Source organism: Lynx rufus, unplaced genomic scaffold (genome assembly GCF_022079265.1).
Source record: "Lynx rufus isolate CCGP_SWC_20201006 ecotype Redwood Valley unplaced genomic scaffold, mLynRuf1.p SCAF_3, whole genome shotgun sequence".
NCBI lineage: Eukaryota > Metazoa > Chordata > Mammalia > Carnivora > Felidae > Lynx > Lynx rufus.
In genome coordinates this window covers 53,114,453-53,232,937 of record NW_025814845.1, presented here as the reverse complement: position 1 = coordinate 53,232,937, position 118,485 = coordinate 53,114,453, and the positions used below count along the sequence as shown (strand labels likewise).

Below are 118,485 nucleotides of genomic sequence, written 5' to 3'. Positions count from 1 at the left end.
CTGCTTCAGTTTTCTCCTCTGTAAAAATGAGCATAAATATAGTTCCTACTCATGGTGTAATGAGGGTAAAGTTTGTAACATATGTCAAGCTCTTAGAACTGTGATTCACACATAGTAGGACTCAATAAATGTTAGATATTCTTCTCAGAAGGAATTTCATTTCAGAGAGTGAATGTATTGCCATCTTTAGACACTGGCCTGGCAAAGACACATTTACTTTTGAAAGCAACGTAACTTTTCTAAAAGCAAACATAAGATAATATGCCTAAAACAAACATGGCAGAATGGGAAACACACACACACACACACACACACACACACTTACACACACAGAGCCAGAAGATTCTTGTGGAGAAAAAAGATTAGAAGTATTAATCTCCACGCTACTAATCTACACTGTGAAGGAAGAACCACACTTGAAAACAATATATTATCGAAGCTTTGGTATAGTGTCTTGCATCAGTAAATTCTTACTGGATTATAATGTGTTTTCAACTTTTGAATTTAATATATAAGGGTGGATTCCAAAATCCTTAACAGACAATTGTGTTCAGATGATTCATTCAGAAAAAAAAGTTAGGAAACAAAAATGACTCTTAAAGAAACACACAGAGAGTACTGCCTCATAATTGTCTTATCAAAGCAATCTGTCTCATGTGTACCATGGAAAACAAAATTAAATATGACTAATCTTGAGTAAACACATGCTTAAGAACACGTTCAAAAACAAAAAAGAGGGGCGCCTGGGTGGCTCAGTCGGTTAAGCACCCGACTTCGGCTCAGGTCATGATCTCACGGTCTGTGAGTTCAAGCCCCACGTTGGGCTCTGTGCTGACAGCTCAGAGCCTGGTGCCCATTTCAGATTCTGTGTCTCCCTCTCTCTCTGCCCCTCCCCTGTTCATGCTCTGTCTCTCTCTGTCTCAAAAATAAATAAACATTAAAAAAAATTTAAAAAAACAAAAACAAAAAAGAAGAGGAAGAAATCAGAAAAAGAAAAGAAAAAGAGGACAAACACAGGCATGCCTGGGACTGGGAGACATTTACAAACTGCCTTAGGCAAAGCTTGTTTTGGAGCTGTGTTAAGTTGGCCCCATTCAACCACCACAGGTCTGTTTGGTTGAAACCATTTCTCCAGTGAAATTTCCCAGATAGTGAGAACATTCTGATGTGAGTAATAATGAGATACTATGATGTGATTGCCAAAATGCATTGGTATAGCAGCCAAGTTTTAATGCTCTTGCATGAGTCCTCTGAAGAGTCAGTGAAACCCCCAAATATAAGCAAGTGTTGAATTTTATGTTTCATGACTCATTTATTAGAGACAAAAGAACCCCTGGGTTCTGAAGGCCAATATGACAAATTTCCGAAGTGAATATACAGTACAATGTCACTATAGAGACAGGATTTTCAAACTGGATTCATGAATATTTTCTCTTTTTGTCTTGATATTCTAAGACAAGATGATTTACGAAGTCCTGATAGACGAATAAGGGCTGTTTGTAATGATTCTAAAATGGAAAAGTTTCTTTTTTTTCTTCTTTCTTTTCAAATTTCCTTTCTCCCACAATATTAGTGTTAACGTGTTCTTGTCCCTTCCATCCCACTCCACGTACATTTGACTATGCGATCAAGTTATAAATAGCTGAATTACTTATTGTGTTAGGTGACCTATATTCATGCATATGCAGAACACACGGACACACAAAGGCCATTGTCAGCATTGAGATTGTCTACTTTTATGTAACAAACTATTCAAAAACGTTAGTGGTGGGGGGCGCCTGGGTGGCTCAGTCGGTTAAGCGTCCGACTTCAGCTCAAGTCACGATCTCGCGGGCCGTGAGTTCGAGCCCCACGTCGGGCTCTGGGTTGATGGCTCAGAGCCTGGAGCCTGCTTCCGATTCTGTGTCTCCCTCTCTCTCTGCCCCTCCTCCGTTCATGCTCTGTCTCTCTCTGTCTCAAAAATAAATAAACGTTAAAAAAAAATTAAAAAAAAAACGTTAGTGGTGGAAAGCAAAACATTATCCTCAAAGTTGCTGTGGATCAGGGATCTAGACAAGACGAAGACAGTGTGGCTTGTTTCTGCTCTGTAATGTTAGGACATTCAACTGGGAAGACTCAAATCTCAAGTGGCTGGGTGCTGAAATTTCCTTGGGGCATTTTTAATCCCACGTAGGGAGTCTAGGTTGTGTAGACTCGAAGACTACTCTCAGCTGGTAAGGGAGACCAGGGAGCCACATGTTTGTTTCTCGTGGCTTGGGCTTCCTCCAGAATGGTGGCTTCACTGTAGCTTGACTTCTTACATGACAGTGCAAGGCTCCAAGAGCAAGTGTTCTGGTAAACACGTTAGTAATTACGTAGCGTTGTATGGTTCAGCATCAAAAGTTAAATGGTGGCATTTTCAATGTCTTCTTTCGGTTAAAGCAGTCACTCCCCTTCTCAAGGGGAGGTAAAGAGTACCACTCTTACGGAGAGGAGTATTAAAAATTTACATTCATGTTTTTAAAAACCACTGCAATAGTGTTGGAGATAAATATTAAAACAAAATTTCCTATTATAGCTGAAATCTGGATTTCTCACTATTTCGTTCATTGGAATAAATAACCCTAGATTTTAATTATGACTGTTTTTCCTGTTGATTCTAAGTAAAAGAAGAGCAGTGAAATCTTCAGGAGGGGGAATGAATCCGTTCTCCTCCTAGATTTTCTCCCCAGCATTGAAATAATACTAAGCAGTTCTGTGGGCTCTCCTTAGGGATAAGGACTGTAAGACAGCAGATTTTTGCTTGAGTAAAGGGAGAGCAAAGTCCTGGTTAAAAATATTAGGTGCCTAGCGTAGAAATAGGAGCAAGAGGACCAACCTCTTGTAAAAGAGGTAAAAACTTAACAGCTAGATGATACCACAAAGTAAAAACTAACCCTTACTGCTCAGTCCCGCCCTCCTCCCTCCCTACCTGAGTGGGATTTCATGGAGCTACAGTGCTTTTCCTCTCCTCTTCTCACATGTTTAGTCCTCTGGAATTGTTGTCCTTTTGGTCAATCATACTTTAGTTGGAAGAAATATATTCTTGGCCATTACCTGCTCATAAACTTTAGAGAGCCACACTCTGGCCCTTCTCTGGCTGCACCTCTCTGGAAGCCAGGGAGTCTGCTCCTCCCTCTGGACCACGTTTTAGGAGTCTTGAACCCTGGAATTCCCTGCACATATAGCCCTAGCTTGCTCTCAGATCTATAAAAGTTCTTCTCAGGTCAGTCCTCCCCAGGCTGACCTCTGCAGCAGGCATGTGCCCAGCATGGTCAAGTGGGAGCTTTTAGCCAGGAGGGAGAGGTGTGGACAGAGCGTAAGCTTGTGGCTTAGTTGGTCCAAATACATTTATATGAGGCCCTTTGGGTGGCAAATGGAGCTAACTGGGGCTGTGGTCCAGGGCTTCCATTTGTGCTGACAAATGTCAGCAGTGGGCCAGTTCCGGGCTGTTTCTGTTTGGTAAAAAAAAAAAAAAAAAAATAAGAAATAGTAACTTATAAAATTGCTCTTCTTTCCTAATCTCTCTTCACACTGGCATATTAATTTATTTTCCTGATACATGAGTCCATAGATATGGGAATGTAATACATTTCACCCTGTGTTATTATTTGTCTGAACAAAAGGTACAGGGTGTACAGTCACCAATAGGGACACCCACCACTCCTGACACTTCCAAATTGGAGCTCTGAGCACACATTCCAGAGAGTTATTGTTACACAGCGATTAAGACATATAGAATAGTTTGTTATGTGCAATATTTCATGAAGTTAATCAGTCCTAGGGAAACAGTTTTGTTTAGGCCGGTTGAGAACTACAGAACAGAAAATGTGTTCTAAAACACGTGATTTACAAATGAATTTCATGACTACAGTTGATTCAGGGTAATGGTTGATTACACTGAAGCAGACGTCAAAACAAGTTTACCACTTAAAATTCTTCTGATGAAAATAGTACCATTTATCTTGAATTCATCTAGGTACAGAAACTTTTCAGAAGACTACAGTGCAAAAGTGGAGAAACAGTGATATTCAGGTTAAGCCAGACAGTTTAGGTCTGGTTCCAGATGGCTCTGAGCTCAGCGAGGGTCCTCTATCTGAGTCAGAATCCTGAAGGCTGAATACTTGAGGCTTTCAAAATTTTTCTTTCCGTGGCTTATTTGTTTTTATGAAATTATTGAAAGACTTATCTTCGCCTCATCCTAAATCATATACTTCTTACAAAATGCTACAGCTAAATTAGAGAAATAAAAGTTTAGTGATAATATGCAGAGCCCCCTTGATTAAAGATAAAGAAAGAAGGATGGTATATTCATGCTTGGGAAGTTTGCCAATCTTGGGGTTAGTTACTTTTCAGAACAACGTTCACTTGAAAAAGTAAGTGCTTTCTCCTTATGGACATTGAAAGCCGTGAGGAGAATTAGGCACTTCCATCGTTGTTACAGGGTGTATGATGTAAATGTTCACCTTTATAATGATTTTTTTAACTAATTATATTCAGTACTCTTCAGTAGTCTGGAGTTTATTCAAGGTCATGGGGCTTGGTATTTAACTAAGGATTGCAAAAATAAGTTCTCCTCACCCTTTTACCTCTTCAAGAATTTCACTCCACCAATATTTCCTTCTTTCTTGCACAGTCATTCCCTCATCCCATGAATGTTATTCCTTCTATGTTAGAAAAATATATATACAAAAATCTCTTTACCCTGCATTGGCCTCCAGCAATCACTTCATTTCTCTGCTCCCTTTACAGCAAACTCTTAGGTGTTGACTATCATCACAATCTCTTTGAATCCACTCCAGTGAGGCTTTCCCACCCCCAACACTTTATCACACTGCCCTTGCCAAGTTCACCAAAAGCCTTCATATTGCTAAATTATATGGCAAATCTCAATTGGCTTACAATCAGCAATGGACACAGATAGTTCTTATTTTCTTCTTGAAAACTGCCATTTGGCTTTTGGAACACTACGGTTACACATCAGAGATATTGCAGGTGCATTTTCAGACCACTACAATAAAGCAAATATCCCCCCAAAAAAAAACTAGTCAAACGAATATTTTGGTTTCCTAGTACATATCACATATACACTATATATACATTATATCATGTCTGTTAAATGTGAGCATTATGTCTAAAAAAATGTACATATCTTAATTTAAAAAATACTTTATTGCTAAAAAAATGCTGGCCATCATCTGACCTTTCAGTGAGTGGTCATTTTTTTTGCTGGTGGAGGGTCTTGCCTCAATGTTGATGACTGCCGACTGATCAGGGTGGTGGTTGATGAAGGCTGAGGTGGCTGCGGTGATTTATTAAAATAAGATGACAATGAAGTTTGCCTTATTGATTGACCCCTTTTCATTTGAACACTTAGAGGCCATTGCAGGATTATTAGCTGGCCTAGTTTCGATATTGTTGTGTCTCAGGGAACGGGGAGGGAGGAGAGGGATAATCATGGGGGGACGGCCGGTTGATGGAGTAGTCAGAACTCATACAGGATTTATCAATTAAGCTCACTGTCTTGTATGGGCGTGGTTTGTGGCACCCCAAAACAATGAGAATAGTAACATCATAGATCACCGATCGCAGATCTCTGTAACAAACACAACAATAATGGAAAAGTTTGGAATATTTCAAGAATGATCATCATGTGACAGAACAAATACTATTGGGAAAATGCTGTTAAGAGACTTGCTGCCATCAGCTATAAAATGGTGCTCAAGACAGGGTTGCCACAGACCTTTAATTTGTAAAAAAAAAAAAAAAAAAAAAAAAAAAAAAAAAAAAAAAAAGGCTGTATCTGCAAAGCACAGTAAAGAAAAGTGCAATACAAGGAGGTATGCCTGTTTTCCCAGTTGGTTCTTCTCTTACCTCCCTGGCTGCTCTCCCTCAGTCTCCTTTCCTGCTTTCCCCTCATCTTGCCAACCTCCAAATACTGGAGTCATCCAGAACTCAGTTCTTGGATCCCTTCTCTACCTATACTTACTCCATAGATGAGCTCATCTGTTGTCATTGTTTTAAAAATCATCTGCAAGCTGATGACTTCCAAGTTTATATTTCATTCTGGACTTTTGCTTTGAGTTTAAAACTTCTGCCTCCCAAAGTGTACTCAGTATGACTACCTGAATGTTAAATGAGTGTGTCCAGTGTAATATATGTGTTCCAAACTGAAATTTTGATTCCAAACTCCAAACCTGCTTCCAGCACAACCTTATGTCAGTAAATGTCAACTCTCTCAATTGTGCAAGTAAATTAACCTTAGAATCATTCCCTACTCCTTTTTTCCTAAGACTTGCAGCACTACCTTCAAAGTATATCCCAAATCTGATCTCTTCTCACCACATCTCTCACTAATACCTTTCCCCAAACTTCTGGTACTAATAGCTTTGATTATAGCAACAACTTCCTAACTGGTCTCTGTGGTTCAGCCCTTGGCCTTTACTGTCAACCATCAACCCAGGACAGAAAGCTTCCATAAAGGTAGGAATCAAATAATGCCACTCCTCAGCCTAAAACCCTCCTGTTAACACTGTGGCAAGATTCTCGCACAGAGAGTCGCCAGTGACACTGAGGCCCTTTTTTTTTTTTCAGGAAGCAATTTTGTCAGCACGGCTCAGTTGGGTTCCTACATGCAGAACTGAGCCCTGAACGCCACGTGGCATAGTTTTTTTTTAAATACATTTTCTAATTCTTTGTCTCCCATATATGGTAGCACACAAACATGCAGTCTGATTAAGTGGTCTCATGTTACAAGGTCGTGAGGGATGTTGCTACATATGTGTGTAGCTGGGTTGCCTTGAGGGTTTGTTTTGTTTTGTTTTGTTTTTTCATTCTTTAGGTAGGGGACCCTACCACGACACTGCATTTCTCACCAGAGTAGAAACCGATGTTCTTATAATGGCCTTCAAGTTTCAATGTATCTTTCCTTTTATCTCTTGGACCTCTTTATTTCCCCTCTCCAGTCTTGTCTGACCTCTTAGTGCTCTGTGAGCTTTTTAGGCATGATCCTGCCTCAGACTACAGCTCTTCTCTGTATTTGAAACATGCTTCCTTAAACATCCAGATGACTCACTCCCTCAGTTGTTTCAAAGGTCATTTTACCAGAGAACTTCTCTGAAGACTCTATAAACCTAATAGCTCACTCTCCAATCCATTTTCTCTTGACCAACTTTAATTTTTCTCCACACCACTTATCATCATCTAACATATATTAATTTCATTACTTGTTTAGAGTTTGTCTTTTCTCAAAAAATACAAACTCCGAGAGTGTAGGAACTTGATCTGCATGTATGCTACTGTATGCTCAGCATGCAGAATAATAAGTGGCAGGTGCTAAATAATATTCACTAAATGAATGAATGGACACAGAAGAAGATTCCCAAGCACACGAATAGAAGACTGTTTATTAAGATGGTAAAAGATCATTTCAGCTTCTGTAATGACAAAGAAAATTCTTGTGACATCTACTGCTGCAGATAAGAATAAAACTGATAGAGTGAAAGCACACACAAGCAGGGAGAAGCAAAGAGAGAGGAAGACAGAGCATCCCAAGCAGACTTCATGCTCAGGGTAGAGACCATACAGGGCTCCATCCCCTGACTGTGAGATCATGACAGAAGCAGACATCAAGAGTCATGTGCTTAACCAACTGAGCCACCCAGGCGCTCCTTTAACAGGGTGTTTTTGTTTTTGTTTTTGTTTTTTTGTTTCAGAGAGAGAGAGGGGGGCAGGGGCTCAAGTGAGCAAAAGGCAGAGAGAGAGAGGATCCCAGTAGGGGCAGAGGGAATGGGGGAGGAGAGAGAGAAAATCAGGGCTCACCTGAAGCAGGACTTGTGTTTTTTTTTTTACCTGAAGCAGGGATCAAGCTTACCAGATGTGGAACTCGAGCTCACGAACCCTGAGATCATGGCCTAAGTCAGATGCTTAATGACTGAGCCACCCAGGTGCTATGTAAGAGGCTTTTAAAAAATAAAGTTTACTATAATTAAAAATACCATAGAGGCACCTGGGTGGCTCAGTCAGTTAAGCGTCTGACCTGGGCTCGGGTCATGATCTCGCAGTTGGTGAGTTTGAGCCCTGCATCAGGCTCTGTGCTGACAGCTCAGAGCGTGGAGCCTGCTTCAGATTCTGTGTCTCCCTCTCTCTCTCTCTCTCCCCCTCCCCATTAACTCTGTCTCTCTCTCTTTCAAAAACAAGCAAACATTAAAAAAATTTAAAATATTTTTTAAATGCCATGTCATTATTGGAAAATATCTTCGAAAGAAACAGAAGCAACAGTATGTATTTATTGTAGCATTGTTTGCAGTGGTAACAAAAATTGCATTTTTTTTTGTACACCGGTATGGATCTGGCACAACAAACTGTGGTAAACCTAAACTACCAAATAAGTCAATTATATTGACCTTGAGAAGGCTCATGGTCTATAGCAAATTTAAGAAGCAAATTGTAGAGTGCTAAAGGCCACCTGTCATACAAGTGAGATTTGTATGGGGTGCCTGGCTGGTTCAGTTGGTAGAGTATACAGTTCTTGATCTCAAGGTCATGAGTTCAAGCCCACATTGGAAAGAGATGACATTTTTAAAAAGTGAGACTTGTTACATACTGCATCAAGAAACTTTGGGTTTGTTTTAAGTGATTTGGGAAAGGGGTCATGACGGTGGGGTTTGTCCTACGGTGGGCCAGTCAGAAAATGGGAGCAACTCTGTGATGAAAATCTTTATATTTTATCTAGGTAGTGGGAGGGATGGAGTGAAGCTAAAGCTGTCATGGTTAGAGAACTATTAGTCACCCATGTTAGCTAAAAGAGAATGATATATACTATTTTTGTTGTTCCATGGTATTCTTGTTTTTGTCTGGGCTTAGTCATGATTACAGAGTGATCCTGTTTTTGTCTCATTTATCCAGTCACAGACAGAGCCTGTTGGATTTTGGCGTTCTGCAAAATCTTTTATGTTAAATAGGAAACATGGTCAAGGTGATATTCATGGTAGGACAGACCAGCTGACAGCTCTCAAGGCTACTTTTGTCTTTCTCAAGATTAACGCGCACGATGTGATATTATTTTGATAAAAACATGTCATAGGCAGCAACAACATCAGCTTTTATAAATAAAAAAACATAGTATTTATAAATAAATAAACATATTGTATACATCTGTGTGCATATATATATATGCATATGCATGTCCCCATACACATACATATTAGGGTATATGTGGGTACATATGTGTAGGAGTGTGTAAATAGTCAGGAAAAATATACAACAAATGATTAACATTAGCCACAGGGATGGGGGAGTCAGAAAGGCTTGAGAAGAAGATAAGAAAAAATTATCAAATTTTTCATTAAATAACTGAAATCCTTGACGGATTGCCATGATCATGTATGTGTGATAGTTGTCAATCTGAATGGGAAAGCTAATAAAATTTGAAGACAAAAGAAAAGAACAATTTAGCCTCTAAATGAGAAGTATGTAATTGGTGGAAATGGGTTCTGATTCCAAAGCTTTCAATTGTCAGGAAATTCTTAACTTCTCTGACCTTGATTTCTTCATCTATAAAATAAAGTTAATATCACAGACATTTGTGACCATTCAACAAGAAACTGTTTGTAAAGCACCTTTGAAGTTATAATATTACAAATGTGTATCACCGGGCCTTAGGTTAGACCTGGATCTCACTCAGGACTTCTTTTCCGGATCCTAGTTCGTCCAACTTTGGGATATGCCGCCCCCACGTGGATGGTAGTGGATAATGCTGACCAGGTATCATGAGTCTGAATTCTTAGGATTTTCCTAATTTTGTTCACGGAATAAATATAAGGTTTATCGAAATGTAGTTGTGTATATATTTGTGTATATATTTGTTGTGTTTAAATTTTTTAAATGTTTATTTTTTAGGGGCGCCTGGGTGGCGCAGTCGGTTAAGCGTCCGACTTCAGCCAGGTCACGATCTCGCGGTCCGGGAGTTCGAGCCCCGCGTCAGGCTCTGGGCTGATGGCTCAGAGCCTGGAGCCTGTTTCTGATTCTGTGTCTCCCTCTCTCTCTGCCCCTCCCCCGTTCATGCTCTGTCTCTCTCTGTCCCAAAAATAAATAAACGTTGAAAAAAAAAAATTTTTAAATGTTTATTTTTTAGAGACAGTGTGCGATTGGAGAGGAGCAAAGAGAGATGAAGACACAGACTCTGAAGCAGGCTCCAGACTCTGAACTCAGAGCTGTCAGCACATAGCCTGAGGCGGGGCTCCAACTCACGGACTGGGAGATATGACCCGAGCAGAAGTCGGACGCTGAACTGACTGAGCCACCCAGGCGCCCCTTTTTTGTGTGTTTATATAAATATGTAATATGAAGGTATGTTTATGTATAAAACGAATACATGATATCACACCAATTACATGTGTATGTCTGTGTATGTACATAGATATACAAAACCAACATGAATATACACAACATCTATAATAGGAAATTTCATGGCTATTCTCTAATCAATAACTCCCTTGATATCTAGCCAGGAAAGTCTTTTTACATTAGGGCCACTGCTATTTATAAAATAACAAGTGTATTAAAAGTTTAAGCCGATTTCATTAGCAACATATAGGACTCAATGGCATGTTACATAAAATTATTAAAATGATATAAATTATTTCTCATTATTAGATGTTAAAATTTCTAAAAATATATTCCTTACAATTTAAGAAATATGTAAGATTGTCTAATGTAATTCTCAAGACTATTGAAGTAAAATATAACTGGGTTTCAAAATACAGCTGGAGAATAGTTTTTTTCATCAATAGAAGTTCACTCCTTAGTTCCATGGGAAATCTAAAGACAGTAACAATAATAACAGCAAAACAATGAAAAACAAAGTGTCATTATCCTATTATTCTATTTTAACATAGTTTTTGGAAATTATTCACATTTGCAATTTGATAAAAGAGAAAATTTTCTAGGCCTTAGGAATTAGTTATTTCAGAACTGTTCAATTAGGAGTCTAAAGAAATTCAAATTGTGGAAAAGTTGGTTTGGATATTTTAATAAATAGATTTCATATACATCTTATATATTCTCTACAATTCTATGAGAAAGATATTATTTCACATGCAAGGAAACCAAGGCCCTCGTGTTGAGAAATTGTCCAAGAATGTGTGTGTGTGTGTGTGTGTGTGCACGCACGCGTGTGTGTGTGTGTGTATGTGTGTAGTAGTAGTAGTAATAGTAAAGTTGAAATTAGTGACTGGCTACATATATTGTTCTTTCTATGACATTGTGGTACAGCCAGAATTAAATGCAAGGTTCTTTTCATATTGAACAGCTAGAGAAATGGGTCTGCAGCATAGTGTTTGTGTGTTTGTTTGGAGGAATGGGAGATAGGCATTGAATTTGACTGGAGTGGTTATAGTTCTCTTGAAAATATTTTTGGGGCAGGAAAATCAGGAAAGCCAGAAATTCAGGAAGTCAAATTAATGAATCTGGTGGAAGTTTCCTCTGTAAAGGGAAGAGAAGAGACTAATAAAGATTGAAATTTTCTCCAACATTTTAAACAGTAATTATAAAGTGTTCACCAATGTAACCACCCCCATTTTAGAATTAGAATGTGTCTGGTGACTTAGAAGACCCCTTCATCACTATTGTTTCTTCCTTCTTTTCTTTCAAAGGTTACCCCTATCCTCACTTTTTTTTTTTAATTTTTTTTTCAACGTTTATTTATTTTTGGGACAGAGAGAGACAGAGCATGAACAGGGGAGGGGCAGAGAGAGAGGGAGACACAGAATCGGAAACAGACTCCAGGCTCCGAGCCATCAGCCCAGAGCCTGACGCGGGGCTCGAACTCACGGACCGCGAGATCGTGACCTGTCTGAAGTCGGACGCTTAACCGACTGCGCCACCCAGGCGCCCCTATCCTCACTTTTTGATAATAAATCTTTTTGCTATCTTTTCAGATGGGAATTCATTACTGAACAATGTAGTTTAATGTTGCTTGTTTTTACATTTTAAGAAGCTATTCAAAAGAGTTTGTTTTTGTAGATTCCCTTTATCATGTTAAAGAGTTCCCTTTAATCCTAGTATTCTATTTTTTTTTCAAATCATGAATAAATATTGAATTTTACTGATGGCTTTTTCTACATCTGTAAAAATCACCATATTATTTCCCTTCCTTTAATCTGTTTAATGTTGTGGATTATGTTAATTGATTTTTGAAAGTTAAACTTGAGTTCCTGGAATAATCCTGACTTGTACTTGAAGCTTATTATACATAATTGGAAAAGGTTTGCTAAATTTGTGTCATTACTTGCCTCTATACTTATCAGTGTGATTTTCCTGTAATTTCTCTCTTTTGTACAGTACGTATCAAGTTTTGGTTGGGAAAATTTAACATTACCTGTTCTTTGAGTACTTCGCAAAAGTTGCTCAGAAATCTGGTCTGGACCTGGAGTGTTTTGGTAGGAATTTATTTAACTACTGATTGAATTTCTTATATGGTTCTTGGGACAAATAGATTTACCCCTTCTTCTTGCATCAGTTTGGTTAACTTATTTCTTCATTTTTTTTTAAATGTTTTTATTTATTTTTGCAACAGAGAGAGACAGAACATGGGCAGGGGAGGGCCAGAGAGAGAGGGAGACACAGAATCGGAAGCAGGCTCCAGGCTCTGAGCTGTCAGCACCGAGCCCGATGCGGGGCTCGAACCCACAGACTGTGAGATCATGACCTGAGCCGAAGTCGGACACTTAACCAACAAGCCACCCAGGCGCCCCTATTTCTTCATTTTTTATTTAACTTTCTTATTAAATGTATTAATTCATAACATTAATCAGTATTTTCATTTTTCTCTTAATAAATTATCCTACATCTCTTTAGCTCTATTTATCCCTCATGACTTACATGCTATTGGAATGAAATATTTTCTTTCTTTCTCTTTTATATCTTTCAATTTCATGAGGGTTTTTCTAATGTTTTATTCAATGAATGGTTAGATTTAACCATATGTTTACAATTTTCTTTGCTCTACACAAAAAATATATGTATGCATTTTTGTTCACATATAGGAAAATTAACAATATTTATATGAAGATTAAAAAATATAAAATAATACTACATGCTATTTAATGATAAGAACAAAAATAATAACAGTACAAGGAAATTCAAGAGAATGCAAAGAACAGAATTCATTATTATGAAGGGCAAATGAGAAGTAAACTATAAAGAATTGATTTATAATTTCTAATTTTTTTAGCTGGCCTTCTTACAGATTAGTATTTGCTTATCTCACTTTATATGTAATATTTATAATATAGTACTAGAATCATTTACATAAAACCTTTGAAATTAGAGTTAAAAATCCAACTTAATGCTTTTTACAATAAATTAATCTGAAAACAAAATTAAACAAATATAAGGACCTGGGCAAAAATGTGTTAAAAAATGAAAGCAATAAAAAAGAAACAGATTTTACAAAATTAATGCTGGCAAAAAAGCACAGATAAAGTTCCTTAAAGAGGCATGTTGTGTATTGTAAACTACACAAGATTGCCTGATTTTCATACATTTTTTTGCCATGAATACAGACTCCTTTATTACTCATTCATTTTCTGTCAGCTTGTTCTATCGATTATTGAGAGAGTATTACCATAATCACCAAGTATAATGGTGGATCTATTTCTTTTTTATTTCTATCAATTTGCTTTATGTATTTCGAAGCTCTGATGTTAGGTACGTACACACTCAAGGTAGTGACGTCTTTTTGACGAAATGACACTTTTAATTATAAAGTGACCTTCTTAATCCCAATAATATTCTTTACTCTGAAAATCTACTTTATCTGATATTTAGATAGCCACTTCAGCTTTACTAAGTTAATATTATCATGGTGTGTGTATTCTTTTAACCTCTTTTTTCTTGTAAAGTGGATGCCTGTAGACAGCGTGCAGTTCAATCTCCCTCTTAAAAAAATCCATTATGACAATATCTAACTTTTAATTAAGATAATTAAACCATTCACATTTAATTTGCTTATCTTGCTATTTGTTTTCTGTTTATCTTATCTCTTCTTTGTTCTTTTTTTCTTCCTCTCTACTTTTTTTTATGTTTATTTATTTTTGAGAGAGAGAGAGACAGAGAGAGACAGAGAGACAGAGAGAGAGCATGAGCAGGGGAAGAGCAGAGAGACAGGGAGGCACAGAATCCAAAGCAGACTCCAGGCTCTGAGCTGTTAGCACAGAGCCTGATGCAGGGCTCGAACCCATGAACCATGAGATCATCACCTAAGCCAAAGTAATTTAGCCGACTGAGCCACCCAGGCCCCCCTCTTCCTCTCCACTTTCATTTGGATTAATAGAGTATTACTATTTCTATTGGCTTCGTAGATATTTCTCTTGGTTTTATTTTCCAGTGGCTGTTCTAAAGAGTAAGTATCATTTTTAGTGTAATTACTTTAAATAGTGTACGTCCTGTACTCCTTCTCAGAGTTTGCAGTATTTTTCATGTATTTTTTTTCTATGTGTTATAAATTTCACCATACTTTGTTATTATTTTAGTTTTAAATAGTCATCTGACATTGAGAGATATTAAATAAAATAAGAAAAAAAGTCTTTCATATACACCCACATATTTACCATTTCCAGTATTCTTCTTTCATTTGTTTAGAAATACATTTCCATTGGGGATAATTTTCCCTCTGCCTTTAACATTTCTTAAACTTGTGGTCTGTGGAAGATTCTCTTGGTTCTTGTAGCCATGAGAAAAGTCTAATTAGTCTTTATTGTAAAAATTTTGTTAGTTATATAATTTTCTGGGTATATATATTCATTAGAAGAGTTTTAATTTCTTTTAGTGCTTTATTGATGTCACTCCACCGTTTTTTAGCTTGCATTGCTTACAATGTTTAATTCATTTCTTTGTTCCTTTGTTAGGTAATGTGTTTTTCTAAATTTTCCTGTTTTTGAGATTTTTGTTTAATCATTGATGGTCAGCATCTTAATTATGATGCACTAGAGGTGTTTTCTCTTTCTTTTTGTTTTGAAAAAAATTGATTATTAGAGCTTCTTATATCCATGTGTATATGTGATTTTTCAAATTTGAAAAAGTTTGGCTATTATTTCTTTCAATATTTGTTTCTATATCCACTCCCTCTTTCAGGGCCATAATTACATGTATGGTAGGCTGCTCTGTTCTTTTGGGGAGGGTGGTGGAGGGGAGTGGTTCATTTCCTCTGATTTTCATTTTGTGTAACTTCTATTACTATGTCTGGATGTTAATTTTTCTTCTATACTGTGTCTAATCTTTTCTATATTGTGTTAATCCCATCTGATGGATTTTTCATCTCCAGAAGTTTAATATGGGTAGGTCTCTGGAGCTCTTTTATTCTCTCTTCACATGCTTATGCTTATCACTATGTTTTTGACCACATGCTAGTTATAATAGCTGTTTTAAAGTCCTTGTCAACTAATTCTATCATCTGTCATCACTATGACTTTATCTATTGAATGGGATACTGTATATTATACCCTATAAGTTATATATTCATACTTTGTTCAATGTCTCATAAATTTTTATTATGGATTTACTTTGTTGGGTAATGGGTTGTTATTTCCATTTCTTGGTATTCTTTTAGATATACAGGGTCTTTGTTCTAGTAGAGAGACATTTGGAATTTGATCCATTAGAAGTGTGCTATAGAGCTCGTTAAATCATATTCACAACATACTTATTTTAGGGTGAATTTTACTCCACCACTGAGGTAGTACATATCTAAGGACTCTGCTTAAACTGCTTGCAGGTCTTTCCACTCTAGTTGGGAAAACATGAACTATTCCTACACCACCTACTATTTCTCACGGTTCTTTCCCAATTTCAGTAGGTATAGGAGAAACGGAATACCATGTATGGATACCCTCATGGAATATATAGTGATTGGGAGGTCACATTTCAAAGGTCATGATTTGCAAGATGGGGCAATAGCACATGACATTAAATGGAGGTTCCATCACCCCTATAATCTACACTGAGCAGGATTGATAGAAAAAGAAAATGAATATTAAAGCAGCAAAGTAAATCGTTAACAGGTAAAACCACCTTGGCTGAGTGAACTAAAGTACTGTTCCAGGTTTCAATATATTTGAATGATCAACCAGTAGGGCTTGCGCTCTATATGCCAGACTGGGGACCCTCTGCCAAAGCACCCAACACCATAAAGTTATGAAAATCCTAAGAAACTGACAATGCCCCAACTCTCACTATAGACTAATGTGGTACACTGCTGAGAACACCAAGTTGGAAAAGGTGTTGTCTACTGGAATTTGCAATAGAATATTGCCCACCAAGATGGGTGAGTTACTTCCCACTCCTGCAAGAGGGGGAATTACTCAATCTCCACTGGAATCCTATCGTCCTGCTGCAAGCTGCACCAGCTGAAACGCTTGATGCCTGGAATGGAACACGCACCATCACAAATGAGGAGAAGACAGGGGCCCTGATCTGGCATACTCATCCCCAGTCCATCTTCTCATGCCTAGACATACTTGGTTGGAAGGGGTGGTGGTGAAGGTTGCAGAGACTGTAATAACAAAGGCAATATTTAATGCAAATAGTTGCCAGAAAACCAATAGAAGAAAACACCTTTAACAGAAGATTAGGTGCTTAATAATGTAGAGAAGTGGAATGTCTTAGGAGTAAACAAATCTGTATAATCTCTCCTCTATTCAAGATCACATTTCGCATCATGTTATGCTTAGTCAACTAGGATTTCTTTAAATTCAACTTTCAAACAGCGAATGAGTGCTATTAAAGTTCTGGCTGGAAACTTCAGGTAAGAAATTTAAAAATCTCATGACAAATAATATATAAGCAATATATGATGTACATTTGGATTTATGTTTTCTTCTAAAAGAAAGGTCAATCATTACATGCTTGTGGGTTAACTTTTGGCTTGTTTAATCACTTTATAAAAGTTTTCAGTTGTATTTTTACATAATTGGAGGGTTTTCCCCCCGGGTGTTATACTTCAGAATAATTTGATAGATCTTGAGGGAAGTGTACGACAAAGCAGTAAAGTTAAAGTTGTATACAACTGTGAGCTCACTGGCCTATTACCTCGAATTTCTACCAGTGAAGAGTTAATTTGGTCCTTTAATAGGTAACACATGAAGTAAATACATAAAGGCAAACATGATTCTCACAAGTGACCACTACCATCTTTAAGATAACATGTGTAGATGAGCCAAGATATCATCCTTCGATGGGCATTTTATCTTCTTAATGTTGTGTACTGGATTTTGTATGTTTATATATTTTACATGTACGTATACATATCAAATAAGTTTTGTGCAAAGTCAAATTTATTTATTAAAAAAAAGGATATTAAAGTTTCTCTAAAGAAAATTCTGTTATAGGGGTGCCTGGGTGTCTCAGTCGGTTAAGTGTCTGGCTCTTGATTTCAGCTCAGGTCACTATCTCATGGTTCGTGAGAGGGAGCTGCCTTGTGTCCCGCTTTGCCCTGACAGTGTGCGGCCTGCTTGGGATTCTCTCTCTCTCCCTCTCTCTCTGTCCCTCCCACCCCCTACCCCATACGTGTCCTCTCTCTCTCTCAAAATAAACAAATCAGCATTAAAAAAAGAAAGAAAAGGGGCGTCTGGGTGGCTCAGTTGGTTGGGCAGCCGACTTCGGCTCAGGTCACGACCTCGCGGTCCGTGAGTTCGAGCGGCGCGTCGGGCTCTGGGCTGATGGCTCAAAGCCTGGAGCCTGCTTCCAATTCTGTGTCTCCCTCTCTCTCTGCCCCTCCCCCGTTCATGCTCTGTCTCTCTCTGTCTCAAAAATAAATAAAACGTTAAAAAAAATAAAAAATTTAAAAAAGAAAGAAAGAAAATTCTGTTGTAAAAGCAATAATCAATTGGGGTAATGTAAATACTACGTGTGCTCTCTTTTTGTGCAATTAATTGAAGCACATCTTTTATTATCTTCTCTATGATAAAACTATTTGTATACAGTAGCTTCTTTTAAATTACTTTAGCTTTCCTTTCAACTCATCTGATTTCATAAATATATTAGTCATATGTTTAGCTATAGTTTCCTATAATTTTTCTGGAAAGAGACTAGCTTTTCAGGGATCTTAAGGTCAGGATAATTAAAATCACATTTTTAGTTTTTGAAAAAAACTTATTTTACAACCTCTTTAAATCTTTATGGTTAATATAATTTCTTCACTTAGTTTTCTATTAAATTTAAGAACACAAATCTAAAATTTAACTTCAATAATTTGAGAAGTTTTCTTAATACTGTCCCATTAGTAAGATACTTTTTAAAAAATCAAAAAGTTAATTTATGACATAATACTGGTCATTGCCTATCACTCATGTGCAGACACTTCAAGCTCCAAGATGAGCCTCAAATACCACATTTCTAATAAAAACTTCCCTCTCTTTACCCCTACCTCTAATTCCCAAAAAACAGAAAGCAATCTGTACAGAGCTCTGACACATTTTACCTGTGTCATTTCATCTGAAGGTACTTGTCGCTTTCTCTAAAGTTAGGAGAATGAGAAGGAATTAAATGAGAGAGATAATAGATTTTAAATGTGTCTTTTATTCCAGGCACTATAGTTGTAGCTTAATCGATATTATTTTATTTATTTAAATATATAACCTTATCTTATATGATGCTCATATCATTACATAATTTATAGTACTTATTGAATAGTTATTCATTTATTATACATTAATAAACATTTTATTTATCTTATATTACTTAATATAAAAGCCTCTTAAATTGCCTTTCATTTCTACCTTACAGAGGAGAAAACTGAGTCTCATAAATGTTAAACAGGCCAAAATCTTTGGCCTGATTCTAAAGCCTAAATTCTTCTCATGATATCATGCTGACTCTAATATACTATGCCTATTTTTATTATAGTTACGTCTGCAGTTACCTTCACAGAGAGCATAAAATGGATATGAGATTATGTCCTTTATTCATCTGCCTTTCACTTAGCAGGGAGTTCTCTGTCTAGTAGCCACACAATAAACACAAATAAACTTAATAAAGGCTACAGTTTAATTGTTTAGAACTGAATCTGATTCCCTGATAGTGAATAACGTGAGTAAAATATCTGTGAATTGTGACCGATTGTTCATTCTAGTGAATCACAACAACTATTTTAAAGTATCTTGGCAATTAACTATGGATGAGGTTGACACCAGCAGCCAAAAATTTTGTGCATACCATAAAATCTTAGTATACAGAGTCTTGAATTGAAATCTACTCCCAAGAACTGTACGATGAGTCTGCCAAACTCTGAGTAGTACTTTGGAAAATTTAGTAACTGCTTTAAAGAAGCAGCAAATGTCTCACTATAAATTATCTGTGGTTATAGGGGAGTTCAGCAAAGACATCACTAAAAAACATAGGATTTCTAATTTCAATAGATTTATTAAAACAAGAATAAGTCATTTCTACTTATTCACAGATATATGCATACACATACATGTACACTTTTCATAGAGGTGATTTTCTTCAGATGATTTGTCCTACATTATCCAATGTGGGCTGCACAAATTCATAATGTGTGAATTTGTGACACAAGTTTATGTTGTGTCAGCATGTTTTGGGCACTTTGTGGTTTACATGGGTAGGTTGCTTATACTTGATAAGGGGACATGATACACGCTGATAGGGCAATCTATCTTAGTGGTTTATACAATAGACTCTGGAAGCCAAAGAGCCTGAAGGCTGCTACTACCAGTTCTTTTCTTATTCTAGTACGTGAACTTGGCAAATTACTAAACTTCTCTGAGCAATGGTTCTTCCTTCTCTGATGGGAGAAGATAGGATCGACTTCATTGAATCTTTTTTTAGTGAGAAATAAATGAGATGAACATATGTAAAACACTTTACACAATGTCTGACACACGGTGAGTGCTTAATTAATGCTAGCAATTATGAAAAGTTGAATGTTGATGTAAATTATTTATTACTCAGACCAGCCAACTAGCTTTCAAGCAGCACTTTCCATAAAAGCATGCTTGAGTTAGCATTCCTCTTCAAAGAACTCCTATTGACTAGTAATGTTACCCATCATCTCTTGCATGTATACTTGTACACAGTTCATTCATTTACTTATAATTTTTTCTCAGTATTAACATAAAATATTTTCCTAAACATATTATTAAAGTAGCAATAAACATTATAATTACTCTATCTGCTTGTACTTCACATTTTTTCTAAGTATTCCCTTTGTAATAATCTTATCTATTAACAACCAGTAACTACCATAATAATGTTTCATTGTCGCTATTGACACTATATTGAACATGTTAAATATTGGAAAACTGATAGCCTTAGCCTCTCCACATTTCTGAATAAGTTCTGCCCCAAACTGAGGCTTCAGCAGCCAGGTGAGGGTAGAGTTGATGTACACAACAGCTTCAAGCAATTTAACAGTAAGAATTTCACAATTATGAGATCCAATGAAAAAGTTAAAGGATCAAGTTTAAGAAAATGATCAGAGAGCAGGAATCATAACCCAAGCTAAAGCAACAGGTTGAGAGGTAAGACACATGTTACCCCAAGCCTATAATTATCATAAAATATGGTGCTACCATGAGGAAAACCATTTGGTAGAGAGAAGGCTCTTAAGGGTATCATTTTGAATCAAAACTGAAATAATTTTTCTTTCTTTTTTGCTTGAAAAACAGAGAAATTCATTTGTCATATCTCATCAAATCTTCTACATCAAGCCACATCATGTTAAACAAGAACATTCTGCTGTTGTGTCTCCAGATTAGTCTCCTAGGAATCACTCTTGGTGGGAATATTCTGATTTGGCCAATGGAAGGTAGTCATTGGCTGAACATTAAGATAATCATAGATGAGTTGATTGAAAAAGAGCATAATGTGACTGTTTTAGTTGCCTCTGGTGCACTTTTCATCACGCCAACCTCGACCCCATCTCTGACATTTGAAATATATAAGGTGGCCTTTGGCAAAGAAAGAATAGAAGGACTGATCAAGGACTTTGTTTTGACATGGATGGAAAAGAGGCCATCTCCTTCAACCATTTGGAGATTCTATCAAGATATAGCCAAAGTCATCAAGGACTTCCACATGATATCTAGAGAAATCTGTGATGGTGTTCTTAAAAACCAAAAGCTGATGGAAAAGCTGAAGAAAAGCAAATTTGAGGTCCTGATATCAGATCCAGTATTTCCTTGTGGTGATATAGTAGCTTTAAAGCTGGGAATTCCATTTATGTACTCCCTCAGGTTTTCTCCAGCCTCAACAGTGGAAAAGCATTGTGGGAAGGTACCATACCCTCCTTCCTATGTTCCTGCCACTTTATCAGAACTCACGGACCAGATGTCTTTCACTGACAGAATAAGAAATTTCATCTCCTACAGTCTACAGGACTACATGTTTAACACTCTTTGGAAATCATGGGATTCCTACTATAGTAAAGCTTTGGGTATGTAATATTTTTTTATTATTATCTGAATTAGAACAGAGCTTTGTATCACCTCTTTACTTCCCTGTGGCTATTATTTTTCAATCCTACCTATTGATTACTATTAGTATCACTTGAGAGCAGGAAGGAAGATAAGTAACAATATGCTTTGTAACTATCATGGGTTTTCTAACTTTATGGACTCAAAGATACCAACTAAATTCTTTTATGGGTAACATATAGCAGCAAATATTTTAGTTTAAAAATAGGACTGAATTCTCATTTAGATATTGCACTGAAAACACATATTGCCTAGAAACTTCAGTGGTGTGTAGGGAAAACTGGAAGAGATTGTTTCCTACAAGTCCATTATTAACATAGAATGTGTGTGTGTGTGTGTGTGTGTGTGTGTTTAAAAACATACATGCATACAATCTCTGATCATTGTTCATATATCTCTCACTGTTTACTAGGTACGCCCTTAGGTAGGGAGGTTACAACATAGATTAAGATGGAGTTCCTGGCTTCAAGAATTTAAGTCAAGCAGAGACGTCATACAAGAAAGAGAATGTTTATAATATGAACGATTAGGTAATGGAAATATGTATAAAGAACAGAGAGGACATAAAGGAGATGAACAGTATGTGACAGAAGAGAGTGACATTCTGAGAAACTAGAGTTGAGGTGATATACAAAGAAAAATTTAAACAGTGAATATGAATTTCCCTGCAAAATAAGTCTGGGGAAGGAAACTGTGCCCAATGTTGCGGAGTCTTAAAATAGCACATGTGTGCTGGGTATTACTGATGATTCATTATTTATGAAGGTCAAAGTGTAAGATGCATGTGAAAGAACCATGGAGATATCAGGATTGCAAAAATGAATTCATCCAATAAATATTTTCAGAGCCTCTTGTATGTTATGCTAATCATTTGGTTTTTTATCTATTGAACAACTGGGAACTGTTTAAAGGGATGTATAGATTGCATCTTATATAAAATATCTAGATAGATGTGGACCCAGAGTGAGATGGTCTTAGGCTACAAGCTTCTGCGTGACTCCAGGAAAGATGTGGTAAGAGCATGTATGAATGAAGTAGCTTACATGTGGAGAAGAATAATGCAGATGAAACTGTGTAGTAAGGCAATTAGGAAAGAAGGCTCTTGATAAACAATTTCTGGTTACAAGTGTGCAACCATGGAGAAGTAATTAATTCTCTTTACACCTGCATTTATTTATCCCATCTCTAACAGGGCTACTGCAAGGACTAAATTAGTCAACAATACAAGGATTTTACAAAAGTGTCTATGAGCTAGAACCATTCAATTTGTGTTAGCTGTGTTAACTGTGAAATTAGTAAAAGCTAATGGCTAATTGGTAAGGCATGTTAAGAGGCGTGAGGAAGAGATTAAGATGGTTTCTTTTTTTAATGGAGGTTTAATTGACATATAACATATTGGTTTCAGGTGTACAATCTAATGATTCTCTCTCTCTAAATATATATATATATATATTTATATTTATATTTATATTTATATTTATATTTATATTTATATTTATATTTATATTTATATTTATATTTATATTTATATTTATATTTATATTTATATTTATTTAGAGAGAGATATTATATATAGAGATATTATATAGAGAGATAATATATATTATATACTATATAGATAATATATTATATAATAATAAATTATATTATATTATATTATATTATATTATATTATATTATATTAATTTATATTAATATAAAACATTATATTATATTATATATTATCTTAATATTATATTATTATATATTATATATATTGTATATTATATATATTTAGAGAGAGATATATATTGTGTGTATATATATATATATATATATATATACACAAAATGATCAGCACATTAAGTCTAGTTAACACTTGTCACCATACATAAGTAATTTTTCCTGTGGTAAGAAATTTTAAGATCTACTCTTCTAGCAACTTTCAAATATACAATACAGTATTAACTATAGTTACCATGCTGTATATTATTACATCTCTAGGACTTAATTTACTTTGTAACTGGAAGTTTGTTCCTTTTGACCCTCTTCACCCATTTCACCACCCTCCAACTCTCCACCTCTGGCAACCACCAATTTGTCCTCTGTAACAATGAGATGTGGTGGTTTTTTTTTTCATATGCCATGTATAAATGAAATCATACGATATTTGTCTTTCTCTGACTTATTTCACTTAGCATATGCCCTCAAAGTCCATTCACATTGTCATAAATAACAGGATTCCCTTCTTTTTATGGCTGAATAATATTCAATTATAGATACATATGCCACAGCTTTTTTATTCATTCACCCATTGATGGACACCTAGGTGGTTTCCATGTCTTGGCTAGTGTAAATAATGCCGAAATGAACATGGGGGGTGCAGATATCTCTTCGAAAGAGTGATTTTGTTTCCTTTAGGTATAACCCAGAAGTAGAATTGTTGGATGACATAGTAGTTCTATTTTAATTTTTTGAGGAATATCTATACTGTTTTCCATAGTGACTGTACCAATTTACATTCCCATCAACAGTACCCAAGGGTTCCCTTTTTCCCCATATCCTTGCCAACAGTTGTTATGCCTTATCTTTTTGATAATTACCATTCTGATAGGTGTCAGGTAATATCTCATTGTAGTTTTGATTTCCATTTCCTTCATGATTGGTGATGTTGACCACTTTTTTTGTACCTGTTGGCCATTAGTATATTTTCTTTGGAAAAATATCTATTCATATCCTCTGGCTGTTTTTTTTTTAATCAGGTGGTTTTGTTTTGTTTCCTCTTGAGTTAGATGAGTTTTTATATATTTCAGATAGTGACCTCTTATCAGATGTATGATTTGCAAATATTTTTCCCATTAGGTAAGTTGTTTCTTCATTTTCTGGTGGTTTCCTTTGTTGTGTAGAAACTTTTTAGTTTGATGTAGTTACATTTGTTTTTGTTTTTGTTTTCTTTTGTTACTTTTGCTTTTGGAGTCAAATCATCACCAAGACTGAGGTCAATCTGCTTACCACTTAAGTTTTATTCTAGGAGTTTTATGGTTTCAGGTCTTATCATCAAGTCTTCAACAATTTTCAGTTAGTTTTTGTGTATGGTGTAAGAAAATGATCCAGTTTCATTCTTCTGCCGGTCCAGTTTTCCCAACACCACTTATTGAAGAGGCTGTCTTTTCCCCCATTATATTTTCTTGGCTTCTTTGTCATAAATTAATTGACCATAAATGTGTGGGTTCATTGATGAGGATTGTTAAGAGGATTGTTAATTGGCTCATCATGTCCTCTGAGTATGTTAAATAGTTGTCCCCAAATTCAAAAGTAGGTGTTTTATCTCCGGGGATGTGAATGAAGACTTGAGTTGTACTGTTATTCAGAGAGAATAAGCATAGCTACTATGTTGATTATAAACTATCCTATGAAGATAGAAGTGAATGATCAATATTGTAGGGTAAAACAGGATCTTAAAAATGACGAAAGAGGGTAAAGAAATGGCAATTTTATGAGGCAATCAAGTTGTCAAGATCTGCAAAAACTCTTTAATCTTCTCATGCATATAGTAAACAGGGACATCTGAACATGCGCAGTATCTCAGTTAATGAAATAGAGGAATGTACGTAGAGAGCTCCTTGGTCATGATATATGTTTACATTTTTATCTTATTACTTATTTTTTTCAACTATTTGTTCTCAGTCTTGAAATAATAAGTATCACGATCATAATGCTTCTTATTCATATTGGTGAGATTATTCCCCAGATAAACCTTCCTCATACTGGGGGTCATAGAATCACATGTTCCTTTGTATTTTGCTTGTAAATTAATACTGGTAATAAGACCACACAATTTTCCCAGTCATAAGACATGAGACTAATCTTTCTTAACAATGTGTTCATGGAAGTGTGATAAAGATTTCTAAAAATGTTCTTATCCTTCGATTTTGATAATATCATGTTTCCAATCAAATTACACTCTTTTGACTTAAAATGACTATTTAAGTTTGTCTTTACAAGCAATATTCTTCTTATTGATGCTGAGGGACATGAACACTCATATTGAAAAGACAGGTAAGAAAATAAAAGTACTGACATGACAGAGTAGTTTATTTTTGTGCAAGCCTTTGTACAGGGAGAATGATAAATAGTGCTGACATAAAAATCACTTCCTTCCAATGTGTAATTTCTTCTACTTTAGTTTGAATGCTCTGATCAAAGTCATTGCAATGAACTCTCAAGTCTCAAACTGGCACACCTGAGCAAAAATTAGGACAACTTTCTCTAAGATTACTTTTCTGTAGTGGAATGCAATAATAAGCTCAGAGTGAGTTCTTAATCTCTGCTAATTATTAGGAATCAGATATTATAATGTCTAAATTACTTCTTTTATCCCAGGTTGTGGGTATTTGGTTCAAACTCATGGTTCAAAATCTTAATAGCAATAGCAGTTAACATTTGTTGATTTCTTCCTGTGCACTAGACACTGTGATAAGTCCTTCACATGTTATATCTCTTTATCTTTGCAATGAATTTATGAAGAAAAAACTACTATCACAGGTGAGAATATTGAGGCTTGGAAATATCGATAGTCAACATAAAATTATATAGTGACTGGTAGGAGAAAACAGTTTTCATATGAAAGTCTGACACCAAAACTTCTAGAACAATTTTTCTTTCCTTTCAAAGTTTCAGTTGCAAATCCATCAATTATTCAGAATATTTTTTAGGTTAAACTTTCTTGGGTACTTTTCCTCTTCCTTTAGGTGGACTTGGCTTTTGAAATCTGCTATCCCAGATTTTACTTAATTAAATTTGTTAAATGGAGTTTAATTGACTCATGTTATCACTAGGAAACTTGTTGTTTCTTTAGGCATATGTCTCCATGTGACTGTTGCCTGGAGCGAATTGTCTGAGGATAGGTTTCTGGTCCTAAAAGAACTTTAAAAGCAACCTTTAACTGAAAGTATGAAAAGGCTTCTGCAGATTTCAAATGTATTTGTATAAAACTGAACCAAGAAAATTTTATTTTTGTGTACATATTAATAACAATAAAACTCCACCAAAATTGGGGGAACAATTAAGAAAATAATAATATGGCATTTTAATGCCAGTAAAAAATATTTATAATCCATAAACATTACCTATTGCTATCAACAGTTTTATCCTTTAGCCAGTATAGAAACAAATAGCTTTTTTTATGTGAATAATCTTTATATATTAGATTTATATGAATACATATGTTTTATTATCCATTAATATTTGGTGAATAACCTCTGAGAACTAATGCCATCTATAATAACAATAGACTTTCCTGTAAATATATTAAATAGGAAAAACAAATCTTCAAAAAAATTTATGATTGTAATATTCAGATCTTTGCATGAACTAAACACTAAGCACAGGTAATTAATGTAAAATAAAGTGCTAGAAATGAAACAAATGTGAATGTGTATATCTCCAAAATGCTTGATTTCCAGTAGATATTTTAAAGGAGAAAAAAAAAATGTATTGGAGTTTTTTCCCTAAAGAGTAATACATGTTGGTTCAGAACATTTTTTTTTCTTTATCTCTCTCTTCCCAACCCTTTTCTTGCTTCCTTCTCTTCTCTCTTCCTTCCTTTCTCCTTCAGTTTTTTTATGTAAATTAATTTTGATTGGTTAGAACCAATCAAATGACCTCTGGTAGTATCCCCTTTTCCATAATGACCCCTGAGTGGGCTGACAGCCATGAGATGACATCCAAGATAGAATTTGGTATGGGACATGAGCAGTTTCAAGAGTATGGTCACTCTTTTACCCCCACTCAATGAAAGGGAATGAAGATGATCATTTTTATGGGTATAATCTTGAATTCTATATGTGTGGACTTCTTAAAGTAAACCCTTTGTGAACTTTGGTACTGAATACATTGTTAACCATATCATTTGTGATGGGCCTCAGACTGAGCATGACTGACACGGGAAAACCTGCACCAAAGCTCAGGTGCCCCAGGGGAGCATTACCTGAGAAGTGGAAGAGAGGAGGTGGGTCTAGGTGATGAGATCTAGTTAAATTGGTGATTCTTTTTTATTTTTTTATGTAAATATTTTTTAATGTTTATTTATTTGAAAGACAGAGCACAAGCGGGGGAGGGGCAGAGAGAGAGGGAGACACTGAATCTGAAGCAGGCTCCAGGCTCTGAGCTGTCAGCACAGAGCCCCACACGGGGCTCAAACCCAGGGACGGTGAGATCATGACCTAAGCTAAAGTCGGTTGCTTAGCTGACTGAGCCACCCAGGCGCCACTGAATTGGTAATTCTTAAAGTAAGATTTTCTCCTTACATTATCATAAATAGCTAACACTTATTGAGCATGGATGCCATTCTGAATAATTTACATGCATTTTTTTTCATTTAGTCCTCATAACGATAGGAAATAGGCACCATCATTCTCCACCACTTTGTAATGAGGAGGCTGAATAACTTGCCTGAGGTTACAATCAAGAAAGTCATGAAGCATTTGATGCAAGACACTGAGCTAAAATGAAAGTTCTAGAAAGATACTCAGTTTATATACAACAAAACAAAGGGGGGGAAAAAAAGTAATCTAATTGAACACTTTCAAAAGGTTTAACTAAATACCAAACAAGGTACTCAAAAAAAAGAAAAGGAAACTCTAATGTGAAGCTAAAACTCTAACATCACTAAGGAGTTGATTACTCAGTTTTTTAAAATAGTATTGATGGGAAAATGTTGGGGTTAAGAGCAAATGCTCAGAAATGAATTTTTGGAGCATCTTTGGTGGTTTTATTAAGGCACAGGGACAGGACCCGTGGGCAGAAAGAGCTGCACTGGGGTTGTGAGGAGTGGCTGATTATATACTTTCAAGCTGGGAGGAGGTTAGGGACAGCAAAAGTCTCTAAGGAATTTAAGAAGCAAGGTTTCCAGGACCTTGATGGGGCTAGCTGTTGTTAGGCAAAGGTCATTTATTACCATCTAGTAAAACCTTAGTCATGAGACCCTTTAGATGTATTTCAGGGGACCATATGCTTGGAAGTTGATTACTAACATATATCTTGAGGGCCTCAAGATAAAGGAATCTTCCAAAGTAATTTTTATATGTAAAAGGAGACTTACAGGGTCCTGGAGGTCAGGATAATGTTAAGTTGTTTGCCTTTTGCTTTTAGCAAAGTATTAACATCAAGGCAGTTGAGTTTCTGGAGGAAGGTCACTCTGTTAGTCCTAAGTACTTCAGCTGTAAGTTGTAAGGAAATTTAATTTGTTCTAAATTTCTTCTGCCTTTGTTCTCCATATCAGTATGGAGGGTGGTCTCCAGGCTTTTATGGCCTTTGGGACCATCTCCAAATCCATGAGAAATGAATTAGTACAATTAAATTCTACCCATTCATTATAATACTCAATGAGCACACACAGGAAGAGGAAACCTTCAAGCCAGGGCATGTAATTGGGGGGGGAAAAATTGTAAGAAAGAACTTGAATACAAAAATGTTATTTTAAGGATTCTCAATTCAAACTGATAGTATTATACATATTTTAAAGAATTTGAATCTTAATTTGATTTTATACGGATGATATTCTCCAACAAGTGTTATATACACTGTTAAACAACACAAATTCAACTGAGTAAATTTGAATATCTAATTGGATTTATTAAATGGTTCAGGGATTGGACAGCATCCCATCTAGTAAGTAGAGGGGAGCTCTGTAGAGCTATAGAAAAGGAAAGGTTGAAACAGGACTGGTTGGGGAGAATTATTACCAAAGAATGCAGTGTTTTAGGCAAAGTTGCCTTCCTAAGGGGAACAGAAAGTTCAGCAGATTACTTCCTGAGGTTTACCCGAATATTCCAGCTTGGCTGGTTAAAGGTTTCAAACTGGGGATTGAAACTGCAATTAGATTAGATATTAAATCTTTGTTTACTGATGTGGAACCTTAACATGGCTTCATTTTGGGCCTGCACTTCTCTCTTTAAAAACACAAATTTTATCAAATAAGATTGAGAGAAATTTCTGTTTATTTTATCACCATTTGGAATACTTCCTTCCAAAAGAAGCAGAATGAAAATGAGAACTTGATTCAAAGCACAAGGATTATATGCTAATTGGTGCAAACTTTCTCTGGCTGACTTAGTTTTCACTCATACCTACTCGTATGTTCATGTTTCAGAAACATATTTAAAAATATCATTTTCTGGACTCTTTAATTATGTTTAAGATGTCATATTATCAAATATTCACCACTACAAAATATGTTTTTTCTAATTTTTGCTGTTATAAAATATATCTCACATTTTAAAAAGTAGAATAAAGGGTCTCCTGGGTGACTCAGTCTGTTAAGCATCTGACTTCGGCTTAGGTCATGATCTCACGGTTCATGAGTTCGAGCCCTGCATTGGTCTCTGTGCTGACAGCTCAGATCCTGGGCCTGCTTTTGATTCTGGGTCTCCCTCTCTTTCTGGACCCCCCACTCGGGCTCTGTATCTCTTTAAAACATAAATAAACATCAAATTAATTAATTAATTAATTAATTAATTAATTAATTAAAAGTAGAATAAAAAAAGAAAGAATACTGGGCTGGGAAGTGGAATACTCATGTGTTCATCTATTCTGCCACTTACTAGCAATGTGACTTTGAGATTACTTAAGCCTTTCTTGATCTGTTTTCTTACATATAAAATGTTGGAGTTGGACAAACTGGACCCATGCTCTCTGCAGAATGACAATCCACTATGCTCTTACCCAAACTTTATTCAGATTACCTATTAGCAAACAAACGTGATAATTTTAAATCACTGAACTTCATTTTTGTCATGAAACCAGGCATATTTGGCAAGAGTTATTTTTCCCATTGATGGAAATTTAAATCTAAGGTTATACCTACATCTGTCCCCAAACATAATTTATTTTTTATCTTTTTAAATTTTTGAATTTGCAACTATGATATATTTCAGGCATACAGGAAACCAGAGGATAAGTATAACAGACATCTCTATCAACACCTGTGAAATTAAACACTGTAACATCAAAGTATAATTTTATATCAAAAAGCATATATATTAGCTATTAATAAATTCTATTATATGCTATTGTTCTTCAATAATTAGATAATTATGTTATTGTCCTGAAAAGGCCACTGTTTAACACTGACAAATTGACTCCTTGGACTCTCCTTGTTTTTTGTTTTTTGTTTTAATTTTTTTTTTTCAACGTTTATTTATTTTTGGGACAGGGAGAGACAGAGCATGAACGGGGGAGGGGCAGAGAGAGAGGGAGACACAGAATCGGAAACAGGCTCCAGGCTCTGAGCCATCAGCCCAGAGCCCGACGCGGGGCTCGAACTCACGGACCGCGAGATCGTGACCTGGCTGAAGTCGGACGCTTAACCGACTGCGCCACCCAGGCGCCCCTCTGCTTGTTTTTTATTCAGGGTGATTTAGGGCTGCCTACATGTATTTGATTCAGGCATATATTTTGACAAGCTTTAAGTGCTAATATAACTATTGTTAATGAATAATCCTTAATTACTTATTATATTCTATTTATCCGGACGTCCATAATTAGACAAATCTAGGTATTTTATAGATAAACTTTTGATTATGCCTTGTACATTGCTGTGTTTTGTGTCCTATTTATTGGAAGGTTGTGATAGCACAGATTTATGAGGACACTTCAAATTCTTTCTACTAGGTCAATTTTAATGGTCTCCAGGATTACTCATACTCTCCTTTGCTGTTGTGTTTCAAAATCTAATAAATTTTAAAAGTACAGGGGTGTCAGGGTGGCTCAGTCGGTTAAACGTCCAACTGATTTAGGCTCAGGTCATGATCTCATGGTTCATAGGTTCAAGCCCCAAGTCAGGCTTTGCACTCGCAGGGAGAAACCTTCTTGGGATTCTCTCTCTCCCACTCTCTCTGCCCCTCCCCTGCTCATACTCACTCTCTCTCTCTCTCTCTCTCTCTCATAATAAATAAATAAATAAATGTCAAAAAAAATTTAAGGACATTATATTGAAATTGAGGCTGACTCTTAAAAGGATACAAGCACAATAATTCTAGAAGCATCACTTCCCTCTCCTCTCTTTCCCTTTCTCTGTCTTTCTGGTCTTTTTGTTACTCAAAGGCCTGTAATTAGTCAATTCAGAGGCAACAGAACATGAAAAAAAAGCAAACCACTTTATTTCCACTCTCAATTCCTGCTTTCTATCCTTTTAATCACTTTAGTGTTCTTATTTTCTCTTTTTAATAGAAAACTCTAATAATTTTAATTTTTCAAATAGAACCATGATACAGCTGCCCTCCTTCAGTTTGGCATTTAGTAAGAATCTCAACTGATAGATATCATTATATCTATGTCTAGCTGGTCATTCTGTAGCTAACCCATTGGTTTCCTGATCAATCGTTAGGCAAATTTATTAAACTACGAATATTACCAAATACTGCTTTGAACCAAGCAGTTTACAAGACAACTTTGCAGGTATTATTGCTAACCCACAAAGTAATATAACAAATGAATATCATTATCTCTCATTTATGCATGAGAAAACCAAGGCTGAAAGGGTCTAGGTAGTTTTCCAGGGTCACAGTGCTTGTAAAAGAAGTTTTTAAATCTGGGGCTATTGAATGCTAGTGTCCACCTATTTTAAGCTACTACACAGCTCCAAGTGAAAAAGCATGTTGTTCCTTCTGGTGCCAGGCCCTATCCTCCTGATTTGTGTGTGAAGATGTCATATGGAAGAAAGTGAAAAATTCCCTGCACCAAGGAGATGATTGTAAATATGATTTATCAGAGAAGAAAACTCTCCTCTATCAAATGTGTAGTAATCTACTCTATAACCCAATTAATCTAAAACATCTTGAAATGTCCAAGAAACCTCTTCTAAATGAAGGTTGTTTTTAATTGTTTTCCTAAATATGAGCCATGGGGAAGTGATCATAAGGCTGGTCATTGTGCATTCCCAAAGCTTCTAACACTTTCAAAGATGAGGCATAATACTGTAGATCTCCAGCAATTTCTCAAATGATGGTATGATAATAGCCCAAATTGCCCTATTTTGTCATATGCTTTTGGGTATGCAACTCAGTATTAATTTCACTATGTATGAAATGGAGCAAATCATTTGTGCCTCGCAGGATTCCATGAAGGACTGAATTAGACAATGTATGTAAAAATGCCTTGTGATATGGGTTGCCTGGGTGGCTCAGTCAGTGAAGCATTGGACTTCGGCTCAGGTCATGATCTCAGGGTTTGGTTCATGAATTTAAGCCTCACATCAGGCTCTCTGCTGTTAGCATGGGGTCTGCTTCGGATCCTTTCTCCCTCTCTTTCTGCCCCTCCCCTACTCATGCTTTTTCTCTCTCTAAAGAATAAATAAATAAATAAATAAATAAATAAATAAATAAATAAATAAATAAATATTAGCTGCTCCTGAGTGGCTCAGTCAGTAAAGGGTCTGGCTCTTGATTTTGGCGCAGTTTATAATCTCACGGTTTATAAGTTCAAGCCCCAAATCAAGCTCTGAATTGATGGTGTGGAGCCTGCTTGGGATTCTCTCTCTCCCTCTGTCTCTCCCCCTCCCCCTACTTGCTATCTTGCTCTTTCTCAAAAATAAATAAGTAAAAAGTAAAGACTGAAAATATGCCTTGTAATAAAGGACATCTAATTTGAAGATACCATAAGTTCTGAGTAAATGGCTTTAGCAATAAGAACTAATATTTTTTGTTAACCTAATTTGGGAAAAGGTTTATTAAATTGAAGACACATTTTATAGGTATTATCACAGAGTACACAGATACCAGGCTTATAACTTGACTTCTTTTCCTTTAAAATAGGATTTGAAATATCATTTAAAATATCATTTCTGTTGTCAGAATAATCATATTAATGCATATAAAGGTTTGAATTATATCTTTTTCCTTTTAATCTATAGATCAATTGACCTATGAATGAGTGTAGCCATCACATTAAATATTATTTTATTTGAAAAGTATGCCTAAATATACTTTGAAAATTTCTTTTTATATTAAAAGATCTACAGTAGGATGGTTTTTGTAATGGATATCACCATGTCTAAGAAGTTTGTCCAGCTGCTGGTTTTTATTTTGACTTTGACTAAAATTGTTCTTAATGGAAATGTGCTAATTTGGCCAACGGATGGTAGCCATTGGTTAAATATTGAGCTCATTCTAGAAGAGCTGATCCAAAGAAATCACAATGTGACTGTACTGGCTTCATCAGCAACTCTATTCATCAACTCCAATCCTGATTCTCCTGTGAATTTTGAAGTGATACCTATCTCCTATAAGAGCAGCAATATAGACTCCTTAATTGAACACATGATAATGCTGTGGATAGACCACAGACCAACTCCTCTCACTCTCTGGACTTTCTACAAAGAACTAGGAAAATTTCTAGATGCTGTTTTTCGAATGAATATACAAATCTGTGATGGAGTATTAAACAACACCAAGTTACTGGCAAGACTTCAGGAAGGTGGTTTTGATGTGTTGTTAGCAGACCCAGTAACTGTCTGTGGGGACCTGGTTGCTCTGAAATTAGGAATTCCATTTGTGTACACACTGAGGTTCTCTCCAGCCTCAACAGTGGAGAGACACTGTGGGAAAATCCCCGCACCTGCCTCCTATGTTCCTGCAGCTTTGTCAGAGCTCACTGACCACATGACCTTTGGTGAGAGGGTAAAAAATACTATATCCTATCTTCTGCAAGACTACATATTTGAATCCTATTGGGGAGAATGGAATTCATACTACAGCAAAGTTCTAGGTAAGTCTCTAAAATATTGTCTTATTAATGACTCCAGATACCTTATTTATCTTGACAGTAATACAGAAAAGGTTTCTATTCCACTGCACATGCCAGGCTGAAGTACAGATAGTTATTATAAATATAATTCTCTCTACAAGATCATTATTTTTGGATAAGTTTGTAAAAAATGTAATGGTGTTATTAATATGTATGTAGTGTTTCAACGCAAATAATCTCGTGCCTATTTAGGTAGTGGCTTTCCAGTGAGTAAATCAATCTTCCTATATAAATGAAAGTGTCTTTACTAGGATGAACTGCAACCCCGCTAAAAAAATACCTGCCCAATATTTTGAAGTATACATGATTTACTTTCTCTTCTTCACTGCTCATTCTTTTGTAGGTCTGCAGAAAACTTTAAAAGGCCTAGGATTGGGGGGCACCTGGGTGTCTCAGTCAGTTGAGCATCCAACTTCATCTCAGGTCATGATCTCATGGTTCATGAGTTCGAACCCCGCATCAGGCTCTGTGTTGACAGCTCGGAGCCTGGAGCCTGGTTCGGATTCTGTGCCTCCCTCTTTCTCTGCCTCTACCTGGGTCACACTCTGTCTGTCTGTCAAAAATAATAAATAAACATTAAAAAAAAAAGGTTCAACCCTGATAAAAGGCCTAGCATTGGGGATTGGAAACCTGACTTTATACCCTGCCCTTCTCTATCTCTCCATCCTTAGGCTCCTTTGGGTGCTTAGACTAGCATGGCTCCAACTTAATTTCCCTGTATCTTTTGGCAATCCTCAAGTTTCATGGCCTCACAGATCCCTTAGGAGGATCGAATAAAATAATGTAAACAAGGCCAGCTCTGGTTGGTTGTTTATATTTCTGATCTCTTTCTGATCCTTATGAACCCTCCTTCATTTTTCTATTTTCTTCTCTCCTGAATGTTTTTTTTCTCTAGATTTATCAGTAGCACCAGGAGTACTAATTAACAGCAGAAACTAACTGTTGATGATATCAATGCTACTTTTTCACGAAGATAATATGCAAAATATTGTCCTTTTACATACCTTTCAGGCTCCCTCTCTCTCACTCTTTATTTTCCTTTCTTTCTCCTTTCTCTCTTCTTTCCCTCCCTCCCCTCCTTCCTTCCTTCTATCATGCTTTCATTGTGTAAAAAACAGCATTTCTTGAACACCAACCCAGTACCTGCCACTTTTCTAGGTACAGTTGGCAAAACAGATCAAAATCTTTACCCCCATGGAGCTTACATCCCAGTAAGAAGATACAGACAATAAATGAATACAATATAAGATGTTAGACTGTGATATATGCTGTATAGTAAAATAAGAATAAATAGTTCTGGGAGGAGGGTTACACTTTTAAATACAGTGGTCAGGGAAGGTCTCAAAAGGTGACATTTGAATGAAGACTTGAGGGCAGTGAGGGTGAGAGCCATTGGGATCCCTGGGGGAAAAGCATTTTATTAAAATTGTTTTTTAGTTTTTTTAAGTTTATTTATTTATTTTGAGAAAGAGAGCATGTGTGCCAGTGGGGGAGAGACAGAGAGAAAGACAGAGAGAGAGAGAGAGAGAGAGTAGGGGGTGGGGGCTGGCAGAGAGAAAGAGACAGAATCACAAGCAGGCTCCATGCTGTCAGCACAGATACCTATATGGGGCCTGAACTCAGGAACCATGAAAGCATGACCTGAGCCAAGATCAAGAGTCAGGCGCTTAACCCACTGAGCCACCCATGTACCCCTGAGGAAAAGTATTTTAGACATCGATAAGAACAAGTAGATGGAAAGATCTGTGGTAAGTCATAGAACCAGGAATATCCATACTGTAACTTGACCTTAATCTTACCTTTCACAAACCGATTTTGTATATATTTTTTCTTTATTGGATGTTGGAATATTCTTCATCCAATTTTCCATCACTTAAACTTTTAAATTGCTTCATAGAATTGGTCTAGAGAGAAAATATCAAACACATCACACATATAAATAAAACATATGCAAGATAATTAGATTTGCATAGACTTTTGAAGATACATACAGTAATTAGAATTTTGAAAGTAAAATGTTGTGTTCTTATATTCATTATAATGTCACCTAATTATATTTGCCTTTTCCTGGATTCCAAATTTCTTATGCCTCAAAGACATATTTTGATTTAAATTTAGATGTTATTCATATGATTATTTCCCAAGACACTTTAAACGTGTTCTATTTTGGCCACTCTGGCGTGAGGTGATACCTGAGTGATGGGTATTGAGGAGGGCACCTTTTGGGATGAGCACTGGGTGTTGTATGGAAACCAATTTGTCAATAAATTTCATATATATAAAAAAATAAATAAATAAATTAATTAATTAATTAATTAATTAAAAAAAACGTGTTCTATAATAATTACCCCTCTGCCCATATATGTATCACATACCAACTATTGCAGGTATTGGTGAGATAGCAGTCTATATTCCTTAAAAAAGGGGATTACAAAAAGTAACATGGTGATGGTTCCTGGAAAGTCATGAGGCTCTGAGTTCAAGTTCCATTTGCTATGTAACTTCAGGCAAATGACTTAAACTCTGAGTCACAACATTTCCGCCTCTTTAAAAGAGGGTAATTATTTCACTGTACTCTTTAGGATGACCATTAGACACCATATATATGGATATGCTATGTCAATTATAAAGAATTATACTTATGTTAAATATTGTTTATAGCAAACTGCACAAGAACTCTGCAATGACAAAACCCTAATTATACTACCATGGGGCTTTGTGCTTGTAGAGTAGTGTGTGTGTGTGTGTGTGTGTGTGTGTATGTATATATGAAGAATAAATGGCCTCTGGAATATACTAAATCTCCCTTTTCAAAGGGAACCATAACAAGTTATATAATGCATGGAAAAGCCTTTGTAAAACACAATGTTCTTGACTTCTTGTTTTCACAGGATAATAGTTTCAGAAATCCTAGATTCTGAGAAATTAAATATTTTATTTATCTATATCCTTTATACTTCTCATGTACTAAACATACTTGAACAACAAATAACTCTCTTGGGTATTTTATTTCAAATCAGGAGGAGTGGTATAATCCAATCTGTCTTTTGTTTGCAATTACATTCTTATTCAGGACACCTGGTAACTGTAAACTGATACTGAAATAGGGCAGGTGCCTTGCACTTCATATTATCCTCAAGCATAGGAGAACACAGGAGATTTAATAACCTCAAATTTCTGTGGAGTTCACTTCTAAATGACTATTCTTTAGGTCTCTGGGAAAAGCAGATTAGAAAAATAGCATATTTAACCATGGTAAAGAATATACCCAAATATCTATATTGAAGGAAACAAGTCAGTGACAAGGAAATATCTAACTACACTGGTTAAAAATCTTGTTTTATTTATCAGTGTGATGTTAAATTTTATAGATGAAGCAAATAAAAATCATCATCAATTCAATTTTAAATATGCTTCTAATACCTAATGGAGCAGGCATATCTGAGAAATGACAATCATTGCTATTCATATACAGGAGTGAATCGATAATAAATCTTGGTCAAGCCAAGTGTTCTGTAGAGTACCTTCAAATTGTACCGAGCTTGATCTCCCCCCAGCCTCTGAGAAATCTGCTGTATGGCATGTAGATAGCTCTAATGTGGGTAGGATTGGGGACTGGCCTTTGCTACAGCTCTAGGAAGGATGAGGGTTGAATGCTATAGTAAAACTAAACAGGTACAGCAACTGCATGTCCCCATTTTGTCTGTACCTTTTGGTTTCCCAGTTGGTTTCCATCTTTCTAAGCACAGTACATATCAAGAGAGCAGAAACCCAGTATTAATCTAGGCACCATTTGGCCAATGTAGCCTATTTTACATGTCAGTACGATACTGTACTGTCAGTACTGACACTTAGATGGCTTCCATATCTTGTTTATTATGAGAACGTTGCAGTAAACATGGAAGTGTAGATATCTTTTTAAGACAATAATTTCATTTCCTTTATATATAAGCCCAGAAGTGAAATTGTTGGATCATATGGTACCTCCACGTTTAACTTTTTGAGAAACCTCCATACTGTTTTCCACAGTGGCTGCACCAATTTACATTCTCACCAACAGTGCACAAGGGTTTCCTTTCCTCCACATCCTCACCAACACCCATCACTTGTCTTTTTGATAATAACCATGTTAACAAGTGTGAGATGATACCTCATGGTGGTTTTGATTTGCATTTATTGATGATTAGTGATGTTGAACACCTTTTCATGTATCTGTTGGTGGTTTTTATGTTGTCTTTGAAAAAATATCTCTTCAGTTCCTCTTCCCACTTTTAAGTGGATTATTTGAGGTTTTCTGCGATTGAGTTGTATGAGTCCCTTACATATTTTGAATATTAACCCTTTATCAGATACGTAGTTTGCAAATATTTTCTCCTGTTCCATAGGTTGCTTCCTCATTTCATTTCTTTTGCTGTGAAGAAGCTTTTGAGTTTGATGCAGTACTACTTATTTTTTCCTTTGTTTGTGCTTTGGTTGTCTTATCCATAAAACAATTGCCAAGACCAATGTCAAGCAGCTTTGATTCTGTTTTCTTCTAGGAGTTTTATGGTTTTAGGTCTTATATTTGTCTTTACCATTTTTGTGAGTGATGTAAGATAGGAATCCAATTTCACTCGTTTGCATATGAATATCCAGTTTTCCCAGCTTCCTTTCCTTAAGAGATTATCTTATCTCTATTAGGTATTTGTGGTTCCCCTGTCAAATGTTAGTTAACCATAGATGCATGGGTTTATTTCTGAGTTCTCAATTCTGATCTATTAGTCTATGTGTCTGTTTTTATATCAGTATCATATTAATTACTGTACCTTATACATATAGTTTAACATCAAGAAGTGTGATCCCTCCAACTTTGATCCTTTTTTCTTGGGATTACTCTGGCTATTCAGGGTATTTTATGGTTCTATACAAATTTTAGGATTGCCTTTTCTATTTCTATAAAAAATGGAATTGGAATCTTAATAAGAATTTGCTTGTATCTGTAGATTGCTTTGGGTAGTATGTACATTTTAACCATATTCACTTTTATAATCCTGAACATAGGATACCTTTCCCTTTATTTGTGTCTTCTTCAATTTTTTCATCAATGTTTTAAAGTTCCCCATGTATAATTAAGGGTCTAAATGTGAAACCTGAAACCACAAAAATTCTAGAAGAGAGCACAGGTAGCAATTTCTCTGACATCAATCATAGCAACAGTTTTGTAGATATGTCTCCTCAGGGAAGAGAAACAAAAGAAAAAAAAAACTATTACAACTACATCAAAATAAAAAGCTTCTGTGCAGTGAAGGAAACCATCAACAAACCTAAAAGGCAACCTACAGAATGAGAGAAGATATTGACAAATGATATATCCAATAAAGGGTTAGTATCCAAAATCTATAAAGAATTCATATTAACTCAAACCCCCCCAAAACAAATAATCCAATTAAAATTAGGCAGAAGACATGAACAGACATTTCTCCAAAGAAGACATACAGATGATCAACAGACACATTAAAAAGATAAGCAACATCACTCATCATCAGGCAAATGCAAATCAAAACCAGGTGAGGTAAGGTATCACTTCACACCTGTCAGAATGGCTAAAATCAAAACCGCAAAAAACAAGTGTTGACAAGGATAAAGACAAAAAGGAAAGCTTATGCACTGTTAATGAAATGCAAACTGTCATAGCCACTGTGGAAAACAGTATAGAGGTTTCTCAAAAAATTAAAAGTAGAACTGCCATATTATCCAGTAATTCCACTACTAGGTATTTACCCAAAGAATATGAAAACACTAATTCAAAAAAATACATGCATCCCTATGTTTATTGCACCATTATTTATAACAGCCAAATTTGGAAGCAACCCAAGTATCCACTGATAGATGAATGGGTAAAGAAGATGTGCTATACATATACACAATGGAACACTCTCCAGCCATGAAAAATAATGAAATCTTGCCATTTGCAACAATTTGGACAGATCTAGAGGGTATGATGCTAAGTGAAATAAGTTAGAGAACGACAAATACTGTATGACTTCACTTATATGTGGAATTTAAAAAACAAAACCAAGAAGAAAAGAGACTCTTAACTATAAAGAACAAACTGATGGTTACTGGAGGAGAGTTGGTGGGGACTGGAGTGATAGATGAAATAGGTGATGGGGAATTAAAAGTACACTTCTCATGATGAACACTGTATGTTAACTATACTGTAATTAAATTTAAAAATAATAAAGTTTTCTGAGTACCAATTTTTTACTTTCTTGGTTAAATTTATTCCTAAGTATTTTATTATTTTTGGTGCTGTTGCAAATGGGATAAAAATAATTTTTAATTAATTTTACAGTTATTTTGTTGTTAGTGTATAGAAACAAATGATTTTTGTATGTTGACTTTGTATCTTGCATCTTTACTAAATTCATTTATTAATTCTAACAGATTTTTGGTGAAGTCGTTTAAATTTTCTATATATAAAATGGTGCCGTCTTCAAGCAGAGAAAATTTCACTATTTCTTTTCTAATTCAGATATCTTTTATTTCTTTTTTCTTGCCTGACTGTCTTACTAGGACTTCCAATACTATGTTGAATAGGAATGCTGAGAGTGGGCAACATTGCGTTGTTTCTGATTTTAGAGGAAAAACTTTTGACCTTTCACCATTGTGGATGATGTTAGCTATGGGTTTCTTATAATTTTCTGTCAAATATCTTGGGTTGGGGAATTTATTGCAGGCAAGTCTTTGGCAATACCTATACTTCCTAAAATTTAGAAGATTTCTTTTTCTACTTATGTCAATTTTGGCTATTGTTAAATAGGATAGATAGATGATAGATAGATAGATAGATAGATAGATAAGTAGATAGATACATAGATACATAGACACATAGATATATAGATACACAGATACATGGATACGTAGACACATAGATAATATGGTAGGTAATCTTACCCATCTTTAAGTTGTCAAATGTATTTTCTTAGAGTTCTGGTAACTAGGTTTTTAAGTGTCTTCTTTGTATCTATTCTCTTTACTTTTTTTAAGTTCTTTTTTATTATGATTTTTCAGCTTTCCCTATCATGCATTCCCAAATGGAGTCATCTCCCACTCTGACTCTGGTCTTAGCTATTTACATTGCTTTGGCCTATGTGAATGTAATACAAGTGGACTCTTATAAGCAGCTTACTCTCACTGCTCTGTGAAATTATTTTTAAAACTATTAATGGAAATATTCATTTAGCATAGGAAACCATTACAACAGGGACACCTGGGTGGCTCAGTTGGTTGAGCATCTGACTTCGGCCCAGGTCATGAGGTCATGATCTCACAGTTTGTGGGTTTGAGCCCCACATCAGGCTCCGTGCTGACTGCTTGCTCAGAGCCTGGAGCCCGCCTCAGATGAGCCTGGAGCCTGCTTCAGATTCTGTGTCTCCTTCTCTCTCTGCCCCTCCCCCACTCACGCTTTGTCTCACTCTGTTTCTCAAAAAAAATAACTATAAAAAAATGTTAAAAAAGAAACCATTACAACATATTGAGTTTTGGTTTTTTATTTGATTTTTCTAATATTTATTTATTTTTGAGAGAGAGAGAGAGTGAATGGGAGAGGGACAGAGAGAGAAGGAAACTGAATCTGAAGCAGGCTCCAGGCTCCAAGCTGTCAGCACAGAGCCCCAATGTGGGGCCCTGACTCACAAATCGTGAGATCATGACCTGAGCCAAAGTCTGAGGCTTAACCACCCAGCTGCCCTTCAATATGTTGAGTTTTTAAAAGCTGACAAATACCATAAGCATCACAAAATCCAGAAAAATAACACATTTTTATTTTTCATTTTTTTAAGTTTATTTATTTTGAGAGAGAGAGAGAGAGAGAGCACGAGCAGGGGAGGGGCAGAGAGAAAGGAAGAGAAAGAATTCCAGGCAGGCTCCACACTCTCAGGGCAGAGCCTGACATTGTGCTCAAACCCACAAACTGTGAGATCATGACCTGAACAGAAACCAAGAGTCAAATGCTTAACGTACTGAGCTACACAGGTACCCCAGAAAAATAACACATTTTTAAATTTACTTCCTGGCATTTCATTATAACCCTTTTTCATAATTTTTTTGGCTGAACATTCTTTGCTTGCCCTATTCACATGAATTTTATAATTCAATATTCTATAGAGAATAAGGGTATTTCAACCTATTGTCTAGCATGGTTGACCAAAATGTATTTTTTACTATTCAAAATTTAAAAAAAAATTTTTTTTTCAGCTTCACAACTTGCTTTTGGGTCATATCAGGTAAACTTTAAGAATTACTGCCAAGTTTGAGAAAACCTCTGTCAGGTTTCTTTTAAAACAGCTGTAAGGTTTGAAAGAACATTCCATATACCAAATTCTGGCTCTGGAGAGTTTTTAAATTTTTTTTAAATTTTTATTTTTATTTTTATTTTAAATTCAGGTGTAAGTAACATACACTATATTAGTTTCAGGTATAAAACATAATGAACCAAATTTGTATATATTGCAAAAATAATCACAATAAGTCTAGTTAACATCTGTCACTATACATAGTTACAAAATTTTTTTGTTTAATGAAAACTTTTAAGAGTCACTCTCTTTTTTTTTCTTTTTTGGCTTTTTGGTGTGTCTTTTTTTTTAATATAATTTAATGTCAGGGCACCTGGGTGGCTCAGTCGGTTGAGCATCTGACTTCAGCTCAGGTCATGATATCACGGTCTGTGAGTTTGAGCCCCGCAACGGGCTCTGTGCTGACAGCTCATAGCCTGGAGCCTGCTTCGGATTCTGCGTCTCCCTTTCTCTCTGCCCTTCCCCCAATCATGCTCTGTGTCTCTCTGTCTCAGAAATAAATAAACATTAAAAAAAATTTAATAATTTATTGTCAAGTTAGCTAACATACAGTGTATACAGTGTGCTCTTGGCTTCAGGGGTAGATTCCTGTGATTCATCACTTTCATACAACAGCCAGTGCTCATCACAAGTGCCCTCCTCAATGCCCGTCACCCACTTTCCCCTCTCCCTTGTCCCCATATCAACCTTCAGTTTGTTCTCTGTATTTAAGAGTCTCTTATGGTTTGCCTCCTTCTCTGTTTGAAAGTATTTTTTCTCCTTCCATCCCCCATGGTCTTCTCAAGTTCCCCAAGTTTCTCAAGTTCCACATATGAGTGAAAACATATGATATCTGTCTTTCTCTGACTGACTTATTTCAGTTAGCATAATACCCTCCAGCTCTATCCATGTTGCTGCAAATGGCAGAATTTCATTCTTTCCAATCGCCAAGTAGTATTCCATCGTATATATAAACCACATCTTCCTTATCCAGTCATCAGTTGATGGACATTTGGGCTCTTACCATAATTCGGCTATTGTTGAAAGCGCTGCTATAAACAGTGGGTACATATGCCCCTCTGAATCAGCACTCCTGTATCCTTTGGATAAATTCCTAGTAGTGCTATTGCTGGGTCATAGGGTAGTTCTATTTTTAATTTTTTGAGGAACCTCCACACAGTTTTCCAGAGCGATTCCACCAGTTTGCATTCCCACCAACAGTGCAAGAGAGTTCCCATTTCTCTGCATCCTCACCAATATCTGTTGTTTCCTGAGTTGTTCATTTTGGTCACTCTGACAAGTGTGAGGTGGTATCTCAATGTGGTTTTCATTTGTATTTCCCTGATGATGAGTGATGTTTAGCATCTTTTCATGTGTCTGTTGGCCATATGGATATATCCTTTGGAAAGGTGTCTATTCATGTCTTTTGCCCATTTATTCACCAGATTATTTGTTTTTAGGGTGTTGAGTTTGGTATGTTCTTTGTACATTTTGGTTATAACCCTTTATCCAATATGTCATTTGCAAATATCTTCTACCATTCTGTCGATTGCCTTTTAGTTTTGTTGACTGTTTACAGTGCGGAAGGTTTTATCTTGATGAGGTCCCAATAGTTCATTTTTGCTTTTATTTCCCTTGCCTTCAGAGACGTGTCAAGTAAGAAGTTGCTGCAGCTGAGGTCAAAGAGGTTGTTGCCTGTTTTCTCCTCTAGGGTTTTCATGGTTTCCTCTCTCACCTTTGAGTCTTTCACCCATTTTGAGTTTATTTTTGTGTATGGTGTAAGAAAGTGGTCCAGTTTCATTCTTCTGCATGTTACTGTCCATTTCTCCCAGCACCATTTGCTGGAGACTGTCTTTTTCCATTGGATACTCTTTCCTCCATTGTCAAAGATTAGTTGGCCATACATTTGTGGATCCAATTCTGGGTTCTCTATTCTATTCCATTGGTCTTTGTGTCTGTTTTTGTGCCAATACCAATCTGTCTTGATGATTACAGCTTTGTAGTAGAGACTAAAGTCTGGGATTGTGATGCCTCTCACTTTTTTTTTCAACATTACTCAGGCTACTCAGGGTCTTTTGTGGTTCCATACAAATTTTAGGATTGTTCTAGCTTTGAGAAGAATGCTGGTGCAATTTTGATTGGGATTGCATTGAATGTGTAGATTGCTTTGGGTAGTATTGACATTTTAACAACATTTATTCTTCCAATCCATGAGCATGGAATGTTTTTCCATTTCTTTGTATCTTCTCAATTTCCTTGATAAGTTTTCTATAGTTTTCAGCATACAGATCTTTTACATCCTTGGTTAGGTTTATTCCTAAGTATTTTATGGTTCTTGATGCAATTGTAAATGAGATCAATTTCTTGATTTCTCTTTCTGTTGCTTCATTATTGGTGTTTACAAATGCAACCGACTTTTGTACATTGATTTTGTACCATACAACTTTGCTGAATTCATGTATCAGTTCTAGCAGCCTTTTGGTGGAGCCTTTTAGGTTTTCGATATAGAGTATCATGTCGTCTGTGAAAAGTGAAAGTTTGACTTCTACTTTGCCTATTTGGATGCCTTTTATTTCATTTTGTTGTCTAATTGCTGAGACTAGGACTTCCAACACTATGTTAAACAACAGTGGTGACGGTGTACATTCCTGTCGTGTTCCTGATGCCAGGGGGAAAGCTCTCAGTTTTTCCCCATTGAGGATGATATTAGCTATGGGCTTTTCATATATGGCTTTCATGATGTTAAGGTATGTTCCTTCTATCCTGACTTTCTTGAGGGCTTTTATTAAGAAAGGACGCTGTATTTTATCCAATGCTTTTTCTGCAACTATTGATAGGATCATATGGTTCTTATCCTTTCTTCTATTAATATGATGTATCACATTGATTGATTTGCGAATATTGAACCAGCCCTGCAGCCCAGGAATGAATCCCAAATGATCATAGTGAATAATTCTTTTAATATACTGTTGAATTAGATTTTCTAGTATCTGGTTGAGAATTTTTGCATCCATATTCATCACGGATATTGGTCTGTAATTCTCCTTTTTAGTGGTGTCTCTGTTGCTCTAGAAATCAAGGTAATGTTGGCTTCATAGAATGAGTCTGGAAACTTTCTTTCCGTTTCTATTTCTTGGAACAGCTTGAGAAGGGTAGGTATTAACTCTCCTTTAAATGTCTGGTAGAATTTCCCTGGGAAGCCATCTGGTCCTGGACTCTTATTTGTTGGGAGATTTTTGATAACTGATTCAATTTCTTCACTGGTTATGGGTCTGTTCAAATTTCCTATTTCTTCCCATTTGAGTTTTGGTAGCATGTGGATGTCTAGGAATTTGTCCATTTCTTCCAGGTTGTCCAGTTTGTTGGCATATAATTCTTCATAGTATCCTCTAATAATTGTTTGTATTTCTGTGGTGTTGGTTGTGATCTGTCCTCTTTCATTTGTGATTTTATCTATTTGGGTCCTCTTTCTTTTCTTTTGAGAAGTCCGGCTAGGGGTTAATCAATTTTGTTTATTTATTTATTTTTTTCAAAAAAAACAGGACTTAGATTCATTAATCTGTTCTACTGGTTCTTTTGGATTCTATGTTGTTTATTTCTGCTCTAATCTTTATTATTTCTCTTCTTCTGCTTACTTTGGGGTTTCCTTGCTGTTCTGCTTCTAGTTCCTTTAGGTGTGCTGTTTTGTTTCGTATTTGGGATTTTTCTCACTTCTTGAGATAGGACTGGATTATAATGTATTTTCCTTTTAGGACTGCTTTTGCTGAATCCCAAAAGATTTAGACCTCCATGATTTCATTTTCATTTGCTTCCATGTCTTTTTTAATTTCTTCTTTAATTGCCTTGTTGACCCACTCTGCTTTTAGTAGGATATTCTATAACCTCCATGCATTTGGAGGCTTTGCAGTTTTTTTCATATGGTTGATTTCAAGTTTCATGGCATTGTGATCTGAAAATATGCACGGTATGATGTCAATTATTTTATATTTATTGAGGGCTGTTTTGTGACCCCATTTGTGATCTATCTTGGAGAATGTTCCATGTGCACTTGAGAAGAATGTGCATTCTGCTGCTCTTGGATGAAAACTTCTGAATATATGTGTAAAATCCATGAAGTCCAGTGTATCATTCAAGGACATTGTTTCTTTTTTTTAATTTTTTAAAGTTTATTTATTTTGAGAGACAGAGAGAGAGTGGAAGAGGGGCAGACAGAGAGGGAGAGAGAGAATCGCAGGCAGGCTCCATGCTGTCAGCATAGAGCCCAACGTGGGGCTCAAACTCACGAACTGTGAGATCATGACCTGAGCCCAAGGCCATTGTTTCTTTACTGATTTTCTGCCTAGATGATCAATCTATTGTTGTAAGTGGAGTATTAAAGTCCCCTGCAATTATCATATTCTTATCAATAGGATTGTTTATGTTTGTGATTAATTGATGTATATATTTGGGTGTCATCAAGTTGGGGGCATAACCATTTATAATTGTTAGCTCTTTCAGATGGTACACCCTGTAATTATGATATAATGCCCCTTTTCCTCTCTTGTTACAGCCTTTAGTTTAAAATCTCGTTTGTCTGACATAAGTATGGCTACTCTGGCTTTCTTTTGACTTCCAGTAGCATGATAGATGGTTCTCCATCCCCTCACTTTCAATCTGAAGGTGTCCTCAGGTCTAAAATGGGTCTCTTGTAGACAGCATAAAGATGGATTTTTTTAATCCATTCTGATACCCTATCTCTTTTGATTGGAGCATTTAGCCCATTTACATTCAACGTTATTATTGAAAGATATGGATTTAGTGTCGTTGTGTCATCTGAAGGTTTCATGCTTGTGGTAACGTCTCTGGTCCTTTGTAGCCTGTACAGTGTTCCACTCACAGAGTCCCCCTTAGGATCTCTTGCAGGGCTGGTTTAGTGGTCATGAACTCCTTCAGTTTTTGTTTGTCTGGGAAAGCCTTTAATCTTAAGCCTTAAGATTCACTCTCTTAACAAGTTTCAAGTATACAACACAGTATTGTTAACTGTAGTTAGTTTGCTACATATTACTTCCCCATTATTTATTTTATAAGTAGAAGTTTGTACCTTTTGACGCACCTTACTTATTTTACCCACTCTGTGCCTTCAGTAGCCACCTTTTCTCTGTATCTATAAACTTGTTGTTTGTTGTTGTTATTTTCTACATACAAGTAAGATCATACAGTATTTGTCTTTCACTGTCTAATTTGTTTCACTTAGCATGATACCCTTAAGGTCCATCCATATTGCTGTGAACTCTTTGTTCTGTGATTTAACCTTCTAGCATGCTGAATGGTGAGGGACACACAACTCGGGAGATTGACCCACAAAGATATGACAGAGACAACTGCAAAACATGCCTGTGATGACCTCTAGGATAAGCTCACCCTCTGATGAGTCTGATTCACATGAACATGAACAAACCCAGCCTAGAAAAGCTCTCTAGTCTAAAGCAGAATTGGGAGCAGAGTCAAAGTTAAATAGAAAGTTGTTTTAAGACTCTAAATCATTCAATAATGGAAAACTAATAAAAATACTTCTAGCTTTTAGGTACTCCATTTTTTAAATCCTGGAACTCTACTTTGCTCTCTCTACATATGCACTCTCTTTTTTTGCACTTCAGTATCTGATGATGTGCTATAAATGTTTACCAATTGGCTTTCTGTGGTGAAAAAAGAAAAAAAAACACTTTTGCATAGCATTTACCAATATCTGTGGTGTAAAACCTTCCACCTTGACTAGTTTCAAGCTATTTGTTATATAACAAGCAACTTGGCAAAACACATGGAAGTTAACAATTAAGTTTCATTAACCGGCAACAGCCAGGTACAGATAATCTCTAGCATATCCATTTATGACACCAGCATTGATCCATTCAGATGTCCAAAGTTCATGGACATAAGTCTTATTATGCTGAAAAATAGTCTTTGCTCCAACACATGCTACAGACTAATATCTGGGCCTATGGATATTATACCCAGAGATTTCTTTATATAACAAACTATAAGCTTATACAAATTATGTGTTTAGTAAAGCAGAAGCTTCTCTCTTGGAGAAATCTGTTCCTCAAGAGAAATCTTGGGCAATAAATAAATGCCCTCCTCTGTAGATCATTTTTTATAGCCACAGAACTCCCATCTCCACTTACATACATACATTTTTAAAATACATCATTTTTTACCTTCAAGAAAATTGTCACTTTTTAAATATTTCTGAAAAGTTAAATGGATACAATAACTCTCTTTCCCAATGTCTTCCAAGATACTACTAAAAAGTTTACCTTCTAGGAAGGATCATGTTCCAGAAAAAATAATATGCACTCTAACAATACTACAATAAAGAACTAGTTCAACAACTTACTAATCTAGAACACTGCCACAGGATACTTGAAACTTCAGTAAAAAGTCTTTTATGCACTAGATACCTATATAAAAAAGAAAAAAAGAAAATGAAAAGTAACAATTGATTATTTCATGCAGTATTCTTAATTTCCTTTATTTAAAAATTAGTAATTACTTTTAGAGGCACTTGTGTGGCTTAGTTGGCTAAGCATCCAACTCTTGATTTCAGCTCAGGTCATGATCTCATGGTTCATGAGACTGAGCCTTATGTCAGGCTCCACGCTGAGTGTGGAGCCTGCTTGAGATTCTCTCTCTCCCTCTCTCTCTCCCTCCCCCACCCTGCACTTGTGCACTCTCTCTCAAAATAAATAAACATTTTAATATATATAAAAACACAAATAAAAAATAGTAATTACTTTTAGAATTTAGTATTTTTGGATCAGGTCAACTGTTCTGCATGTTATAGGCCTTTTACTGCTTATATATTTCCCTAATAATGTAAATGTGCACTAAACTTGACATGTCAGACCATGTAGATACTATCAAAAATACAAACACAAAGACAATCACACTTTTTATTAACTTTTGACAATGGGAATCCAAGGAAATACTGGATCTCTGATGTATCACACTCTTCTAGCCCTCAAAGGTAATAGAAGCTCAATACCTGACCATGCTTTATATTTCATGAAGGTAACATTTCAAACGGAAGTTGGAAAAAATATTTTAATCCACATGTTAATTTAATGATGCTATAATAGAATAATGCCACTTAGAGATTAGGAAGGAATTTCCTCCAGTTATGGGAAAATTTTTACTACACTTTAGTACGTGTGCCTCACTAAACTAACAAACTTAATTCTTTTTAACTTTGTAATATTATGCTATGTCCTCCCTCTTGGAAACAATCCATGAAAGAAATAGTTTTTAAGCTGGGCTTCATTAAAAACTTCTGCTCTGTGGAAGACAATGTCAAGAGAATGAGAATGCAAGCTATAGACTGGGAGAAAATATTTGCAAAGGACATGCCTGATAAAAAACAATTATAAATATAAAAAGAATTCTTAAAACTCAACATTAAGAAAACATATAACTCAATGAAAATATGGTTCAAAGACATTAACAGACACCTTACCAAAGACATACAGATGGCAAATAAGCATAGGAAAAGTTGCTCCACATCATTTGTCATTAAAGAAATTAAAATTAAAATGATAATTAGATACTACTACACACCTCGTAGAATGGCCAAAATCTGGAACACAAACTACAGCCACATGCTGGTGAAGATGGGCAGGAACAGGAATCACTCTAGGTATTTACCCAAAGAATACAAAATACAAATTCAAAGGGATATTATGCGCCCTGATGTTTATAGCAGCATTATCTATAGTAGCCAAATAATGGAATATATATACTCAGCCATATACATATACAATGGAATATGACTCACCCATAAAAAAGGATGAAATCTTGCCATTTGTAATGACATGGATGAAGCTAACAAGCATAATGCTAAGCGAAATAGGTCAGTCAAGCACAAATATCATATGATTTCACTCACATGTGGAATTTAAGAAATAAAACAAATGAAAAAGGGGAGAAAAAAGAGGGGGCAAACCAAGAAACAGACCCTTAACTATAGAGAACCAACTGGTGATTACCAGAGGAGAGGTCAGTTGGGGAATGGGTGAAATAGGTAATGGGGATTAAAGAGTGCACTTGTTGTGGTAAGCACTGGCTGTTATATGGAAGTGTTGAGCCACTGAATTGTACACCTGAAACTGATATTACACTGCATGTTAACTAACTAGAATTTAATAAAAACTTAAAATCAAAAAAAATTTAAACTCAGGTTATATTTACTGCACCTTTTAAACTCTACACTGTGTATCCTTCTATGTATTTACTCCACATCTTTCTAAACTAAGCCCACTAAATAAAAATCAACATTTAACTTTCATTTATTTCTCATACTAAGCATTATATTTTTCTTGTCTGTCAATTTTTGTTGATTTTATGATTATGTTAATAATACTTTTGTTCAAAATAATATTATGAATTCTGTCGTATTTTGGAATGTGGAAGTGTCTCTGACCTATTTCTCAATATTGATGTCTAGGTGGTTAATCTGTGGATGGCATACTTTCTTTTGGCATTATCTTCAGTTTAGTATTAAAATATATAGTGATTTAACCCTCTGCTGAAGCATCTTCCTAAATATTTCTGTTAGTATTACAATTTTCACAACATACTAACAAAATATCATTAACTCCATTTTTATGGATAATGAAATAAAGGCTGAGATTTAGTAACTCTCATTCATAAACATCATTTTGTACAGTATATAAACAGAGTTCTCTTTATCCCCAAAGTCCACCCAACTAATTTCACTAAACACCTTATATGAATCCCCATGGTTCTAGGATTAACACAAGCCTTATTTCCCTGCTTTTAGGAAAATAAACCAGTGGAAAAGCACCCCCGCCAAAAAAAAAAATCATTTGGTATTGGTCATGTAACACTCATTTTCTTTTACAGAATAGGAAAATAACACTATATTCTTTCACAAAGGAACAGTAAAGAAAGTTATATTAATGTTTGTCTATAACTGGGGAGTGAGGGATCCAATACAGAAAGCAGATACCAATTATTAATAGTGTTTAGGTAACATTGTTAGCTCTGACACATAGTCACGGATTCTTTAGTAAACACCACCATGTAGTAATTTTGCACATATGTATGTGCAACTGAAGTATAATGTAAATGTGTGTGTGTGTGTGTGTGTGTGTGTGTGTGTAAACAGCATGCACACGCACTGTAGTAGCTGTTCCCCAGTGATTTCTCCAGGGGATTATAGGATTGCATTCATGGTTTTGTCCTCACTAAGTAATTCCATGCCACTAACAAAATAAAATATTTGAGGTGTATAATTTTAATATGTCCTTGACAACTCAGCTATAATGAATGCTTGTAATTGGTTTAATTATTGAATATTTATATCATTTTATTTGCATTTCTCTTGGTGTTTATCTAGATGCTTATTTTGTAATTCCTTGTTTATAATATTTTTCTACTTGGAGTGAGGGAGATCCATATTTGGAGTGACTTGTAGGAATTCAGAATTGAAATTGTAAATATAAAATCTGCTTAACTGTAATGAAGCTTATAAAAAGTAGGAGATGATATAGTAAGGGTGTGAAAAAATGATAGCTTATGGTCCTGGGGAAATGAAAAAGATAGCTTTGGCATAGTCAGCATAAGACTATAACCAGGGGGCGCCTGGGTGGCGCAGTCGGTTAAGCGTCCGACTTCAGCCAGGTCACGATCTCGCGGTCCGTGAGTTCGAGCCCCGCGTCGGGCTCTGGGCTGATGGCTCAGAGCCTGGAGCCTGTTTCCGGTTCTGTGTCTCCCTCTCTCTCTGCCCCTCCCCCGTTCATGCTCTGTCTCTCTCTGCCCCTCCCCCGTTCATGCTCTGTCTCTCTCTGTCCCAAAAATAAATAAACGTTGAAAAAAAAAATTAAAAAAAAAAAAAAAGACTATAACCAGAAGGAGGTGGAAGAGGAGAACCATGGGGAGTAAAGACCACCCAGAGAACATTTGGGGAGAAGGAAACTTTGTAAGGGTCTTGATGTATATGGTCCTACTCCAGCTGTCTCAGAAATATAAGAGAAAAAATACAGGAGAATGTATATGAGTAGATTGAGCTGTTACTATTGGTAAATCTTCTTTAAAACAAAGAGAAAGGTAAGACTCTACTAGGATAAAGTCTCATTAAAGTTCCAACTTATTAGGTTGGATTTGAGATAATTTCCTTTTATATGATCCTCAATATCTTTTTATGAATATAATTTATTGTCAAATTGGCTTACGTACAACACCCAGTGCTCGTCGCAACAAGTGCCCTCCTCAATGCCCATCACCCATTTTCCCCTCTTCGCCACCCCTGTCCACCCCCAGTTTGTTCTCTGTATTTAAGAGTTTCTTGTGGTTTGCCTCCCTCCTCTCTGTTTGTAACTATTTTTTTTCTCCTTTCCTTCCCCCATGGTCTTCGGTTAAGTTTTTCAAGATCCACATATGAGTGAAAATACATGATATCTGTCCTTCTCTGATGAATGGATAAAGAAGATAATCTTCAATATCTACTCAAAGTCACATTTAAGTATGGGAAATAAATTAAAATAGTTTCCATGCTGTTTTTGGAATACTTGCTATAAGTACATATTCAAGGTTAAGGGGTTTAGAGAAAACATTTTACAAAGAAATTGACATTGCAGTCATGAACTGCATTGTTTTAATAAATTATCCATTATGGTTTACTTCTTATTCTAATGACTTTCTGATTCCAAAATCATCAATATTATATACGTGTGTGTATCTATGTTTATAGTGATGTTCATATTGTTTTTTAAAGTTGAACATATCTATCTACATAAATATTATATCTTATATAATATTATATATAGAATACCCTATGTAATATCATATCTAGTTAAACATGCATATGTGCGACTTAAAAAGTAATACATATGTATGACATCTTCTAATATATGTAAAATTATATATATTAAATATATAATTATAAATTTATAGCATTACATAATTAACATATCTATATATTTTATAATTTATAATAATTTACATATATAAATTTAAATCTTGACTCTGTGCAAAGCTATAACTTGGCAGTGGCTGTACGTTTCTTTGAATTTCAATATGGTAGTCACATTCTTTTTAATTCTTAGGTACTTAATATATTTTCTTGTGATTAGTGAGATTTTCCATTTAATATTAAATAGAAGTTGGTATTATAGGGCAGTCTCATATTTTATTTCATTTGATTACTTTTATTTTTTAATTTATATATTTAAATTCATGTTAGTTAACATTCAGTGTAATCTTGGTTTCAATGATTCATCACTTACATATAATACCCAGTGTTCATCCCAAGTGCACTCCCTAATGCCCATCACCCATTTAGCCCATCCCCATCCTTCTCCACTCCAGCAACCATCAATTTGTTCTCTGTATTTAAGTCTTTTATGGTTTGCCTCCCTCTCTGTTTTTATCTTATTTTTCCTTCCCTTCCCCTATGTCCACCTGTTTTGTTTCTTAAATTCCACATATCAGTGAAATCATATGATGTCTGTCTTTTTCTGACTGATTTATTTTGCTTAGCATAATACTCCAGTTCAATTCATGTTGTTGCAAATGGCAAGATTTCATTCTTTTTGATTGCCGAGTAATATTCCAGTGTGTGTGTGTGTGTGTGTGTGTGTGTGTATCCATCCCACATCTTTCTTATCCATTCATCAGTCGATGGGCATTTGAAGTTTTTCCATAATTTGGCTATTGTTGATAGAGTTGCTATTGGGGTGCATGTGCCCCTTCAAATCAGCATTTTTGTATCCTTTGGATAAATACCTAGTAGTACATTTTGCTCATGTGTTGATAGAAATAGAAATACCTTTGTATTCATGAGTGATTATAGATTCTGAATATGTTTCTATTTCAATATTTTCCTATAAGACTGTACTGTTTTTTTGGTGGGGGGGCATGAATGAAATGAATATTTCTTCCTCTTCCCTCCCACCAACCTTTGGAATAAAGATTTATTACCTGTAATTTTGCTAGTGTATACCTGTAAAATCATATGGGTGTAGTATTCTCTCCATGCAAAGGAATTTGACTGCTGTCTCTGTTCTTTTAACAAATGAATCTATATGGCAAATATTTTACTCTGGTTGCAAAAAAATTTTTTACAGGTCTATAGACTAGCAATTCTGAAACTATTTTATGTGTCTACTAAAACTGATCAAATAAGTAAGCATAAAGTGGTATTGGAGACAGGTTTCTCACCGTTGAAAGGACTTGGGAATAAACAGAGAAGGCTAGATATAGAAACTATAGATAGGGATTTATAACAGTATTAGGATGTGCAATTATATTTGCTTGTTTACTTTCTGATTAAAACTAACATGTCAGTAGCAATGAACACATTTAGCATTCTCATCTTGATTTTTAAAGGCCATTCTCTACTAAAATGAAACAGTGTTCCTTGGAGACATGGTTGATTTTAAGGTTGAGGAAGTGAAAATAGTAACTAAGCCTGAAATATCTTATAGTAATAGAAAGTGAAAATTGCTTTAAAAGAATGGGGTCATATCAAAAGGAAATAGGAAAAAATATATGGAAAAGTTTCCAAAATCTGGGACAAACTGAATAATAAAAATAAATAATGACAATAGCTGAGAGGCCCCTGGGGGGGTCTTCAGTTGGTAAGCATCTGACTCGTGGTTCTGACTCACAGTTCCTGAGTTGGAGCCCTGCGTCGGGCTCTACCCTGACAGTACAGAACTGCTTGGGATTTTTCTCTCTCCCTCTCTCTCTGCCCTTCCCTGGCTTGCTCTCTCTCAAAAAATAAATTGAAAAAAATTTTAAATAATGATAATAGCTAGATAAAATATATAAAATAAAATAAATTTATATGCATTATACTGATATGCATAAATGAATTAATAAACAGGCTATTTCTTAAATGCCAATTAAAAATAGAAAGAATGATGGGGCGCCTGGGTGGCTCAGTGGGTTAAGAGTCCGACTTCAGCTCAGGGTCATGATCTCATGGTTCATGCGTTGGAGTCCCGCACAGGCTTGGTGCTGACAGCTCAGAGCCTGGAGCCTGTTTCAGATTCTGTGTCTCCCTCTCTCTCTACCTCTCCCTTCTTCACACACTCTCTCTCTCTCCTTCAAAAAGAAACATTAAAAAAATTAAAAATAGAAAGAGTGAAAAATTTTTAATTATGTTGTTAATAATAACATTTTACATAAGCATAATAAAATGATCAAAACTAGGATTCTTATTAAATGTCAATTATCTTTCTAATTTTTTTCTTTCCAGTAAATAATGCAGGTTCCCCTCTTGCATTTATTTGTCCAGGGTCCTTACTTTTTTCCAACTTGTGATAGTTCACACAGTCTTTCTTTGCCTCTTGTTTATGAAGAGTATGAGGCATTATACATATATAAATATAATTTATATTTTTATATATATATATTTATATATTTATATATTTAAATTCATGTTAGTTAACATTCAGTGTAATCTTGGTTTCAATGATTCATCACTTACATATATATATATATATATACACACACACATATATATATGTATATACATATATATATATATATAATATCCTTCAATTTGGGTTTTCTGATATATTCTCACGATTAGAGTGGGATTCTACATTTTCGGTAAGAATACTACAGAAGCAATCTGTGTCCTTCACAGTGTGGCATATCTGGAGGTACATAATATAAATCGATTATCACTATTGATGATAATTTTTATAATTTATATAGGATAGTTTCTGCCAGGATTCTCCCTATGTAATTAATACATATCTTGTAGGGAGATACTGTGAGACCATGCAAATTATACTAACCATATGTTTGCACATATTTTTGCAATCCTTTACAGTAAAATTCCAGTTAGTAACTACATAAGGAATCATGAAAATGGTAATTCACCATTAGGCCAACACAATAGTGATAGAGTAATAATTACTGCAGGGTATAAAGAAGTCTCAATACTTCACTTGTAACTTTTTTGTCTAAAATTATTAAAAAATTAAAAGACACTGGAAGATATGTTTGAGAGAACTAAAATTTAGGGCTTGGTTTTGCAGTCTGGTTGCATGAAGAAGAGCCAGCTTTAAAGAGTAGAAAAGGAGTTGAGAGAGGAGACACCAAGTAGGCCAAACCAACGTTTGGATGCAGATATCTTAGTTTAATCTCCATGTCTCTTAACCATTCTATCCTATTTCGTATTCCATGTGTTTTTATTCAGAACTTAATTCTAAAGACTATCTTTAAGATTTCTCTTCTGGGTTATGTTTTATTTCTACAGGGGTATCTAATTTACTCTTTACTATATCTATTGAGTTTTAAACTTCATTTGTTGAATTTGTAATTTCTAGAAATTATTTTTGGTTTTTTAGTAATTTTTCACAATTATTCTTTTTGTTTTTTTTAATTTATTTACTTTGACAGAGAGTATTTTAGAGAGAGAGAACAAATGGGGGAGGGGTAGAGAGAGGGAGAGACAGAACCCCAAGCAGTCTCAGTGCCATCAGCAAAGAGCCGGATGGAGGTCTCAAACTCACAAACCATGAGATCACAACCAGAGCCCAGATCAAGAGTCTGATGCTTAAGCGATTGAATCACCCAGGTGTCCAGGCAATTATTCTTTTTAATCTCTTGCTCCTTATGCTTTTAGGCTTTGCTTTCATAATCTTAAACACTGAAAAAAATAATTATATACTTCATTTCAAATAATATTTCAAATCACTGTGTTAGTATTTATGGTCTCTGTTTCTGTTAATATTTATGGTCTCTGTTAATATTTATGGATCTCAGTCATGAAGCCTCCTTTCCTTATAAACAAATTCTAATTATGCAGGATTGGCTGGAGATTTGATGCTAGATTTATCTTTGCATCTTTTAAACAATTCTACTTTGGGTCTTCTTTTTAGTGCAACAGAAAAATTCTCAAGGGACTTGAAATTTCAGTATGTCCCTGTCAATTTATCTAATTGAATATAATTTTGTCACTGAATATAACATTGATATAACTACACTTTTTTTATCTTTATGATAATTTTATTTTTTTTTATTTTATATATGAAATTTATTGTCAAATTGGTTTCCATACAACACCCAGTGCTCATCCCAAAAGGTGCCCTCCTCAATACCCATCACCCACCCTCCCCTCCCTCCCACCCCCCATCAACCCTCAGTTTGTTCTCAGTTTTTAACAGTCTCTTATGCTTTGGCTCTCTCCCACTCTAACCTCTTTTTTTTTTGTTCCTTCCTCTCCCCCATGGGTTCCTGTTAAGTTTCTCAGGATCCACATAAGAGTGAAACCATATGGTATCTGTCTTTCTGTGTATGGCTTATTTCACTTAGCATCACACTCTCCAGTTCCATCCACGTTACTACAAAAGGCCATATTTCATTTTTTCTCATTGCCACGTAGTATTCCATTGTGTATATAAACCACAATTTCTTTATCCATTCATCAGTTGATGGACATTTAGGCTCTTTCCATCATTTGGCTATTGTTGACAGTGCTGCTATGAACATTGGGGTACAAGTGCCCCTATGCATCAGTACTCCTGTATCCCTTGGGTAAATTCCTAGCAGTGCTATTGCTGGGTCATAGGGTAGGTCTATTTTTAATTTTCTGAGGAACCTCCACACTGCTTTCCAGAGCGGCTGCACCAATTTGCATTCCCACCAACAGTGCAAGAGGGTTCCCGTTTCTCCACATCCTCTCCAGCATCTATAGTCTCCTGATTTGTTCATTTGGGCCACTCTGACTGGCGTGAGGTGATACCTGAGTGTGGTTTTGATTTGTATTTCCCTGATAAGGAGCGACACTGAACATCTTTTCATGTGCCTGTTGGCCATCCGGATGTCTTCTTTAGAGAAGTGTCTATTCATGTTTTCTGCCCATTTCTTCACTGGGTTATTTGTTTTTCGGGTGTGGAGTTTGGTGAGCTCTTTATAGATTTTGGATACTAGCCCTTTGTCCAATATGTCATTTGCAAATATCTTTTCCCATTCCGTTGGTTGCCTTTTAGTTTTGTTGGTTGTTTCCTTTGCTGTGCAGAAGCTTTTTATCTTCATAAGGTCCCAGTAGTTCACTTTTGCTTTTAATTCCCTTGCCTTTGGGGATGTGTCGAGTAAGAGATTGCTACAGCTGAGGTCAGAGAGGTCTTTTCCTGCTTTCTCCTCTAAGGTTTTGATGGTTTCCTGTCTCACATACAGGTCCTTTATCCATTTTGAGTTTATTTTTGTGAATGGTGTGAGAAAGTGGTCTAGTTTCAACCTTCTGCATGTTGCTGTCCAGTTCTCCCAGCACCATTTGTTAAAGAGACTGTCTTTTTTCCATTGGATGTTCTTTCCTGCTTTGTCAAAGATGAGTTGGCCATATGTTTGTGGGTCTAGTTCTGGGGTTTCTATTCTATTCCATTGGTCTATGTGTCTGTTTTTGTGCCAATACCATGCTGTCTTGATGATTACAGCTTTGTAGTAGAGGCTAAAGTCTGGGATTGTGATGCCTCCTGCTTTGGTCTTCTTCTTCAAAATTCCTTTGGCTATTCGGGGCCTTTTGTGGTTCCAAATGAATTTTAGGATTGCTTGTTCTAGTTTCGAGAAGAATGCTGGTGCAATTTTTTTTTTATTTTTTTTTTAATTTTCTTTTTTTTGAACGTTTATTTATTTTTGGGACAGAGAGAGACAGAGCATGAATGGGGGAGGGGCAGAGAGAGAGGGAGACACAGAATCTGAAACAGGCTCCAGGCTCTGAGCCATCAGCCCAGAGCCCGACGCGGGGCTCGAACTCACGGACCGCGAGATCGTGACCTGGCTGAAGTCGGGCGCTTAACCGACTGCGCCACCCAGGCGCCCCATGCTGGTGCAATTTTGATTGGGATTGCATTGAATGTGTAGATAGCTTTGGGTAGTATTGACATTTTGACAATATTTATTCTTCCAATCCATGAGCAGGGAATGTCTTTCCATTTCTTTAAATCTTCTTCAATGACCTTCATAAGCTTTCTATAGTTTTCAGCATACAGATCCTTTACATCTTTGGTTAGATTTATTCCTAGGTATTTTATGCTTCTTGGTGCAATTGTGAATGGGATCAGTTTCTTTATTTGTCTTTCTGTGGCTTCATTGTTAGTGTATAAGAATGCAACTGATTTCTGTACATTGATTTTGTATCCTGCAACTTTGCTGAATTCATGTATCAGTTCTAGCAGACTTTTGGTGGAGTCTATCGGATTTTCCATGTATAATATCATGTCATCTGCAAAAAGCGAAAGCTTGACTTCATCTTTGCCAATTTTGATGCCTTTGATTTCCTTTTGTTGTCTGATTGCTGATGCTAGAACTTCCAGCACTATGTTAAACAACAGCGGTGAGAGTGGGCATCCCTGTCGTGTTCCTGATCTCAGGGAAAAAGCTCTCAGTTTTTCCCCGTTGAGGATGATGTTAGCTGTGGGCTTTTCATAAATGGCTTTTATGATCTTTAAGTATGTTCCTTCTATCCCGACTTTCTCAAGGGTTTTTATTAAGAAAGGGTGCTGGATTTTGTCAAAGGCCTTTTCTGCATCGATTGACAGGATCATATGGTTCTTCTCTTTTTTTTTGTTAATGTGATGTATCACGTTGATTGATTTGCGAATGTTGAACCAGCCCTGCATCCCAGGAATGAATCCCACTTGATCATGGTGAATAATTCTTTTTATATGCCATTGAATTCGATTTGCTAGTATCTTATTGAGAATTTTTGCATCCATATTCATCAGGGATATTGGCCTGTAGTTCTCTTTTTTTACTGGGTCTCTGTCTGGTTTAGGAATCAAAGTAATACTGGCTTCATAGGATGAGTCTGGAAGTTTTCCTTCCCTTTCTATTTCTTGGAATAGCTTGAGAAGGATAGGTATTATCTCTGCTTTAAACGTCTGGTAGAACTCCCCTGGGAAGCCATCTGGTCCTGGACTCTTATTTGTTGGGAGATTTTTGATAACCGATTCAATTTCTTCGCTGGTTATGGGTCTGTTCAAGCTTTCTATTTCCTCCTGATTGAGTTTTGGAAGAGTGTGGGTGTTCAGGAATTTGTCCATTTCTTCCAGGTTGTCCAATTTGTTGGCATATAATTTTTCATAGTATTCCCTGATAATTGTTTGTATCTCTGAGGGATTGGTTGTAATAATTCCATTTTCATTCATGATTTTATCTATTTGGGTCATCTCCCTTTTCTTTTTGAGAAGCCTGGCTAGAGGTTTGTCAATTTTGTTTATTTTTTCAAAAAACCAACTCTTGGTTTCGTTGATCTGCTCTACAGTTTTTTTAGATTCTATATTGTTTATTTCTGCTCTGATCTTTATTATTTCTCTTCTTCTGCTGGGTTTAGGCTGCCTTTGCTGTTCTGCTTCTATTTCCTTTAGGTGTGCTGTTAGATTTTGTATTTGGGATTTTTCTTGTTTCTTGAGATAGGCCTGGATTGCAATGTATTTTCCTCTCAGGACTGCCTTCGCTGCGTCCCAAAGCGTTTGGATTGTTGTATTTTCATTTTCGTTTGTTTCCATATATTTTTTGATTTCTTCTCTAATTGCCTGGTTGACCCACTCATTCGTTAGTAGGGTGTTCTTTAACCTCCATGCTTTTGGAGGTTTTCCAGACTTTTTCCTGTGGTTGATTTCAAGCTTCATAGCATTGTGGTCTGAAAGTATGCATGGTATAATTTCAATTCTTGTAAACTTATGAAGGGCTGTTTTGTGACCCAGTATATGATCTATCTTGGAGAATGTTCCATGTGCACTCGAGAAGAAAGTATATTCTGTTGCTTTGGGATGCAGAGTTCTAAATATATCTGTCAAGTCCATCTGATCCAATGTCTCATTCAGGGCCCTTGTTTCTTTATTGACCGTGTGTCTAGATGATCTATCCATTTCTGTAAGTGGGGTGTTAAAGTCCCCAGCAATTACCACATTCTTATCAATAAGGTTGCTTCTGTTTATGAGTAATTGTTTTATATATTTGGGGGCTCCGGTATTCGGCGCATAGACATTTATAATTGTTAGCTCTTCCTGATGGATAGACCCTGTAACTATTATATAATGTCCTTCTTCATCTCTTGTTACAGCCTTTAATTTAAAGTCTAGTTTGTCTGATATAAGTATGGCTACTCCAGCTTTCTTTTGGCTTCCAGTGGCATGATAAATAGTTCTCCATCCCCTCACTCTCAATCTAAAGGTGTCCTCAGGTCTAAAATGAGTCTCTTGTAGACAGCAAATAGATGGGTCTTGTTTTTTTATCCATTCTGATACCCTATGTCTTTTGGTTGGCGCATTTAATCCATTTACATTCAGTGTTATTATAGAAAGATATGGGTTTGGGCGCCTGGGTGGCGCAGTCGGTTAAGCGTCCGACTTCAGCCAGGTCACGATCTCGCGGTCCGTGAGTTCGAGTCCCGCGTCAGGCTCTGGGCTGATGGCTCAGAGCCTGGAGCCTGTTTCCGATTCTGTGTCTCCCTCTCTCTCTGCCCCTCCCCCGTTCATGCTCTGTCTCTCTCTGTCCCAAAAATAAATAAACGTTGAAAAAAAAATTTAAAAAAAAAAAAAAAAGAAAGATATGGGTTTAGAGTCATTGTGATGTCTGTATGTTTTATGCTTGTAGTGATGTCTCTGGTACTTTGTCTCACAGGGTCCCCCTTAGGATCTCTTGTAGGGCTGGTTTAGTGGTGACAAATTCCTTCAGTTTTTGTTTGTTTGGGAAGACCTTTATCTCTCCTTCTATTCTAAATGACAGACTTGCTGGAGAAAGGATTCTCGGCTGCATATTTTTTCTGTCTAGCACACTGAAAATCTCGTGCCAATTCTTTCTGGCCTGCCAAGTTTCAAAAGAGAGATCCGTCACGAGTCTTATAGGTCTCCCTTTATATGTGAGGGCACGTTTACCCCTTGCGGCTTTCAGAATTTTCTCTTTATCCTTGTATTTTGCCAGTTTCACTATGATATGTCGTGCAGAAGATCGATTCAAGTTACGTCTGAAGGGAGTTCTCTGTGCCTCTTGGATTTCAATGCCTTTTTCCTTCCCCAGTTCAGGGAAGTTCTCAGCTATTATTTCTTCAAGTACCCCTTCAGCACCTTTCCCTCTCTCTTCCTCCTCTGGGATACCAATTATGCGTATATTATTTCTTTTTAGTGTATCACTTAGTTCTCTAATTTTCCCCTCATACTCCTGGATTTTTTTATCTCTCTTTTTCTCAGCTTCCTCTTTTTCCATAACTTTATCTTCTAGTTCACCTATTCTCTCCTCTGCCTCTTCCATCCGAGCCGTGGTGGTTTCCATTTTGTTATGCATTTCGTTTAAAGCGTTTTTCAGCTCCTCGTGACTGCTCCTTAGTCCCTTGATCTCTGTAGCAAGAGATTCTCTGCTGTCCTCTATACTGTTTTCAAGCCCAGCGATTAATTTTATGACTATTATTCTAAATTCACTTTCTGTTATATTATTTAAATCCTTTTTGATCAGCTCATTAGCTGTTGTTATTTCCTGGAGATTCTTCTGAGGGGAATTCTTCCGCTTGGTCATTTTGGATAGTCCCTGGTGTGGTGAGGACCTGCAGGGCACTTCCCCTGTGCTGTGGTGTATAACTGGAGTTGGTGGGCGGAGCCGCAGTCAGACCTGATGTCTGCCCCCAGCCTACCGCTGGGGCCACAGTCAGACTGGTGTGTGCCTTCTCTTCCCCTCTCCTAGGGGCGGGATTCACTGTGGGGTGGCGTGGCCTGTCTGGGCTACTTGCACACTGCCAGGCTTGTGATGGTGGGGATCTGGCGTATTAGCTGGGGTGGGTCGGCAAGGTGCACAGGGGCAGGAGGGGCAGGCTTAGCTCGCTTCTCCTTAGGTGATCCACTTCAGGAGGGGCCCTGTGGCAGCTGGAGGGAGTCAGATCCGCTGCCGGAGGTTTGGCTCCGCAGAAGCGCAGAGTTGGGTGTTTGCGCGGAGCGAGCAAGTTCCCTGGCAGGAACTGGTTCTCTTTGGGATTTTGGCTGGGGATGGGCGGGGGAGATGGCGCTGGCGAGCGCCTTTGTTCCCCACCAAACTGAGCTCTGTCGTCCGGGGGCTCAGCAGCTCTCCCTCCCTTTGTCCTCCAGCCTTCCCGCTTTCCGAGCAGAGCTGTTAACTTATGACCTCCCAGACGCTAAGTCGCGCTTGCTGTCGGAACACAGTCCGTCAGGCCCCTCCGCTTTTGCCAGCCAGACTCGGGGGCTCTGCTTGGCCGGCGAGCCGCCCCTCCGCCGCGGCTCCCTCCCGCCAGTCCGTGGAGCGCGCACCACCTCGCCGCCCTTCCTACCCTCTTCCGTGGGCCTCTCGTCTGCGCTTGGCTCCGGAGACTCCGTTCTGCTAATCCTCTGGCGGTTTTCTGGGTTATTTAGGCAGGTGTGGGTGGAATCTAAGTGATCAGCAGGACGAGCGGTGAGCCCAGCGTCCTCCTATGCCGCCATCTTCCGGAAACCCTCCCTATTTATGCTTCTTAGAACATAGATACATTAGTATTCTCTTTTACTTCCAAATGATACTTTTCAACCTGGTGGCTACCAACTGCTCTTAAAGACTTAGCTAAAGCATTATTGCATTATTCTCTTCTTCCAGTAAGCAACCTCCTTCGTGGGCTTGCCTTCCTCAACTCGTTCTGACCATCTAAGATCCATCTCCATTATATTTGTAGAATAAGTATTGGTTCCAATGACATTTTCTGCAGTAATCTGTGAACTCATTTTGAACCTGAAGTGGTCTTTCTTGTTTATGCCCTGTGCATAATATAGAATCTGGCATACACTATGCGCTAAAAACTTGTTTTTTGGAGGTATGAAATATTAAAGGATTTGTAGAGGAACTGAAATTGGGTTAAAGTATAGATGGATGATTGCACACAACATCTACACTTCTAAATTTTACCCCTCCCTTGAGATTGTAGTGTTCACAGCCCAATTAATATTTCCACAGTCATGTCCAATTATTAACTCACACACTGAAGGTCAAAAACTTTTCCATAGCTACTACTTATCTAACATTTTGTGGTTTTGCTAGTCATTATCCATTACTCCAGTTGGTCAAACTACAAACTGAGCACTTCTTTGTTTTTTAAGACTCATTCTGTGATTTCCATTCACAAACCAATATTATATTTTCCCTGACACTCATCAAATCTTGTTTTCCTAATATTTACTTTTAGCCTCTTACAGATTGTTTTTTCCCTACCACTCAAATCCTATTTAGATTCTGGAAGAGTTTTATTATAGGACACATATGATCATTTTCTGGACATGATTTGAAAATCTGAGTAGACCTCTTTTGTGGAAATTAAAATTGAACCCAGAGTATAGCACTCAAGACTCTCCAAAGTGCTCTGTTTTAACTAGTATTTTCTTTGTCTATACTGTGTTAGCCTTGACTCTATGCATACTGAACTGATAACTGCATACTTAAATGGCCATCATTTCCACATCATCATTCTTTTTCTCCTTGTCTTCCATTCACCTTCAGAACCCATCTTCTGTCATGTTCGCTACTGGGCTCAATGAAAGGCACCCATATCCTGAAGCTTTGTGAGATTTTTTTTCCACATTGGAGTGATAGCATCTTCTGGAGCCTGGAAATATTGTACCTTAGTATAATATTTAGTATACTCTTCCTATTGTTATTGTGATGTGATGTGATGTGTGCATCTTGTCCATATACTATCATACAACCAACTTTATGTCAAGACCTACATTTTTGTTTTCCCAAATTATCAATCATCATGTTCCATAAGATATACCATATTATTTACTAGGCTTTCTTAAATGGGTTCTATTGTAATTAGAAATTGTCCATTAAAAAGTATCATTTTTATTTTAATATATTTAAAACGAACTCCTAAAATGCTGCAGCCATTTCCTCCAGAATATGTAAATATTTCATGCATTCTCCTAACAAATATCCTATAGTACTGTGCCCAGTGCACGCTATTGACAAAGTTCTCTACGTGGTATCATTTCCTAACTCTAGAAATTAATTTTTAACTTGATCTGTATCTAAATTGCGTCTTCAGCTCTGTGCTCTGCAAACATTTAACCTCTGCAGAGCAGTGTCTGAGGGAACCGCTGTCATGGTCCCTAAGAAATGGATTTCAGCAATTGTGCTGCTGCAGCTCTGCTACGCTGGCTGTGGACTCTGTGGGAAGGTCCTGGTGTGGCCCTGTGACATGAGCCACTGGCTCAACCTAAAGATCATACTGGAGGAACTCACAGAAAGGGGCCACGAGGTGACCGTGTTGGTGTCTCCACAGAGTTTCATCATCGACTACAGCAAGCCTTCTTCAATGAACTTTGAGGTGATCCCTGTGCCACAAAACAGAGAGACTGCTGAGAAAACGCTAGATGACTTTTTAGATATAGCTGCTAATGTTATGCCAACATTGTCACTCTGGCAGTCAGCAATGAAACTGCAACAATTCCTTCTTCAAATAACTGGACATTTAAGACTCCAGTGTGAGAGTGTAGTCTACAACCAGTCAATGATGAAGAAACTCCAGGAAACCAACTACAATGTAATGGTCATAGACCCGGTGTTACCCTGTGGAGAGCTGATTGCTGAGTTGCTGGAAGTCCCTTTTGTGTATACACTAAGGTATTCCATGGGTTACACGCTGGAAAAATATTGTGGGAAACTTCCGGTTCCACTTTCCTATGTGCCTGTTACCATGGCGGCACTATCAGACAGAATGACGTTTCTGGAAAGGGTAAAAAATTTAATGTTCTCCATTTTCTTTGACTTCTGGATCCAACGATATGATACTCAGCTTTGGGACCAGTTTTACAGTGATGCATTAGGTAAGAGAGTGCTCCTCATTCTAAAGGAGTTAGGAAACTTAGGTGGTTTAAGAAAAGCCTAGGAAAATGAAGAGTGTATTTTTAAAAGTTTCACTTTCACATAAAACTTCATAAGTGATATCAATGATTGTTATCAACAACCAATTGGGAGGGAGAGGCAATAAGTCTTGGTTACCCTTTCTTTAAAGTCATCTAACCATTTTGTAAGAAACCTTGATACTTAAAGATTGTTATCAAAACAAAACAAAATATGAAACACACTAATAAATGTCAACCTAATGGAAGATGTATTTTTTGTCCAATATAGGGTATCACAAAAAAGTCTTGTATACTGAGTTTTCATAGTGGAGGAGATTTGACTTTTTATTGGTCAAAAAAGTGTAACGTTTGTTGTAAGAATAATATAATCTCCTTGCCTTATTCCAGTAATAAACTGAAAACTGAGCTATATTAACAATGGGATTAACTTTGCATGTAATTTATTTTGCCTGAATTGTTTCCCACAAATTTTGAGAATCATGGATTATTACATTCAAAATTTATAGTATTCTCTGTGTTGAATCTGAGTCCCTGACATTCTTACCCCTTTTGTAAATTTGGGATGAAGCTTCAGTAAGTCTTAAGTGAATTGTTTCATCGTAGCTAGTCATACTGAAAAGTTTCCTAGGATGCTTTGTACTTCTTCGGGAAGTACTACACAGAAACTTGAACAATGAAATGGAAAACTGTAAAAAATTATAGCTTTAGGTGTTGAAAGAAGCATGTTTTTTTTTTACTTCACTACTTACATATATATTCCATCTATTTTTAATGGTTTGCATTTTTCTATCAGGAATGGTTTTGCTTTGTTATTTTTACACAGATAGGTCTCATTTGATTCCATCAATATTAACTAATTTAACTCTCTGTATTAGTTTTGTAGGTCTGCCACAACTAAATACCGCAGACTAAGTGGCAGAAACAACAGAAATTTGTTTTCTCATAGTTTGGATGCTAGAAGTCCATAACCAAGGTGTTGCCAGGCCAGTTTCTCTTCAGGCCTGTCTCCTAGCTTGTAATGTGACCACTTTTTTTTGCTATGTTCTCTCATGGTATTTCCTCTGTGGATATATAATCCCAGTGTCTCCTCCTCTTCTTATAAGAAGACCAGTGATATTGGATTAAGGCCCACTCTTAGGACCTCACTTAAGCTTGATTACATCTTTAAAGGACTTAACTCAAAATATAATCAGATTTCAATACATGAGTGTTAGAGGAACACAAGTCAGTCCATAACACTGACTTCCCAGTAGATACCTTTTTTCACAAACGTATATTCAAAGGAAGGCACTTTAAAAATCCTGAGGTTTATACATGATTTAAATCTATACTATGCCAATTTCACAGTAAATAATTTAAGCACCAGAAACACTACCTGGGTGTAGGCAGTGTGTTGGGCTCTATGGATTTAAAGTAAATCAGACAGTATCTTGGCCTCAATTCTATTGTCAGAAAAGAAATGCAAGACATAAAAACATAAATATATTCTGAAAACTAAGGATGTTTTCCTAGTTCTAATCAATAAGATTTTAGGACATTTGTCATATTATGCATATAGGGGAAAGTTATAAGATTCTGTATGTATAAATTTTATGGATTAAATGTAGTCCTTAGGATCTATGGTAATTTTTAAACTCTATCATCTTTAACAGGTTGTTTGTTTGTTTGTTTCATTGTGTACTTTTGTTGATTTTCATTCTCTCATTTTCTTTACCAGGAAATTCTGAATGCACCATGAATATGATTTAATTCTCAATCTCATAATAAAAGATAACTAATACAAATGGCTAAAAAATTCAAACGGAACAAAAATATATATAGTGAATAATAACTGGCTTCATATTTCTTCTACATAAGTATTATTAACTATTCCTATCATTACAGCAAGATATTATCTATGCATCATTAAGCATAAGTATTTATGCTTTTTTTCTTTTTTGCCAATAGAAGCAATTATTAAATATTCATTTTGCCTTTCTTTTTAACAAATATATATTTGACACAGAATATTTTAAGATCTGCATTATTCTTTACATTGACTTAATTGTAGTGATGTCAATGGATCTAACAAATCATTAAACTATTCATTCAGTATCTACTCTCCTAGCAACTATCAAGTATATAATAGAATATTGTTAACTATAGTGACTATGTTGAATAATAGATCCCCAGAACTTCTTCATCTTGTGGTTGGAATTTTGTACCTTTTGACCAACAATCCCCATTTGCCCCAGCCCTGAGCACTGTTAACCAGCATTCTACTCTCGTTCCCGAGTTTGGTTTATGTTAAGTGAAATAAACCAGACAGAGAAAGACAAATACAATATAATTTCAGTTACCTGTGAAAAAAGCAAACAAACAAAATAACAAGGCCATAAACAGAACAGATTGGTCATTACCAAAGCAGGGGTGGGGGCTGGGTAAAATGGGTGAAGGGAGGCAAAAGGTACAAACTTGCAGTTATAAAATAAAAAGTCGTGAAAATGTAATGTACAGCATGGCGACTATAGTTAATAATACTACATAGCATATTTGAAAGTTGTTGACAAAGTAGGTCTTAAAAGTTGTCATCAAAAGAAAAAAATTCTGTAACTACGTATGGTTGTGGATGTAAACTAGGTGTCGTGTTGACCATTTAGCAATATATGCAAATATGAAATCACCATGTTGTACATCTGAAATTAATACAATGTATGTCAATTATACCTCAATATAAAAAAGGAAAAGAAAGATCTAAAATCAATAATCTAAATTTCTACCTTGGAAAACTAGCAAAAGAAGAGTAAATTAAATTCAAAGTAAGCAGAAGAAAATAAATAATAAGAATTTAAGCAGAAATCAATGAAACAGAAAACAGGAAATCAACAGAAAAAAATCAAGGAAAAAAAATGTGATATGTTGAAAAGATCAATAAAATTGATCAGACTCTAGCCAACCTAAACAAAATAAAAAACTTAAAAGAAAGGATATCACTACGGATGCTATGGACATTAAAAAGGATAACAAGTGAACACTATGAATAATTATTTGCCCACAAATTCCATGAAAAACACAGTTCCTTGAAATACATAATTTGCCAAATCTCACACGAGGACAAGTGGACAATCTAAATAACCCTGTATCTAATAAATTGGGTTAATAATTACTCATCCAAGACAGAAAGCACCAGGCTGTTTGTTGGTGAATTTTACTAAATATTTATTTTTTTCTTAAATGTTTATTTATTTATTTTGATAGAGAAAGAGGGAGAGAGAATTCCAAGCAGGCTCCATGCTCAGCATGGAGCCCAACATGGGGCTCAATCCCATGACCATGAGATCATGACCTGAGCCGAAACCAAGAGTCAGATGCTTAACTGACTGAGCCTCCCAGCTGCCTCCTCTACAAAATATTTAATAATGACATTATACTAATTTTCTATAATCACTTTTAGAGGATAGAAGCAGAGGGAATACTTCCTAAGTCATTCTATGGTGCCAGTGTTGTCCAAATATCAAAACCAGACAAAAACATTACAGCAAAAGAAAACTATAGACCAATATTTCTCATAAACATAGATCCAAAATCCTTAACAAAATATTAGCAAAGTGAATCCAACAATGTATAAAAAAAATTATATACCATCATCAGGTAGGATTTACTCTAAGTATGCAAGACCAGTTCACCATTCAAAAATCAATTAATGTTACCCATCACAAGAGACTAAAAAAAACAAAACAAAACAAAAACAAACAAAAAACACAAGAGGATATCAATAGATGCAGAAAAATTATTTGTTAAAATCCAACCCCAATTCATGTTAAAAATTCTCAGTAAATTAGGCATAACAAGGACTTTCTTCAACTTGATAAATAATATCCACAAAGAATGTATAGCTAAAAAACAAAAACAAAAAAAGTTAAAAATAAAATCCTACAGCTAAAATCATCTTTAATGATGGAAAACTGAAAGCTTTTCTTCCAAGATTGTATACTAGGCAAAATGTCATCTCTCTCCATACCTCTTTAATGTAATACTGAAACTTCTAGCTAAGGGACTAAGACAAGAAAAGGAAATAATAGAGAGACCAGAAATAGACCCACACAAGAGAGTCAACTGATCTTTGACAAAGAAGCAAAAGTAGTACAATAGATAGAGATAGTCTTTTCAAGAAATGATGCTGGAACAACTGGATATCCACATGCAAAAAAAAAAAAAAAAAAAAAAGCATGTAGGTACAGAACATACACCCTTCACAAAATTTAGCTATTAGTGAATCATAGATCTAAATGTAAAACCCAACACTATAAAACTTCTAGAAGATAACATAGGAAAAAACATAGATCATGTTGGGTATGTCAATGGCTTTTTATAAACAACACCAAAGACACAAAATAAAAATAATGAATAAGCTGGACTTCATCAAAATTAAAAAACTTCTGCTCTATAAAAGACAGTGTCAAGAGAATGAAAAGATAAGACGCTGATTGATAGAACATATTTGCAACAGGCATATCTGATAAAAGATTGTTATATATGTTTTTAAACTCTTAAAACTCAATAATAAGAAAACACATAACAATTAAAAATAGGACAAAGAGAGACACCTCACCAAAGAAGATATACAGTTGGCAAATAAGCATATATAAAGATGCTCCATATCATGTGCCATGAAAGAAATGCAAATTAAAATAATAAGATAGTGCTCTACATCTATTAGAATGGTCAAAATGCAGAATAGTGACAAAGGCTAAATGCTGGCAAGTTGTGGAACAGGAACTCTCACATTCTGCGAGTGGGAATGCAAAATGGTACAGCCACTTTGGAAGACATTTTGATGGTTTCTTACAAAGATAAACATATTCTGAATAACAGTGGTGACAGTGGACATCCCTGTCATATTCCTGAACTTAGGGGGAAAGCTCTCAGTTTTCCCCTATTGAGAATGATATTAGCAGTGGGTCTTTCATATATGGCTTTTATGATCTTGAGGTATGATCCTTCTATCCCTACTTTCCTGAAGGTTTTTATCAAGAAAGGATGCTGTAATTTGTCAGATGCTATCTCTGCATCTGTTGAGAGGATCATGTGGTTCTTGTCCTTTCTTTTACTGATGTGATGTATCACATTGATTGGTTTGTGGATATTGAACCAGCCCTGCATCACAGGCGTGAACCTCATTTGGTCCTGATAAATAATTCTTTTAAAGTATTGTTGGATCTGGTTGGCTAATATCTTGTTGAGAATTTTTGCATCCATGTTCATCAGAGAAATTGGTCTGTAGGTTTCCTTTTTACTGGAGTCTTTGTATGATTTTGGAATCAAGGTAATGTTGGCTTCATAGAATGAGTCTGGAAGTTTTCCTTCCATTTCTTTTTTTTTTTTTTGGAACAACTTCAAAAGAATAGGTGTTAATTCTTCCTTCAACGTTTGGTAGAATTCCCCTGGAAAGCCATCCGGCCCTGGACTCCTGTTTTATGGGAGATTTTTGGTTACTAATTTGATTTTCTTCCTGGTTATGGGCCTGTTCAAATTTTCTACTTCTTCCTATTTGAGTTTTAGTAGTTTATATGTGTTTAGGAATTTGTCCATTTCTTCCATATTGCCCATCTTATTGGTATATGATTGCTCATAATATTCCCTTATTTTTGTTGGTATTTCTGCAGTGTTGATTGTGATCTCTCCTCTTTCATTCTTGATTTTATTTATTTGGGTTGTTTCCTTTTTCTTTTTGATCAAACTGACTAGGCATTTACCAATTTTGTTAATTCTTTCAAAGAACCAATTCCTGTTTCATTGATCTCTTCTACTGCTTTTTGTTTTTACTTTGTTTTTGTTTTTTCTTTCTTTCTTTTATTTATTTTTTTATGATAGCATTGATTTCTGCTCCAATCTTTATTATTTCCTGTCTTCTGCCGGGTTGGGGTTTTGTTATTCTTTTTCCAGCTCTTTAAGGTGTAAAGTTAGGTTGTGTATCTGTGACCTTTCTTTCTTCTTTGGGAAGGCTGGATTGCTATGTACAGCCCTCTTATGACTGCCTTTGCTGTGTTCCAGAGGTTTTGGGCTGTGGTGTTATCATTTTCATTGGCTTCCATGTCCTTTTTAATTTCCTCTTTAACTTCTTGGTTAGCCCATTCCTTCTTTAGTAGGATGTTCTTTAGTCTCCAAGTATTTGTTGTCTTTCCAAATTTTTTCTTGTGGTTGATTTCGAGTTTCATAGTGTTGTGGTCTGAAAATATACATGGTACGATTTTGTATTTGTTGAGGGATGATTTCATCCCAGTATATGATCTATTCTGGAGAACGTTCCACGTGCACTGGAGAAGAATGTGTATTCTGCTGCTTTAGGATGAAATGTTCTGAATATATCTGTTAAGTCCATCTGGTCCAGTGTGTCATTCAAAACCATTGTTTTCTTGTTGATTTTCTGCTTAGATGAACTTTCCATCTGTAAGTGGGTGTTGAAGTCCCCTACTATTATGGTATTATTGTCAATGTGTTTCTTTATGCTTGTGATTAGTTGATTTATATATTTGCATGTTTACACATGGGGGCACAAATGTTTAGAATTTTTAGGTATTCTGGGTGGATAGACCTCTTAACTATGATATAACACCCTTCTTCAACTCTTGTTACCATCTTAATTTTAAAACTTAGATTGATATAAGTATGGCAATTTCGGCTTTCTCTTGGCTACCATTAGCATGATAGATGGTTCTCCATCCCCTTACTTTCAATCTGAAGGTGTCTTTAAGTCTAAAATGGATATCTTGTAAACAACATATAGATGGATCTTGTTTTCTTATCCTTCTGTTACCCTATGTCTTTTGATTGGAGCGTTTAGTCCATTGACATTTAGAGTCAGTACTGAAAGATATGAATTTATTGCCATTGTGTACCCTATAGAGTTGGAGTCACTGGTGGTGTTCTCTAGTGCTTTCTAGTCTTTGAGGCTTTGGGACTTTTTGTTTTGTTTTGTTTCATCATTTCTTCCTTCAGAGAGTCCCCCTTAAAATTTCTTGCAGGGCTGGTGTAGTGGTCACAAACTCCTTTAGTTTTTGTTTGTCTGGGAAACTCTTTATCTCTCCTTCTATTTTGAATGACAGCCTTGCTGGGTGAAGAATTCTTGGCTGCATTTTTTCAGATTCACCATGTTAAATATATCCTGCCACTCCTTGGCCTGCCAAGTTTCTGTGGATAGGTCTGCAATGATACTGATCTGTCTTCCCTTGTAGATTAAGGACTTTTTTCCCTTGCTTCTTTCATGATTCTTTCCTTCCCTGTGTATTTTGTGAATTTCGTTATGATATGCTTTGTTGATTGTTGTTTTTTGTCTAATCTAATGGGAGTTCTCTGTGCTTCCTGGATTTGGATGCTGTGTCTTTCCCCAGGTTAGGAAAGTTTTCTACTATGATTTGCTCATATAAAACTTGTACCCTTTTTTTTCTCGGTTCACCTTCTGGGAACCCTATGATTCAGATGTTATTCCTTTTTTAATGAGGCAGCGAGTTCTGTAGCTTTTATATCACACTCTTTTGCTTTAGTTTCCCTCTTTTTTTCTGGTTCATTTTTCTCCATAAGTTTGTCCCCTATACTGCTGATTCACTGTTCTGTTTTATCCATCCTTGCCACCATGGCATCCATTTGAGATCACAGCTCAGTTATAACGTTTTTTATTTTGTCCTGACTAAATTTTAACCCTTTTATCTCCCAGAAAGGGATTCTACACTTTTTTCAATCCGAGCTAGTATTCTAATTATGATTCTAAATTCTGGTTCAGACATCCTGTTCATATCTGTTTTGATTAAGTCCCTGGCTCTCATTTCCTCCTATTCTTTCTTTTAGAGTGAATTCCTTTGCTTCATCATTTTGAAGGAAGAAAAAGAATAAAATAAATAAAAATTTAAAAATCAAATGAAGGATTCTAGATCCTAGGTGTGTTTTGGTCTTGTGGATGAAAGAAGCTTGGTAGAATAGAGAAAAAAGGGAAAGAAGAGAAAAGGGAAAAAAAGAAAGAAACAAAAGAAAAGGAAAGGAAAAAAGGTTGGAAAACGTATGAAAATTTTTAAATATAATAAAATAGATTCAAATGAAATGAGGAAAGTAAAATGGAATAAAAAAATTAAAAAATACAGTAGAAAACAATAAAGAAAAATGTTTTTTATAAAGCATAAGATAAAATTAACCCTTTTCTCTTTCTGTATTCAAGAATAGGAAAGAAAAGAAAGGAAAGGAAAAGAAAAAGAAAAGAAAAAAATTGAATAGATGGATCAGAGAAAAGAATAAATATTATTGAAATTACATCCAGTTTGCCCTAACAGTCAAACTATGAAGCACTTTATAGTCCATAAACTAGCAGGCAGAGAGACTGGTGGTGTTCCTCTAGAGCACAGTTGGAACAGTTGGACGGACTTGGTGTAACGGCTCTGTTCTCCACTAGATGGTACTGCTTAGCTTATTGGTGTGGATCCTTGTGGCACATGTACACGTGTATGCACATGCATAGAAAAGGTAAAAATGGTATCACCTGGCTACATAGTCTCTGGCAACAGAACTCTGTGGTCTCTCCCACTGGCAATAAAACACCCCTCCTTTGTCTCTGGCTACTGTCCACCCCCTACTTCTACACTGTCATGATCAAGCTGTCAGCCTACCAGATGGCACCTCTCTCCAAAATTTAATCTCAGATGAGGATGTGTTTCTAAACCCCTCACTTCTGAGGTTCCTATGGCTTTGACCTGCTCTGACCATCTGGGGGAGTATCTTGCCGAGCAATGGCCAGGTATCAGCCAGTCCACAGAAACATTTGTGTGACCGTGCTGCTGCAGATGCCGGAGACTGCGGCCAGGTGCCAGCCTGCCCCAGAAAAAGTCCATGAGATCATGTAGAAGCAGCGTTTCAGGGATTATGGTAAATCAAAACACACCTCTGGCGCAAAGCTTCACCTCCCTCTAACGTCTTTGTTCCAAGACCAGCAAACGTGTATGTTCTCTGGGGTCTGCTGAGACCTTTGCCTGTGAGGAGGCCACACAACCTCTACCAAATGTCTTTTCACCAGGGGAACTGCCTCTCTCCCATGTGGTCCGAGGACCCTTCAATCCTGGGGATTGGCCATTCCCACCAGAGCTCCACCAGTTATCGAGCTGTGGAGTTCCAGAATCTGTGCTCCCCTGTTTATAGAGTCCTAATCATATTTAAAGCCTCTCCTTTCTCCTTTCTTCCTTTCTTGTTCAGTCCCTTATGGGTATTTCCACTCATTCACTTTCTCTCCAGCTACGTTCAGGGAGAGTGCTTTTCCTGTACTCTCCCCTCTGTCTCTGTCCTCTCTCCACAAGCAAAAATAGCTCCCTACACTCTGCAGCTTCTCTCTCCCAGTTCACCTCTCTGTGCCACATACCTGCCAAATTCTGTGACTCAAGTTATGTAGATTGTGGGGTTGATCCTCAGATCAATCTTGTAGGTGTGCAAGATGGTTTGTTTTTGCATTTCAGGGATGAGTTGAATTTCTAGCTGCATTTTATGGACAAAAAGAGCAAAAAACTTCCATGTTGCTCCGCTATCATGGTCCCTCCCCTTATTTCCTTTACTTTTGATTGCCTTTGTATTTGTAACTGTGCACCACTATCTCAAATATAGAATTTTAGTCAATACTTTAATTTGGGTATTTCTTAAAATGTGATCTATACATTATACACAGTAATTTCACCAAAGGAGTTGGTAATCAAGACAGGATGTCACACACATGGAATAAGACAACTAAAGTACATAAATATATTGACGTGAAGGTTGTGAGGTGGGGTTTTCATCCAATCTCTGGCAATTTCAAGTTAAGTTTCCTTGAGAAATTCCTCTTCATTATTAAATTAAGGCATCTGACCATATAGCTTCAGATGTAAATCCAAGCACTACAAAGCAATGACTAGAAAGAGAGTCTATCCATTCTGTGTTGCACATGATCACCAAGTTTGCTTATAATCCTTAAAAAAGGAGATTTCTCATCTGAATTTTTCTTTTTTAGGGCAAAACATGTTTCCTGTGTCTAAAACTGGTTGACCTGGTCATTTGCAAACACTCGTTCTTCTCTACAAATCTCCTAAAATTAATACGTAGAATATCCCTTTCAAAAAATATAATTCAAAGATAACACTAAAATAACTGTGTGATATTGGTGACATGTATATTTCACATTCCAAAGGGGGTTGTATTGGGTATGAATCGGGGAATTCCTACTAAGAAAATAGTGGCAAATCAGTTGTAGTGGAAAATAATGGGATTTTATTGAGGAAGATAAAGTAAACAAATACTGGTAGGATTCTTAAACAATAGGAGTAAATCAGAGACTATAACAAGCTGGAAGATAGTTAGAAAACCATTGATAGGGAATTTGGTGCTGATATGCTGGGGCTAATCTGTCATCTGCCATTTAACTGGAGAGAAACAATGAGTATTAGGTTCATCAGTACATGGAGTTGTGGTTAAATTTTAGATTGAATTTGTAGTTGTGAAACTTCATTTGCATATTACTATTTCTACCCAAATATATTCTTACCTTCTCTCCTTCTCGCCTCTCATCCTTCTTTTCCTTACCCCCTTTCCTCCCTCCCTCTTTCCTCCCTTATTCTCTTCCTTCCTTCCTTCCTTCCTTCCTTCCTCCAACCCCCACCCCACTTTCTTTCTTCCCTCCTTCTCTTTCTCCCTCTCTCCTTATAATCTTAATTTCCCCTTCCTTTTAACATCTAGATGTGATAGATAGCTAGACGACAAAGATTTCCCTTTTTTGTCAGAAAATTAGTGGTACATTTTATCCTAAAAAACATATATGCTAATAACTTTCACTTACCTTTTTTTCATTTTCTCCAGGAAGACCCACTACATTATGTGAGGTTATGGGGAAAGCAGAAATTTGGCTAATCCGGACATATTGGGATTTTGAATTTCCTCGTCCATACTTACCTAATTTTGAGTTTGTAGGAGGGTTGCACTGTAAACCTGCCAAACCATTACCTAAGGTATGTCTATTACAGTGGAGGATGTTTTGTGTACCGTATGATATAATCCTATTATTTCTTTATTTAAAGCGTGTTGCCTCAATAACAGAGATATACTATTTGCTACTCCAAATCTATTTTACAAATCATAGGAGTCTTTTATGAATTATATTACCTTTTTGAACTTCACTTTGATATTTCAGCTGAAGAAAGAAGTGATTCAAGTGGCATGTTAAAATATCAGTGTGTTGAGCACCTGGCTGGCTGGGTCAGTTATGCATCTAACTCTTGATCTCAGCTCAGTTCATGATTTCACAATTCATGAAATCGAGCCTCCATGTCGGTCTCTGTGCTGTCAGTGCAGACCCTGCTTGGGATTCTCTCTCCCTCTCTCTTTGCTCCTTCCCCACTTGCACTCTCCATATGTCTCAAAATAAACAAATAAACTTTAAAATAAAATAAGACATCAGTGTGTCTATAGTTTGGGTACTGTATGGAAGGAACAGGAAGCTACAGCCTTGGAATTCCCTCAGGAAAGTGCTTTGGTCTTCCTAACAAGTGTGATGGGGTTATGAGGTGAGACAGTTATGATTCCTTGAGCGATAACGATGCCTTCATGAGAACTCTCAGATAGATTTCACAGACTTTGGTCAGTAAGAAGTAAGTGTTGACAGAAGACATGGAATTAGGTAGCAATTCTTGGATAACAGTGACCTTTACCAAGACAGAAAATAATTCACAGAAAAGCTTTTTTGAGATGACAAGGATGGATTCAGTTTAGACCTATTCACTTTAAGGAGCCAAAGGAATTTTCAGGTGGATATTTCTAAGAATCATTCAGGTAATGCGAGGTCTGGGTTTCAGCAGAGAGCACTAGGAACAGATTAGGTAAAATAATCATAGAACTGAGAAACCCAGTCACTGAATTTGTTCTTTAATACCATGATGCCTGGTTTCTCTGAAGTAGAAAGGAAAATTGTGTACCACATTCCAAAGTCACCAACAAATAAATACTGATAGCCAAAATGTTGGAAGAAGACAATATTGGGAAGTAAAAGATAATAAGAGAAAAACATGATAAGAATATTGTATTTAAGTCTCTTTATCAATAACTGTCTTTATGAAAGAATTGAAGAGGCAGACACTCATTTGCTCGTGTTGCAGATAAACAAACATGATCTCTGAGGCAATTGCAGGTTAAATAGTGCTCTTAGGAGAGTTCTCAATTTCTATTTAGGGTAAAATGCACATTTAAGTTTAAATCTTATGGCAGGATTCTGAATATGCTTTTCTTACCACTCAAGTTATAGCTGCAGGTAAGCTCTACTGAGTGTTATTATAGCAGATAATGAACCAGTATCTAAACAGAGTTACAGAGAGATGTGACATATTCCTTGCTCACTACATAAAATCCCATACCACACTATTATACTTATCTTCCCATCCTCACTTTTCACACACACAAATTTCACAAAATAGTTCAGACATGTTTTTGTAAAGGAGGAAAAATTATTCCATCCCAAGCCCAATTACTAATACAAACATTTGGACAATATGGACACCAATCATAGCTTATATCTCTGATGAAAAAATTATGCCAGTCATTGGATACACAGAAAAAAAAAAAAAACAATGAACAACAGCCAAATCAAGAATCCAAATCCAGCTGCTAGATGTGTAAGGCTTCATGTACGTGTGTGTGTGTGTGTGTGTGTGTGTGTGTGTGTGTGTTTATTCAATCACTGTCCTTAGGGTGGTAAATCAAAATGGCAAAACACCAATTCCTGGGACTTCAGAGATATTCTCCTAACATTTAACTAAGCTAAAATAGCAAATCTACTTTCATTTATGACATCATCCTTTCCCTAGTAATTTTACTACCTTTAAATTGATAAACACATTGAGAAATAAATATAATTGATAATTGTAATAAATATATTGAGAAATATTACAGGGAAGCCACAATAGTTGCACAGGGCATGCATAACAGATCTCTAGAAGTTGACATTCACATAAATTACGATACAAAAGACTGTAATCCCAGACTTTGCAGAGCCCAACCTGCATAACTGTAAGTGGTGACCCAGAAAATTTTATTTGTCGAGAAATTTATATTTACCAGTGCGCTAAGGCTCAAGTTAAGGGCATGTCAGCTACTTGTGGGAGGGTAGACAAATAATGTCTCATAAATGTTATCATGATAGGACAATAGCAGAAGTTTACCTTTTAAAACATATATTTATATATGGAAGTTCTAAAAAATTCATTTGTAGGCCTATTAATCAGGAAAAGAATAAACACGAGAAAAATATCCTGAATGCCTAAGAGAGAGTTAGATTGATTTTTTAATAATTTATTGGATCTAAATTGACATGGTACAATTTTAACACATGTCATGTATAAATGAGAAAACTTTTCTCCCCCTATGATCCTGCATATTTACAATGAAAATAATTTTGTCTCTGTAGGAAATGGAAGAATTTGTCCAAAGTTCAGGTGAAGATGGTATTGTGGTGTTTTCTCTGGGGTCAATGGTCAGAAACCTCTCAGATGAAAAAGCCAATCTCATTGCCTCAGCCCTGGCCCAGATCCCACAAAAGGTTAGTACAACATTGGATCCTGATGCATAGCAACTCTGCCAATTGGAAAGTGTGGCTAACAGTTCTCTTTCTAGATCAAAGTTGAAACACTGAGCATAACTAGTACCATCTGTAAGTAAAATTTTCTCAAAATATTAAAACGGTGTATTGGGGCACATTTGATCACTTGTTTAATAAACTTTTGCATTGCTATGGAAATACATCTTTTTATACTATCATTTATTTTCAATGAAATAGAGATTAAAATGTTAAGATCCCAATAACCTTTTGAAATCTTAGGACCTGAACTGAGTACTCCTCAAATTCTCAAGAATGTTAACTCCAAGGTCCAGGAAAGGAGAGAGGTTCTACATAAAGTAGACAAGAATCATACTCAAGGATATACTTTATATCTCTAAGTTTTATTAAGATTTTATCATGATCTATTTGGTTTAGAAATAGAAGCTTAATCTTTCTAAACTGAAATTTCTACAGTTAAACACAATTAAAAATCCTAGTATTATTATCAAACAGTATGTATTTTCTGATTTATGATACTCAATTAACTTTGTGTTGTCATTATAGTTTGAGATTTCTACTCTTTATATACTCCTGTTCATTAAATACCCTAGAATTCATTATATTGGCATATTAGTTAAACTATATAAAACTCTATAACCGTGAGTGCACTAATGAGGCCTGTTAAACCTTTGAATTTTTATTTCTAAGCTTTTCTGCTAAAATTTTGCCATCTGAGAATGGGGAGAAAAAGGAACTCTCTTGCACTGTTGGGAATGCAAACTGGTACAGCCCCTGTGGAAAACAATATAGAGGTTCCTCAAATAGTTAAAAATAGAACTACCCTAAGATCCAGCAATTTCACTGCTAGAGATTGACCCAAAGAATACAATACTACTGATTCAAAGCGATACATTCACCTGATGTTATGGCAGCACCATCAACAATAGTCAAATTATGGAAAGGGCACAAACGTCCATCAACTGATGAATGGATAAAGAAGATATGGTATAGATACACAGTAGAATACTATTCAGCCAAAAAAAAAAAAGTGAAATCTTTCCATTTGCAAAGACATGGGTGGAGCTATAGAGTATAATGCTTAGCAAAATAAGTCAAAGACAAATGCCATATGATTTCACTTATATGCGGAATTTAAGAAACAAATGAGCATAGGGGGAGAAAAGAGAGACAGACAAACCAAGAAACAGACTCTTAGTTATAGAGAACAAACTGATGGTTACCAGAAGGGAGGAGTTTGGGGGGGATGGGTTAAATAGGTGATGGGCATTAAGGAATTCACTTGTGATGAGCACTAAGTGAGTCCTAGAATTGTTGAATAAAATAAAAACTTAAACAGTGTGCCACTTACTTATATTCAATCTGAACTTAGTCATACAGAGCTCACCCCTAAAAGTATGTAACAAAAGGTTAACATCCCAAGAAGATACTTTATTAAATAATTACAGAAGGCAAACCTCTGTTTCCTCCTCCCTTCAACTTCAGAAAGAAGGAGAACAAGGCAGAGAGAAAGGCAGGCAGGCAGGCAAGAAGGAAGGAAGGAGGAAGGAAGGAAGGAAGGAAAAAAGGAATGAAGGAAGGAAGGCAGGAAGGAAGGAAGGAAGGAAGGAAAGACAGAAGAATGGAGAAAGAAAAAGAGGCAGATGGAGGGAGAGAAGGAAGAAGGAAAGAAGGAAAGACTATCATTCAAAAACCAGACAATACAATTTTAAAGCTAATTATATTTCTGGAAAACATTGCATTTGAAACATGAGAGTTAGGATGGCCTTATGACATAAATAAATTTACACAGTATTCATGTTTATTTTAATGTTTTTTAGAACCTCCACACTCTGGTTGATTAAATTAGTCTTTTCTTTTCTCTCTCCTCACTTACAATCTCACACCTCAATACTTTGAGTGACAAATATAAAAATGATAAAACTATATTTAATAGACTATTAGCACAAGCCCTTTTTGACAACGTTGATGTAAACAGTCCCACTATATCTCCATGTTTGCAAACTATCCCTTATGTCCACTTTTCTCACTATCACATAAAGTAGTGGTGGGCTACATGACTTATAAATAACTCTCTAGCCTTAAGATGACTTCATTCTGTTTTCACTTGCAAAATTAAAGTACCGTCTTCCACAGGTTTTATGGAGATACAAAGGAAAGAAACCAGCCACATTAGGAGCCAATACTCGGCTCTATGATTGGATACCCCAGAATGATCTTCTTGGTAAGACTGAGGAGAAAAAAAGCTGTACAATTGGAAATGGACAAGTAAAGTGACTGTTTAACAACAAACAAATTCAATAAGTATGTAATTGAAAATGTCACATTTTAGGCTAAAATGAAAAACACAAGAAACAACAAGTGTTGGCAAGGGTGTGGAGGAAAAGGAACTCTCTTGCATTGTTAGTGAAAATGCAAACTGGTGCAGACACTCTGGAAAACACTATGGAGGTTCCTCAAAAAAAAAAAAAAATAGACCTGCCATATGATTCGGTAATCACACTACTGGCCATTTACCCAAAGAATATAAAAACAATAATAAAAGGGATACATGCACCCCTATATCTATAGCAGCATTATTTACAGTAGCCAAGGTATGGAAGCAGCCCAAGTGTAACCGATGGATGAATGGATGAAGATGTGGTATATTTACACAATGGAATATTATTTAGCCATAAAAAAGAATTAAATCTTGCCATATGCAAAGACATGGATGGATCTAGAGAGTGTAATGCTAAGAGAACTGAGTCAGAGAAAGACAAATGCCATACAATTTCATTCATATGAGGAATTTAAGAAACAGCAACAAAAGAAATGAGCATAGGAAAAATAAAAGAGAGACAATGCAAGAAACAGACTTAACTACAGAGAACAAATGGATGGTTACCAGAGGGGAGGTGGGGGAGGGGTAGATCAAACAAATGCTGGGGATTAAGGTGTGCTGTTATGGTGATGAGCACTGGGTGAAATATGGAATTATTGAATCACTGTGTTGTATACCTGAAACTAATAGAACACTGTATGTTAACCATACCGGAATTTAAAATAAAATTTAAAAAATAAATTAAAAACTAAAGCTAGAAAAAATAATAAAATGTTACATTTTACTTACACTTTCAAAGCAGAAATAATTTGAGAATTGGCTGTAGATTTTATAGATTCAATGCTTTCTTCGGTTCACAAAAGAGCATCTTCAATTAAGATTCTCATTATTCTTCAAGTTTCAATCTCAGTTCAGGTGTTACTTCCTCAAGCAAATCTTTCTGCACAATGCAGAGGGAACTAATTCCTCCTTTCCAGGGATTGTTTTCTATGTGCATAGAAATAGCCCATGTGCTCAGCTTTTGTGGAAAATGCTGCTTTCTTCATTGACTTACCCTTAGTTTTTTCCCTGTCTCTTCCTGAAACTCTGTTAACCTGTCTTAATGAAATCCTCACCCACTTCTCACCCAATTTCCGACCTAGGTCATCCCAAAACAAAAGCTTTTATCACTCATGGTGGAACCAATGGGATCTATGAAGCTATTTATCATGGGGTTCCTATGGTGGGAGTTCCCATGTTTGCTGATCAGCCTGATAATATCGCTCACATGAAGGCCAAAGGAGCAGCTGTGGAGGTGAACATAAACACAATGACAAGTGGAGATCTGCTCAATGCCTTGAGAACAGTCATTAATGAACCTTCGTAAGTACTACTGCTTTTAAAGGCTTACCATTGTTTATACTGCCCATCACTCCTGGAAAAACGTCCAATGTCTCATGCCTTTTAACTGACGTATTTTCAAATAGCAATCATAAAATTATCAATATAAGAACCACTCTATTATTCCATTTCCCATACACTGGAGTAATTTGCTGAAATTGCAAAAAAAGACTAATACTTCAAATATTTTATCAATGTAATTTCAAAATCAATAATTTCCATGATGACATAAACTCCCAGATATTTTTTAATAATCTGCTTATATGTATAGACACACATATATATGCTTATTTAAATAGTATAACCATTCAGTAAGTACAAAATTGGAAGTAATAATTAACACTGTCATTCAAAAATACCCATCATTAACGCTGACTATATACCATTCTGCAGTTTATGAATATACACAGGGAGGAGAAATATAGAGTAGGCAATAATTTTATAAATATTGGCTATTACTATGTGTTGATTTTTAAACAAAATTTTGTATTTTATCTGATTTAGGTAAAGATTAATTACAATAAATCAATAAACTATATTGAACTTCAGGTATATATCATTATGGGTTTTTTTCCCTGAAAGATCTCACCAAGATTAAGAATTAATACATGAACTCAGTTTTGTCTTTATTTTTAACTATGTATTTTTAATTTTAGCAATAGTTGAACTCCTGCTATAGCAATAATCTTTAATATGTATTACTTAAAATTTTAATTTGTTGGCGTGCCTGAGTGGCTCAGTCAGTTAAGCAGGTGATTCTTGATTTCAACTCAGGTCATGATGTCACAATCCTGGGATCAAGCCCTATGTTGGGCCCTGCATGTCCCCCCACTTGTGATCTCCCTCTCTCTCTCCCCCACCTCCAAATTCTTTTTTAACATGTCAATATGTATGCCACTTATTTTCCTCATATTTACTCTTTTGGCTGTATCTTAAGGGAATCTGGATTTGCCATTGATTCAGAGATTTTTTTACTCCAAAATATTTTGGATTCATTCTTAACTGAATATATTGTATGAATTCCCTGAGAACATGTTTAGCCTTATTTGCTGAATGCCTTGATATAAGAATGACACCTCTCTGAATATAATATATTTAGCTCTCTCTTTTCTTCAGAACTGTGTAAATATTACTCATGGTATTCTGGCTTTAACTCCTTCTCTAAGAACTTGAGGCTTGTCTGATTATTTTTGGTTGTTTCTTTTTCAGTTTGGAAAAAAAATCATCTTTTTTTCTAAATTCAGAAACCTAGTTAATGATGTATCTTTATCAGTTATTGTCTACACTTTTCCTGGGTTATGGTATGTCCTTTCAATACTGTTAATCTAGAATAAAAAATATTTAATTTTTTTCTTCTCAGAAAATTTTTTTGTTTGTTATTTATTAGAATGTTTGTTCCATTTTTTTTCTCTCTATTTCAGAGACATCAAAGTTCAATGTTCTCTATGTTAAAATATTTTGGATTGTTTTGCTTCTGTATTATTTTCTAAGTGTCCTAATATTTTTTACTTTTCTTAACTCATTGAGATTTCCTCAAACAATCCATAATTAGTAAATTTACTTTTTGCCATTAAAAAATTACTGTTTCTAATTTCATTATTAATCCTTTAAGGAGGTATTTTAACCATTCACACTGCCTATTTCTATCCTTTATCACTGTTTTTTGTTTTAAAACTTGATTTTTTTAATCTTTTGTTGATCACCATTGCATTCTTATTAAAATTCAACTCTCCTTAAGATATGCATTATGCCTAACTACATTCTGAGTCCATCATTTTTATGTTTCCCCCCAATATTGTATATTTTTTCATCTAGCTCTCTCAGTGTTTGTTCTGAATTTGTACAGGTGTCTTGTATTTAAACTTGTTTCCAGGTTATCTGAGACTCCATTATTTTATTCAGAGGCAAAACTCAAAGGATAGTTATCACATTCTGTTTATATTACTGAAATCTGAAATTCAGGAGGTAGAGGAGAAGGTAAACTCAAAGGCAATGTTGTGCAGCTTTTTTTTTTTTTTTTGGTGGAACTAATCTATGTAACCATCTATTCAAAGCCCTACTTGCAGGATTTTTTAGACAAAGGGGTCAAGGTATTGATTCCCAAGCGGGAGAACACTCAATGTTTGCTTTATATGCAACTTAAAAAGTCAGTGCTAGTAGTTCATTTTCCCCTCTCACACACATTCCAATCAAATGATTTTTATTAAATGCATTTTAAGTCTTAATTTTCAAAATAGTCTTGGTATCATCAATTCAGGAGCTGGATCTAGGGTTAAGAGCTTCATCAAGGCTTACTATGATCTTCTGTTTCTCATAAATGATGATCTCGATGTCTAATGCATTAGACTTGCTGGGTTGTTAATTGCTGACAATGTGGTTCCTTTTACTAAATATCAGAGTAAGTCAGTTCTGTAATTTTTTAAAACTCTACTTTATTGCATAGAATGCCAGTAAATTTTATTGTAAATTTGGAAACTATTGACGCAAAAGATAGAAACATAAGTAATCAGAATTTTCCAGTAAAATACCTAAAATTATTTCTTTTGAAATATCTTACCATTAACTCTAAACCTAATTCTAATTCTGAAATTATCTGGGAACAAAAGGGTTTACTGTAGAGTGTATATATGGATATATTTAGTTTCCATTTTTCTTAATCCATAAAGGAATTAAGGAACACAAAAGATTACACTTAAATACATAAACTATAGTAATTTTAATTAATTGAGTGTTTTGAGATAACAGTCATATAACATTAGTGTATAATAAAATATTAAATGATCATTTTAAGTATGAGCAAAGGTCTTTCTTTTCACATTGATAGGAAAGTATATTTTACAAATGCAAGTTTATCTATCTAGTATATATGTATTTCAGATTTTAAATCTCTGTCTATAAATGGAGAAAACCTTGAACAAAAATATGATTTGGAAAAATAGGCATTTATTGCCACCACAGTTTGCCTGAAATGTTTTAGGATGAGCTATGTGAAATTCTACTTAACCCTACCTATATTACAATCCAATTGAAATAGTATGACTATCCTTTCTCCCTGCACACCAAAAAAGAATACAAGTAAATTACCCCCTGCTACTGGATCTAGCATACCATGTTCACTGGTGATTGATGATCACATTCCTCCTTTTCCAATCCCAAATGTCCAGCTCACATCAGGACATCTCTTCGCATTTCACCAACCTTCCTTTAGCTTCATGTCTCCATTTGGAACTTTTATTTCTAACACAAAACCAAAATAAAATATACTAATTCTGGCTCACCAGCCAAGAAATGTCCAGTGAAGACATTACTTGCCTTTCAAATACATACTTATTCCCATTGTTGTTTGAGAGATTAGAGTTGTTAAAACTCTATATAACTATTGCTACAGTGATGTCACATTGATTAGGGGCAATAATTCTAACGAGATATTTCTATTTATCTGAAAAACTCAAAGTTCATGTCCTTGATACTTCCAAAATTACCCTATTATCTTTACCCAATCTTGATATTGCCTATATAGACACTGTGTTTCACATTACAAAAACACAAGTGCGTGCAGCAGAGGAATTATCAGAGTCAAGGTCTTAGACACCGAAGAAATGGTTTACTTATGTGAATTATCAGTTACTTGTCTATCGTCATGAACTAGCCAGAGATTAGAGACCATGCTTATGGAACTTCTTATGGATATTTTCCCACAATATTGGGTTATTCACAGTCTTGGTTTTGGAACGGTCCTGGAAACTATACTTTACACAAGATCAAAATTGCTCCTTGGAAAAATTAGGCTATACTTTTGTAACAAATTTATTCCATCTCTTATGTTTGCATTTCACCGCAATAAGAATATATTAAGAATATATTTTAAGAATATATTATAAGAATATATTATAAGAATATTTTATAAGAATATATTATAAGAATATATTATAAGAATATATTATAAGAATATTTTATATATTAAGAATATATGTTAAGAATATATTTCTTCTACATCCTCTCTTAACACCTCTTTTAAGATTCTATACAATCAACAAAGTTAATGTCTCACAAAGAATGAAATTTTTCTCAAGGTATCTATGGCCTTTGGCTTAATTAACATATAACATGCATGACATATTGCCTATAATGAGAAGAAAACCTTTTTCTAATTTCTATGTAATTTCTCATTTGTCTATTTTTGCCTACCAGTTATAAAGAGAATGCTACAAGGTTATCAAGGATTCAACATGATCAACCTGTAAAGCCCCTAGATCGAGCAGTCTTCTGGATAGAGTTTGTCATGCGTCACAAAGGAGCCAAGCACCTGCGTCCAGCTGCCCATGACCTCACCTGGTTCCAGTACCATTCTTTCGATGTGATTGGTTTCCTGCTGGTCTGTGCAGCAACTGCTATCTTCTTGGTCACAAAATGTTGTTTGTTTTCTTGCCAAAAACTTGGTAAAACAGGAAAGAAGAAAAAGAGGGAATAGATCTTTCTAAATTTGGCAAAGGCCTTAATGGGCAATCCTGTTCATTCTAGCCACAGTGACCTTAATGAAAACACATTATCTCCATCCTGTTTTCAAAATTCCCTTTCCTCTACCTTAGCTTAGAGATAAAGCCTAGAATTCAACAGGATCATTAACTAGTAAACACGTCCCAGTCTTCTTTTGTCTTTTCCCAGGTGCCTTTACCCTCTTCTTCTCATTTTCCTGACACAGGGACACTAATAATTTTATGTATACCCCATTCAAAATATCACTATTTTTCAGTATGCTTAACCTTAGGAACGTGCTGGCTGACAACATGCTGAATCCTCAGGAACACACAAAATATGAGCTGAATGTGATGGATGTAGGGAACATAGAAGACTAAACTTCACAAGTTCCCCTAGAATATACAAATCAAGGAACCACCATAAAAGATTAGTATGCTATAATAAGAGTAATTATTTATTTTTGCATAAAAATAAGCCCTTCTGCTAGTCCAAAGCAACTGGAGTCAGAGCCTATATTGATAACTGTAATAATGTATCATTCTAGGGAAAGTCTACAAATTCCCACTGAACACACAGATGATCATGGCCTATGTTCCAGCCTGTAATCCACCAGTACTCTTGTGTGGACTCTAATGCAAGGGTCTGGGGACTTCCCTCAAACAAAAGAGATTAAGTGGGTCATTATTTGCTCTCAGGGACAGAGAATGTCCGCAACGTTAAAGATGAAGAGATCATTTATGGAAGAAATAACTAAGAAATATAGAAAAGACTTTAGTACTTTTATGAAATGTTTAATTAACAGTACAATTGATAAAGTTAAATGCCAATTTAGTATATTGAAAAATGACTAATGCACATAATCTATAATCACTCTTTATAATCAAATTTGTTCAGTTTTCTAGCAAAAACAAATATTTACTTGCAATATAAGATCATTGTATCATTTTTCAGTCTTTGTCTTCTACAAATTTAAATTTATTAATTAAGCATTATGCCAAGGACGTATGGTATTAGCAGGTCTACATGACTAAGGGCATGCTATAGTAAAGAGTTATCATGCAAAGATCATATTTGAATCAGATTTGCATTAATTTAGCAAATAGATTAAAGACTGCACTTTCTTTACCCTTTATAAACTTAATGACATGTTCTAATTAAAGTTTTAATTCCAGTATTAGCTGTATAGTTGAGGCAATAAATAACATCCATTGGCTTACTGAAAATTTTGAAATCTGTTGTCATTTCAATGTGGCATTTTGAAAATTACTTCCAATTTTAAAATAACTGAATGATATATGATACATGAACATATAAGAATTTCTTTTTGAATATGTACATGACTGGAAATGCAAATAAATTCTTAAGAAATTTTTTGTGAAGGCTGAAAATGTGTTTGTTAAATGTTAACATTTTAGTAGTTGATTCATGTTGATGTGTTTTTAATTTTACAATTTGATTATGTTCCCAGAAGAGCTGCTTTTGTTTGTTCTATACCCAGTTCACTTTCTGCTATTGGATTGCAGTAAATGGCTTAAGGTCCAATGAGAGGTTGGCTAGCTATTCATGGTGTTGAGCACTACCCATGTTCAGACACCCATTTGGTTTCAGAGACTGGCCACCTACCACATAGAGATTTGTTTCTGTTCAATAGCCACTGCTCACCTCCTTTCTCCCCTCCTACTGGTTATCTTCAGGTTTCTTCCTTTGCCTGAACATCAGAAGGCAGCTGGCAAAAATTCCTGTTAGTTAGCTGTCTAACTGCAACATGTATTTGGATAATAAACAAACAATTAAATAAAAATAATACATACGCACATACATACATTTATACATACATACATACATACCCACTGAAAATGAACTTTCCTGAGCGGTTGTTTGTAGAACTATTCAAATGAGGAAATTCTCATCCCTAACAAGCAGAAACCAAGTCCTATCAGAGCACTGTTCCACAGCCCTTACATTCTCAGAACTTAGAGATACTCAAGAGGCTGCACTTAATACTTTTACTTATTTTGTTCATAAGCATTACATGTTCCCCTTATCCTCTGACAGCATCTCCTCTAGTTAGGGTTCTTTACCTGATAGGGTGATCCAAAACTTCATCCACAGCAAATAAACGTCAGCAGCTTAATTACCATGACTACAGCCAAGAGAGTAACACAATCTCTGACTGAATTCTGAAGCAGAGGAGCTCAAAATAATCAAGAAACATTCATGGTTTATAATCTAAGTAAATCATGGCCATATCATTCCTCTTTTGAGAAATGCAACTCCAACTGCCTGACTTCAAGTTGTAATAATGGAAAACAAACTTGTCTAAGGAAAATGGTGACGCATACTTGTAGGGGACTCATTACCATTTTCAACCCCTTGAGATCTGAACCCATGTATTCAACTAAAATACAGAAGATTTTTTATATAAGACTCTGATTTGAAGCATACATTGCATCCTTTGAGACAGAAACTAAAATACATAGGATATTGTCTCCCAGCTAAAACCCTGAAAATCTTTCATTAGCTAAGGGGGAATTTGGTAAAATCAGCAAATTCCATGAATATTAGATTTTGCTGCATTTTCTTGGCTGTAAATATGTTTCCTGGTCATACACAATGTTGATATCAAAACCAACATTTTTACTAAGGCCTCATGTGCATAGTTTGTGATCTGGCAGAAATACTACAGATAAGGTGAAGGGGAAATCTGTTACCTTGAAATTATAACTATTTCTATGAAGAATAAAATGGTTCATCCTTTCAGTGGAAGGTGACAAATTTTTCTACTTTCTAGCTAGCTAGAGCCCTAGGCAGTTTACCATATTGGGAAGGAGGTGGGGACATATTTGCTAATAACAGATTGAGCATGTAACAGCTGGCACAGCCAGATGAGCCTTCGTGAGGTGAACTCCTTGCTGTGCATTCATACATAGTTTCATCCCAGTCTTCACTGCTTTGTGCATGAGCTTCATGATAAAATTCTGGACTGTCTGGAAAAAGACTCCAACAGGACAGGACTGCTCATCCAAACCACCTTATTATTGAGACCGTTGTCTATAGCACATGACTTCTGAAGGGAATTTTTACAGAATATAAGTATCTTCATAATCTACACAAGCTCCAAGAGGTTTATTCACAAACCTCTACTCTCAGATCTTCTTGCCTTTAATCTTCTCTGTAATTATTCCTGTCTTTGACAAACCACTCAATCCATTAGTCTTTGCCTATGAATCTATAGAGTTGTAAAGCACCTTTTCCCCATAAAAACAGAGTTACCTAGATATACTGCTTGATATTTTACACATGGGGAAAATTTTGCTTTCACCATCTTTCAGAGACACCTTTCAGTGGAGCTGTAACAATGGCTACTTCCCGCTGCTGGGAGAATATCATGTATACTCATGCATAAATTAGCCCTGAGAATGTTTTCCCTATTTTCAAAGGGTAATTCCTTTGTGATTCTGAAAGTGAGGATTGACAAATTTTTTTAAAAATATTCATTAAGTTCCATGAGAGTCTAAGCCACCTGCAGAGAAAATTTACTTGTTTTTCTGGGCCTGCTTTGGCCTGTTCTCATATATACTATATCTATTTAATTGTATTATGTTGCTGCTAACGTTCAGTCACATTTTTCTTGCTACCACAACATAGGTCATCACAAGTAGCATAGTCACTTGGTGCCCATGGTCAAGTGTCTCATCTCAGCCAGAGCTCAGTAATAAGCCAGGAGATGTTTTTTTTTCCTATGGGAAAGAGATATCATGAAAATGGATCATATTTTTGCTTCAAAATCCTAAGATTCTCTTTTTTGGGGGTTATCAAAAGTTTATTTAACATTGCTATCTGGTACTGGCATAGTAGTTACCCTTGGATTTTCTTTATTATTGTGGTAAACAAAGCAACACATGAGATCTACCCTCTTACCAAAATTTTAAGTATATGGTACAGTATTATTAAAGCATAAGCCCAGTGTTTGTACAAAAGATCGCTAGAGATCATTCATCTTGCATAACTGAAATGTTTTGCTTCTTGAGCAGCAACTCCTGTTGACCCATCCCTCTAGCCTCTGGCATCTACCATTCTACCTTCTGCTTCAATAAGTTTGTTTACTTTAGACACCTCGTATAAGTGCAATCATGCAGTATTTTTCCTTCCATGCCTGGCTTATTTCACTTAGCATAATGGCCTCAAGTTTCTTCCATGTTGTAGCATATGGCAGGATTTCCTTCTTTTTTTAATGCTGATTAATATTCTATTTTATGTTTATACCACATTTTCTTTAGCCATTCATCTATGGGTAGACATTTATGTTACTTCCACGTCTGAGCTATTGTGAATAATGCTACAATTAACCAGGGAGTATAGATATCTCTTTGAGATACTGATTTTAATTCTTTTGGAGAAGTATCCAGAAAAGGACTTGCTGTATCATAGAAAAGTAAATTTTTAATTTTTTTAGTAATATCCATACTGTTTTCAATAGTGAATGCATCATTTTACCTTCCATATGTGTTACATTACTTACATTTATATTATAACAGTGCACAATGATTCTGATATCTCCATATCATCACCAATACTTTCTTTTATAATGGCCACTCTAACAACAGATGTGAGGTGATGTCTCATTGTGGTTTTGATTTGCATTTCCCTAATGATTAGTTATGTTGAGCATCTTTTCATATACACATTGGCCACCTGTATGTCTTCTTTGGAGATATGTCTATTCAGATCTTCTGCCCACTTTATTCAGATTTAATTACTCAATTTCCATGCAGATGACAAAAGTCACCTAAGATGTTTCAAACAGGATCACTTCAATGAAAAGAATACTTAGCAAATATCTGGACAGTGTGAAGGATACTAAAAGGAACGGTGAGGCCCCCAGACTAACAACAGTTCAAGCCATTACTAACCCATTAGGCTAAGGCATAAAAGAAAGCGGTAATATTTCCAGAGACTAGTGAGAATAAGAACTGTGTAGGAAGAAACCAATGACAAGAGATGTAGTAATGGAAGGACAAACCAATTGCTGAAGACAAGGTCCCAAACCAAGGAAGAAACAGCAAAAAAACTACAACTGCTCTCTTCTACCATTGTCTGAACCAGAAGTGACAAGGCAGAGGAACTCACATGATACAGTGCACAGATGTGAGCTTCCTGAGAGCCAAAAGTAGAAAAGAAAATTGAGGATAATAAGTCTGGGAATATAAATAAAGAATAATTAGAGCATTCCAGGGCCACCATTCAGAACAGAGACAAAGAAACAGAAGTTATAAAGTGAGAATAAGAAAGAATGACTAGCTATCAGAAGTAAAACTGGAGATTGTATTGTTAGGGAAACCAGGAGAGGATGTTGTTTCAAGAAGGAGGGAAAGAATAATTGTGAAATTATTTAAGCATTCTCATTGATACATGATGCAAAACCAGGGAAACTTTTACAATGCACTAACTTTTAAGACACACATGAGTTATCACTGAGAAGGACACCAATGTAATCAATTTTACAGATACAATTGTTTACTTGAAGGTCTAAACTTATTTAATCAAATAACTATTAGAATTAATAGAAGCTCAGTAAAATGAGCAGATACTAAAAATTCTACATCCTTGAACTTACTGAGTAAACTTTTCCCAAGTATTTGTGAGGTGATTTATACACATTTCTGTAGTACTTAAAACAACTCCATGATGCAGACATATTCATCTTAGTAAAATGAGTAAGAAAGCCATATGTATGTACTTAATGTTATTTTGTGGGGACATAAAATCAGAAGATACATGAGGGGCGCCTGGATGCCTCAGTCTGTTGAGTGTTCAACTCAGTTCAGGTCATTATCTCACTGCTCGTGAGTTCAAGCCCCACATCAGGTTTTGTGCTGATGGCTCAGAGACTGGAGCCTGCTTTGGTTTCTGTGTCTCCTCTCTCTGCGCCTCATCCACTCATGCTCTGTCTCTCTCTCTCTCTCTCAAAAACAAATAAACATAAAAAAATTTTTAATAAAAAAATAAAAAATAAAATCATAAGATACATGAAAAAACAAATGTTTATATATAACTATATACATAAACTACATGTTAACAGTGCATATATATTTTTATTTCTATAATAGTCTCCTCTTACATTTGACTTAGAATTTTTTTAATATAATTTATTATCAAATTGGCTTACATACTACACCAAGTGCTCATCCCAACAAGTGCCCTCCTCAGTGCCCATCACCCACTTTCCCCTCTTCTTCATCCGCCATCAACCTTCAGTTTAGGGGAAAAAATAGTTACATATAACTACATTTATATAAGTATAATTACATTTGTATAAATTATATGTGCTAATTAACAATGACTAGAAATATGAAACTTCATTCAATGTTGATTTAATTCACTCATTTATTCAACAAATATTTTTAGAGAAAACATGAAGTTTTGGAGAATAATTGTGCTATTACAGAGGATATGATAGTTAATAAGTTAAACACTGTACTTCTTTATGAAAAATGAGTAATTTTCTAGAGAAAAGAATTGCAAGTGTGGATATGAAAATAATATTGAGAAGTTTATGATCATAATGTCTTTCTGTATTTTTCTACCATAAATATGACTGTCCCTATCCATTTATCAACAATAGAAATTAAGTTAGGTGCCCTTTAAGAGCTTCTATTAGATTTTAAGTTTTCATAGAGAAAAGTACAACGAAAGGGAAGTCCAGGGAGGAGAAAATTAAGATGGACTCCTGGATTTCTACCTTGTGAGTGTATTTGGACAGAGTTTGCTTTTACAGAAATAGAAAACAACTTGAGGGGCAGCTTCACTGAGATTAATATGATGTGTTCTGTCTTGAACTTATTTACTTTGAAGAGCCAAAGTGATATTTGGATGGAGATTTTTAGAAGTCATTTGGATAACACAAGGTCTCAATCTCAGCAAATAGCAAAAGAAATAGATTGAAACTCAACAGCAGAAAGGAGACTTTATGGAAATGAGAGACCTAAACATGGGTTGGTTCTCTATCAGTGTGAATGGTAGATTTTTTTTTAAGTAAAAAGAGAAAATTGCATAACACATTCCAAGTCTCCAAAAAAGAAATGTAGTGTTAGGGATTTTGGAAAGAAACAGTACTGAGAAGGAAAAGATAGTAACGATAAACAGGGACCAATACCTATTTAGCTAATAATAGGGTCTGTGAAGAGAGGCCATCTTTTGCTTGGGTTGTAGGAATATGACTAAAATCTCTTTGGGAAGATTGCAAGGTAAAGGAGGGATCTTGATTCCTATTTATGGTACAATGTGTACTGATGTTTGAAATTTTATTTCAAGATTTTGAATATCCTTTTTTTTCCCTAGTCAAGTTATTGTTGCAATCCAACCTCGACTGAGAGTTACTATTGTAGGAGTAATGAGTCAATATTTATTAGACATAAAAAATAAGGCATGACATTTTTCATGGCTCTCTAGATAATATCCCATTCTTTAATATTACATTTTTTCTTCGACTCTCATTTTTCACACATAAACACACACACATATTCACATGCACATACACATACCACACAATGAGTCACAATTCTTCACAGTCATCTCAGTGATGCAAGATGGGAAAAATTATACTCTTCCTCCCTTTCCAAATTCACCTATTGATATAAAATCTTGTGCAGTTTGAGTACTGCTGGAAACATTTTCATTCAACAGGGTAGACATTGTATATTGAGTGTGTTAATAAAAAAAGAATTACATTGATGTACATTCATTATTAACATGGAGCGATAGATAGATGAATAGATGAATGATTATCCACTTCATATCTTGAAACATTATCATGTACTTAAATCTTAATATTCAAGGGGCATATAAACATTCCCATAAAGTTGTCTTATTAAATCAATCACTATAGGGAAAAAAATCTCAAATAGATGATATTGATTCCTAGACCTGCTGTGTTTTGTGTATCACATTTTACCTAATGATATTATCAGCCTTTTGGTTATTGAGGCAGAAATCACATTTCTTCACCTCTTTGTACAAAACCATACATCTTTACTCTAATATATTTTTTCTAGTCACAGACCTAATCAGTAATTACAAATTTCAACTATGTTTCTAACATTTACTAGTAGCAGTCCATGTTTCAGGCTAGTTTGATCCCATGTTTAAGTTATTAATCCATATTTTTAAAGACTTTCTGTTCTTTTTTTTTCATTTTCTGTTCTTTAAACTCTTGCCTTTGTATGCCAATTTATATTTAGCTGCTAGAACTGTCTGCTAAAGGAAAAATTTGATCTTGTGATTTTTTAAACCTAAGTAAATATTTTTTGCCTATGAATTAAAATCCAAACTTATTTTATATCATTCAAGTTTAACTTAATGTCTCTTATGTCAATCCAACTTTCTTCTATAACCTACTGCCCACAGCTTTAGCTGAGATCCATATCCATTTGAATACTTCCCTAATATCCTTTAACTTTCCCCCTTCTTCTATATATCATGAAACCTGCCTTTTTGCCATACTCTGCCTAGATTCTACCAAAGCTTTCACCTCATCCCATGTGTGATCTGCCTTACTAAAGTTGTTTCTAATTGTCCCATAGCAATAATGACGTTTATTTTCCTCTGGAATTCTGAACACCCTGCACTATTTATTTGACTTTTACCAATGTGTTCCTCTAGGTATCCAAGTGTATTTAAGCAAACTAGTTGCTATTCCACGTTGGGAAAAAGATGTGGAATATGTTGATATTGATAATAACAATAATAGTAAGGGACTTTAATATCCCACTTACAACAATGGACATATCATCTAAGCAGAAAACCAACAAGAAAACAATGGCTCTGAATGGCACACTGGACTGGATAGACTTAACAGATATATTCAGAACATTTCATCCTAAAGCAGCAGAATACACATTCTTTTCCAATTCACATGAAACACTGTTTAGAATAGATCAGATACTAGATCACAAGTCAGGCCTCAAGAAGTACAAAAAGATTGATGTTATACCATGCATGTTTCCAGCCATAACACTATGAAACGAAGTCAACTGCAAGAAAAAATTTGAAAGACCACAAATACTTGGAGGTTAAAGAACATCCTACTAAAAAATGAATAGGTTAACCAGGAAATTAAAGAAAAAAAAAAGACAGAAGCAAATGAAGATGAAAACACAATCCAGAACTGTTGGGAAGCAGCAAAGACAGTCCTAAGAGAAAAGTATATAGCAACACAGGCCTATCTCAAAAAGCAAGAAAAGTCTCAAATAAATAACCTGACCTTATACGTAAAGGAGTTAGAAAAGGAACAGAAAATGAAACCTAAAGCAAACATAAGAAGGGAAATAATAAAGATTAGAGCAGAAATAAATGATAAAGAAACAAAGTAAGAATAGAACAGATTGATGAAACCAGGAGCTGTTTTTTTGAATTATATATAATTGATAAACCTCTAGATAGACTTATCAAAAAGAAAAATAGACCCAAATAAATAAAATCACAAATGAGAGAGGGGAGAGATCACAACCAACACCAAAAAATACAAACAATTATAAGAGAATACTATGAAAAATTATATTGCAACAAATTGGGCAATCTGGAAGAAATTGATAAATTCCTAGAAACATACAAACTCCCAAAACTGAAATAGAAGAAATAGAAACTTTGAACAGACTGATAACCAGCAAAGAAACTGAATCAGTAATCAAAAGTCTCCCCAAAAACAAATGCCCAGGGCAGATGGCTTCACAGGGAAATTCTACCAGACAATTAAGGAAGAGTTAATAGCTATCCTTCTCAAACTATTCCAAAACACAGAAACTGAAGAAAAGCTTCCAAACTCACTCTATGATGCCAACCCTACCTTGATTCCAACACCAGACCAAGACCCGCTAAAACAGAGAATTACAAGCCAATATCCCTGATGAACATGCAAAAATTCTCAACAAGATACTAGCAAATCCAATCCAATAGTACATTAAAAGAATTATTCACCGCAAGTATGTGAAATTTATTCCAGACTGCAAGAGTAGTTCAATATTCACAAATCAATCAATGTCATTCACCACATTAATAAGAGAATTAATAATAATATGATCCTCTCAATAGATGCAGTAAAAATATTTGACAAAATACAGTATCCATTCTTGATAAAAATCCTCAACAAAGAAGAGATAGAGGGAACACACCTCAAAATCATAAAGGCCATATAACAAACACCCACAGCTAATATTATCCTCAGTGGGGAAAAACGGAGGTTTTCATGTAAGGTCAAGAACAAGAAAGGATTCCACTCTCACAACTTTTATTCAACATATTACTGGAGGAGAGGTGGATAGGGGGATGGGATAAATGGATGCTGGGTATTAAGAAGGGCACTTGTTGCATTGAGCACTTGATGTTATATGTAAGTGATGAACCACTAAATTTACTTCTGAAACTAATATTATACTATGTGTTAACTAACTAGAATTTAAATAAAAAATTGGAAAAAAAGACAGAAAAAAATGAAGGGGCATCCCATCCAGAGACCACAACAATGGAAGATATAGAAGATACTTAGTAATTATTAACTGGAATAGTGAATAAATAAGGAACCCTCATATTTACTACACAGACAGAAGCTACTATAATGGGGGTGAGGGGGGGAGGTGGAAAACACTAAGTGGAGCAAATAGAAGGTAGATGAAAAGCCTGGAGAATATGATAAGTCACAAAGTATAGGAAGAATTTTAGCAGATATAGGAAAATGCTATTAAATTTAGGTCCTATAAATAAAACTACTGATACATTTTGATCCGATTTCAGCAGAGAACATAGTTATTACTCTATTTGGGATCCATAATTTACAGATAAATTTTGGGGATGGTTTAGTCAATTAAGTGTCAGCCATTCTGTTGTCTAAATTAAGTATCAAGTATGTATGCCATTAAAAACCTATGCGTAAGTTTTACCACATTTGTGCAAACTAAATGATTTTAAAAGATTCCTTCCAAAGTATTAATACTATTCAAAAAAAGTGGCATTCCTTGTTTCTATGCCATTCACTGGTGCACATGAATTTAGTCACACTGTTTCCACATTCCCTAGGTCCTGATTTTGTTAGTCTTATCGAGTCCAACCATGTCATCTATTGGCCAGCCCAGAAATAAGTTTATTTAATATCTTTTTCTCAAAAACAGCATTGTGTGATACAGTGGAGGTAAGAAGCCTGTGTTATGATTGTCTTGCTCCCTACATCCTTATGTTCCACTGTATGTGTTTTATCCATATCATTCTTATTGATGAGTGGCCATTTTCTCTTTAAAATCTGTTTTAGTTTCCTCCCATTTCTGCTTTCTGCAAAAGAAAATACCTTTTGAAAGTTTCAACATTATTATTATTTATTTTCTATTTTATTATCAACAAATATGCTACTTACACTGTGATGTCATAGTATTCGCCATTTCCAACACACTGAACATTACCAGGAATCATGTTACATGATTTTCATATAGTAACTTATAATTCTCAATAATTCCATACGTTGATGTTGTTGATGTTGTCATTGCACTTTACAGATAACATTAATAGACTCAAATGTCCTCAGAACATGCTAGTCTGGCCTTTCAATCAACATATCCAAATATGAGTTATGAAATGAATCAACAGGAATGACTTAGGTGATAAACCTGAACATCAAAAGTAGGTTTTCTACACTGCTTACTATTTATTTCTGCACAATTTCAAATACAGTCTTCTCTAAAAATAATTATATATAATGATTATATACATAATGATTATATATAACATATATTGATTATATAATGATTATATAATGATTTTGTTTAGATATTTTATTTAAACCCACAGCTACATTATTCCTCATAATCATTCAATGTTTAAATATCAAAATTTTGATATTTCATCACTTAGGCAAATACTGGTTTTTTGTTGTTGTTGATTTTTTTTGTCCTTTATTTTAAATAGGCAGACTTATTTTTCTGTTTTGTTTTTCATTTCACTCAGTAAATGTAATTTGCATTGTTTTAACTTATAGTATAAACCTAGGGATTTTATTTTGCTATAGTTATCCTTTGATTCTTTTTTTTTTAATGCTTATTTATTTTTGAGAGAAAGACAGTGTGAGCCAGGGAGGGGCAGAGAGAGAGAGAGACACACACACACACAGAATCCAAAACAGGCCCCAGACTCTGAACTGTCAGCACAGAGCCTGACGGGGTGGGGGGGAATCGAACTCACAAACCACGAGATCATGGCCTGAGATAAAGTCGGACGCTTAACGGAATGAGCCACCCAGGCACCTCATTTATCCTTTGATTCTTTTTTTTTTTTTTTTCAACGTTTATTTATTTTTGGGACAGAGAGAGACAGAGCATGAACGGGCGAGGGGCAGAGAGAGAGGGGGACACAGAATCGGAAGCAGGCTCCAGGCTCTGAGCCATCAGCCCAGAGCCCGACGCGGGGCTCGAACTCACGGACCGCGAGATCGTGACCTGGCTGAAGTCGGACGCTTAACCGACTGCGCCACCCAGGCGCCCCTATCCTTTGATTCTTAAAACAACCTTGTATGTATAAGAAACAGAGGTCTAAAAAGGTTAAATGGCCCAGTTAACACAATTTGTTAATAGCAAAGACAAAATTCAAACCTAGTTTTTTTCTCTTTTTTTTCTTCTAAGATTTTATTTAAATTCAAATTGCTTAACATATAGTGTAGTGTTAGTTTTAGTAGAATTTAGTGATTCATCACTTACATGTAACACCCAGTGATCATCCCAACAAGTGCCCTTCTTAATGCCCATCACCCATTTAGCCCATTCCCCACCCACCTCCCCTTCAGCAACCCTTAGTCTGTTCTCTATAGTTAAGAGTCTCTTATGGCTTGCTTCCCTGTCTGTTTTTATCTTATTTTATTTTTCCTTCACTTCCCCTATGCTTGTTTTGTTTCATAAGTTCCACATTGAATGAAATTATATGGTATTTGTCTTTCTCTAACTAATTTTGCTTAGCATATACACTCTAGTTCCATCCATGTTATTGCAAATGGCAACAGTTCATTCTTTTTGATTGCTGAAAAATATTCTTATATTCTTATATATTATATTATATTAATATTACATATTATACATTATATATTATGATTATATATATTAATCATATGTATTATTCATATATATATATATACATATACACACATACCACCTCTTCTTTATGCATTCATCAGTTGATGGATATTTGGGTTCTTTCCATAATTTGGCTATTGTTGATAGTGCTGCTATAAACATTAGGGTGCATGTGTCCTTTCAAATGTATTTTTGTATCATTTGGATAAATACCTAGTAGTGCAATTGCTGGGTCATAGGGTATAAGTTGTTTCTATGAGAGAAAGAGATTCTGAACTCTAGACTACTAAGTTATAAGGAAACTTTTGGACCTGTCCATTAGCTAAAAACAAAATGACAAGCGTTGGCAAATATGTGGATAAAAAGGAACACTTGTGCACTGGTGGTGGGAATGTAAAGTGGTGTAGCTACTATGGAAAACTATGCAAGTTCCCAAAGTTACCATATGATCTGGAAATCTCACTTATGGGTATATATTCAAAGTGATATTTGCACACTCATGAAGCATTATTTACGATAGCCAGGATGTGAAAGTCATCCAAATATTCATTAACAGATGAATAGATAAAATGGGGATGCACATACAAAAGAATGTTATTCAGCATTAAAAACAAAAGAAATCTTATCATTTGCCATAACATGGACGAACCTTCAGAACATTATACTAAGTGAAATAAACCAGTCACAAAATGAAAACAAAAACAAAAACAAAAAAGTTGTAAATTAGAGTATGAGTCCTCAAAGCATACATCTACCATCACTCCAATATTAAGAAAATACAACAGTGAGAGAAAATATATATTCTGCTCAAATGAATATTCAAATTAATCTAAAGAAACCAAGTATTATATTTGAACAGGCATTGATGATGAACTCTTTTTCAATACTTTAAAATAGTTCTTATTAAATATTTATTAAATATAAAAGAAGACTCATAGAATTTGCATAAATTTTAAAGCAGTGATTCTCAAATTTTAATGTGCAAGAAATCACCTGGATTCTTGTTAAAATGCAGGGTCTGATTCAGGCAATTCAGAGTAGAACCTGTTTCTGCAGTTCTAACAAAATCCCAGGTGATGTCAGTGTTCTCTGTTTTGCAGACTCTCCTTTGAAAAGCAAAAGTACTGATAATACAATGATCACTTGTGTACAATGATAACTTCTTTCAGATTCAATTAGAAACTACTCTGATTAAATTTTAAGCACTTGTATTCCTATCCTCTAAATGTGGCTTTTAGAAAAATGTTGGTAGTTTGAGCAATGTTTCTCAATTTTATTGACCTTTTACATCAGAACTACTATATTCAATTTCAAATGTTGGTATAGGCGGGCTGTCCAAAGTTCAGTCCATTCACCATCAACTGGATGAAAGAATGAAGGATGGAATACATTTATCATAACTCTGGATTATGAGTTTCCTGTGCTTGATTTGAGCCTGGGTTTAGTTAGAGCAAGACCTTTGTTTCTGGGGATTTTTTTTTATTTTTTGAGAGAGAGAGAGAGAAAGAGACAGAGCATGAGCAGGGATGAGTGAGGGGAGAGGGACACACAGAATCCAAAGTAGGCTCCAGGCTCTGAGCTGTCAGCACAGAGCCAATGTGGGGCTTGAACTTACGAACCGTGAGATCATGACCTGAGCCGAAGTCGTTTGCTTAACTGACTGAGCCACCCAGGTGCCCCTAGAGAAAGACTTTTTTAAATGAAAAATTAAAATGACTTTAGGAGCTTCCTCTGGCATGTAATCTAATTAGGACAGGCCATATGTTAGGTAACTACTGTTAAGGTATCAATTAAAGAAAACACACACACTCACACACGCATATACACTTTTATACTCCTACTGCCAATATGTCTATACTTAAATGTTTTATAGTAATACAAAAATATTCTCCCAAATAAAGAATGTATTTTCACATTTTGCCATTTTCTCCATTGATAAAGGAGAGAATAAAATGAAATAAACATTGCTAAAAGTGTTGTTTAAAATGGAGCTAGGAGGACATTGAGGAACTAGGGTTTATGCACATCTCCTGTCTCTAATTCTCAGAATTGTTGCTGAACTCAGTTAAAAGCCAAGGAATCTTTTCCCATTCCGTTGGTTGCCTTTTAATTTTGTTGGTTGTCTCCTTTGCTGTGCAAAGATATTTGCAAATGACATATCGGACAAAGGGCTAGTATCCAAAATCTATAAAGAGCTCACCAAACTCCACACCCGAAAAACAAATAACCCAGTGAAGAAATGGGCAGAAAACATGAATAAACACTTCTCTAAAGAAGACATCCGGATGGCCAACAGGCACATGAAAAGATGCTCAACGTCGTTCCTTATCAGGGAAATACAAATCAAAACCACACTCAGGTATCACCTCACGCCAGTCAGAGTGGCCAAAATGAACAAATCAGGAGACTATAGATGCTGGAGAGGATGTGGAGAAACGGGAACCCTCTTGCACTGTTGGTGGGAATGCCAACTGGTGCAGCCACTCTGGAAAGCAGTGTGGAGGTTCCTCAGAAAATTAAAAATAGACCTACCCTATGACCCAGCAATAGCACTGCTAGGAATTTACCCAAGGGATACAGGAGTACTGATGCATAGGGGCACTTGTACCCCAATGTTTATAGCAGCACTCTCAACAATAGCCAAATTATGGAAAGAGCCTAAATGTCCATCAACTGATGAATGGATAAAGAAATTGTGGTTTATATACACAATGGAGTACTACATGGCAATGAGAAAGAACGAAATATGGCCCTTTGTAGCAACGTGGATGGAACTGGAGAGTGTGATGCTAAGTGAAATAAACCATACAGAGAAAGACAGATACCATATGTTTTCACTCTTATGTGGATCCTGAGAAACTTAACAGGAACCCATGGGGGAGGGGAAGGAAAAAAAAAAAAAAGAGAGGTTAGAGTGGGAGAGAGCCAAAGCATAAGAGACTGTTAAAAACTGAGAACAAACTGAGGGTTGATGGGGGGTGGGAGGGAGGGAAGGGTGGGTGATGGGTATTGAGGAGGGCACCTTTTGGGATGAGCACTGAGTGTTGTGTGGAAACCAATTTGACAATAAATTTCATATATTGAAAAAAAAATAACAATAAAAAAAAAGCCAAGGAATCTGATGCATATTAGAATAGACATAAATGGACTTTCTGCCTAGCATTTGCCCTAGTAACCAATCACGTATAGATTCATGTAACTGTAGCTATACCAGCACCAATCAGATTTCATTCAAAGCAACTTGTATCTTTCCTCTTTAAAAACCCTAACTTCTTTGTCTCTCAGAAGCACATGTTTGATTTTAGTCAACTCTGTCTCCCAGATTGCAATTCCTAAGATCCCAAATAAACACACGCATTTTATTTTGCAGTTTTCAGTTTTGTCATTCATTGGTTGCCCTCATTAAAAGGAACACAGTGACTTGTAGGCCTCTTCAGGAATTAAAGGAAGAATATTCCATCCCCCCTCCCACAACCCCTCCTGTAACCCTTAGTTTATTCTCCATATTTATGAGTCTCTTCTGTTTTGTCCCCTCCCTGTTTTTATATTAGTTTTGTTTCTCTTCCCTTATGTTCATCTGTTTTGTCTCTTAAAGTCCTCATATGAGTGAAGTCATATGATTTTTGTCTTTTTCTGACTAATTTCACTTAGCATAATACCCTCCAGTTCCATCCACGTAGTTGCAAATGGCAAGATTTCATTCTTTTTGATTACTGAGTAATACTCCATTGTATATATACCACATCTTCTTTATCCATTCATCCATCGATGGACATTTGGGCTCCTTCCATACTTTACCTATTGTTGATAGTGCTGCTATAAACATGGGGGTGCATGTCTCCCTTGAAAACAGCACACCTGTATCCCATGGATAAATGCCTAGTGGTACAATTGCTGGGTCGTGGGGTAGTTCTATTTTTAGTTTTTTGAGGAACCTCCATACTATTTTCCCGAGTGGCTGCACCAGCTTGCATTCCCACCAACAATGCAAAAGAGATCCTCTTTCTCTGCAAACTTGCCAACATCTGTTGTTGCCTGAGTTGTTAATCTTAGCCATTCTGACATGTGTGAGGTGGTATCTCATTATGATTTTGATTTGTAATTCCCTGATGATGAGTGATGTTGAGCATTTGTTCATGTGTTGCTTGGCCATCTGGATGTCTTCTTTGGAGAAGTGTCTATTCATGTCTTTGGCGCATTTCTTCACTGTATTATTTGGTTTTTGGGTGTTGAGATTGATCAGTTCTTTATAGATTTTGGATACTAACCCTTTATCTGATATGTCATTTGCAAATATCTTCTCCCATTCTGTCAGTTGCCTTTTAGTTTTGCTGATTGTTTCCTTCGCTGTGCAGAAGCTTCTTATTTTGATGAGGTCCCAGTAGTTTATTTTTGCTTTTGTTTCCCTTGCCTCTGAAGACGTGTTGAGGAAGAAGTTGCTGTGGCCAAGATCAAAGAGGTTTTTGCCCGCTTTCTCCTCAAGGATTTTGATGGCTTCCTGTCTTACATTGAGGTCTTTCATCCATTTTGAGTTTGTTTTTGTGTATGGTGTAAGAAAGTGGTCCAGGTTCATTCTTCTGCACGTCACTGTCCACTTTTCCCAGCACCACTTGCTGAAGAGACTGTCTTCATTCCATTGGATATTCTTTCCTGCTTTATCAAAGATTAATTGGCCAAAGGTTTGTGGGTCCATTTCTGGGTTCTGTATTCTGTTCCATTGATCTGAGTGTCTGTTCTTGTGCCAGTACAATACTCTCTTGATGATTACAGCTTTGTAGGATAGCTTGAAGACTGGGATTATGATGCCTCCTGACTTTAGTTTTCTTTTTCAAAATTGCTTTGACTATTTGGGGTCTTTTATGGCTCCCTAAAAATTTTAGGATTGTTTGTTCTAGCTCTGTGAAGAATGCTGGTGATGTTTTGATAGCGATAGCATTGACTATGTAGATTGCTTTGAGTAGTGTCGACATTTTACCAATATTTGTTCTTCCTATCCAGGAGCATGGAGTCTTTTTCCAATTTTTTTGTGTCTTCCTCAGTTCCTTTCATAAGCTTTCTATAATTTTCAGTGTATAGATTTTTCACCTCTTTGGTTAGATTTATTCCTAGGTATTTTACGGTTTTTGGTGCAACTGTAAATGGGATCGATTCCTTGATTTCTCTTTCTGTTGCTTCATTGTTGGTGTATAGGAGTGCAACCAATTTCTGTGCATTGATTTTATATCCTGCAACTTTGCTGAATTCATGAATCAATTCTAGCAGTATTTTAGTGAAATCTTTTGGGTTCTCCATATAGAGTATCATGTCATCTGTGAAGAGTGAAAGTTTGACCTCCTCCTGGCCGATTTGGATGCCTTTTATTTCTTTGTGTTGTCTGATTGCAGAGGCTAAGACTTCCAATACCATGTTGAATAATAGTGGCAAGAGTGGACATCCCTGTCTTGTTCCTGACCTTAGGGGGAAAGCTCTCAGTTTTTCCCCATTGAGGATGATATTAGTGTTGGGTCGTTCATATATGGCTTTTATGATCTCAAGGTATGATCCTTCTATCCCTACTTTCTTGAGGGTTTTTATCAAGAAAGGATGCTGTATTTTGTCAAATGCTTTCTCTGCATCTATTGAGAGGATCATATGGTTCTTGTCCTTTCTTTTATTGATGTGATGAATCACGTTAATTGTTTGCAGTGGAATTGTTGCAGTTTTCCTTCCAGTTCTATTTTTTGGAACAGCTTCAAGAGAATAGGTGTTAACTCTTCCTTAAATGTTTGGTAGAATTCCCCTGGAAAGTCATCTGGCCCTGGACTCTTGCTTTTTGGCAGACTTTTGATTACTAATTCAATTTCCTTATTGGTTATGGGTCTGTTCAAATTTTCTATTTCTTCCTGTTTCAGTTTTGGTAGTGGTACTGTTTCTAGGAATTTTTCCGTTTCTTCCAGATTGTCCATTGTATTGACATATAATTGCTCATAATATTCTCTTATTATTGTTTGTATTTCTGCTGTGTTGGTTGTGATCTCTCCTCTTTCATTCTTGATTTTATTTATTTGGGTCCTTTCCTTTTTCTTTTTGATCAAACTGGCTAGTGGTTTATCAATTTTGTTAATTCTTTCAAAGAACCAGCTTCTCGTTTCATTGATCGGTTCTGCTATTTTTTTGTTTTGATAGCATTAATTTCTGCTGTAATCTTTATTATTTCATGTGTTCTGCTGGTTTTGGGTTTTATTTGTTGTTCTTTTTGCAGCTCCTTAAGCATAAGGTTAGGTTGTGTATCTGAGATCTTTCTTCCTTTTTTTAGGAAGGCCTGGATTGCTATATGCTTTCCTCTTATGACTGCCTTTGCTGTGTCCCAGAGGTTTTGGGTTCTGGTGCTATAATTTTCATTGACTCCCATATACTTTTTAATTTCCTCTTTAACTTCTTGGTTGGCCCATTCATTCTTTAGAAGGATGTTCTTTAGTCTCCAAGTATTTGTTACCTTTCCAAATTTTCTTGTTGTTGATTTCGAATTTCATAGCATTGTGGTCTGAAAATATGCACGGTATGATCTCGATCTTTTTGTACTTGCTGAGGGCTGATTTGTGTCCCAGTATATGGTCTATTCTGGAGAACATTCCATGTGCACTGGAGAATGTATATTATGCTGCTTTAGGATGAAATGTTCTGAATATATCTGTTAAGTCCATCTGGTCCAGTGTGTCATTCAAAGTCATTGTTTCCTTGTTGATTTTTTGATTAGACGATCTGTCCATCGTGTGAGTGGAGTGTTGAAGTCTCCTACTATTATGGTATTACTACCGATGAGTTTCTTTATGTTTGTGATTAATTGATTTATATATTTGGGTGCTGCCACATTGGCGCATAAATGTTTACAATTGTTAGGTCTTCTTGGTCTATAGAGCCTTTGATTATGATATAATGCCCTTCTGCATCTCTTGGTACAGTCTTTATTTTAAAGTCTAGATTGATATAAGTATGGCTACTCCAGCTTTCTTTTGTTGACCATTAGCATGATAGATGGTTCTCCATCCCCTTATTTTCAATGTGAAGGTGTCTTTAGGTCTAAAGTGGGTCTCTTGTAAACAGAATATAGATGGGTCTTGTTTTCTTATCCATTCTGTTACCCTATGTCTTCTGATTGGAGCATTGAGTCCATTGACATTTAGAGTAAGTACTGAAAGATATGAATTTATTGCCTTTATGATACTTGTAGAGTTGGAGTTTCTGGTGGTGTTCTCTGGTCCTTTCTAATCTTTGTTGCTTTTGGTATTTATTTATTTATTTATTTATTTATATTTTCATCTTTTCTCCCTTCAGAGAGCTCCCTTAAAATTTCTTACAGGGCTGGTTTAATGGTCACAAACGCCTTTAATTTTTGTTTGTCTGGGAAACTATTTATCTCTCCTTCAATTTGAATGACAGCCTTGCTGGATAAAGAATTCTTGGCTGCATATTATTCTGATTCAGTACATTGAATATATCCTGCCACTTCTTTCTGGCCTGCCAAGTGTCTGTGGATAGGTCTGCTGCAAACCTGATCTGTCTTCCCTTGTAGGTTAAGGACTTTTTTCCCTTGCTGCTTTCATGATTCTCTCCTTGCCTGAGTATTTTGTGAATTTGACTATGATATGCCTTGTTGATGGCTGGTTTTTGTTGAATCTAATGGGGGTCCTCTGTGCTTCCTGGATTTTGATGTCTGTGTCTTTCCCCAGGTTAGGAAAGTTTTCCACTATGATTTGCTCACATAACCCTTCTAACCCTATTTCTCTCTCTTCCTCTTCTGGGACCCCTATGATTCTGATGTTGCTCCTTTTTAATGAGTCACTGATTTCTCTAATTCTTAAATTGTGCTCTTTTGCCTTAATCTCCCTCTTTTTTTCTGCTTCATTTTTCTCTATAAGTTTTTCCTGTATTGCTGATTCTCTGTTCTGCCTCATCCATCCTTGGCACCACTGCACCAATCCGTGATTGCAGCTCAGTTATAGCATTTTTAATTTCATCCTGAGTAGCTTTTACTTTTTTTATCTCTGCAGAAAGGGATTCTAATCCATTTTCGACTCCAGCTAGTATTCTTATTATCATGTTTCTAAATTCTGGTTCAGACATCTTGCTTGTATCGGTATTGGTGAAGTGACTGGCTGTCGTTTCTTCGTGCTCTTTCTTTTGGGGTGAATTCCTTCGTTTTGTCATTTTGAAGGGAGAAAAGGAATTAATGAGGTAGAAAAAATTAAAATTAAAAAATTAAAATTAAAAAAATATTAATTCAAAAATTCGAAACACACACACAAAAAAAATTGAATAGATGATGCTAGATCCTAGGTGTGTTTTGCTCTGTGTGTGGAAAGTGACTTGACAGATTAGCGAAAAAAGAGAAAAAGAATTGTTTGAAAATTTGAAAAAATGAATACACTGAAGTAGACTAAGATGAGGTGATGGAAGTAAAACAGAATTTGAATAAATTTTCACAAAAGTAAAAAATATAGTAGAAACAAATTTTTAAAAATATTTTCAATAAAAATTGATAATAAACATGAATTTTTTCTTTTTCTGTATTTAAGAAAAAAAAATGAAAAAGAGAAAAAAAAGAAAGAAAATTGAATAGATGGACCAGCTAACAGACTGAAACATGACTGAAATTCCTTCATTTTCCCCTAGAAGTCCAACTATGAGGCGCTTTATAGTTCATAAACTAAGCAGGCATGAGACTTGTGTTCCTGAAGAGCGAGGTTGGCCCACTTGGGCAAGGCTTAGTGTAACGGCTCTGTTCTCCACTAGATGGCGCTGCTAGCCTACTGAGGTGAATTGTTGTGGCGCTTGTAGGTGCGTATGTGCATGCGCAGGAGTGGTGAAAATGGCATCATCCACCTACCCAGTCTCTAGTATAGGAACTCTGTTCTCCCTGGTCAGCAATCGAGCACCAGTCCGTCTTAGGCTTCAGTCCACCCCCCATTTCCACACTGTCCATGACAAAGCTCCAGGAAGCACATCCCTCCTGAGTTTTGTCTCAGATGCAGATGCCTTCTCCAGCCCCCCACTTCTGAGGAACTGCAGCTTTGACCCACTCTGGACCCCCCTGTGGAGGGTCTCACCGAGCAATGGCCGGGTGCCGGCCGCACCCAGGAATGCTTGTGGGACTGTGCTGCTGCTGAAGCCCAGAGACTGTGGCCAGGTGCCAGCCCACCCCAGAAAAAGTTTGCAAGACAGTGTAGCAGCAGTGCTTCATGGATTATGGAAAATCACAACACACATCGGGCACCAGGCTTCACCCACAATGAACTTGTTCCAGTAGCAGCAAATGTGGCCATTCTCTGGGGTCTGCTGAGCCCAGGTGGTCTCACAGCCTCTACCAAATGTCCTTCCAGCAGTGGAACCACTTCTCACCATGTGGCCCGAGAACCTCCTAGACCTCACTCTGCTCTTGGGTATTCGCCCTTCCCACCAGAGCACCACCAGGTATTGAGCTGCGGAGTTTCAGACTCTGTGCTTCCCCCTGTTTACAGTCTTAATGGAATTTAGACCCTCTCCTTTCTCCTTTCTCCTTTCTCCTTTCTCCTTTCTCCCTTTTTAGTTTAGTCCCTGCGGCTGTTTTCAATTTTCCACTTTCTCTTCAAGCTGCTTTTGGGGAGGGGTGCTTTTCCCATAATCTCCCCACCATCTCCATCCTCTCTCTGCATGCAAAAGCACCTCCCTGCCTGCCGTGGCTTCTCTCTCCCCAACTTCACCTCTCCATGTTGCATACCTGCTGAATTCTGTGGTTCAGGTTGTGCAGATTGTTGTGTTAATCCTCCAGTTTTCTAGGTGTGCAGGATGGTTTAGTGTTGGTCTGGCTGTATTTCATGGATGTGAGACATACAAAAAACTTCCATGCTCTTCTGCCATCTTGGCTCCTCCTCCTGAAAAGATCAGTTTTGACAAAGTCATTACCTAATCTGCAGAAGTTAACTTCATTAAGAAAACCAGTAGGTTGGAATTCAGTTTCAGTATTGCACAGCGGGGCTTCCTTATGCCTCATGCTAATGTGTATGTGTAAGATTTCTCTCCTCTGATCCCTCCCCCATGCTCCTATTTTTTTTTAAAAAAAGATATTAATGTATTAAAGAACACTAATGCCTTACTTTTTTTTCTTTTTTGTACTTTACTATTATATGTTCCAAGTTTAATAAATATTCATTGTTTCCTTTCTGGATATTATTATAAATTAGTTTCATCCATGATTATTGCTGAAAGTAATTTTGTTGTATAGAAGAATGCTATAAAAATATCTCCGTATATCAAAAGTGCAAAGTATGCCTCATTTCTGTCCAACTGTTTAAACATGTCTCTTGTCAGGCAGAAGAACTGCTCTTAACTTGGTTTCTTTCTTCTCTTTGTGGTTCACTTTTTAAGTTGTGTTCGAAAGGCTCGATTACCAATATTTAAAGGCAAGCTTTGGAGATCTTTTTGCTATTTCAAATGTTTTCTTATGCATGGACTTAAAAATTGTTGCATACAATATTTGGTTCTTTATGCCATCTGCAATTTATTTTTCTATGAGATGTGTGGAAAAAAATCAATAAAAAGATTATATAAGTTTCTGTTTTGATATTCTCAATATCCCAGGTATTAGAGTTGGAAATATCTGACTGACTTGACAAGGTAAGACCAAAATATGGGCGATCATATTGCAGGAGGAGGGAAATCTAACATAATCCAGAGGGTTGGGCCAAATCTTGCTGGGCCTCACCTAGCATTCCTACCCTCCTTTTATTTTGTGTTTTACCATCCACTTATAAAGTATTGTTCGATAGAGAAGAGTAACTGAAACATATCCAAGGCTTTGTGTGGAAATTATCTTTAGTCTTTTTAACCAAAGATCTTTTTTACTGGTTGCCCAGATTTAGGTAGGAATCCAGTAAGAACCATTCAGATTCCTGTAACAAAGGAAATTTACAGGAAGGAATATTTTGTATTTCATGAGGGTTGTGAACTGTAAACACAAAGGACTTGCCTAAACACTGTGCTTAAGGGACTTGTCCAAATTTTAACTTCTCTTCCATCTGTATGTAGGTCATGGCTTGTGTCCTTCAAACTGGCCCCAGCTCCCTTATTTAAATCTTTGCTCTGGGGCACCTGGATGGCTCAGTCAGTTAAGCGTCCGACTTCGGCTCAGGTCATGATCTCACGGCTTGTGGGTTCGAGCCCCACGTCGGGCTCTGTGCTGACAGCTCAGAGCCTGGAGCCTTTCAGATTCTGTCTTTCCCTCTCTCTCTGTCCCTCCCCCACTCACACTCTGTCTCTCTCTGTCTCTCAAAAATAAATATACATTTAAAAAAAGTCTTTGCTCAAGAAATTATGATCCTACCAAACAACAAAACATACATTGTCAAACCCAACTTGCCAAACCATTTTCAGTAATTTTCCACTTACTCCTTTCTGTAATCTTCCATTTCCATGTAGTCACCTCGTCTCTTTTTTGTTCCCCTTTTTACTTTTCCATAGTCCCTTTTTGTTCCCTGTCTGCTCTCCTTTAAAAACATCAGTCACCTTTATCTTAGTTGGAGTTGAACTCATTTCATACTGGAATTTCTCTCCCCTTCTATAAATGGATGAATAAAATCTGTCTTGCCATCTTTAACAACTGTTCAGTTGTGTTTTTCTTAGTCAGGGACACATATGTTCTATTTGATTGATTTTATTTATACAGTAGATGTTTCTGAAAATGCTTGGTAAAAACAATCAGGCTTCTCACTCTTAAATCACAGAATAAGGCTGTAGTGAAATCCCTGTTTTTTTTCAGTTAGGAAATTATATATGTCAGTATTAAAGTAGAATTATTTGAGGATTTATACAATTAGAATTATAAATTGAGCATAATCCATCTATAGGTACCACACTTCTTTGATTTGATGAACAGAATTGAAGAATCTCAAGATAAATATTGAAGAAGTGTTTGTCAAAAAATACATAGAGTTATTTCCCCCTTAGGGTGGGATGGGTTAACTAACACAATATGTTTAGCCAAGAGGAAAATATTTGGGTATGGCACACATCTTACAACATGGATTGTTGTGGAGGAGAATCTGTCACAACTTGATCCACAGTGGTTGAATTAAATAGAATGACTTTGCTTGTGCTTACTAGCTATTTCAAATGTTTACTACGCCTACTGTGTCTCAAAAGCCTCCTCCCTGTTTTCTTCTTATTTTCTTTTTTAAACTTTTGACAACAAAACAAGCAACATTTTATGACACAGAAAGTAGCAATTACCACACAGGCCAGTAGGAATCCGATCACATCCAAAGAGTGGTCCTGGAAACAGGTGAGGTTGTAACAAGCTGGTCGTAGGTGCTCGGCTCCTTTGTGCCGCGTGACAAACTCAGTCCAGAGGACTGCTCCATCCAAAGGCTTTAGAAGCTGATCATGATGAATGGTTGATAACCACATAGCATTCTCTTTGTAGCTGGAGGAAAATCAAATAATTTATAGAACAAACTGGAGAAGTATGTTGATTTTCACGTGGAGGGTAAAAATGAGTGCCACATAACCCTGGAAGAAAAATGTATTATTTTTCTTAGAGATGATTATAGAGATCTTAATGGGCTAGAATTTGCTAATGTCTAGGATTTCAAGCTGTGAAGAAAAAGAGAAGTTGGGCAAGGACAAGTATTTCTAGCTTAGAAAGGCAAGAAAAAAAATTGAAATACATGATTTCTTTGTGCAAATTTTGAATTATCCAGTAAGGAATTGTTAATAGATCTGTTGAGCAAGTTTCAAAATATTATTATAATCCAGAGATAGGATATAAGTCCATGATGAGGTTAATGGACATGTCCGAGCAGAGCTGATCAGGAGCTGGTATTGACATGATAGCAGTGAAATTAGTGATTAGAAGTGTGGAAGTGGATTATATTGGCTTGAATCCTGACTCTGACACTTGTGTGCTTTTTTTAGTGTTTCTGTTCCTTGGGTTTTCATTTTTGAGTGGATAGGAATAGTACCTTTCTTATCTGATTATTTTGAGGAATGACATATTGATTCTTGGATTTGACCCTATCATTTGGTGACCCAGTTTGTGTTTGCTGTTGTGGTTTTTCTTGTTGGTATTGTCATTTTAGAATCTGGAGAGTGCTCAGCATTCCACTTTCAGGCATTGCCAGTTTCATTGGTTTCTACTGTTGAAATGATTATGAACTAACAGACAAGGAAGAAAGCTAAATAAAGAGGGCTTACAAACTTTAAATCACAAAGTGCTATAACATGGGACTGTAGCAGTACAGTGGAGGTGATATCTGTCTCTGTCCTGTAAAAACCAGTGAGAGTGCTGGGTTTTTGAGAGGAGAGAAGTAATCCTGAAACACATTTGTAATACAATAGGCAAAGACTATAGTGAAGAAGTTACTTACTCCCTGCAAAGAACTTACTAGTACAATGTGTACCATATCACAAACATTCAGTATACATCAGCTAATTTTCTTTTTTGGGCACAGCTTTACCTTATTAAAAATTTTAAGATGTAGAAAGACATCTATATTAGAAAGATGTGATTTGACATAAAACCACCAAATGGAAGATACAATCCTTAAAAAAATGTGCTTCTCGTGGTGCTTATTTAAGATGAATAATAGTTGGACTAAATTAAAACTAGACAACATTGGTTTTAAAATGCAAATGTCCATTTAAAATGCAAATGATACTATAACCAATATATATTCAAGCAAAATTTTATTTCTAAAGTCATTATGAAACCAAAAGGAGAAAATGTATACATAATTATGATATTAATAATAATAGGAATAGTAACATCCTGAACTAATTTGGAAACCAAATATTTCTGATACAGAAAATTTGACTTTTAAAAGGAATATTCCAATATATCTCTTCTAAGTCAATTGCTTTTTGATTTTATGGTTCTTCTACCAAATAAGACAAAAACAAGCATAAACAAAATTAATAGAATTTAACTAAATTTATAAGTAGTGTTCACATAATTTTTAATCGAGTAAATTTGAAAGCCCTAGTTATTTATCATTTATCTGTGGTGGGATCAAAATATTACCATAGAAAATTTGGGAAGTATTTAATGGGAATTTGAGACTGATCAGGTCATACTGGTTTACAGAAAGTAAACTATTTTAGACGAGTTTTAAAACAATTTAGTTCTCATGCTGAAAGAAAATCATAATTGTGCAGATGAGTACTATAACAGTACTAATCTTTTTTTTTTCTGTTTACTTTTTTTGATTTTTTTTGCATTTCCCATCTAGCTTGGGTAATGAAACTAGACTGGTCAGTTTTATTCCAGTTTCTGTAAAACTCAGTTTTCCTTCCTGGTTTTCTGAGACTTGCGTGTTGGTTCAGAGCCCTGTGGGAAGTGTTGGAAAGCAGGCATACTCTGTACCTCCTGTTTTTCTGAACCTCGCAGATGATGCCAGTTTTGATATTTTCCTCCTTTTCCTTCTCCAGATGTCCAAACGGATTCTTTGGACAGAGGTGTTTGGAGAAACTGCTTTTGCGATTATACATGTCAGAGCCTAGACAAAGTATGTTTGAAGATACAGACACTAGTCTCTGCTCCTTAGAAAGCTTCTGGGTATAGTCTCCCCAGTGTAGGGCATAGGGCCAGGTATGTTGGTTGTTTTGATCTTTGGCTGTTTTATTTCCCCTTTCTTGTTTTTTTGTATTGTGGTCTGTTCTTTTGTTTTGCTTTGTTTTTCTTTTTTTTTTTAATGTTTTATTTATTTTTGACAGAGAGAGAGAGAGAGACAGAGACAGAGACAGAGCATGAGTGGGGGAAGGGCAGAGAGAGAGGGATACATAGAATCTGAAACAGGCTCCAGGCTCTGAGCTGTCATCACAGAGCCCAACACGGTACTCGAACTCATGGACTGCGAGATCATGACCTGAACTGAAGTAGGACGCCCAACCGACTGAGCCACCCAGGCACCCCTGCTTTGTTTTTCATTTTTGCCCTAATCCTTGGGTTTACAGTTCAGGGCTGCAGGTAAGGGGCAGAGTGGCAAGGCCAGTACAAGTGGTACCCATGCGAAGGAACCCAGCTGGCATCACTATAACAACATTCATGGTTCCCGACTTCAACTTTGTTCTCAGTGCTTCCTCTTAATCTTTCTGTTAACCATTTCAGTGATTCTTTTTATTGATATTTCAAAATTTATCCACTATTCTTTGTTTTAAAATTTTTAAACATTTATTTTTGAGAGAGAGAGAGAGTGGGGGGGGGGTGCAGAGAGAGAGGGAGACACAGAAACCAAAGCAGGATCCAGGCTCTGAGCTGTCAGTACAGAGCCTGACTCAGGGCTCAAACCCACGAACCATGAGATGATGACCTGAGCTGAAGTCAGATGCTTAACTGACTGAGCCACCCAGGCACCCTAAAATTTCTCCACTGTTTTTAAACCTGTTACAAACTTTTCCCCTAAAACCACTGAAGAAAACTTACTGTGCCACTCAAAATGGGTTATTGATGGCTATCTTCAAAACATTGAGCAGATCTTACTCATAATTGTGTTCATGTCAGGACTCATTTTTGCTCACCTGACCTTCATATTAGCATCTCTCTAGAAATAGTATCTAGTAAAAAAAAAAAATTGTACTCGTGAAGAATCATTAATGACTCACTTCAATGCATTGAGCAAATCTGTACTTGACATTGTGTTCAAGTTCAGTCTAACAGCTGCTTTTCTGGCCTTTATGTGAGCAATGTTACCAGGTTGATCCACAAGCAAAGGAATGCCCACCATTGGATCCCCGTGATAGATCATCAGTTCCACCATGAGTTATACAAGCTTCAGTTTTTGGATGACCTAGAATTGAGTGAATTTTACTAAAATTATTATAAGTCTTTAAATCAGAAATGAGCATTATAATGCACTGAATCTAGAGGCAGTATTTTTTAGATAACAGAATATTATATACGTGAAATTGCATTTAAATTGCTTTCAGAGCTCAGAGCAAGAAGCATGTAAGTCTGCTGGAGAGGTAAATGAAGACTACATGAAAGAAGTGGTGTGTCATTTGAACTTCAAAAATGAACACAAGATTGGCAGGTGAACAAATTGGAAGAACATTTTGGATAAAAAGAAACATGTGCAAAAAAGCAGGGGGCATGTTGGAAACATTCTCTTAAAGTAGTGAAGTCATTGAATCTGATATAAAGGACTTCAGGGCAGCAGAAAGGGTGATGGTGGTGACACTGGAAACAGAAGAAGGAAAATCCACATTTATTCATGAAACGTATTATTAATTAATGAAAAACATTGTATATTTTTTCCTATAGAAAATGGAGTACAGGGGCGCTTGGGTGACGCAGTCGGTTAAGCTTCCGACTTCAGCCAGGTCACGATCTCGCGGTCTGTGAGTTCGAGCCCCGCGTCAGGCTCTGGGCTGACAGCTCGGAGCCTGGAGCCTGTTTCCGATGCTGTGTCTCCCTCTCTCTCTGCCCCTCCCTCGTTCATGCTCTGTTTCTCTGTCCCAAAAAAAATAAATAAAAAACGTTGAAAAAAAAAATAAAAAAAAAAAAAGAAAGAAAATGGAGTACAATAAAAGCGCTGTTATTTTTCAATAGCATGTGAAATACCCCTGCAACTAGGAGAAAGATAGGTGTATGGAGAGAATTGAAAGACAGCAACAATTTTGGAAGTTATTGAAAAATTCACCTGTGAAAAGTAATTACACTTGAAATAAAAGTATTTTGATTTGGGCCATAAGGAATGTAATGAAATGCCAACTCTTACATTTTTTCCTTAATTTTCCTAGGACTGGAAATAATAAAAATAACTTGTTTTATTTTTTAATGTTTCAATAATAAATGCTCACTAAATTTGTTTTTTGTTGAGCTATTATCGCATTGCTCAGCTGTTATGTTTTCAGTATTTGTTCTCCTGAGTCATACCAAGAAGGTCATTCTGGGGGATCCACATATACAGCCGAGTATTGATTGGGTCCTAAGGTTTCTGGCTTCTTGCCATCAAACCACCATAAAACTTGTTAAGATAAAATACTTTTCTGTAGTTGAACTTCAAAGTTACAGCATATTAGGATTCTAGGGTGATTCAAAGACATCCAGTTAAATCCCTTCCATATGATGGATGAAGAAATGAGGACAGGGGGTGTTAGGTAACGAGAACCAGTAAGACACTGTTATAATAGAAATGCTCATATAACATGTA

The 118,485-nt window shown here is 36.0% G+C and overlaps 1 protein-coding gene across 5 annotated transcripts; it reads left to right on the top strand.

The window, feature by feature from the left end:
• Positions 1–20,751: 20,751 nt before the first annotated feature.
• LOC124520520 (UDP-glucuronosyltransferase 2A1) lies at positions 20,752–88,212 on the top strand. 5 transcript variants are annotated; one of them, XM_047091445.1, is made up of 7 exons: positions 20,752–21,467; positions 33,622–34,253; positions 77,293–77,441; positions 79,889–80,020; positions 82,175–82,262; positions 83,504–83,723; positions 87,933–88,212. In XM_047091445.1, exons 1-7 carry the CDS (start codon positions 20,752–20,754, stop codon positions 88,210–88,212), a joined length of 2,217 nt encoding a protein of 738 aa, XP_046947401.1. The 5 variants fall into 5 exon arrangements, with proteins under 5 accessions (XP_046947401.1, XP_046947402.1, XP_046947404.1 ...); XM_047091446.1 differs by lacking the exon at positions 79,889–80,020; XM_047091448.1 differs by lacking the exon at positions 33,622–34,253 and having other exon boundaries at positions 20,752–21,469.
• The last annotated feature ends 30,273 nt before the right edge of the window (positions 88,213–118,485 follow it).

What these genes read in the sequence shown, in the direction of transcription:
- LOC124520520 (XM_047091445.1), top strand. Translation starts at nt 20,752, where the DNA reads ATGTTAAACAAGAACATTCTGCTGTTGTGTCTCCAGATTAGTCTCCTA. An exon ending in ATACTACAGCAAAGTTCTAG is followed by an intron (nt 34,254 to 77,292) that starts GTAAGTCTCTAA and finishes CATTTTCTCCAG; the next exon opens with GAAGACCCACTACATTATGT. An exon ending in CTGCCAAACCATTACCTAAG is followed by an intron (nt 77,442 to 79,888) that starts GTATGTCTATTA and finishes TTGTCTCTGTAG; the next exon opens with GAAATGGAAGAATTTGTCCA.